The following is a 144,179-nucleotide window of genomic DNA, read 5'->3' on the forward strand; positions in this document are numbered from 1 at the left end:
AAAATAAGTTTTGAACGGTCATTCAATTTGGAATTCCAAGTTGGGAACTTTGGCCTCTTTTTAGTTCCAACTTGAAGATCGCTGACCCCATGATTCGACCTTGTTTTTTTCACATTTCCCAGTTGCATTGAAAGCACTGTAAATCCAGAGAATGACAGACTTTGATAACAAAGTTTGATGACAACATTTGCCCAATTACGACCGCCGTACCACCTTCCTGTTCAAGCACAACGAGATGATTACAACAAAGTATTGAATGCTGCTGCATAAATGATATAATATTCCAGGGAGATTTGTGTACTGTAGCTCAGAACGTAATACTAAGTGTATGTTGTGTAGTAAGCTGTTAGTAGCCCATGAGCCTCACCCTAAAAATGTGGTCCCTGTCCCCTTCCTAACTTAGCCCACTGTTCTGACTTGGTGGTGCACATGTAGCCTATAGCCTGTTTAGAGAAATGTAATCATCGAATATTGTCTGCTTTCATTGTCTGCTTATATGCCCCCATTATTTATTCTATGGTTCTGACATGGTGTACAGGGAGAATACTGTAAGAATGGACTATCTTTTTGAATTCTGTCACTGTACATTTCAAAAGTGCTGAACAAATAGTAATATTGACTACATCTGTCCTAGCTCATTAATGTCTTAATCGAAATTATGCATTGCCACTTATCCGCTCTTTGTTCTCTTACGCCATATCTCAATTGTCAGTAGAAACCACATTTGTTTAAGCAAGTCAGCCATATCAGCTATGTTTTTAAAAAGGCAGTAAATGAGGCTGAATTAAATGTTTAGCTGCCAGACAAGGCTCCGCTGTTAGCCAGGTGTAGCAGTGGTAAGGATTCACTCCATGGTGCAGAAAATACATCTCTGCTGTAGGGACAGCTTTATTTAGGCCCTAACAGTTTGTGGACACTGTAATATATTGTTTAGTGTTGTGTTGTGGCTTTGCTGGCATGCATCTAAAAATGTTTTTAAGTTTGCTCCAGCAAGATTTGCATGTTAAAATATGGCCACTGGTTTATGGCTATTTATGGCTATTTTTATGGCTATTTATGGCTAAAAAACTCATCAATTATTACTATTACAAATAGGATATTATCACTTCTCACAATGGTGCCCTTTAGTAAAGTTAGATCAAAGCTGAATCAATGTCTTGCAAGATCAAATAATGATTAATTCGTATTTTACATTAAAATAAACAAATATTATAGCATAGTAGCCCTATAACATTACTGTTACACCAAAAACCGCTCCTCATTTCTAATTACATTTGAGGATGGTTAGCTGAAGCTGAATAGTAAAAAAAATGGGCCAAAACTCAACAGAGCCACTAGGCAGGATATACTGTATGCTTTGATTATGTAATAGTTTGATAACACCATCTGCTCTAATTCTCTCATAAAACAGTAATTCAAAAAGATCAAAATGCATTGTCTATTCCCATGAAACTTATTGAGATCAATCAGATAATTGGCATGCTGTTGCAATTTCACCTGTAAAATGTGAAGAATTATAATTTACAATTGACAGTGATGATGGCCTATTTTGAAATGAGGTATGCTTAACTTGGTGTAATCCATATAGCCTACATGTTTTTTTTTCTTTGTAAAAGCACATAGATGTGTATGAAACAGTAAGCAAAAACTATGAATTTGGTCATATGCGGAAATGTGCCTTACTGCCTTTTGAATGTTGTGTACCGTCAAATCCAAATCAAATCAAATCAAATGTTATTTGTCACATACACATGGTTAGCAGATGTTAATGCGAGTGTAGCGAAATGCTTGTGCTTCTAGTTCCGACAATGCAGTAATAACCAACAAGTAATCTAACTAACAATTCCAAAACTACTGTCTTATACACAGTGTAAGGGAAGCATCATGCTTAATGTATTGGTACACTCCACTTACCAAGACCATTGTCAAAAAAGGTGCCCTGTCACCTGCTTTTATAGTCATTCTTGAGGGGGTACCACTCAGCACATCCCTTGAGATGAAATGCCTCTACATCACGATTTCAAAAGTAGTTGAACCTATAGGGGCAAAAAGAGCTAGAATTAATAGTAAAAGACCAAAATATATGACTTTTGCAATGAACTGTCCAAATGAAGACCAGAATTGGTGAGTTTCACTATAACAAATCCTGAAACCTCGTCTGGTTATCAAAGAAAGAAAAAATAAATAATGAAAGTTACTCTTTAATTAAGAGTGATTTTAGGCTACCCGGGTTTGTATTGGACCCTAAAAATGTACATGCTGTCGATTGAATTCCAAATATTTTATTATTTTTGTTTAATTTGAACCTTGGTTTATATCAGCCTAGAAGTCATACTAGGCCAAAATCTAATAATCAAATCTAAGTTTATTGGTCATTCAAGGTACACAGTTTAGTATGTTATAGCGGGTGCAGTGAAATGCATATATTACTAGCTCCTAACAATGCAGTAAAATGTCAAAGTACACAAATAATAATACAAATATTTTTTTTAAATCTTGAAATGTCGGAACGAATCCAATTAACAACCCAAAGAACACTATAACAGTAATCCAATGCAATCTACACTTTATGTATAGACACTGGAGGAAATCCTTTTCTTTTATCATAAAAACTCCCTTGTCGATGACAATTATAACCATGACATGATGCAGCCACCACCATGCTTGAAAATATGAAGAGTGGTACTCAGTGATATGCTGTGTGAGGTTTGCCCCAAACATAACAATTTGTATTCAGGACATAAAGTTGTTTTCTTTGCCACATTTTTTGCAGTTTTACTTTAGTACCTTATTACAAACAGGATGTATGTTTTCTGTATAGGCTTCCTTATTTTCACTCTGTCAATTAGGTTAGTATTGTGGAGTAACTACAATGTTGTGGATTGTTAAAACCTCTTGCTCCTACCTGGCACGCAGGCGTCCCATCTAGACATCTGGAAATGCAAATGCGCTACGCTAAATGCTAATAGCATTTAAAACTCAAACGTTCATTAAAATTCACATGCAGGGTACTGAATTAAAGCTACACTCGTTGTGAATCCAGGCAACAAGTCAGATTTTTAAAATGCTTTTCGGCGAAAGCATGAGAAGCTATTATCTGATAGCATGTAACACCCCAAAAGACCCGCAGGGGACGTAAACAAAATAATTAGCATAGTCGGCGCTACACAAAACGCACAAATAAAATATAAAACATTCATTACCTTTGACCATCTTCTTTGTTGGCACTCCTAGATGTCCCATAAACATCACTATTGGGTCTTTTTTCCGATTAAATCGGTCCATATATAGCCTAGATATCGATCTATGAAGACTGTGTGATCAAGGAAAAAAATAACGTTTTATAACGTAACGTCATTTTTTTAAATTAAAAAAGTCGACGATAAACTTTCACAAAACACTTCGAAATACTTTTGTAATGCAACTTTAGGTATTAGTAAACACGAGGCGATGTATATTCTATAGCTGTACGTCTGGAAATAATGTCTGGGTAAATCTCAACCAAAATATCCGGTCGGAGACCGGAAGAAAGGATCTGCCTTGCGTCAGTTTGACCAAGAAAAAAATCTTAGGCAAATGACAAGACTGTTGACATCGTGTGGAAGCTGTAGGTATTGCAACCTCGGCCCCATTTAATGTGGTTCACCTTTATCAATGGGTTGAAGTGGCGCATGGATATATTTTTCCATTTTCAGTGATCAGATTTTCCTGCACTTTTCGATGAAACGCACGTTCTGTTATAGTTACAGCCGTGATTTAACCAGTTTTATAAACGTCTGAGTGTTTTCTATCCACACATACTAATCATATGCATATACTATATTCCTGGCATGAGTAGCAGGGCGCTGAAATGTTGCGCGATTTTTAACAGAATGTTCGAAAAAGTAGGGGGTAGGAGTAACAGGTTAAAGGAATTTTACAATTCCTATATCTATTCATTAACCATTTACATTACATTTAAGTCATTTAGCAGACGCTCTTATCCAGAGCGACTTACAAATTGGTGCATTCACCTTATGACATCCAGTGGAGCAGCCACTTTACAATAGTGCATCTAAATCTTTTAAGGGGGGGGGTGAGAAGGATTACTTTATCCTATCCTAGGTATTCCTTAAAGAGGTGGGGTTTCAGGTGTCTCCGGAAGGTGGTGATTGACTCCGCTGTCCTGGCGTCGTGAGGGAGTTTGTTCCACCATTGGGGGGCCAGAGCAGCGAACAGTTTTGACTGGGCTGAGCGGGAACTGTACTTCCTCAGTGGTAGGGAGGCGAGCAGGCCAGAGGTGGATGAACGCAGTGCCCTTGTTTGGGTGTAGGGCCTGATCAGAGCCTGGAGGAACTGAGGTGCCGTTCCCCTCACAGCTCCGTAGGCAAGCACCATGGTCTTGTAGCGGATGCGAGCTTCAACTGGAAGCCAGTGGAGAGAGCGGAGGAGCGGGGTGACGTGAGAGAACTTGGGAAGGTTGAACACCAGACGGGCTGCGGCGTTCTGGATGAGTTGTAGGGGTTTAATGGCACAGGCAGGGAGCCCAGCCAACAGCGAGTTGCAGTAATCCAGACGGGAGATGACAAGTGCCTGGATTAGGACCTGCGCCGCTTCCTGTGTGAGGCAGGGTCGTACTCTGCGGATGTTGTAGAGCATGAACCTAAAAGGAACGGGCCACCGCCTTGATGTTAGTTGAGAACGACAGGGTGTTGTCCAGGATCACACCAAGGTTCTTAGCGCTCTGGGAGGAGGACACAGTGGAGTTGTCAACCGTGATGGCGAGATCATGGAACGGGCAGTCCTTCCCCGGGAGGAAGAGCAGCTCCGTCTTGCCGAGGTTCAGCTTGAGGTGGTGATCCGTCATCCACACTGATATGTCTGCCAGACATGCAGAGATGCGATTCGCCACCTGGTCATCAGAAGGGGGAAAGGAGAAGATTAATTGTGTGTCGTCTGCATAGCAATGATAGGAGAGACCATGTGAGGTTATGACAGAGCCAAGTGACTTGGTGTATAGCGAGAATAGGAGAGGGCCTAGAACAGAGCCCTGGGGGACACCAGTGGTGAGAGCACGTGGTGAGGAGACGGATTCTCGCCACGCCACCTGGTAGGAGCGACCTGTCAGGTAGGACGCAATCCAAGCGTGGGCCGCGCCGGAGATGCCCAACTCGGAGAGGGTGGAGAGGAGGATCTGATGGTTCACAGTATCGAAGGCAGCCGATAGGTCTAGAAGGATGAGAGCAGAGGAGAGAGAGTTAGCTTTAGCAGTGCGGAGCGCCTCCGTGATACAGATAAGAGCAGTCTCAGTTGAATGACTAGTCTTGAAACCTGACTGATTTGGATCAAGAAGGTCATTCTGAGAGAGATAGCGGGAGAGCTGGCCAAGGACGGCACGTTCAAGGGTTTTGGAGAGAAAAGAAAGAAGGGATACTGGTCTGTAGTTGTTGACATCAGAGGGATCGAGTGTAGGTTTTTTCAGAAGGGGTGCAACTCTCGCTCTCTTGAAGACGGAAGGGACGTAGCCAGCGGTCAGGGATGAGTTGATGAGCGAGATGAGATAAGGGAGAATGTCTCCGGAAATGGTCTGGAGAAGAGAGGAGGGGATAGGGTCAAGCGGGCAGGTTGTTGGGCGGCCGGCCGTCACAAGACGCGAGATTTCATCTGGAGAGAGAGGGAGAAAGAGGTCAGAGCACAGGGTAGGGCAGTGTGAGCAGAACCAGCGGTGTCGTTTGACTTAGCAAACGAGGATCGGATGTCGTCGACCTTCTTTTCAAAATGGTTGACGAAGTCATCTGCAGAGAGGAGGAGGGGGGGAGGGGGGGGGATTCAGGAGGGAGGAGAAGGTGGCAAAGAGCTTCCTAGGGTTAGAGGCAGATGCTTGGAATTTAGAGTGGTAGAAAGTGGCTTTAGCAGCAGCGACAGAAGAGGAAAATGTAGAGAGGAGGGAGTGAAAGGATGCCAGGTCCGCAGGGAGGCGAGTTTTCCTCCATTTCCGCTCGGCAGCCCGGAGCCCTGTTCTGTGAGCTCGCAATGAGTCGTCGAGCCACGGAGCGGGAGGGGAGGACCGAGCCGGCCTGGAGGATAGGGGACATAGAGAGTCAAAGGATGCAGAAAGGGAGGAGAGGAGGATTGAGGAGGCAGAATCAGGAGATAGGTTGGAGAAGGTTTGAGCGGAGGGAAGAGATGATAGGATGGAAGAGGAGAGAGTAGCGGGGGAGAGAGAGCGAAGGTTGGGACGGCGCGATACCATCCGAGTAGGGGCAGTGTGGGAAGTGTTGGATGAGAGCGAGAGGGAAAAGGATACAAGGTAGTGGTCTGAGACTTGGAGGGGAGTTGCAATGAGGTTAGTGGAAGAACAGCATCTAGTAAAGATGAGGTTGAGCGTATTGCCTGCCTTGTGAGTAGGGGGGAACAATCTACTGGGTCGCCCAAGGTGAGAGGGAGAGGTCAAAAGAGGAGAGGAGTGGAAAGAAGGAGGCAGAGAGGAATGAGTCAAATGTAGACGTGGGGAGGTTAAAGTCGCCCAGAACTGTGAGAGGTGAGCCGTCCTCAGGAAAGGAGCTTATCAAGGCATCAAGCTCATTGATGAACTCTCAGAGGGAACCTGGAGGGCGATAAATGATAAGGATGTTAAGCTTGAAAGGGCTGGTAACTGTGACAGCATGGAATTCAAAGGAGGCGATAGACAGATGGGTAAGGGGAGAAAGAGAGAATGACCACTTGGGAGAGATGAGGATCCCGGTGCCACCACCCCGCTGACCAGAAGCTCTCGGGGTGTGCGAGAACACGTGGGCGGACGAAGAGAGAGCAGTAGGAGTAGCAGTGTTATCTGTGGTGATCCATGTTTCCGTCAGTGCCAAGAAGTCGAGGGACTGGAGGGAGGCATAGGTTGAGATGAACTCTGCCTTGTTGGCCGCAGATCGGCAGTTCCAGAGGCTACCGGAGACCTGGAACTCCACGTGGGTCGTGCGCGCTGGGACCACCAGATTAGGGTGGCCGCGGCCACGCGGTGTGGAGCGTTTGTATGGTCTGTGCAGAGAGGAGAGAACAGGGATAGACAGACACATAGTTGACAGGCTACAGAAGAGGCTACGCTAATGCAAAGGAGATTGGAATGACAAGTGGACTACACTGCCTACTCTAAACAATGACTTAGGTAAGATTAGTAAATTATCCTTATGTTCTGACATTATCATGTAGGCCCCTTTCATTCTCCACATATCCAATTCTCCCTTGGGCGTCCATTCATGTCTATCCTGTATCAATTCACTGTCAAGTGTCTTATCTACTTTAAGAGATATCTGTGCTGCTTTGTATGTTCTTAAATATATAAATATATATATGTTTATCTATTTAAACAGTAACCCTTTTCTCTCCTTTCGTATTTCACAGACACTAGTCGACGCTACTATTTCGGTGTCACTCCTATCTTGCTCATTTCCTGACCCCCCTTCTCCTCTCTGCTCTCCAACCTTCAAGGTCTCAGCAGTGCGGGGAGGGCTCCTCTGTCTGCCTTTTCCCCTATCTGTCTGTAGCTCTTTTTCTCATAACAGTCAGTAACAACTATGTGTTGTTTCCAAATATTAACTAAGTGTCTCACTGTTTGGCTTTATCTAAAATCATGGATTTGAGAAAAAACATGTCTATGGTGGCAATCTCTAAAGTCCTTACATAACCTTAATCAACCTATCTCGATCCTATCAATAATCCTGAATCACCACAGATGTCATATATCCCTGTCAACTTTAGTACTATTTAAATAAAAATCTTCTAATGGTCAAATAAAGCAAAACGAATGCTAACCATATCATATCCTTTCTGTACTAATGAGCTCTCTCCTTCAGGAGCCCACTGTATTTTATCTAACAATAACATGGGTTAACCTTAAAATCAGTCTCATCAATCATTTCATATATGTTGCATAGTGTGGGATACCTTATCTACAGTAATTTACTATCCCTAAGAACTGCAACTTATTTCTTTTCATTCATCATTTTAATGCTTATAAAATCACAATTTTTCTATCTATGTATTTTCCTGGCCTATTGGCTTAAAATATTTCCTGTCCAAACCTCAATGTACCATATCTTCTCCTATTTATTATCAATGATAAATAGGATTTTTTTCCTGTTGTAATACCAAATCAATAATCGTCCATTCGAAACCTTCACAGTCAGTGTTTACAACAGAATCCCTAAACCTCTTCCTCTTCCTTGCTAGAGTTTATTCCCCCGCTCCCCATAATTTGTCCTGCCTTAATTCCACTTTCACCTCTGTGGTTCAAACTACAATTATGTCCAAGAGCTTTAAACTCCATCATAATTAATTTACCTTGAAATCAGTATCACAAATGACCACAAATTCCTTATCCAAATGGCCCTCCCCTGAGGCTGATCAGACCACAAGGGAAAGCCATGATAGAGGTCAAAGGTTATACCACCCTTTTACAGTCATGTTCCATACTATATTAGACATATTAACTTCTTGACGCTTACCCATCCCTTAAGCGGGATAATTGTCATCGGCAACTGCTGAATAGCATAGCGCCACAGTCAAATAAAATTACTACAAAATATTAATATTCATGAAATCACAAGTGCAATATTGCAATATTGTTAACTTCTTGGATATAGGGGGCGCTATTTAAATTTTTGGATGAAAAACGTTCCCGTTTTAAACAAGATATTTTGTCACGAGAAGATGCTCGACTATGCATATAATTGACAGCTTTGGAAAGAAAACACTCTGACGTTTCCAAAACTGCAAAGATATTGTCTGTGAGTGCCACAGAACTGATGTAACAGAAAAAAAACAGATAAAAATCCAATCAGGAAGTGCCGCATTTTTTGAAACCGCCTCATGCCAATGACTCCTTATATGGCTGTGAATGGACCACAAATGAGCTTAGGCTTTCTGTCGCTTCCCCAAGGTGTCGACAGCATTGTGACGTATTTGTAGGCATATCATTGGAAGATTGACCATAAGAGACTACATCTACCAGGTGGTCGCTTGGTGTCCTCCATCGCAATTATTGCGTAATCTCCAGCTGCAGTGTTTTTCCGTTTGCTTCTGATGAGAAGCCAACTGCCACCACTGATAGATTATTGAATAGATATGTGAAAAACACCTTGAGGATTGATTCTAAACAACGTTTGCCATGTTTCTGTCGATATTATGGAGCTAATTTGGAAAAAAGTTTGGCGTTGTAAGTGACTGCATTTTCCGGTCTTTTTCTTAGCCAAACGTGATGAACAAAACGGAGTTATTTCGTCTACACAAATAATATTTTTGGAAAAAATTAACATTTGCTATCTAACTAAGAGTCTCGTCATTGAAAACATCCGAAGTTCTTCAAAGGTAAATTATTTTATTTGAATGCTTTTCTTGTTTTTGTGAAAATTTTGCCTGCTGAATGCTAGGCTTAATGCTATGCTAGGCTATCAATACTCTTACACAAATGCTTGTGTAGCTTTGGTTGAAAAGCATATTTCGAAAATCTGAGATGACAGTGTTGTTAACAAAAGGCTAAGCTTGTGTTTGAATATATTTATTTCATTTCATTTGCGATTTTCATGAATAGGAAACGTTGCGTTATGGTAATGAGCTTGAGGCTATGATTACGGTCCCGGATACGGATTTGCTCATCGCAAGAAGTTAATCCACCTGTCGTCTCAGATTTTGAAATTATGCTTTAAAGCGAAAGCAATCCAAGCGTTTGTGTAAGTTTATCGATAGCATAGCAAAACGTTATGTACACTAAGCATTAAGTAGCTAGGTCACAAAAATCAGAAAAGCAATCAAATTAATCATTTACCTTTGATGATCTTCGGATGTTTTCACTCATGAGACTCCCAGTTACACAACAAATGTTCCTTTTGTTCCATAAAGATTATTTTTATATCCAAATACCTCCGTTTGTTTGTCGCGTTATGTTCAGAAATCCACAGGAAAGAACGGTCATGACAACGCAGACGAAAATTCCAGATAATATCCATAATGTCCACAGAAACATGTCAAACGTTTTTTATAATCAATCCTCAGGTTGTTTTTAAAATATATATTCAATAATATATCAAACGGGTGTGTAGGTTTTTCAATAATACCGGGATAAACAATGGCCGCTTTACTCTGTAGCGCAAAACTCACTCAGAGCCCCCACCTATCCATTTACGCAATGTGATCTTTCACGCTCATTTTTCAAAATAAAAGCCTGAAACTATGTCTAAAGACTGTTGACACCTTAGGGAAGCCATAGAAAAAGGAATCTGGTTGACATCCCTTTAAATGTAGCATAGGCATGCATAGAAACAGAGAGGTTTCAAAATAAGAGGCACTTCCTGATTGGATTTTCCTCAGGTTTTCGCCTGCAATATCAGTTATGTTATACTCACAGACAATATTTTTACAGTTTTGGAAACTTTAGAGTGTTTTCTATCATAATCTGACAATTATATGCATATTCTAGTTTCTGTGGCTGAGAAATAGGCAGTTTCAATAGGCAGTTTCAAATGGGTATGTTTTTTTGCTAAAAATGAAAATACTGCCCCCTACACGCAAAAGATTAAAGAACCCTTTATCTAAAGAATTCACGTGTTTAATTAGAACTCAGAAAATAAAACTCCTAATATTCCATATGTGAGTGTACCACTTTAAGATATCTTGTCTCTAAACCCAAACGTTTACTACAAACAAAACCTAATAATTATGATAATACTATTCTACTCCCTCAAATCCTTTGTTTTAAATTTCCTCAATGTTTCATGTAACTCATTCAGTCTTTCTCCAAATAGTCTCCCCAAAATGCTTGTTAGGAACACCCTGCCATTAGACACACACAACTGTGATAAACGTGCACTGTCCCTTTAAAATCCAATGAACTCAGCCTGCAATCCTCTTTGCGGACCTTTCATTGTTCCCCGTAATGGAAACAGATTATAATGTTAGTATACCTTAATTAACGTCCTGTTAAATTTCACTGGTGTTACCTAAACAATCAAACCAAAATCAATAACCGGGAACTATTACAAAACTTTTACAACTATTCAGACCTCCCTCTCTTATAGCCAAATATAGCCCAGTGAACGCTACCAATCAGTGATGGCCAGCTAGCAATTTTGTTGCTAGTTTTAGCATCTTTTCAGACTACCCTGACGATATTCAGCAACTTTTAAAAATGTATTTGGAACTTTTAGCAACTTTTGAAAAGTGACTCAAAGCTATAATGCACGCATTTTCCCTCTAAATGACACAAACAATTTTCTCTGTCACCCTCAGTCACAACCTCATTGCCTGGCTGCAAAAGTGCATTGTGAGTGATGTCAGCAACAGGCGCTCAGTCGGTGCCCAAGCCGCAGCAACTTCAGCGAATTGCAAATAATTGTTGGCTGACTGCAGCAGCAGTAGTACGTACGGGTTCGACAAGCCAAACACAATTCATCACAAATGTTGGATCTTGAATAGAACTTACAACATCAATCAACATCTCTTAATCAAAATTGTACTGCCAGAAGTACAGAAAAGAGTGTACCTGAACAACGGTCAAATCAATTTGAGTAACGTTATTGTGTATTCAACGTAATGACGCAGTTTTACGTTATCACACAACAAATCAACCTGCCTCTAGCAACTTACCCTGCAAATTAGTAGCCCACACAGCAACTAACTCTCTTATTCCTGCCTCTAGGCAAAAATATACCCCCTACTCCAACTGAGTTCTGCTTTAATCCTATCGTAAGAGTAAAACCAAACTTTTCAACTTTCTCTACTCCAAAATGTAAAAGTACCATGTACTTTGCTAAATGTATAACGTATGTTAAAAAACATTTCGATGGGCACAACTCTATAGTAGTTATCTCTTCGTTATTATTTAGAATTCATTAGATTTAGGTAACTGTCTCATCTATGATTCAGCATTTTGAATACGACTCCATTCCCAATACGTTGTTCCAGCGGGCTATTCCAGCGGCAGGGCAGCCTAGTGGTTAGAGCGTTGGACTAGTAGCTGGAAGGTTGCAAGTTCAAACCCCGAGCTGACAAGGTACAAATCTGTCGTTCTGCCCCTGATCAGGCAGTTAACCCACTGTTCCTAGGCCGTCATTGAAAATAAGAATTTGTTCTTAACTGACTTGCCTGGTTAAATAAAGGTAAAAAAAAAATGTATGCAAGATAGTGTATTCCAATGACATCGCCCTGCTGTTATTTAGAATGGATTGGTCTTTCCATTTAACCTAAACAATCTATTAAAAAGTTCAATTTATATCTTATACAAACACAAGCTATCTAAAAACATACAAATAGTTTAAATTACAATCAAAAACTCAAATTTTAGTTAGAGCATTTTACAATTACCTGGAACCGAACTTGGGTCTCAAGCTTGGAAGGCTGCTTTTTTAACACTGAACCACCATCACTATTGGAATGATGGAGCCTCCCCGGCAACACCCCTATTATTCAAACATCAGCTATCTGAGCAGCTAACCGATCGCTGCAGCTGTACATAGTCTATTGGTAAATAGCCCACCCATTTTCACCTACCTCATTCCCATACTGTTTTTATACTGTTTTTATTTATTTACTTTTCTGCTCTTTTGCACACCAATATCTCTACCTGTACATGACCATCTGATCATTTATCACTCCAGTGTTAATCTGCAAAATTGTAATTATTCGCCTACCTCCTCATGCCTTTTGCACACATTGTATATAGACTGCCCCTTTTTTTTCTACTGTGTTATTGACTTGTTAATTGTTTACTCCATGTGTAACTCTGTGTTGTCTGTTCACACTGCTATGCTTTATCTTGGCCAGGTCGCAGTTGCAAATGAGAACTTGTTCTCAACTAGCCTACCTGGTTAAATAAAGGTGAAATAAAAATAAATAATAAATAAATTTGGTTGTCTGTAGTCACAAACTCCGGCACCGAGACAATTCCCAGAAAATAGCCCTAATTCAAAGGTCCAAGCTTTTACCCAGTGAGGATTCTCCTTACTCTCTCTCTCTCTCTCTTTCTATATGTCCCCTTATTTTCTTCTATGTGTACGTGCTTTTTACCTTCTATGTGTGTGTTCTTTTCTACCGCTATTCAATTACTATAGTTATAATCTACAGTATATTCTCACAATATAGGTGTATATATTTCTATGATCTATGTATGTGCTGTTTACAATTACCTAGTCACTATGGTTGTTCTCCTGCCTGACTATGTGTGTGTCTCTTTAATGCTTACAATCTATGTGTATGGATTTCTATTTGTGTTTTCTCCTTTCTGGAAACTTTATCTATAGCGTTGACTGTCGATCGGATATTAGGTGTTACCTATACAACTACAAGCCATTATCCAGGGGTCATAAATCCCTAGTTAACCTCTTATTTCGGGTTGTGTCGGAGGATTTTTAAAGTACACCAATATCTCGTATCTCACTCCACTACTTTAGGCTTCCCTCTCCTCCTTTTTGGACACTATCCAAGTGTTGAGTAGGTTAAATGATCCTGTTAGTTATTATTTGTACAAGACATCTGTCCTACCTAACAACACCCATTTAGTATCTCGGCTTAATCTCGGGCGAACGGGCCTCTGTTATTAAGTTTAGTTTTATTTATGGTAGTGCTCCTTACCTCAGGTCATCGCAGACCTGTTACAACTGTGTATATTGGTCATACAAAACCCTGTGTATATTGGTCATACAAAACCCCGAAAATCTTTTTGGAATAATGAAGCTCCTATTATTGATCAATTCTAAACATTTTTAGAACATCAAATCAAAGATATCTTATTAAATCATTCGCCCCAAATTCCAGAATAAAGACCATTTACCGTCGTCTTGTAGACTGGGAAAAGCAATGTTCGTGAGATTCCGTCACCGTCTCTGTCGGCCTTAGATATATACCGGCCTGTTCTTTGAACCCCAATTCAGGGGCCAGGTCTTTAATTTACGGTTCAACGACCCGCCCGTGCACGGTTTTCGGCGTGCTACCTTCGGACGACAGGGACAGATTTGGAAATCCGCTCGAAGGACCAAATTGTTAAAGGAATTTTACAATTCCTATATGTATTCATTAACCAATTCAATTTAAATCACTCTGTCTGTTTCTAAGAATTTGTAAGATCCTTATTTGCATAAAATGGACAGAGACCAGTCTACCAAAATTAGCCAATAGCATTTATTCTCGAGAGCGCTGGTCATAATACAATGTACTTTGGTTTATACACCTCACATTTCATCATAAATGTCCCTCCTCCTCTCAGATACAATGGCAATATAGTTCACAAGCCTTCCCACATTGTCTGCCACCTGTTAAACAATCTACTACAAGCCCAAGGTCTCTCCCCTCCCTGGGTAGGGACAGAATGTCCTGTAAGGAACACAGTACTGAGGGTCCTTACAATTATCTGTATGTGTGGGATACAGAGATTGGGTAGTCATTGGGTAGTCATTCAAAAATCATGTTAAACACTATTATTGCACACAGAGTGAGTTCATGCAACTTATTATGTGACTTGTTAAGCACATTTTTACTTGTGGATTTATGCTTGCCATAACAAATGGGTTGAATACTTATTGACTCAAGACATTTCAGCTTTAATTTTTTATTAATTAGTAAGAATGTCCAAAAACAAAATTCTTCCATGACATTATGGGATCTTGGGATCTTGCCAGGGACAACAAATCTCAATTTCATCCACACACCTACTCATTCAAGTTTTTTTAAATTTGTACTATTTTTAAAAAATAAACTATGAAATAACACATATGGAATCATGAAGTAACCAAACAAGTGTTAAATAATTCAAAATATATTTTATATTTGAGATTCTTCAAAGTAGCCACCCTTTGCCTTGATGACATCTTTGCACACTCACTATGGACAGTATGTCAACAGAAAAGGTGTGTACACCAGTAGTTATATAGGAAGATCCATGACTAGAATACAGTATGTACTGCACATATAAAGTGGGTAAAACTGTATGTAAACATTATTAAAGTTGCCAGTGTTCTATTGGGGCTCCTCAGAGGAGGAAGGGGAGGACCATCCTCAGTGAATTTCATGAAGGAAAAATTGTGAAACAAAAAATGTTATCCTTTTTTAGATAAAACTATAATAAATATATTCACGTCACCAAATAATTCTTAAAACACACTGTTTTACAATGAAGGTCTACAGTAGCCTCAACAGCACTCTGTAGGGTAACACCAGGGTGGAGCCGGAGGACAGCTAGTTTCCTTCCTTCTCTACGTACATTGACTTCAATACAAAACATAGGAGTCTTGCAGTTCTCAACCCTTCCATAGACCCACACAGTAGTTATGACAACTTCCAGAGGACATCCTTCAACCTATCAGAGCTATTGCACCATGAACTGACACATTGTCCACCCAATCAAAGGATCAGAGAATTAATCTAATAGTGAAGGCATAAGCTACAGCTAGCTAGCACTGCAGTTCATACAATGTGGTGAGTAGTTTAGTCAAAGAGAGAGAAAGGCAATAGTTGAACAGTTTTCAAATTAATTTCTTTAAAAATTAAGGAGAAGCAAGAGAGAGAGATTTCAGTGTTTTTTTCACTTTCACCTAACTATATGCAGTTAGCTAGTTTAGCATACTCAAACACCCAGCTCAAACAGAGAGGGATGCTATGTTAGCTAGCTGGCTATGGCTATCTAACACTGGAACTCTTCCAAGTCAGGGTAAGCTTTTGGTGTTATTAATTTATTGTCACTGTGGCCTTCTGGTATAACTGTTAAACTGCTTGCTGACTGTAAACTGTACTGCATGAGTGTAGTGTGTTTACTAATTCATTAGTTCTAGTAGCTATGTTGACGATGACGTTATCTAATATGGGGACAACGATGTAGGCAGTGTGTAGTGGTTAGAGGTTATGATATGAAGGTTTGGCTTGGAAATATGTTTTGCCTAGTTACAGACAGCTGATGTGTTGTGCACTAAAGCACAAGCGAATGGAAGAGGTGAGAGGAGGAGAACGTGTAGATGCGAGAAGGAATTATACAACAAGCAAAATGATTATGCTGTTTGTATGTGGCTGCTATGAAAGTGTAAAGTGGGGGTAATGAGTGAGGTAATGGAGTCCAGGTGTGCTTAATGATGAAGCGCAGGTGCGCGTAATGATGGTCCCCTGCACCGGTGGTTAGTAAACTGGCAACGTCGAATGCAGGAGGGGAGGTGCGGGAGTAGACGTGACAGAAATTGAACTGTGTTTGTGTGTGATCAGGGGTGTATTCATTCCACCGATTCTGTAAAAGAAATCTTAAACGGAAGCAAACTAAATGAAACGGGGATAAACATACCTGAATTTGTCTAATAGAAACTCTTGTTTGCAACCGTTGGACTAATGATTTCACCCCAGATCAGCTAGATGCAGACGAGTGTATTGAAGAGTATAAGAAGGCGGTATTGAATGTGTCACTGTCTGTCACATTGATTAATCACATTTTTGTTGTGATTGAGTACCGGGTGGTAGCCGGCTAGTGACCGTGTCTAAGGTTTTAGTGAAGGGTTCTGGGCGGAGGCCGGCTAGTGATGATTGTTTAACAGTCTGATGGCCTGGAGATAGAAGCGGTTTGGTCTCTCGGTCCCAGCTTTGATGCACCTGTACTGTTTCTACCTTCTAGATCAGGGCTGCCCAACCCTCTTACTGGAGATCTACAGTCTTGTAGGTCTTCAGTCCAACCCTAATTTAGCATATCTGATTCAGCTAGCTAAGGTCTTGTTGAGCAGCTAATTAGTAGAATCAGGTGTGTTAAATTAGGGTTGGACTGAAAACCCACAAGACGGTAAATCTCCAGGAAGAGGGTTGGGCAGGCCTGTTCTAGATGCTAGTGGGGTGAACAGGCCATGGCTCAGGTGGCTAAGATCCTGATGATCTTCTTGGCCTTCCTGTGACACTGGGTGCTGTAGATTTCCTGGAGGTCAGACAGTGTGCTTACCGCACAACCCTCTGGAGAGCCCTGCAGTTGCGGGCGGTGCAGTTGCTGTATCAGGCGGTGATATAGCCCGACAAAATGCTCTCGATAGTGCATCTGTAGAAGTTCTTGAGGGTCTTAGGGGCCAAAACAAATTTCTTCAGCCTCCTAAGGTTGAAGAGGTGCTGTTACGCCTTCACCGCGGTGTCGGTGTGAAGGGTGCGTTTCAGGTCCTCAGTGATGTGCACATTGAGGAATTTGAATCTTTTGATCCTCTCCACTGCTGCCCTGTCAATGTGGATGTGGGCATGCTCTCTCTGCTGTCTCCTGTTGTGCAAGATCAGCTCCTTCATTTTGTCGACATTGATGGAGACGTTATTTTTCTGGCATCACTCTACCAGGGCTTTCACCTCCTCCTGGTGTAGGCTGTCTCGTTGTAGTTGATAATCACGCCTACTAGGAGTTCAGGTTGACATTCACAGAGCATGGACTTAGAGTAAACTATGTAGGCCTTCTGTAGGCTTGGATCTGTGTGTGTAGAGTGGGAAGAAGAGTGCAAACCTCTGACACTGCACTGAAGACCCCTGCTTTTTTCCCCTGTTCCCTCCCCCTGCACTGGCCCCTTCCCTCCCTCTCTCTCTCTCTTCTGTACAGTGCAAACAAAGAGAGGACACAAACAATGGATCACTCTGAGAGCTGAATGGCTTTGCGGGTCAAGCACTAAACCCCCGTTTTGACAGAAACACAACCCACACTTGTTCTGCTGAAGAGAGGCTGACCCTCCCGGCAAAGAAATAATGAACGCTGCCTGTGCTTTAAACTGATAAAACTGCAGGCACTGAAATCAGTACAGCAGCCAAATCACCTCTAATAGGCTAATGGTAACAGACTGGAGCCTGCCCCTCTCTCCTCCTTCTCCAGGCATACAGATATAGTGTCATTTAACAAAGCTACAGTAGATTTAGAAATTCATGAGGAGAAAGTTGATCCAATTATGTTAGAGTCTTAATTTCAAAACTCATTTTTCCGGAAAAAGTATTTCCAAGATCAATCTATTGAACAACATAAATCTATTGGAAGAGAATAAATAAGCATAAATAACAAACTGACAATCCGGTGCAAAAACAACACCTGCATACATTTGTTAGTCAAATTGCATTTGTTAGTCAAATTGCATTATCATCAATGTCTGTTTGTCAATGCAAGTTCCACCAATAGACACCTCTCTTACAGCCTCAGATGGAAAAGGAAATGTACCATTCATTCACAGTCATCATTAAACGTACTTTCAGTATCCCAACACGCACACACACCTTTTAGGCAGCTAGCCTTGCAGTTAATAGCATTGGGCAAGTAACCAAAAGGTTGCTGGTTTGAATCCCTGACCCAGCAAGGTGGACACATCTGCCTTTCTGCCCTTCAGCAAGGCAGTTAATCCCCAACAACAACTGTTCCCCGGGTGCTGATGACATGGATGTCGATTAAGGCAGCCCCCCGCACCTCACTGATTCAGAAGGGTCGGGTTAAATGCTGAAGACACATTGTGGTTGAATGCATTCAGTTGTGCAACTGGCTAGGTATCCCTTTCCCCTTTCCCCCTCTGTGTACTGGTGGTAGTATATTGTTAGTGCCCACTGCACTGCATGTGTTTGTGACACGTTGTTACTTTTGTAGATGGTTGCCCTATTCTGACAACAGGTCTGTGTGGCTCTAATAGTGTTTTTACAGCTCACAGGTTGCAGGGTTTGGCACAATTCAGAATTGAATTGAGAGTGCCTCAAATTCCAATGAAATCTTTGAATTGAATTTGAATTGAAGTAGTAAACATGATACAGAATTGCAAATTTAATTTGGATTAAAGGAAATAGAATTGAAGGAATTGAAATTCAATGAAATCCAAATGCCTCTTCTATAGGTGTAGCCTATACAAATATACATATTGTACATAAAACATCAAACATGTCGTTAAATACATGAATATAAAATATTGTTTGAACATTTGATTTTCAGAATAAAATTTAAAAAATTAATGATCAAGGGAAACAAAAACTGTATGTGAATATTCTAAGTTATTTTTAATTTCATAAATCACTTAAATTAGCTTAATTGTGGGGAAAATACATTTCCCAGAATGCATTAGTTTAACCCTCAAGTTGACCCTGAGGCCTTCAAAAAGAAGCCAAACAAATTTAATGGTTGGTGGAAATATAGCTGTTCTAAGCACTAATGTTGAAAGACTACATTGTTTCCAGGCAAAAGTTATGTATTCTTTGGTATCTGGAAGTGTGACCTGTCAGAATCAATGAAACTCTCATGTTCTATGACTGAGTGGGATTTCTTTGAATCTGAATTGAGCCCAACCCTGTCAGGTTGTGTCCGAAATGGAACCCTATTTCCTATATAGTGCACTACTTTTGACCAGAGCCACCATGGGGCTCTGGTCAAAAGCAGTGCACAAGTGAATAGGGTGCCATTTCTGACACAGTCACAGTCTGCATGGACAGCTGAAGTCTGAAGGCACGCAAGCTGTTCAGTCTTCCACATCTCCTGTCTGCTCCTCCCCCAGGTCAACCAGCCATACATTAGAGCAGGATCAGTCTCACAGGGTCCAGGGACTGGTGCCAATCACTCTACAATACAGAGCATCACACCGATGGGGACAAATAGAGCCCCTTAATAAGGAAGGAAGCAATGTGATGCACTGATTTAGGTTGTGACCCAGCTTTCTCTGATTGTGTTTATATTTGTTTACCTAATCTGTTTGTTTAGTTTAAGTGTAAAGATATGTTGATATGGTCTGGTGACAAGGTATGTTAACTATTATACATTTCTATATTCACTGAAAATACCAGTTTTCCTTCAGTGGATCATTCGATTTTCCTTCGATTTGTTGATTTTGGATGTGAATTAGTCTGTTGATATGGTCTTATGATTAGTTCTCAGGTTTGTCAACTATTACACATTTCTAGTATATTCACTTGAATAATTCTTCCTTCTCTATCATGTGATTCCCCCTCTGGCCCTCTGCCTGTTTAATTCAGTCTCATTTAACACCTGTGTTTTACATGCTCTCCTACCAGCTTCTCCATGCTACAGCAGGCACCAGGACAGTGATAATATACCATGATGTTTCCCCCCTAGCCCATTTGTTTTTGTCCCCAGAGCACACATAGAACTGAGGGTGACTGTGTGAACAGTGAAACCATCCTCATCCACAGTCTCCGTCTTTATTATCACCTGACCCACTGATGCTTTAAGGCTCTTGTAGACTAAGGGATTAAATCTCTAATGTTTAACCTTTTACACTCACTGTTCCTGAATAGACCCTTCTTACTCTGATGATTTGAGGGAGCCAACAAAAATGTTCCATCTAGTTCCTCTCCTGCTCTCTCCCTCTCTCCACTGAGTAATATTCAGCGCGGTCAAACTTGTGTCTAACCTTTTCCTGCCCCCTTTGTTTGGCTTTTGTTTGGCAACAGCTGGTATCATGTTTTTTTGGTCAGCTGTGATTGCTCCAGGCAAAACAGCAGCAGATGGTGTTTTGCTATGCATGAATGGAGCGTTAGAGGAGTTTGGACTGAATAGGCCAAGTTTTGAATGGTGTCTACAGAGCACCTGCCTCTTGTAGCATCAGTGACATCCTAGTGGCTTGATCTATCTTAGCCTCCCGGTTTCCTTCTAGTCCAAAGTGGATAATAAAAGAAACAAGAAGGGGGATCCTTGTTGGGCACGTCCATATTTATTGATTTTCCTCCAGAACAGAGGAAGAAATAATGGTGGTATATAGTCAGTCTGACTTAATTGGATATGACACAGCACGCACATGTCAGCTATCACTTTGGTCTGGTTTTGTTGCCATAGAAACACGTGAGCTCGGTAATAGTTTATAAACAGGCTCAGTAAGTTGCAATAAAAAGCAACGTCAGAGAATGGGCAACTCTGCAGAACACCTCTGGGCTATGATGTTCTGTCACAATATACTGTAGCCAGAGTTCTCAAATCACTGACATAAATGACTAGTCACTCGTAGCTACAACTCAACACAAAATAAATACTGCAAAATACATTAAAACTTCAGAATGCTTGCCTGACAACTCATCCTGAATTTAATTCCACTGCTCTATCGATTGCTCCATACATCAGTCTCAATCTACCATCCTAGAAATCGTTTGTGCAGACGTAAAAATTGTGATTCGTGTAGACCGGCTCTGGTCCAACCCATCGGTTTCTGGGACTAATCAGATCGGTTTGAATGTGTTTGCATTTGAGAAGTCATCGGGGAGGACAAATTCAGAGGGCGTGGCGTTTGGCCGGAGCGATGTGGAGGGGTAGCCAGTCAAGCTGCAGAATGCTAAGTGTAGTTGCCCACTTGAAAAAAAAACTGGTTGAATCAGCGTAGTTTCCAAGTCATTTCAACAACAAAAAATTCTATGTGATGACGTTGACTCAGAGTGGAAAACTGATTGGATTTGCAAAAAGTCATCAACGTAAGGGAATTTAGTATTTTTTTCATCCAACTTTTCACCTAAATCCAATGACAATTGTGATATTTTTTGATTTCATGTTGAATTCACATTAGTTGACAACTCAACCAAATTTCTATCAAAACTAGACGCCTGTGCCCAGTGGGTGGTATATTCAGTTCACAGCATGGTTGGACAATAGGCAGGCTTGATGGCATTTTTGTTCAACTATTTGACTTTAGATGTTTGTTCGATGAGCTTTGCAGAAGTTGACAGTAACGATTGTGGAATGTTCCTTCAGAATGTGTTCTGATTCTTGTTTCTGTTCACCCTAAAGTTTCTTCTGGGGCTGCTGCTTTCACCTGATGGTTGGATTTAAAGAGACATGAGAACTAAAACAAACTGAAGTGATGTGTAGTGACTGTGTCTTAGAATAGTTTCATTAGGCTTGAGTGTATAAAACCTTAGGGACACCTTCTTAATATTGAGTTGCATCCCCTTTTGACTTCAGAACAACCTCAATTTGTCAGGGCATGGATGTGGCCCTTGTTGGCTCTAATGCTTCCCACAGTTGTGTCAAGTTCGCTGGATGTCCTTTGGGTGGTAGACCATTCTTGATACACATGGGAAACTGTTGCCTGTGAAAATCCCAGCAGAGTTGCAGTTTTTGACACTCAAACCAGTGTGACTGGCACCTACTACCATACCCTGTTCAAAGGCACTTCAATATTTTGTCTTGCCCATTCACCCTCTGAATGGCACACATACCCAATCCATGTCTCAAATGTCTCAAGGCTTAGAAATCCTTCTTTAACTTGTATCCTCCTCATCATCTACACTGATTTGAAGTGGATTTAACAGGTGACATCAATAAGGGATCATAGCTGTCAAATGGATTCACTTGGTCAGTAAATGTCATGGAAAGAGCAGGTATTCCTAATGTTTTGTATGCTATACTGTCAGAGTGGATTTCCAGTTTGTATTTGGTTCTATTTCAGGAGGTAGCCTATACGCTGGGTTAGTAAGGATGTTTGTTAGCCTACATAAATGCCTGATTTCAAACCTATAAAACACGTCTGGAGCTGGGTACCCCTCCAAATATGGTATTTTATATTTGTATGGTAAACTAACGCCAATAGCAGGCCTGTGATATTTGTGTGACTTAGCATGAATCTCAGACCAACTAAGGTCAGTAGAGTGGTCAGTTCAGCCTTACATTCACTGAATTCAACAAAAGAGCTGATAAACCTAAAGACTGAATCACTGTCAACAAGGATTGAGAATGTGTGTCCTGTGTGTATGTGTGTGTGCTAGGTTTCAATGTGTTGGTTATCCTACCAACACGGCAAACTAGTGCTGTAGTTTCTTTTGTTTTACAAAAAAACAGAGCAAACAATAAAAAGCAAATGACAATAAACTAACATTATGCATACGTATCAGTGAAAGTTTTAGGGGTGGCAGGGTAGCCTAGTGGTTAGAGCGTTGGACTAGTAACTGGAAGGTTGCAAGTTCAAACCCCCGAGCTGACAAAGTACAAATCTGTCGTTCTGCCCCTGAACAGGCAGTTAACCCACTGTTCCTAGGCCGTTATTGAAAATAGGAATTTGTTCTTAACTGACTTGCCTAGTTAAATAAAGGTGAAATTACAGGGGTTGTATGGTGTTGTCACAAGCTTCCCACAGACACTAAATTAGTCTTATCATCCAGAGAGGTTGCTTATCATCTCAACTATGATCTGCTGGGTCAAAAGTTCCCAAAACAAAGGTTACCATTGGTTAGGGGAGTCAATAATTCATTTTGCCAAAGCCTGAAGAGCCAGCCAGCCTACCTAAATAAAGTTCATCATTGAACGATGGGGTCAATAGTTCTCCAAACAAAGATCACCAGTGGACTTAACGGTTCCCCTAAACAAAGCTTTGCCATTGAACTTGGATCAACTGTCATCGCTCCAGGACCAGGTGTTAGGAGTTAAAGTTCCAAGATGGCGCAGCAGTGAAGACGTGTTTTGTTCGTCCTCTCATGTACTTTTGTATTTTTCGTATTTTTTGTATATATATTTCAATTTTATTTTCAATCTCTTTTCGAATTTTAATTCGATTATACCTTCCGGTAACCTGCCTCACCCAATGTGATATTTTAATTTTTAGAACACATTCAAGAACATTCAAGAACCTCCAGAAGCTAACCATCTAATTAACTACAAGCTATTTAGTCATTGTTAGCCACTGCTATCGGCTTTTACCTTCTGCACAGATACCAGCCCTGTTTTTAGCCTCGATAATAGTCGCTAGTCTACCAGTATCGGACTGTCTCTCCACAACAACGCTGGATTCCTACCATAATCCCTGGACCACTACTTCTGATCTTCACAGCTAGCTTGCAGCTAGCTAGCTCACAGCTTGCAGCTATCTAGCTCACAGCTAGCTTGTACTCACGTGGCACCCAGTACCGAAGCTATCCCTGAGGCCCACCTCCCGGCCTACTCAGCTGTTCACCCGAACCCCACTCATACATGGCTACAGCCCAATACTTCACCGGATCCTTGCTGTAAACTCTGGACCTTGGCACCGGATCACCGCTGCTACCGATTGGCTATAGTGGCTGACGCCACTGCCACGAAGCTAGCACCAGTTAGCCGGGAGCCAGGCGCATCTCCCGGCTAGCAAACTAAATTCTACAATACCTCTTTCGCCATCTGGCTTGGATTCTCTGTCAACACGGCACCCCGCTGCACCACCACGACTGGTCTGCTGATGAATACTCCATCCGCTGTGCCTTCAACCGGCCTCCGTCGGAGCAGACGCTCCTACTAACCTCGGGCTACTAACTTTAAACGCTGTGTCACCCGTGTGCTAGTGTAGTGGCGGCTTCCCTGTTCCATCTACTGCTGCCCCCTGGACACTATGATCACTTGGCTACATAGCTGATGCCTGCTGGACTGTCCATTAATCACGGTACCTCATTCTGTTTATTTATTTTTTATCTGTCGGCCCCTGCTGCGAATTTATGCTCTGTGTGTAGTTAATCTGACCCTCTCTGGCTAGTCATCGCTATTTTACCTGCTGTTGTTGTGTTAGCTGATTAGCTGTTGTTGTTTTAGCTAGCTCTCCCAATCAACACCTGCAATTACTTTATGCCTCGCTGTATGTCTCTCTCAAATGTCAATATGCCTTGTATACTGTTGTTCAGGTTAGTTATCATTGTTTTAGTTTACAATGGAGCCCCTAGTTCCACTCTTCATACCCCTGATACCTCCTTTGTCCCACCTCCCACACATGCTGTGACCTCACCCATTACAACCAGCATGTCCAGAGATACAACCTCTCTTATCATCACCCAGTGCCTGGGCTTACCTCCGCTGTACCCGCACCCCACCATGCCCCTGTCTGCGCATTATGCCCTGAATATATTCTACCACGCCCAGAGATGCCCTCAATCTCACACAAATCATCAAGGAACCCACCAGGTACAACCCTTAATCTGTAAACATGGGCACCCTCATAGATGTTAACCTGACCAACTGGCCCTCCAAGTACACCTCCGCTGTCTTCAATCAGGATCTCAGCGATCACTGCCTCATTGCCTGTATCCGCTACAGGTCCGCGGTCAAACGACCACCCCTCATCACTGTCAAACGCTCCCTAAAACACTTCTGCGAGCAGGCCTTTCCAATTGACCTGGCCCGGGTATCCTGGAAGGATATTGACCTCATCCCGTCAGTTGAGGATGCCTGGTAATTCTTTTAAAGTAACTTCCCCACCATCTTAGATAAGCATGCTCCGTTCAAAAAATGCAGAATTAAGAACAGATATAGCCCTTGGTTCACTCCAGACCTGATTCCCCTCGACCAGCACAAAAACATCCTGTGGCGGACTGCAATAGCATCAAATAGTCCCCGCAATATGCAACTGTTCAGAGAAGTCAGGAACCATTACACGCAGTCAGTCAGGAAAGCAAAGGCCAGCTTTTTCAAGCAGAAATTTGCATCCTGTAGCTCTAACTCCCAAAAGTTCTGGGACACTGTAAAGTCCATGGAGAACAAGAGCACCTCCTCCCAGTTGCCCACTGCACTGAGGCTAGGTAACACGGTCACCACTGATAAATCCATGATAATCGAAAATTTCAACAAGCATTTCTCAACAGCTGGCCATGCCTTCCTCCTAGCTACTCCAACCAAGTCAACAGACAGATCACTGACCATCTCGAATCCCACCGCACCTTTTCCGCTGTGCAATCTGGTTTCCGAGCCGGTCACGGGTGCACCTCATTCACGCTCAAGGTACTAAACAAAATCATAACCGCCATCGATTAAAGACAGTACTGTGCAGCCGTCTTCATCGACCTGGCCAAGGCTTTCGACTCTGTCAATCACCATATTCTTATCGGTAGATTCAGTAGCCTCGGTTTTTCTAATGACTGCCTTGCCTGGTTCACCAACTACTTTGCAGACAGAGTTCAGTGTGTTAAATCGGAGGGCATGTTGTCCGGTCCTCTGGTAGTCTCTATGGGGGTGCCACAGGGCTCAATTCTCGGGCCGACTCTTTTCTCTGTATATATCAATGATGTTGCTCTTGCTGGGCGATTCCCTGATCCACCTCTACGCAAACGACACCATTCTGTATACTTCTGGCCCTTCCTTGGACACTGTGCTATCTAACCTCCAATGCCATACAACACTCCTTCCGTGGCCTCCAACAATGCTTTTCAACCGTTCGCTGCCTGCACCCGCACGCCCGACTAGCATCACCACCCTGGATGGTTCCAACCTAGAATATGTGGACATCTATAAGTATCTAGGTGTCTGGCTAGACTGTAAATTCTCCTTCCAGACTCATATCAAACATCTCCAATCTGAAATCAAATCTAGTCGGCTTTCTATATCGCAACAAAGCCTCCTTCACTCACGCCGCCAAACTTACCCTAGTAAAACTGACTATCCTACCGATCCTCAACTTCGGCGATGTCATCTACAAAATAGCTTCCAATACTCTACTCAGCAAACTAGATGCAGTTTATCACAGTGCCATCCGTTTTGTTACTAAAGCACCTTATACCACCCACCACTGCGACCTGTATGCTCTAGTCGGCTGGCCCTCACTACATATTCGTCGCCAGACCCACTGGCTCCAGGTCATCTACAAGTCCATGCTAGGTAAAGCTCCGCCTTATCTCAGTTCACTGGTCACGATGGCAACACTCACCCGTAGCACGCGCTCCAGCAGGTGTAGCTCACTGATCATCCCTAAAGCCAACACCTCATTTGGCCGCCTTTCCTTCCAGTTCTCTGCTGCCTGTGACTGGAACGTAACTGCAAAAATCGCTGAAGTTGGAGACTTTTATCTCCCTCACCAACTTTAAACATCTGCTATTAGAGCAACTAACCGATCGCTGCAGCTGTACATAGTCTATCGGTAAATAGCCCACCCAATTTACCAACCTCATCCCCATACGGATTTTATTTATTTACTTTTCTGCTCTTTTGCACACCAGTATCTCTACCTTCACATGACCATCTGATCATTTATCACTCCAGTGTTATTCTGCTAAATTGTAATTATTCGCCTACCTCCTCATGCCTTTTGCACACAATGTATATAGACTCTTTTTTTTCTACTGTGTTATTGACTTGTTTATTGTTTACTCCATGTGTAACTCTGTGTTGTTGTCTGTTCACACTGCTATGCTTTATCTTGGCCAGGTCACAGTTGTAAATGAGAACTTGTTCTCAACTAGCCTACCTGGTTAAATAAAGGTGAAAAAAGGCAGAATCTGAAATGGCAGCCTATTCCCTAAACCCCGAGTCGGTATTCCCTTCGACCTCGCCCAACAATTGGGGAAAACAAACATTCTTTCCCGTTGACCCCCATTGTAAAAGAGCCAACTTCGGCTTAGATTTTTTGTTATACAGAAATAACAAGAAATGCTGAAAAGCTGCTGTGCTGGTCAATGTAACCAGGTAAGAAATCCCATGAGAAGAGCCCTGTGGTTTCAGGTTTTCGATGTGGAAGACTGGAGACTCGGGGTCCAAGTAGGGAAAACATTTAATCACAGGTAAGACATTTGTTCAGTGTAGTCTGTTTGCTAGTTGAGTTCCACTCACTACTTGTAGCTTTATAGTCCGTTTGTTTGCGTTGTTGTTCTTGGCTAGCGTGGCTAACGTTAGCGCCGTCACGAAATGGGGCATTAGGGAAGCCCTACAATATTACGTTTTTCTAAGGAGTGAGAACGCTTGGGAGCAGGCAATGCTGAAAAGTAATCTTTAGACATGTATTTTTCTTAAATGTCGTTTTTTAATTGACTAAAACAAGCAGACAAAAAGAAAATTGCATTTGAAAAAGGTCAGTTTTTGCTGTTATCCAATTGGGTAACCACGGGTTGTTTCACTCACAGGCGGGCTGGGCCGCAACGTTCTATTTAATACCGACTGGGACTATACAGTGTACTATTTTTGAACAGGGTTCACATAGGGCTCTGGTCAAAAGTAATGCTCTACAGATGTAGGATCTTCATTTGAGCCAGTTTGCTATAGCTGGACAAAAATCCTGTCGCGTTGTGAATTATTATGTGGATTATAATTAACTGACATTTTTGGGGGGGTTAATACATTATTTGTAAGGGAAAATCAAATATGAAATCAAGGTGAATTTACAAACTTCAGAAGTCCTTTTAAACCTTAAATACAGTTTTACATTTCCTCTATTGCAGGAAAGTTCTCTTGCAAAAGTGTGATCAATGTAAGATCCTACATTCATAGATCCTACTGGTGTTCAACCTTCCCAAGTTCTCTCACGTCACCCCGCTCCTCCGCTCTCTCCACTGGCTTCCAGTTGAAGCTCGCATCCGCTACAAGACCATGGTGCTTGCCTACGGAGCTGTGAGGGGAACGGCACCTCAGTACCTCCAGGCTCTGATCAGGCCCTACACCCAAACAAGGGCACTGCGTTCATCCACCTCTGGCCTGCTCGCCTCCCTACCACTGAGGAAGTACAGTTCCCGCTCAGCCCAGTCAAAACTGTTCGCTGCTCTGGCCCCCCAATGGTGGAACAAACTCCCTCACGACGCCAGGACAGCGGAGTCAATCACCACCTTCCGGAGACACCTGAAACCCCACCTCTTTAAGGAATACCTAGGATAGGATAAAGTAATCCTTCTCACCCCCCTTAAAAGACCTAGATGCACTATTGTAAAGTGGCTGTTCCACTGGATGTCATAAGGTGAAAGCATCAATTTGTAAGTCGCTCTGGATAAGAGCGTCTGCTAAATGACTTAAATGTAAATGTAAATGTAAATGTATGAAGGGAATAGGGTGCAATTTCAGACACAACCAAAGCCTGCGTGCTTTTTATATTAGACATAGTTTTGATGGGCAAAGTGTCAGTTCAGCAACTCTGCAAAACCAGAGTTAGAGTCCAAGTCCAGACACAGATTGGCTGTAAGCTTGGGTGTGGGGTATGGTCCAAGCCTACGTGGGTCTGGGTGTTTGGGGGACTAGGAGTCAGTAGCAGCAGGGCTATTGTTATGGCTACATTGTATCTGTGCATTGAACAGGAAAACACAGGACCCAAATAAATCATTCAAATGTAGGGATCATACAGGTTCCACATCTGGCTCCTCAGGCTTCCTCTAACACAATGCCAAGCATATGAGACATAAGACCCGAATAAGGATGAAGGCAACTGGCTCAGGTTATCCATGAATCATACAGCCCAGGTGTGGGCAACTTTAATGTGGTAGGGGCCACAAAAAAACTGAACGCATAATGAGGGGCCACAGTTGTGAGCAAAACCTTTTAGCATCCCCTCTCCTCCTGAGAGAACAGAGCCATTTTTTAAGTTTTAAAGTTATTTTTTGCACATTTTGACATGGGGCGTAGAGATAATTTTGTAGTTTTAAAGCCCGTTTGCTGCAATTCTACACATTTTGCCATGGGGTGGAGAGAATTTACAATTTTATAACTAATTTCATGCAATTCTACTCATTTTTTGTGCTGTTTTACAGATCATTTCCAAACATTCTACACATTTTTTCATAGGATGGAGAGAAATGTTAGCAGTTTTTGATATGATATCTGAGTGAGACCGACTAACAAAATCAATGGGGGCCCCCGGCAGCTAATTTAACCAAGATTAATACGTTTAGATAGCTGGTCGCTAGACTCATTTACCAATCGGGAAAAAATAGCTGACATGGGCTAATTGAGTAACTATCAGTGACTGACAACAAGAGAAAAACTGGTGATGCACAACCAAATTTCTAAATTGCACCTTGTGTATTTGTCACGTATCCCTCTGGAACTTTCATTACAAACACCTGGCCCCTATTCCCAGTGATTAGTAATTGTATAAGTGTGTCCTTGGTTTAACATTGTCCTGTCGATTATTGTTACTATGTCCGTTGGTGCGTGTGAGTACCTGCGCTGTGTGTTTTGGCTTTCGTGCCATTATGGATTGCGCAGATGATTACGGGTCTCGTCTCATGTGTTAATCATTGTGCGAGTGTGTTATTTATTTGAGGTACTCCTCGCTCTTTTGTTTGGGTTTCAACCCTGTGTTTTTGTATAGTGTTTGTTTGGTCCCTGTGCCTTTACAGGGCACTCCGTAATTTGGTTACAATAAAAAACCCTACTACCCATTCCTGCGTCTGTCTCCCGAATCTCTTTATACCAACGTGACAGTATTCTACTATTCTAACTTGTAACAGTAAGTTGAGACCCCGACTGAGTTTTTTTAGTTGTAGAAATTTACCAGAGGGCCTTCAAAAGTTGCCAATTCCTGATATAGCCTAACATATGAATTATTATGTTATGTTTGTTATCAAAACTGCCAAATTGTGAGGGATAATTTATATTAAAAGTTGCACTAGCCTACTTCTGCAAATGTAGATAAATACACTGGTTATGATGTCGTGTAAATGCCTGCAGAAAACCTCAATGGAAGTCCACTGAAAGCAAGTGAAATATATTCAGCTAGGTCTTCAATCTAATCCAGTCAGTCTCCCAAAGAAGACTTACTCAACAGTAATCATTTCAAATGTATGTTGAAGATGTAGGCTACTAACAATGTTTTGAAAATAAATCTGTAATATTTTTATTGAACAGTCCCTAAACTCCCATCCCTGGCTGTGAGATATTTGTCCACACAGTGACCGCAGTGCTGTGGGGTTATGGAATAACAAGGTGCTCCATGCATTATTAATGGAAGCTCGACCATGAATCTGTTTAGAATAATATCAGCCATTTCCCTCCGCCTCATTACTGTGTGTTTTTAAGCATGTGTTTGGTCGCCATGGACACCCCACTCTACAACATTCTCCCCCCCACCTCCCTCCAACCACCCTCTCCTATTGAGATTCAGATCATGAACAGCACTTGCTGTTTTTAATTTTCATTTCATCATAAGCGCTTTTAGACTGTTGCCAGAGCTTATTTGCAGTTTTTCTGCAGACCTCTTCACTACTGCCTTCTGACAGGACAGATGCTGCAATTAATCACGCCGGGCAGAGAAATGGGCATCGTTGCTCCACACAGAGATGAAGAGCCACTCACTACACACTACAGCATCAGCAGCCAGCCCTCAAAACCCAAATTACAAATGCCTTTTCAAACTAACTAATTGAATACAAAGCCACATTTAGAAAATTATATCAATCGGTGGTATAAAATATGCATTAGTTTTATTTCACAATTTTTTTTCCAGGTCCAGATTTATTTCACAATTGGTTTATGATAAACGTCACTCCCCCCTACGTAGTCTAATGGCTTTTCTGCTCATTGTGGATATATGATAATTATTGTTTGCCAGTCTTCCCTCCCCCACTCATTCACCATGTTGATGTAAGCCCTGATGATTGGGTGCGGCAGGGTATCCTAGTGGTTAGAGCGTTGGACTAGTAACCGGAAGGTTGCAAGTTCAAATCCCCGAGCTAACAAGGTACAAATCTGTCGTTCTGCCCCTGAACAGGCAGTTAACCCACTGTTCCTAGGCAGTCATTGACAATAAGAATTTGTTCTTAACTGACTTGCCTAGTTAAATAAGATAGCCTATCATTTTTTAAATTTTAAAATTTTATCTTAGAAATGAAGTAGTTAATATGTGGTGGTACGAAACGGTTAGTTCCTGGTGAAGAAGGAGTCAGAATCCAAAACATTTGTCAGTGAGAATGAGGACTGTTATTGAGACAAGCACCAGTTACATGCTGACTCTTTCCAGTCTCAACACTGTTTGTTTGACACAGTTACAATGGTTGGTACTCCATGTTGAAATCACAGAGAAACATCTACAAACTATAATAATGGCAACAGGAGAAGTAGGTTTTATATCCCTGCATCGTTATTATTATTATTATTATTAAACGTCTTATTTACTCCATATAAAGCATACAAATCACTTTTTTTTTTAAATGATCTTGAAATAATTCTATACATAAATATTGTTTTTCTTTTCACATTTTTCAAAAATAAGGAGACTTCATACAAAATTATGGCTAATATCATGGCTTATAGTATAATAGAGTATAATATCATGGCTAATTATACTATTATGGCTAATAGTATAATAGATGGAATGTCTCTGGTTGTGTTTTCATTTAAACTCAAATGTTAAATTAAATGTCCTATTAAGAGCTCAAAAACAAGTAGAATATTCATACTAAAATGCATTTATTCTATGGACAGTTTTAAGAAAGCAGTTGGATTTTTATCTAAGCAAAATACAAACAAATGAATTGTTGCTATTATAACTCATAAAAAAAGTATAAAAGAGCAGAAATGCACTACGTGATATAGCAATCAGGTCATTTTACCAATGTTTTAATTACAGCCTCACATATTAAAACTTTACAACAGGTGATATGAAAAATGTACAACGCTTCTCTTTTCATCATGGATATATCACTTAATCTGGCAAGAAAATACCCTCATTGCCTTTTCAATTGGCTCTGACAGTGCAACAAAGTGTCTGCTACTTCTTCTGTTTACTTTTGATAAGTTTTGTAGTATCAAGGAGTACGTAGTGTAAAAATACATCAATCAATCATGAAACCATCAACCTTGATCGTGGAATTATTCATTTACCATAAAATATCCCCTTTATCACACCAAATAAAAACATAATTTAATTCTTAAACATTTGAGGTAAAAACAAATACATAAAAGGAGGATTTTTTGGAGTGCCAGTTTTACACACACTTTTTGAACAAATGGGTATTTTAGTGGAAAGAGGAGGTCCCCAACTCTACAAAACACTTACAGCAGGTTACATTTACAGTTTGATGACATAGGATGACATAAATGATCTTATGGCAGTTTATGTCTCTGTCTGTCCATTCCTCCATTCCTCCATCCAGCAACCCCCACAATCCCCCATCCCCAAGACATTTTTCAGTTCCCTTTTTCCTTAAGATATTGTCTCTTGCCTTCATGCCATAGGATGAATGCACTCAGATATCACATTGGCCTGAAATGCATGATGGTTTAATGGAGAGTTTCCTTTAGACAATTTGTTAAACAGTTACATCTGCAGGAATGTAGGGCAAGAGAAAAATGGGGAAAAAGGTAGAAAGTCTCATAATATACTGGCCAGTGTGGAAACAAGTTTAATGTGTGGGTTACTGGTCTCCAGTATTGTACCTGTAAGTCATTCAGTTCAGGTGTTCTTCTCTGGGAGAGGTTAGAGCTGCAAAACAAAATGCCTGTTGAAATCCATTCATTGTGTCCAGTAGTTGGGCTGAAATGACAACTTTGACCTCATAAATAAAGCTTTATCATTAAATAAAAACAGGGCATTCCTTCCCCTGTGTGAGTCAGGTACACCAGTCCTTTCACAAATGTGCCCAAAGTCAGTTTTGAATTGACAATTGAGCGGAGACAAACAAACAAACAATAAACAATCAATGGGCATTTGCCTACCGACTTATCCTCATAGCGCAGCCTATTTTATAGACAAAATCCAGCTAAGTTATCTGCCCCTTTACATGTCTACGTAGGTATTCATATCCGTCTATAACAATGGACAAGTTCTTTGTAAAACATTCTAATTCTTACACACTTCTTAAGTGTAACTTAGAAAAGCAACGTGGAAATTATGCTTTTATTTCTATTCCTCTTCTTTGAGATAAGATAGATATCTTCCATTCATTTGGCTCAGTAGATGGAGACCTGGGACAGAACCTGGGCGTGGGCCTGGATCTGGGAGGGGTGTGGCTGCTGGGGGCGGGTTGGGGACTGCCCATGGAGGCGGAGCCCCCCACAGATTGAGGTGTGCTGGGTGAGTGTTGTGGTGGGGAACACTGGGACTGGTGCTGTTGCTGCTGTTGTTGGAGATGCTGCTGCATCTGCTGCTGGTGAAGCTGCTGCATCTGCATCTGGTGGAGTTGCAGTTGCTGTTGCTGCATATCATGCCTCTGCTGCTGCTGCTGCTGCTGTTGTTGTTGTTGTTGTTGTTGCTGTGCTGTATGTTGTGTTGCTGCAGCTGCTGCTGGAGGTGGTGCTGGAAATGCTGATGCTGCATCTGCTGCTGGATCTGCTGGTGGTGCATCTGCTGCTGCTGCATCTGGTGGTGCTGCAGATGTTGCTGCATCTGCTGCTGCTGTGTTTGCTGCTGCTGCAGCTGCTGCATGTGCCCCCCCACGCCACCCTGCATGGGCGGGCTCATCTGGGACACCGTGGGCTGGGCCCCGGCCACCATGGCCCCTCCTCCACCACCTCCACCCATCTGGTTCAGCAGCTGGGATGGCACACCGTTGGTCATGTTCTGGTGCTGCACCGTCACCGAGGTCACGATCTGGTTGCCCCCCAGCCTCATCTGCAGCGGCTTGGGGGCGATGGCCCGTGGCATGCCGTTCTGGAGAGCCTGGGCCATGGAGGACATAGAGGACATGGACGGGTGCTGGGAGAGTGGGGAAGGCAGCATCAGACCTGGGGACAGGCTGGTGGAGGCCAGGGTCTGCTGGACTGAACGGATGGTCTGAGCCTCTGCTGATTCCTGGGCAGCCTGGAAGTGAAACAACAGCATGTTAGATACAGACTAGGAATGGACACTAGACTTACTCACAAAATAAATGTTTATTTCGACAATAGCCTGAGGTAACAACGTAAAGCTATAAATCCTCTAACTTTCTAAGATTGCAATCTTGAAAAGATTCAGGATCTGCATGCAGCCCGTGAATATCTAAGTTTACTACTTGTCACAATGAAATTCAAATCAAATCAATGTTTCTTTTGCGCAGGATACTGCTGATATAAACGGTACAGTGAAATGCAGCGCTCCTCAACAATGCAGTACAAATATCAATATCAATTATCATCAAGTCAAATCAAAAATATAACAAGTCAGAAATAAAAACTAGGGGTCTTAGGCTTCTTCCCAGCAGTTCACACTTCTGTTGGGTGAAAAGTAAAAGAAAGCAGTGTCTCACCTTTGAAACCAGGCTGGCGCGGTAGGCAGCGAGGGCTTTTAAATATTCCTTTTTAGCAGCCTCTGTTTTGCTTTTATAGCCCTGTTATGACAAGACGGACAGGTGTGAATGACAGGTGACAAACAAAGGATCACTCTGTAAAGAGATACAACATCTAAATGCAGGCATAGGCAGCACAATATATCTGACTAAACAGCCTTCTACTTTTGATGTCTATATTCATCGATTTATTTCTGTAGCTCTCCACATATTGATTGGGAAAATAGCGGGCAGGAGAAATTATACAATCTGACTTCATGCATCCCCTTAGAGCAATTACTGCTAATTACTGATCATCATGCATTTGCTTCTCAATCAGATATAAAAGTCAAGGGCCAGTATTCACAAAGCATCTCAGAGTAGAAGTGCTCATTCAGGATCTCCCCTGTCCTGTTCATATATAATCGTATTCAGTATGATCTAAAAGGCTAAACCGATTCTATATCAACACTCCTAGTCTGAGATGCTAGGGCTGTGTTTACACAGGCATCCCAATTCAGATTTTTTTTCTTTTCCAATAATTGGTCTTTTGATTCATCACAGATCTTTTCACATCAGATCTTTTTCAGAACTGAAGATCAGAATTTATCTGAAAAAAAAGATCAGAATTGGGCTGCCTGTGTAAACACAGCCTTTGTGAATGCAGACCCAGTGGTGTAAATGTCATAGTGTAGGATTGCTCTGACAGATAATGATGGATTACCTGCTTCTGTTCCTCTCCCAAGCCATCCCACATGGAGGCCACTATCTTGGAAACCTCTCCGAAGGTGGCGTTGGGGTTTTGACCCTTAATGGCGGCCTGTGTGTCTCTGAAGAACAGGGCGTAGGCTGAAACTGGCTTCTGGGGCTCGTTGGGGTCCTTCTTCTTCTTCTTCTTGGGGGTCTTGGGCTTCTTCCCAGCATCTGGCGCTGGGCGCTTTTCTCCTGCCATTACCTGTTACAAGAAGAGTGATCTGGTTTAGACAGATGAATGTAATTCAATGGTGACTTGTTGTAGTGCCAGAGGAATGTGCATGTGACACTTTACTAACACAACCACCTTCAACAAATGCATATGAATATCAAGCAGTCACTGTGCTATTCAATCAGGTCTATTTCACACTAAAGTGAGCACAGTTTTAGTGCAGCCTTCTTCAAAATGTGTTTTTATTTAAGGCCCTTTCATAGAGTTGTCCTCACTCACCCTATTGTCCTGGTCTTGGTCGTCCTCGTTGATAGAGCTGGAGGGTGAGGGCGTGGCCGACTTGCTGGCTGGTGGTGAGGGCGAAGTATGGGGGATTTTGGGTCCTGTCATGTTCAAGCCTAGCTGGGCACTGAGCTGGGACTGGTTGATGGTGGTCAGCTGGTTCCGGGACATCATACCATGGGGGTTGTTCATGCTGATGATGGATCTCATGACCATGGCGGGGTTAGGGGGGTATTGGCGGAGGTGGCCCTGCATGTTCTGAATCAGAGGAGAAAGAGAGGGAAAAGTCAGTAAATATGACAGCATCTTGTAAGAGACTGTACTGTATTTGTAGCCTGGTCCCAGATATGTTTGTGCTATATAGCTATTTGTTTGGCATGACAACCAAATAGGAGTTGGCTATACAGCACAAACATATATTGGACCAGAGCATAACAGAACAAAAATCTGGTCATCACATTCTTCCAGACTGCCACATGGCCAGAATGCATCACATAACATAACACATGGCCCTGGGTCTTTAACTTCTCCCATTATCAACTATGATGAATTATCTTGAAACCTGAGTAGCCAGTTTGATCTGCCATTAATAAATAGCTTCACAGCTCAATTGATACAGTTCACAACACTCTATTGTATGGAAATCTGTGGCACAGCTTTGACTGCTCAGACCTTGGTGTATAATGGACTGAGTTAGTACCCTTGAGATGGTTAGGCTACATAACCTCAAATGCCAGGACAAAAAATAAAGATTGTGCAAGTCACGATTTGTATGCACAATGACTACCTCGAAAATATATTTTGGATTTAATGCCCATACAACAAATAAAAATGTTATACATTTCTGTGAAATCTGACATTTTGAAGGTAATAAATTTGCCCTAGCTGGCAGATGGGGGCCCAAATGATACCTTCTCCATTATGTTTAAAGATTAAATGCTATCTGCTGGCAGGTTTCATAGATCATACTTTAACTGCCAAAGAGTGAAAATATATTTATATATAATCAACTCTATAATTCAACTGTCTGAAGGGATACGATTGGCGTGTCATGGGCATTTTTCTTCCTCTTTATACAATGCTGAGTATATGATAACATCAATACCATCTTCATATTTTCTAATATATCTTCCAGATAAAACATTATGCTTTTCAAAATCTCTTTGTGTAAAGGGAGAGGTAGATGTTTGCATTGAGAATTCCACTGAGGATGAAATTACATGGCCTGTCATTCTCTCAGAGGGGAGAATGATCAGGGATGCAGCGGAGCTGACAGGGAATAGTGAAAAATAACCAAACACAACAAAAATGTGATTTGTTTAGGAGGTGTGTTTGTGTGGTGTGTGTGTTCGTGTGTTCTCCCTGAGTAACATCCATCTGGTATTCAGCAGCAGCACAAACTCCATCTCTCCCAACATCAACACATCATATACCCACACACCTTGCTTTATTGAGAGAACCTTACGAACCCTGTCTTCAAAACAATATTCAAACACCTTCTCAGAACAGAAACATATTGAATTTACAATAAATTGGTCTCCCATCTTTCTCATGTGCCATGTCTACTACCTATCATAAATCAGTCTACAAGGCAGATATGTATTCAATATTTACATAGAAATACTCCACCAGAGACGGAATAGAATACAATTTAATGATGCAAACATGCAAACCATTCAATTCACTCTTTGAATAAATAGTGAAATAAAACATGCCAACCATTCAATTCTCTCTTTGAATAAATAGTGAAATAAAACGTGCCAACCATTCAATTCTCTCTTTGAATAAATAGTGAAATAAAACGTGCCAACCATTCAATTCTCTCTTTGAATAAATAGTGAAATAAAACATGCCAACCATTCAATTCTCTCTTTGAATAAATAGTGAAATAAAACATGCCAACCATTCAATTCACTCTTTGAATAAATAGTGAAATAAAACATGCCAACCATTCAATTCGCTCTTTGAATAAATAGTGAAATAAAACATGCCAACCATTCAATTCGCTCTTTGAATAAATGATGAAATAAACTCGAGCAATGGGATAACGATGTAATGTTGATTTACATATCTTCATTTTTCAAATGTTCCACTTGATGTGTAAGTCTCATTGTCACCTCCAGTAGTGAGCTACAGTAAGTTAGTGCTCTGAGTGACTCTCTGCTCATTGAGAGCATTACAGATGAAACACACTGAGCTCTTTAGCCATGACCATCTGTGTAACAACATTTCAACACAATATCACAATGATGCAATATCACTTAGAGCAATGACACATCATGCCATTTGTGTCAAATGTTGAGTTTTCTTCATAACAGCTACGGCCCTGCCCTATTCAAAGATCGTTTGCCTTTCAAAATGTATCTTGTGTTTGCTGGCTTTGGTGATAGTTGGCATTTTTGTAAATGGGTTTGTGGTGAAATAGCTTACACTAGTGTTACAATAATATCACCAAACCAAGATTGCTATACAGACTATAGTGGTATAATATTATAAACTTGACTGCTGGCTATAAATACATCTACGGCTCTTTAAGGCTCACAACTACTTACCTAAAAGAGTGAGTGATTCATGTAATCTATATGAAAAATATATACATTTGCTATGCAACTACAGTGTAAAAAAAAGTACCATGTATATAAAATGTGTGTAACATATATGCTGTATGTAACAAAAAAGCTGTACAAACAAAGTTTGAAGAGGAGTGAGTGATTATAGAGTAGGTGAACATACCCTAGCTTAGGCCTAATGTTAACACATCTATGTTAACCATACTATCAAAACACCCCTGGATAATACTAGTCCCTGAGAAAGGGCTACAGTGGTTGTGAATGTATTGTGTGAATCTGCAACAAGTCTGTTAATTTATGTCCTTCTGTCCTCTCAGTTGCATTTTAATTAGAATATTGGATACGTCCCAAATGGCACCCTATTCTTTATATAGTGCACTACTTTTAACCAGGGCCCATAGTGCACTATGTTGGGAATAGGGTGCCTTTGGGACGCAGATATTGTCTGCAGTCACAGCAGACATCTAAGAAGACAGCTTGATAGTCATCATAAATCTGTAAATAAGTCCTTATCTTGAATGCACAGTGGCCAGATGTGACAAGTGGGGCAGCAAGTAGCCTAGTGGTTAAGAGCGTTGGACCTGTAACCGGACGGTTGCTAGATCGAATCCCCGAGCTGACAAGGTAAAAATCTGTCATTCTGCCCCTGAACAAGGCAGTGAACCCACTGTTCCTAGGCCGTCATTGTAAATAAGAATGTGTTCTTAACTGACTAAATAAAAGTCAAATTAAAAAAAACATCCCTATCAGGCTCCATCCAGCTTGTGTGTTTGTATACATGGCCATGTGTATCAAACACAAGTAAACCTAGAGTCTATGCAATCTACTCTCCAATCAATATGGCTTTGTGAAGGAAATCTTGAGATGGAGACTCTCAACATCTATGCCTTTTAAAAAACCTCAAGCTCAAGGAGCCAGCACGTCATGTGTACCTGTCAAGCTGTCACAAGCATATTGGCTTGTTTGATAGAAGGCTGTTGGCTTTGACTACACATCCTATCCTCTCCCCTGCACCAAAGCATCCCAACAACTATGTATAAGATGCAATAAAAAACCCAACAATAGCCGAGACCCTTCCACAACACACTGGCTAATAAACACAGCAGCTGGACTGAAAATGCAACATTACTCATTCAGAAGTACCAGAGATAAAATCTCAATAGCAGTGATGTCAATGAAAAGAGCCTTGCGTCTGTTCTTGAAGATATTGGAATCAGAATTTGAGGAGGTGGGGAATTTAACAGGCTGAAAAGAATGTTAACAAGTTAAATTTCCATTCAATCATTGACAGAGGCTCTTGGAAATGTTCCATTGCAGAAGAGGGGTAAAATCATCTATATGGTAATTATAAGGATGAGTCCCCCAGTAACTTTCGCCAGCATGAAAGGTCAGTCCTATTAAAGATAGTTTATCAGTCCTCTGCACATAGTCCTTTACTGCATGTGCTTTTAAACGGGTACATCTTATTTTCTTACTCCTCCCTTTTCGGCTCCCTGGCCGCAGAACCTTGGTGCTTAAGCCAAATGAGAAAAATGGAATTTAGAATGCTGGTAAAGGCTATAATAGCATGAAGATAAATTGTTTTTCGACTCCTCTCTCCCCTGTCTCTGGCTTTAACAAACCTCACAGTATACTGCTGTGCATATACACAGTCACAGTCCATCCACTGACTAACCCCTCTCCATCCAACCCCCCAACCCAAAAACAAAATCTTCCCTTCCACGCTCCCATTTAACCTGACCTTGAAGGACTACACATCCCCTTCCCCTTCTCCCGCTCCCCCATAAATGCCCTCCCCCAAAACCCTTCCTTCCCCATTTCTCCCGGTGCACTGTGGGTATTTAAAACTTGTTCAACATGATATCATTTCATTTCAAGTGCTGGCTGCCTAAGAAAACTAAATTACAGAATCAATCATACAGAAGGTCAGGTTGAGTATTGCATGCCTGCATGAATATCTTTCATTTCTGACTGACCCAATATGTCACAGCATCTGTCTGGCTGAAAGTAAAAAGAGAAAAGAAACAGGACGAAGAAAACAATGAGAAAAAAATCCACTCTCTGAAATGGATGTACAACTGATGTCAGTGCTACTCAGCTTGGAAGGAAGATAAGAGAGTGTAAAAAAAACAACTGTTTCTGCAACACTGGTCATATTTTCCATTTTATTCAAGACAGTGGTTTGTGACAGGTCAGAATCTAGGGGATTAGATTCATAGACTATCTGTACACTATCAGGGAGTAATTAACATACTGTACATACAGTCAGCTACAAATCCCCAGGTCAGACCAAATTGCATGGCATTACTGGGTGTTGGCTATAGAGAAAAACAACTGTCAATGAATGTACTAGTCTAGCTGGCTAAATGTTTGTGTGTACTAAGTCATTAGGGTGAACGTAGCGCAAATGATGCAGATTAGATTCCCACTGACTAGACTTGGCAAATAGTCCGTATCTATTCATGTAAATACAATAAACATGCATCTGCATCAATTTTGGGCAACAAACTAAGAAAGATACATTTGACTCCATATTCATTTCTATTCAAACGGGATATTTGGGCTATTTCTAACCCAATTATGAAGATGTGACTCGTAGAAGGGACCATTTTATAGACCGCCATATCCACCCATACTTTCTTACAAGGGAGGAAACATGGTTAAAGTCTAACTCTGTGCAAGGATACTGTAGAGAAGACAGAGATATTTTCAGAATTAGCATTTACATTTACATTTACATTTAAGTCATTTAGCAGACGCTCTTATCCAGAGCGACTTACAAATTGGTGCGTTCACCTTAAGACATCCAGTGGAACAGCCACTTTACAATAGTGCATCTAAATCTTTTAAGGGGGGTGAGAAGGATTACTTTATCCTATCCTAGGTATTCCTGAAAGAGGTGGGGTTTCAGGTGTCTCCGGAAGGTGGTGATTGACTCCGCTGTCCTGGCGTCGTGAGGGAGTTTGTTCCACCATTGGGGGGCCAGAGCAGCGAACAGTTTTGACTGGGCTGCGCGGGAACTGTACTTCCTCAGTGGTAGGGAGGCGAGCAGGCCAGAGGTGGATGAACGCAGTGCCCTTGTTTGGGTGTAGGGCCTGATCAGAGCCTGGAGGTACTGAGGTGCCGTTCCCCTCACAGCTCCGTAGGCAAGCACCATGGTCTTGTAGCGGATGCGAGCTTCAACTGGAAGCCAGTGGAGAGAGCGGAGGAGCGGGGTGATGTGAGAGAACTTGGGAAGGTTGAACACCAGACGGGCTGCGGCGTTCTGGATGAGTTGTAGGGGTTTAATGGCACAGGCAGGGAGCCCAGCCAACAGCGAGTTGCAGTAATCCAGACGGGAGATGACAAGTGCCTGGATTAGGACCTGCGCTGCTTCCTGTGTGAGGCAGGGTCGTACTCTGCGGATGTTGTAGAGCATGAACCTACAAGAACGGGCCACCGCCTTGATGTTAGTTGAGAACGACAGGGTGTTGTCCAGGATCACGCCAAGGTTCTTAGCGCTCTGGGAGGAGGACACAATGGAGTTGTCAACCGTGATGGCGAGATCATGGAACGGGCAGTCCTTCCCCGGGAGGAAGAGCAGCTCCGTCTTGCCGAGGTTCAGCTTGAGGTGGTGATCCGTCATCCACACTGATATGTCTGCCAGACATGCAGAGATGCGATTCGCCACCTGGTCATCAGAAGGGGGAAAGGAGAAGATTAATTGTGTGTCGTCTGCATAGCAATGATAGGAGAGACCATGTGAGGTTATGACAGAGCCAAGTGACTTGGTGTATAGCGAGAATAGGAGAGGGCCTAGAACAGAGCCCTGGGGGACGCCAGTGGTGAGAGCGCGTGGTGAGGAGAGAGATTCTCGCCACGCCACCTGGTAGGAGCGACCTGTCAGGTAGGACGCAATCCAAGTGTGGGCCGCGCCGGAGATGCCCAACTCGGAGAGGGTGGAGAGGAGGATCTGATGGTTCACAGTATCGAAGGCAGCCGATAGGTCTAGAAGGATGAGAGCAGAGGAGAGAGAGTTAGCTTTAGCAGTGCGGAGGGCCTCCGTGATACAGAGAAGAGCAGTGTCAGTTGAATGACTAGTCTTGAAACCTGACTGATTTGGATCAAGAAGGTCATTCTGAGAGAGATAGCGGGAGAGCTGGCCAAGGACGGCACGTTCAAGAGTTTTGGAGAGAAAAGAAAGAAGGGATACTGGTCTGTAGTTGTTGACATCGGAGGGATCGAGTGTAGGTTTTTTCAGAAGGGGTGCAACTCTCGCTCTCTTGAAGACAGAAGGGACGTAGCCAGCGGTCAGGGATGAGTTGATGAGCGAGGTGAGGTAAGGGAGAAGGTCTCCGGAAATGGTCTGGAGAAGAGAGGAGGGAATAGGGTCAAGCGGGCAGGTTGTTGGGCGGCCGGCCGTCACAAGACGCGAGATTTCATCTGGAGAAAGAGGTCAGAGCACAGGGTAGGGCAGTGTGAGCAGAACCAGCGGTGTCGTTTGACTTAGCAAACGAGGATCGGATGTCGTCGACCTTCTTTTCAAAATGGTTGACGAAGTCATCTGCAGAGAGGGAGGAGGGGAGGAGGATTCAGGAGGGAGGAGAAGGTGGCAAAGAGCTTCCTAGGGTTAGAGGCAGATGCTTGGACTTTAGAGTGGTAGAAAGTGGCTTTAGCAGCAGAGACAGAAGAGGAAAATGTAGAGAGGAGGGAGTGAAAGGATGCCAGGTCCGCAGGGAGGCGAGTTTTCCTCCATTTCCGCTCGGCTGCCCGGAGCCCTGTTCTGTGAGCTCGCAATGAGTCGTCGAGCCACGGAGCAGGAGGGGAGGACCGAGCCGGCCTGGAGGATAGGGGACATAGAGAATCAAGGGATGCAGAAAGGGAGGAGAGGAGGGTTGAGGAGGCAGAATCAGGAGATAGGTTGGAGAAGGTTTGAGCAGAGGGAAGAGATGATAGGATGGAAGAGGAGAGAGTAGCGGGGGAGAGAGCGAAGATTGGGACGGCGCGATACCATCCGAGTAGGGGCAGTGTGGGCATCGCAGTGTGGGCATTAGCACCCAGGGGCCTGTGCAGTGCATCGTAGAGAGCCAAAGAGAGAGAGAGAGAACGAGAGAGAACGGGAGCTCTAAATAAATAGAGACTGGCAGTTCCACCTCCAATAGTATTTGGCACTATTGACAGAGACCAAATCACAAATCAGGAGGACACATGCTGCGAGACACAAATGACAGTCAGAAGCTTGTTAGGAGAGCAGATTAAATAAATAATGACTTGCTTTCTGCCAGCCCACAGACATGTATTTCTCTTTGTAGAACCATAGCATCTGTGGCCAATTTGCAAGACATACATGGAGCATTAGGGGAAAGGAATTAGTGGAACACTTGGCAGAGCAACTACATGGAGGGGCGATTTGAAAATGGTACAGGTACATTGTACACCCATTGTTTTTTTTTTGTCATGGTGGTGTAGCGAGAGGCTATCACAGTTATGAATTACCCAATGCCACAGAGCTAAGAGAACAGAAAACTATTTGGGGAATATGAAAACTGTGGGTGGTTGGGAAACGTACTTACTATGGTTTAATTGCATGGTTTATTTATATGTCCTTGCAAACGTTTCAAATAAGAGATACACAACAGTGTAGTGTACATAATGTTGTCCCCCAATGTCATTCCACTGACAAAATGAACCTAAAATGTAATAACACTTTTATAAACACTATATAGTTCATTAAAATAGTTACTTCCCTCAACCCTTTTCAAATCTCAAACCAAAGACAATGGCATAGATCAATGTAATTTCCCTGCGTTGTCTCTGTGTTCAGGACTTTTGGGGATCAATCCATATCCAGAATATAATGGAGTTCACGGTCGGTAAGCCTTTCTGCCTTTCTGTCTGTGGTACAATGTTTGCTGAGTGATAAAGGAGCAGAGCAGTGTGCAACAGTCTCCCAGTGACAATGCCACGAGGCAAAGGAGCAGAAACCGCACATTCTTTCCCTGTAGTTTTAATAGTCTCTCCTTACAATCAGAGACATGAGCCATGCAAATGGTGTTAAAGAGGAATAATGTTGGAGAATCAAATCTAATCCTCCACCAAGTCGTGAGAACAGTCAGGACTGTAATTGTGTCAAGGTTCCGTTTCTTCTCCAGATGTAAAAAAGCTTAACTGACCATGAAATGAAAATTCTTTAGGCAAAAGTCTTCCGGGGCTCACTTATGCAGCACAGATATTTTAAAAGCTGCAATTATTTTACATGCCAGCAGCATGGAAGGGAGGAAAAAAGGCAATAAAATATTCTAGTGCCTGCCCATATCGGAATGTAAATACATATTCTGTAATTTCATACACTGTATGTGATTCACCATATGTGTCTGGTTTAAAAGTGGGGGGTCTGAAATACATTTTTACATGGATAATATGGCTAAAACTATCATGATATTTTTGTTCAATGTAATGATTGTTTTGCAGTTCACCCCCCAAAAAACACAGCATCAATATCATCTTTCTGCTTATAATGCTTTTTGCTTCCATATTTTCTTCCTATAATGATCCCATATTACTGTGATAGTGTCAGCGAGTGACATTTCCACGTTTCCTCCTCAATGCATTTCATCCTCAATGGCATTTAAGAAAGCTTTTTCTATCAAAATGTTTTAAATCTATAACATAGAACTCTATCAACATACAGAAAGTGATTACTGGGTTCCGGAACTATTCCACATTCTCTCATCCACATCAATGGACAGGAAGGCTAAGCTGGAGATCCATTCATTGACTCCCTTTCTAAGTACTCACACCGAAGGTTAATTCTAGTAGCATCGTGATATTTAACCAAATACAAAACCTGGGATTCTGAACTCTGAAACAAAGCTCTGTCTGTCAGTTGACTGAGTGCATTCAGGCTCTGAACATAACAACATGTAGATAAAGGCATGGAAACACATCATGTGACAGTGTCCTGTCACAGGACAGGACAGAATGATGCATCAGCATCTACAGAACAGGGTTTCTGGAACCAACATACATAATACTGTATTTAAAAAAAAAAAATCACCTTTATTTAACCAGGTAGGCTAGTTGAGAACACCTTTATTTAACCAGGTAGGCTAGTTGAGAACACCTTTATTTAACCAGGTAGGCTAGTTGAGAACACCTTTATTTAACCAGGTAGGCTAGTTGAGAACACCTTTATTTAACCAGGTAGGCTAGTTGAGAACACCTTTATTTAACCAGGTAGGCTAGTTGAGAACACCTTTATTTAACCAGGTAGGCTAGTTGAGAACACCTTTATTTAACCAGGTAGGCTAGTTGAGAACACCTTTATTTAACCAGGTAGGCTTAACCAGGTAGGCTAGTTGAGAACACCTTTATTTAACCAGGTAGGCTAGTTGAGAACACCTTTATTTAACCAGTTGAGAACACCTTTATTTAACCAGGTAGGCTAGTTGAGAACACCTTTATTTAACCAGGTAGGCTAGTTGAGAACACCTTTATTTAACCAGGTAGGCTAGTTGAGAACACCTTTATTTAACCAGGTAGGCTAGTTGAGAACACCTTTATTTAACCAGGTAGGCTAGTTGAGAACACCTTTATTTAACCAGGTAGGCTATTTAACCAGTTGAGAACACCTTTATTTAACCAGGTAGGCCAGTTGAGAACACCTTTATTTAACCAGGTAACACCTTTATTTAACCAGGTAGGCTAGTTGAGAACACCTTTATTTAACCAGGTAGGCTAGTTGAGAACACCTTTATTTAACCAGGTAGGCTAGTTGAGAACACCTTTATTTAACCAGGTAGGCTAGTTGAGAACACCTTTATTTAACCAGGTAGGCTAGTTGAGAACACCTTTATTTAACCAGGTAGGCTAGTTGAGAACACCTTTATTTAACCAGGTAGGCTAGTTGAGAACACCTTTATTTAACCAGGTAGGCTAGTTGAGAACACCTTTATTTAACCAGGTAGGCTAGTTGAGAACACCTTTATTTAACCAGGTAGGCTAGTTGAGAACACCTTTATTTAACCAGGTAGGCTAGTTGAGAACAAGTTCTCATTTGCAACTGCAACCTGGCCAAGATAAAGCATAGCAGTGTGAACAGACAACACAGAGTTACACATGGAGTAAACAATTAACAAGTCAATAACAGTAGAAAAAAAATGGGCAGTCTATATACAATGTGTGCAAAAGGCATGAGGTAGGCGAATAATACAATTTTGCAGATTAACACTGGAGTGATAAATGATCAGATGGTCATGTACAGGTAGAGATATTGGTGTGCAAAAGAGCAGAAAAGTAAATAAATAAAAAAACTGTATGGGGATGAGGTAGGTGAAAATGGGTGGGCTATTTACCAATAGACTATGTACAGCTGCAGCGATCGGTTAGCTGCTCGGATAGCTGATGTTTGAAGTTGGTGAGGGAGATAAAAGTCTCCAACTTCAGCGATTTTTGCAGTTCGTTCCAGTCACAGGCAGCAGAGTACTGGAACGAAAGGCGGCCAAATGAGGTGTTGACTTTAGGGATGATCAGTGAGATACACCTGCTGGAGCGCGTGCTACGGATGGGTGTTGCCATCGTGACCAGTGAACTGAGATAAGGCGGAGCTTTACCTAGCATGGACTTGTAGATGACCTGGAGCCAGTGGGTCTGGCGACGAATATGTAGCGAGGGCCAGCCGACTAGAGCATACAAGTCGCAGTGGTGGGTGGTATAAGGTGCTTTGGTGACAAAACGGATGGCACTGTGATAGACTGCATCCAGTTTGCTGAGTAGAGTGTTGGAAGCCATTTTGTAGATGACATCGCCGAAGTCGAGGATCGGTAGGATAGTCAGTTTTACTAGGGTAAGCTTGGCGGCGTGAGTGAAGGAGGCTTTGTTGCGGAATAGAAAGCCGACTCTTGATTTGATTTTCGATTGGAGATGTTTGATGTGAGTCTGGAAGGAGAGTTTGCAGTCTAGCCAGACACCTAGATACTTATAGATGTCCACATATTCAAGGTCGGAACCATCCAGGGTGGTGATGCTAGTCGGGCATGCGGGTGCAGGCAGCGATCGGTTGAAAAGCATGCATTGTGATACTATTCCATCCTCCAGCTTTATAAACGGGCCAGATGCTGTGCCAGATGCAGTAACAACTGGAGGTGTGCACTGAGTGCAGTGAAGGTTACTCTATGGCCTAATAAAGGGTAAGGGTATTCTCCAGGTAGTCAGATCATACTGTAATGGTCACATGGGCTCTCCTGACCTTTTTTATTTATATGTGTATCTGACAGCACCTTGATCCTGTACCCAAGTGTTGGTGCCTGGTACTCTATTTTCTCTGTGCATGAACAAATATGTCAAATTGACACCTTAAACCCACCCTAGCCCTATAATTATTGAAGAGGTGCATGTCCTAATAGCACGCTGTACTTGATGCCTATGCATGTGACCATAGTATCTATTAAATCCCTCTACCCTAATTGTTGGTCCAGTCTAGTACTCACCAATGGCAGGCCGTTGATGCTGGAGAGCCCCTCCTGGTCCATGAGGTTGCGTGAGATGGTGATGGAGGGCAGCTCCAGGCTCTGAGGGGGGAACTGGGGGTGAAGGGTCCCCTGTGCTGGAGCGGGTGCCCCGGGAAGGGGGAGTCCACATCCGATAGGCCCAGGCCAGACTCTGTCTCTGGAGGAGGGGTGATGGGAGGGATCTCAAACTCCTCGTCTCCCAGGCTGGGGGTGTGGAATGTCTAGAGAGCAGATAGGGAGAGGGAAGAACATGGTCATATCATTGGATTCATGTTTACGAATAAATACAGATCATGTGTACTGTATAGGAAACTAGTAGTGAAAGTTGGCTGAGCGGGAAAAGGAAGGAAAAGCACACACCCACATCAATGGATGAATTTATGATCAGTGTATGTGTACTGACGCTACAGGCCTAGATACTTTATAGAGACATTTAGCTAAAACTATCTGCAGATGTAGGATCTTCATTTGAGCCAGTTTGCTAAAGCAGGAAAATAATCCTGCAGCAACAGGACATGTGAATTATTATGTGGATTATAATTAATGGAAAAAATAGACAAATATGCACATCCAATTCATCAGGTGCAGGCCAGAGGAACGTATCAAAGAATGTCCACAACTCTGGTATGATCCCAATGATCATGTTACAGATGTAATTTGATCACCCTGTTGCAGGGGAACTTTCCTGCAATGCAGGACATGTTAAAGGTGTAGTGTATTTGAGGTTTAAAAATAATTCAGAAGTTTGTAATTTCTACTTTAAAATTTCAGAGTAGATTTTTTCTTATGAAAAATGTGTCAACCCCTACAAAAATGTCCATGAATTATAATCAAAGGAAAAAAGGAATATCTGCAACTCTGCTATGCTCCCATGGGGATTTAATCAGACACACAAAACAGACAACGTTTCGATCCGAGTTGGAATCGTTCTTATCTCTCATACCTGCATGAAGCCTTCCTTTCAGGGTTGTATTGTTTAAAGGAGGAGAAGTTAGGTGGAGTGGTACTAACACTTGTCTGTAACCATACAGAGATGTAACATTTCTTAAAACCCATTAAAGTTCACTCTGAGCAAAGTAAGGAGGGAAGAGGGGAAAAAAAGCAACTACAAAAAAGTGAAGAAATCATGAGAGAGGAGAGGATACATGATAAAAGCCCTTTAATCTCAGGGATGGAAGATCTTGGGTCTGAAGTGCGGAGAAAGTACACGTCACAGAGACATGGGTTTAACGTTCTGAGAAATATTACGCTTGTCCAGAAGGGTTTCTCATTGTTCCCCTTGGTTGAACCCTTAAATCTGCTCATCAAACAGTCTAATCCCTCTGCCTGCAGAATTCAAGCTTTTGGACACACTTAGTTAGTTTATTTGGATTCTTGGAGATGGTACCAACTGCTCTGTTCACCTACTGCTGGTCTTGTCTTCATTGGAACATTCCTTAAGCCACTCAGTAAAAGGCCAACGTATTCACATAGCGACCCACTATGACAACATCAGAGTTACATGCATATAGGACGCGCCACAATTGGATACAGCCACTACTAGCATGGCAGTCAAGATACTCTTTTCTCAATATCAAAGGTCGAAAGTCGAGTTGAAATAAGTATTTCTGTTAGCTTTAGGTCAGTGTGTTGATATCAGTGTCAATACACTTTTTTACCAGGACAAGCTTAGAGAGGAGGCAGAACAGAAGTCCATCAGCCTCTCTCTCTCTCTCTTTCGATCTCTCTCTTACAGGCAATGAAAAAACCCAAGGCAGTGGCAGCAGAGCGAATATGCCAGCTTAGTCCTTGATTAGAGAGTAGTAATGTTTCTGTTGCTTGCTTTGGCACACAGACACTTGAAACAAATTCATTGCCTACTCAGGGCAGCTGTCTTGACAAGCACTGATGAATTCCAGAGGCAGAGACAGCTAATAGAGTTGTATTTTCCTGTTCCCTTAGTTTCAGACCACTTTTAAACTTTCTGATGCTTGTTTCACAGCTGTTCAATCAGTCCTCCTTTCTGAAGGAGTCACTGCATGTTCATCACAGCTCTGGACTCTGGCTTAAGGCTTCCTCATGCTTCGGTTCGGAGGGCGCCTAGTAGGACTCAACTAGTGTGCTCGCATACCTTTGACCTTTGCTTGAAAAGACCTTTGCTTAAAAATTTTTTTTAAAAAAAAAAAATGCCAATAGTACTAGTTAGTCCATCTTGAGACGCCGTAACCAGTATAGAATTACTCAAAATTAATCTCCTTTTTACGCTGCTGCTACTCTCTGTTTATCATATATGCATCGTCACTGTAACTATACACTCATGTACATACTACCTCAATTGGGCCGACCAACCACTGCTCCCGCACATTGGCTAACCGGGCTGTCTGCATTGTGTCCCACTGACCACTCCAACTACTGCTACTATATTTTCATCATATATGCATAGTCACTGTAATCATATCTACAAGTACATACTACCTCAATCAGCCTGACTAACCGGTGTCTGTATGTAGCCTCACTACTTTTATAGCCTCGCTACTGTATATAGCCTGTCTTTTTACTGTTGTTTTATTTCTTTACCTGCCTATTGTTCACCTAATACCTTTTTGCACAATTAGTTAGAGCGTGTAAGTAAGCATTTCACTGTATTCGGCGCACGTGACAAATAAACTTTGATTTGATTTAAGATTAATCTAAGATAACAAAAAAAATCTGTCATTAATTTAGATGTTTTTGCCAAGGAGATCTTAGTCGCGCAACTTTACACCTAACTAGGATGTTTGGTTTAGTATTTCTCAAGTGAAAAGATTTGCATGAAAACGAGTCGTCTATCGTTGAATGACAACAAACACTTCATTGAACAATCCCTACTGTTGACCAATTACAAATAGATTTGGTTTGCCTCAATAAAAAATGATGTGTGTATGAACAGCCGGAAAAAAATCTAGCCAAAGGACAAAACAAACAACATTTTCACAAAATGTCATCATAATATATGTATGAACTCTTTCAGTTGGGAAGCATGCAGACAGTTTTATACTTTCTTAGAAAAAAGGGTTCCAAAAGGGTTCTTTGGCTGTCCCCATAGGAGAACCCTTTTTGGTTCCACATTGAACCCTTTTGGGTTCCTTGTAGAACCCTCTGTGGAAAAGGTCCTACATAAACCCAAAAGGCTTTTACCTGGAACCAAAATGGGTTCTCCTATGGGGACAGGCAAAGAACCCTGTTTAAGGTTCTAGATACAGTTGAAGTTGGAGTTGAAGTTTACATACACTTAGGTTGGAGTCATTAAAACTTGTTTTTCAACCACTCCCCAAATTTCTTGTTAACAAACTATAGTTTTGGTAAGTCGTTTAGGACATCTACTTTTTGCATGACACAAGTAATTTTTCCAACAATTGATTACAGACAGATTATTTCACTTATAATTCACTATATCACAATTCCAGTGGGTCAGAAGTTCACGTACACTAAGTTGACTGTGCCTTTAAGCAGCTTGGAAAATTACAGAAAGTGATGTCATGGCTTTAGAAGCTTCTGATAGGCTAATTGACATCACTTGAGTCAATTGGAGGTGTACCTGTGGATGTATTTCAAGGCCTACCTTCAAACTCAGTGCATATTTGCTTGACATCATGGGAAAATCAAAAGAAATCAGGCAAGACCTCAGAAAAATAATTGTTGACCTCCACAAGTCTGGTTCATCCTTGGGAGCAATTTCCAAAAGCCTGAAGGTACCACGTTCATCTGTACAAACAATAGTACTCAAGTATAAACACCATGGGACAACGCAGCCATCATACTGCTCAGGAAGGACACAACTCCTAGAGATGAATGTACTTTGGTGCGAAAAGTGCAAATCTATCCTAGAACAACAGCAAAGGACCATGTGAAGATGCTGGAGGAAACAGTTACAAAAGTATCTACATCCACAGTAAAACGAGTCCTATACTGACATAACCTGAAAGGCCGCTTAGCAAGGAAGAAGCCACTGCTCCAAAACCGCAATAAAAAAGCCAGACTGCGGCTTGCAACTGCACATGGGAACAAAGATCATACTTTTTGGAGAAATTATGAAACAAAAATAGAACTGTTAGGCCATAATGACCATCGTTATATTTGGAGGAAAAAGGGGGAGGCTTGCAAGCTGAAGAACACCATCCCAACCGTGAAGCACGGGGGTGGCAGCATCATGTTGGGGGGTTGCTTTGCTGCAGGAGGGACGGTGCACTTCACAAAATAAATGGCATCACGAGAAGGAGAATTATGTGGATATGTTGAAGTAACATCTCAAGACATCAGTCAGGAAGTTAAAGCTTGGTCGCAAATGGTTCTTCCAAATGGACAATGACACCAAGCAAACTTCCAAAGTTGTGGCAAAATGGCTTAAGGACAACAAAGTCAAGGTATTGGAGTGGCCATCACAAAGCCCTGACCTCCTATAGAAAATGTGTGGGCAGAACTGCAAAAGCATGTGCGAGCAAGGAGGCCTACAAACCTGACTCAGTTACACCAGTTCTGTCAGGAGGAATGGGCCAAAATTCACCAAACTTATTGTGGTAAACGTGTGGAAGGCTACCCGAAACATTTGACTAAAGTTAAACAATTTAAAGGCAATGCTACCAAATACTAATTGAGTGTATGTAAACTTCTGACCCACTGGGAATGTAATGAAAGAAATCAAAGCTGAAATAAATCACTCTCTCTACTATTATTCTGACATTTTACATTCTTAAAATAAAGTGGTGATCCTAAGTGACCTAAGGCAGGGAATTTTTACTAGGATTAAATGTCAGGAATTGTGAAAAACTGAGATTAAATGTATTTGGCTAAGGTAAACTTCCAACTTCAACTGTATATATTTTTTCTAAGAGTGTAGAGGAGAGCAGGATAAATTACAGAAAGCTTTTAACAACCATGTACTGTGCTCTACTCTACTACTGCCATCTTATTTAATGTTAACGCCACCGAAAAAGCACTGGAACGTTTTCTTTTTTTTATTTAACTAGGCAAGTCAGGTAAGAAAAGCATATTATTTTCAGTGATAACCCACTGTTCCTAGGCTAACTGCCTTGTTCGGGGGCAGACCGGCAGATTTTTACCTATCTTGCAACCTTGCAACTGTTTGGTTACTCAGCCAATGCTCTAACCAGGCCAATGCTCTAATCAGGAGAGAACATCATCATCACAGGCTTCATTACCAATCTGAACCTGTCATTTAGAGAAGAATGATGTGCAGTAAAAAGGGCCTCTCTGTTTGTTTGGCTGGTTTCACAGGCCTCACAAGGATACTTTAGGGGAGGAAAAAAGGACATCACCATTACATTCATTTGTATTATTCTCTGACCTTTTCATATGGGTACAACTTGCCAAGATCTGTGTGGAAGAAGCTAAACCAGGACAGTGAACAGAGCTGGATAGGGATGTTGGACCGTAGGCTGATGCATTGTGGCCTGAATTATAGTGGCAAGCAGGATGAGGTTTGAGACAGCCTTCCCTTAGATGAAGATGAGCAAAGGTGAGCTCCATTTTTATAGTAAAACAGAGCTAATGTGACCGTGACCTTCAAAATAAACTGACCTGCCCTGGAGGGCAGGAATAGAGGAATGTTATTTTCCTAGTTTCTGATAAATAGTGTAATGGAGGGAGGGAGAGAGAGAGGAAGTGAGATCGCTATCAAAGACTCTGGTTGTGTTCCTCATCTCCCGTCCATAATGATGATCCAAATTAACATCTGCACGAGTTGGGAGCTGAAAATTGATACATGAAGTTAGCTAAGGCTCGCCTGGGGTACGGAGGGAGTGTGTCAGCTGTCAGTGCAGGGCAGGCCTCTCTTCCTCAGGGGAGAGGTGCCAGACTAGGAGTGCTTGCCTGCCTGGCTGGATGGATGGCTGGTGGAGCCCAGAGAGTAACACACTGTTACAGCATTGCAGCATTACTGCCTGGTGTCACTTCACATAAAACCTGGCTAATTCTGCACCAGGAGCAGTTTAGAAGGGCTCTGATCTCAGATTAAGAGATGCACAATCCACTTCCTTCACATCAGCAGCCTGGTTATCCATTTAAATTGGCCCAGCCAAGTGCCAAGCAAACCAGATGTTGGCTTCATGTTTGTGTGTGTGTCCATGTCGGTCACTGTGTGTGTGTGTTATGTGTTATGTGTGACGGGTCGTTCCATGGGCAGGCGGAGGGTCCGATGGCATAGGGGGCAGAGCAGGGCTTGTAAGAGGGAGCTGAGGCCAGACCAGATCAATCCAGCATGTGTGGGCAGATGTATAGGGAATCTCCCAAGCAGCCACAGAGCCCCAGTGCTGTATGATATAGTGTGTTGTTAATACACAGGCAGCATTACGTGCATGGTGAAAAGGCCAGTAGATTTATGACAAACACATTGGCTCACTGCTAAAGTGTTGACTATTGGAGTTAACAGGCAAGGATTATGGAAATGTTCAGGAAAAGCATGAGACGATTCATGGTTGAGTTTCAGATGCTAATGATCTGATGTGTTTCTGTGAACCATCGAGGACTCCACTCTCTCTCATATTCCTTCTATCTAGAACATGTATGGTGTTCTCACTCCCAATATCGAAGACAGCAGCAAGAAAAAGCTTTTGAGGCAATATCTCCAGCCTTTCAATAAACTTCTGTAATCCAATTCACTGATGCAATAACCAAGACTTGTTAAAGGCAGAGCCATGCAATTACTGAATATAATAGGCCCCGGGATCAATAGAGCCAGGATTGAGACTCCAGTTTCCAATATCTAGCGAGGCAGCAGAGCATAAAGCTACTCAAATGATAACATCACGGTGGGCCCGCAATCAACATTTCAAATGTGTAACCATCTCGAATCCATTTCTACATAGATCATTACTCTTGTCTAATTTGATTGGAAGGGAGAAGTGATACCCACCTCTGAGTGGAATTGAATCCCGGTGTACAGTATCATACTCTCTAAGGAGAGCAGTCAATCCTCCCTGTCAGGATGGGTGTTTTAACAGGAGCACACCAAGGTCATCTTATCGCATTCTGTAAGTGCAGAAGGTAATAACACACCAGCCATCTACAGTAAATATCCAATGTTATTTTATCTGTTACATATGACGTTTTGGTTGATTTTGATACACCAGCCATCTACATATCCAATGTTATTGTATCTATTGGATAAGCATATTGGTTTATTTTGATACACTAGTCATCTAAGTATCTAATATTGTTTTATCTATTTGAATAAGCATGTTGGCTTATTTAAAGATGTTCTCTGAGTTTGAGTATAACAGTGAGTAATAGCATGTAGTGTTTGTGTAGAAATGACTCATAAACTAGTGTTCCGTATTATACAAGAGTTGCAGAATGCAGTTGTATATATTTAGCTGCTGTCAAAGTCACTCATTCATCATGGAGCCAGATCCATTTTGGCTGGTGCTGGTACAGCCTTCCCTTCCAGTGCACCCAGAGCCAAGGCCTGTCACATTAACTTGATTAATACAGCGTTACTGTAGAGAGAAATCTCATTTTAGTGTGAAATTACACAACTCAAAGTGGAAAGTCACTTAAATTTCTCCTCAGTTCAGGTTACAAGAAACAATACTTCACATACTCCAATCCTTTTTTCATTAGAAAAAATAAATAATCTGTGCTCTGCCTGTGGTTACACAATTTTTTTTATCATTCTCTCTTTACATGCATATACGCACGCATGCACATACACACACACAAAGTGGGCTGAAGTACAATGCCATCTGCGCCGTAACACTGGAAACAGTTGTTCCTTTTGATAAAATGCAAATGAGCTGCTTGGCTATTCCATTAACTCTCCTGCCCTCGCCCTACCACCCGCCCACCAGCCCCCACCCAGCCAGTCCAGCCACACTGGGCTTTCACAGCTTGGGCTGAATGCTCTCTGAACAGCTTGTGATGGCGTGGCCTCGACTCGCCTCACCACAGAGGGCCTCAGCCATAGAAGTAGAGTTACTAGATTGGGTTAAAAAAAATCACCTTTGACCACGGCACATTGAGTTGCATGAGGATGCCGGTTCTAGTAATTATATTTCTTTGGCCTCAGCAGCCCCTGGACATGGAGGATGGATGCACCTAGTTTGAGAAAATGTGTTGGCAAATGGAACATCTCCCTATATGACTCTAAACTTCTTGATGCTACCCATCCCGTTAGCGGGATCATTTTCATCAGCAACCGCTGTAATGCTATACATAGCACCACAGTCAAATAATATTACAAAGAAATATTCATATTCATGAAATCACAAGTGCAATATTGCAAAACACAGCTTAGCCTTTTGTTAATCCAGCTGTCGTCTCAGATTTTGAAATTATGCTTTACAGCGAGAGCAATCCAAGCGTTTGTGTAAGTTTATCGATAGCATAACAAAACATTATGTACACTAAGCATTAAGTAGCTAGGTCATGAAAATCAGAAAAGCAATCAAATTAATCGTTTACCTTTGATGATCTTCAGATGTTTTCACTGACGAGACTCCCAGTTACACAACAAATGTTCCTTTTGTTCCATAAAGACTATTTTTATACCCAAAATACCTCCGGTTGTTTGTCACGTTATGTTCAGAAATCCACAGGAAAGAGCGGTCACGACAACGCAGACGTATATTCCAAATAATATCCATAATGTCCACAGAAACATGTCAAACGTTTTTTATAATCAATCCTCAGGTTGTTTTAAAATATATATTCAATAATATATCAAACGGGTGTGTAGGTTTTTCAATAATACCGGGATAAACAATGGCCGCTTTACTCTGTAGCGCAAAACTCACTCTGAGAGCCCCCACCTATCCATTTACGCAATGTGATCTTTCACGCTAATTTTTCAAAATAAAAGCCTGAAACTATGTCTAAAGACTGTTGACACCTTAGGGAAGCCATAGAAAAAGGAATCTGGTTGACATCCCTTTAAATGTATCATAGGCATGCATAGAAACAGAGAGGATTCAAAATAAGAGGCACTTCCTGATTGGATTTTCCTCAGGTTTTCGCCTGCAATATCAGTTATGTTATACTCACAGACAATATTTTTACAGTTTTGGAAACATTAGAGTGTTTTCTATCCTAATCTGACAATTATATGCATATTCTAGTTTCTGGGGCTGAGAAATAGGTAGTTTCAAATGGGTACGTTTTTTAGCCAAAAATGAAAATACTGCCCCCTACATGCAAAAGGTTAAGGCTTTGTAGTTGGGTCAGTCTGTGCAGTCCCTGCTGTACTGTAACTGCTTGACTGAGTAGCATCACCATTGAGGTATTGAGTTAAGAAACTATAGCTTTCTCAACCATGGAGAGAGATGTGATGTGTAACATTACAAAGGAATCTGTTTGGCTCTTCTCTATGGCAATACTGTGGTTGCTTGGTACATGGTTGAGAGAGCAGGCTAGATCAGTCTCTCTTTAGACAGCACCATGGTACACTAAACAGTATGAGATTGCCCTGTTTTGAACTACTGTGGATGGGATGATGGGTATTTTTGGTGCACTTATCCCTAATGACAGGGCAGGAGAGAGGGTGGAGGTCGACTACACTGGTATATTTAGCACACGGTTGAATCCTCAGTCACCAACGCTCAGAGGAACATGAAATGTGAGTTTGGCGGCTTAGCAGCAGTAGTCCCAAACCTAATCTATGTGTCCTTACCATAACATACACAGATCATTCAGATACTTCTAAAGTCATGCCACATGACATTCAAGGCATTGGAACTGCCAGGCAAGACAGAGAGTGGTTTTGTGAGTGATGGCACGTGTTTCTCCTCAGGCTCCTTGATCATGTCTTGGAACACGAGGGAAACAGGTGATTACATCCCTAACTTTCTGACACCTCACCTTGACTCACCTAGAGACATCACAAGGCTTTCAGAAGAGAGGGCTCTATATTGAACTTGACTAATCTTACTAATTATCTACGCAGGGTCTTGCTTCAGTATGAAGCAATTTAACAGCAATATAACAAAGCCTTATATTAATTTTATTTTACTAGGCAAGTCAGTTAAGAACAAATTCTTACTTTCAATGACACTTACTGTTCAGGGGCAGAATGACAGATTTGTACCATTGTCAGCTCGGGGATTTGAACTAGCAACCTTTCGGTTACTAGTCCAATGTTCTAGCCACTAGGCTAGCCTGCCGCCCCAATATACATTTTAAAAATGAAGCAATTTATCAGCAACAATTGTAGCCTATAATTTGCTATAGCTTGTATGCCGGTACACTGTCTGAAAAAAATAGTAGTTATCTCTGACATCTTCATCTGATTCATTGACTTCCCTACATCTCTATTATTGGCCTTGACATGATCAGAATGTGGAGAAGGGATCATAACGTGGAGAAGGGATCATAACGTGGAGAAGGGATCAGAACGTGGAGAAGGGATGAGAGCGTGGAGAAGGGATCAGAACGTGGAAAAGGGATCAGAGCGTGGAGAAGGGATCAGAGCGTGGAGAAGGGATCAGAGCGTGGAGAAGGGATCAGAATGTGGAGAAGGGATCAGAGCTTGGAGAAGGGATCAGAGCATGGAGAAGGGATCAGAACGTGGAGAAGGGATCAGAATGTGGATCAGAACGTGGAGAAGGGATCAGAACGTGGATCAGAACGTGGATCAGAACGTGGAGAAGGGATGAGAGCGTGGAGAAGGGATCAGAACGTGGAGAAGGGATGAGAGCGTGGAGAAGGGATCAGAACGTGGAGAAGGGATCAGAACGTGGAGAAGGGATCAGAGCGTGGAGAAGGGATCAGAGCGTGGAGAAGGGATCAGAGCGTGGAGAAGGGATCAGAATGTGGATCAGAACGTGGAGAAGGGATGAGAGCGTGGAGAAGGGATCAGAACGTGGAGAAGGGATCAGAGCGTGGAGAAGGGATCAGAGCGTGGAGAAGGGATCAGAGCGTGGAGAAGGGATCAGAACGTGGAGAAGGGATCAGAATGTGGATCAGAACGTGGAGAAGGGATCAGAATGTGGATCAGAACGTGGAGAAGGGATCAGAACGTGGATCAGAACGTGGAGAAGGGATCAGAACGTGGAGAAGGGATCAGAACGTGGAGAAGGGATCAGAACGTGGAGAAGGGATCAGAATGTGGATCAGAACGTGGAGAAGGGATCAGAATGTGGATCAGAATGTGGAGAAGGGATCAGAATGTGGATCAGAACGTAGAGAAGAAATCAGAACATGGAGAAGGGATAGTTGAGGAAAGTGGAGAAGGGATACTTACATCACCACCACCAGCGACATCTGCCATGTTCATGTAGTTGTTGTTGTTGGCAAACTGCAAGAGAAGAGAACAGATCATCATTATACCTCTGGCCTCGTACCAAGATTATGTCAAATCAGTGTCAGAGATATTTCCTTTCACAGATCCATTCAATTAGTGCCACTTGCGTTTACATTTTTCAAATTTACGTTAAGTCCTAGTTGTTTCTGCTTGGGTGAGTAATTTCTGCCACATTGCTCTATTGTCACGTAGTAGAAAGATGTCTTTCGAGAGGTTATAGCCAATTCACTGCAAGGTAATGAAAATCTGGGCTGGCTATTCATGCCTTATGGGATGGTAATTAAGCACGGGTTTGCATCACAAAGCAAAGTATCAAGATGTTCTGGCAGGTTATTAACTTCAAGTAACCCAAGGGAGGAGGATGCTGCCAAGGAACAAAAACAAGATGGTGGGAGAGTACCAATAGGACATGGAGCGGTTGTGGTTTTTTGGATTGGTGAAAGGCAAGCATGAATGGAGGGGATAAGTGTAGCTAGATGAGCTATTACAAAATGTGTCCTTTAGTTTAGTTAAGAAATAGCAACAGCGCTGTGTTTTGCGTTCATGACGAGCCCCCTAAACCCACACACACAGCCCTCCTAGCAAAATGGCTGCCACTTCCTTTCTTCTGAGACACAGGCATGCTGACAGGTAGGAACAATGGGACACAGAATGAAGAATTATGCTGGGCCCTAGAGCACAATGCACCTCTCTGTGACCAAGATACAGCAGCAGCACAAACCCCACAAACCCCAGCCTACACCGGGCAGGGAGGAAGAGGGGAAGAGGTTTGTGTCTTCATGAGTCCTCCCTCTGTGAGACACTTTCTCCATTTGCACAAAGCACTGGAATAATCTTGTTTTGTGTATTTATTTCAAAGTCATTCTAGTGAAACATTATGAATGTGGAACAACTCAAATATAGAGGGAGAGAAAAAATGGTTTCTTATCTTTAGCGGAAGCCAAACAATAGTGGAAATAAATTAAGACCATCAGATGAGAAGTGCATTCATTTATTTTCCACTCCTTTGTTTTTTTCTCCCCTTGTTTTCTTGTGAGTGGTTAGTATGCGAATGTAATTACCAAAAGAACTGTGGCTAATCAACTGTGAATGGTATCCATTAATTAGCCTATGCCTTGGAGAGAGAGTGTGTAGAATCAGCAGCAATGTTAACAGCGTAATGCACCAATGAGAAGGGAAGCCACAAGACCCACTAGCAGTTGGCAAAGCAGGTGGTTTGATACATTCAACACATCCCATTTGAAGACCTCTTTACCTGGAGCTGTCCCACTGAACTGTATCTGAGCTGAGCACTCAAACACACACACACACACACACACACACACACACACACACACACACACTTCCCCCCTCTGTACTTTCAGACCTGTCATGGCCCGGGAACATCGGGCATTCTGAGGAGCACAAACAGACAAACACACACACACACACACACACACACACACACACACACACACACACACACACACACACACACACTTCCCCCCTCTGTACTTTCAGACCTGTCATGGCCCGGGAACATCGGGCATTCTGAGGAGCACACACACACACACACACACACACACATCTGGCATTCTGAGCAGCACTCTGCTAGTAATTAACCTTAACGCAGCCTGGGCTTATCTGTGAAGTGTTACACTGTCCCCTTCTTTTAGATTACAGATTGAAGCCTCAGAGATATCGCTCTCTATTGAAACACAGGCAACATTGTGTTGATGTAGGGAGAGATAGGAGGGTTTTGTGCAGTGCTACCTCTTCCTAACCCCCTTGGTTTTCACTGGTGAGTGAAACGTTAGGGGGTGAACAAACAATAGCTCTGGAACCAAGAGAACTCTCTGAACATTCTGGAAAATGGAGAGGGAACATAAGGATCTAAGGAGGTGAATACATTTTTGTTGTTATTGTGGGCTTTCGAATGGCAAGAACTGATGCAGGAGGTAGGCTATGTCTTCCCAGAGCATGCAGGTAGTGTGTTGGTTGTCAGTGTTTAGTTATTCATTAACGTCATCAACATCCAACCGTTTCCCAATGCAATTACTACCTGCAATATACAGATGTAGGATCTTAATTTTGATCACTCTTTTGTTGCTGAATATTTTTCTGTGCCGCAGAAAATGCAGTTGAGCTTCGTGATCTACATAAATTCACTGAAAACCCGCACTAACACACGGTTATATTGATAGTATTCCACTTTTCATGTAGCTTCATTTTGACCAGCTAATAGCCTAACCACTGATCAAGCAACATTATGGACTAAACATGAAAATCCTGTTGCACAGGATTATTTTGCTGCGACAATACAGGTCACATGAAGATCCTATATCTGTAAACGACCGCCTCTGTGGTGTGTGCTCCCAACACATGGTGAATTTATACCTCAATAATACTGTATGTACATATCAGAGAACAAATCCATGTAAATTCTTCCATTGGCTGCCTCTCCTTCCAGTTCTCTGCTGCCATCGACTGGAACGAACTACCAAAATCTCTGAAACTGGAAACACTTATCTCCCTCACTAGCTTTAAGCACCAGCTGTCAGAGTACCTCACAGATGACTGTAGCTGTACATAGCCCATCTATAATTTAGCCCAAACAACTACCTCTTCCCCTACTGTATTTATTTATTTATTTTGCTCCTTTGCACCCCATGATTTCTATTTCTACTTTGCACATTCTTCCACTGCAAATCTACCATTCCAGTGTTTTACTTGCTATATTGTATTTACTTCAGCACCATGCCCTTTTTTTGGCCTTTACCTCCCTTATCTCACCTCATTTGCTCACATCGTATATAGACTTATTTTTTCTACTGTATTATTGACTGTATGTTTGTTTTACTCCATGTGTAACTCTGCGTTGTTGTATGTGTCGAACTGCTTTGCTTTATCTTGGCCAGGTCACAATTGTAAATGAGAACTTGTTCTCAACTTGCCTACCTGGTTAAATAAAGATGAAATACAAAAATAAAAAATACAAACACCAGGCTCTAAGGTGAGACAATAGGAAAACAAACAACAACAATTGATGCTGGCCTGAGGTCCAGTAAATTAGCTTCAGAGAAAACACTGCAAGAAGGAAAGTATTGTGAAACTCTTTAGGAAGACTGCCCTGTTTCCATGAGGTGTGTTTATTGTGCTTCCAGTTCCAGGGCCCAGTTCTCTCCTCTGAGAACTCTCTGTATCCCAAATGGCACCCTATGCCCTATGTAGTGCACTAATTTTGATCAAAACCCTATGGGCCCTGGTCAAGAGCAGTGCACTATAAAAGGAACAGGGTGCCATTTGGGATACATCCTAGTCTCTCATCAACACCATTGGAAATAGTCCCCAGCCTCCAGTATCAATCTTGACCGTTAAGAGCTTTACCCTACCGTGGCAGTCGCTTGGCCACATCCTCAGATCTTGTTATTATTATATTGTTGCTCCCAATTAATCTTTGTGGAACGCCGGCGTTTAATGTTCATGTTTCACGGCCGGCCCTGAGTCAAATGCCAGATGAAATTAAGTGTGATTGGAAGGACTGTGCAGCTGACGGCAGAGCCTGCACTAAAATGGGTCAGAGCAGACAATGAGCGCTCTGTAATTAAAATGATGAGATGAGCAGGATGGATGAACAAACTCTGCCTGCTACAGTCCTCGTTAGGACAAAACCAAACCACGCTATGTTACACAGGAAGCTTTTTGGCAGCAGTGAAATCTGACACTGGTTGAACTAAGGGGTATTATCACACGAACATGACAGAGTAAATGTTACAGAAATGTTATCATGGGGTGTTCTTATAGGAACCAGGGAACTGGGGGTGAAAAATCTGTAGGAACATAAGAGCACAGCAGCAACAGGCCAGGCAAACCTGTTACTAAGCATTAGACAGCCCTCACATTCAAGCTCCAAGCTCAGCATGTTTGGAAAAACAAGTGATGTCTCTCTTTCCCTCTCCCAATCTCTCTTTCTCTGTCATTCTCTCTCTATATCTCCTAAAGGCTCTATCTGGCAGAGGGGAACAAGCAGCAGTAGAGTAGAGTAGAGCTTTAAAATAGCCTTGGGATAGAAGGCTTTTATTAACAGAGTGGATCCATGGCCAAAGGAGCTCTGTGTAACACGAGCCTCGACGGTGTGAGAGAGACAGAAACGTCTAAATGACAGAGCAAACACACTGACTGACCGGCCATCTACCTAGTGTTTTCACTCCCAGCCACTTCCTCTCTATCTGCACCAGCAGCACATTTCTTTCTTCAATAAATGTTTCAGAGAACAGAGAATTAAAGAGCTTACATGATCCTGATCCTGCCGTGAAAAGGCTGTAAATGCTGTACTGTCTGGGAAAACACTCACAGAGAGCGACAGAAAAGCATTAAGCTTTCACAGTGAATCAGACGAAGAGATTAGTTCATATTTCTCTCTCTGTTTTGAGGAGGGAAAGAATACCCAATATTTTTTCCATTGGCAGTCTTCTCTCACATTATAGTGCTATGATGAGCTTTGTGAGAGCTGGAAGAGTAGGAGGGGAGATGGTGGCTCTTTACATCTTCATTTGCTGAGATGCATTTGCTTTCTCCATGTACTGTAAATACCATAGTAATTCATCGGTTTGCTTTTATTTGGCAAGACTTTCCACCCAGTAACTTGCATTAGGATCTTTTACTTCACATTTTCCTGCATGCATATATATTTACAAACTGACATTCTCCACAAGCAGGTACATTTGATAACCCTGGCAAAGCCATTGTATGACTGATACCAGTGTCATTTCAATATCTTCTAACCATAGTTCAAGAATATTTGTATGAACATATGTCATATTGGAAATAAGCTGTTGACAGCTATTATACCAAACACTATTATTTCAACCCCAGGGCAAACACAATATTACACCAGTATGACCCCATCTAACCCCCAGTATGAGGTAGGAACCAAATGGATCAAATCAGTAAACATGGGAAGGACAAGTTAGACCCACAATTATGATTTGAGAGCCTCTGTTGGACAACTGTCATATGATGATGCTCATAAATGTCAGCTTGGACTGTTGTGCTGGTTTGGTCACCATACAGTCCAGATTCACAAGAGCATGAACAGAGAGCAAAGTCATCGAAAACATAATTTTATAAGAATAAATCAAGTAATTCTTTCCGCTTAAGTCTTGGAGTGTAAAATTACATACTAAATTGAATATAAAGGGTCTAGAATCTTCCCTCTTCATCTGCACTTTAGACTATTCAATTTCAAAGTTGACTCATGAATAAAGCTAAATTAAATTACCTCACAATAACTGATTGGCCATGTCACAAATATCCAGAGAAGAGAAAAAACAATGTCTACTCTGTGATGGACGAGACACAGAATGAGCAGAAAATAGGCTACTTAGGTTACACAATACAATCCAAAGCCATCAGTATCAGTACCTGCTTGACAGCAGGTAAGCACCTTGACTGTGTTCCTCCTCCCTCCTCCTCACAGAAACACCAAAAACTAATTCAATCTAGAACAGACATTTGCCAGAAACATATCAGCTGCTGACAAGCAATTTTACAGTTCAACTATGAGCTCAGTAATCACAGCATAGCCTCCGTTCTCCGGGACATGATGCTTATGCTAATGTCTTTTCCAGTCCAGTCATCGCTCTGTAAGAAGGATAAAACACCAGTCAACTTGCAACTACACTATGCCTCTAGTTCAGTCCAGAGTATAAACACAAGTACTTTGCTCTGTTTTTTTATTTTAATATTTCCTTTAAGATGACAGCCACTGTAGCTTTGGCCCTTTCATTTAGCAGAAGGGAAGGAGACCAAGACTAGCAATACAAATGGAACACTTTCCCTTCTGCCCAACCTCCACCAGGCCAGTTGCAGCTTGGGTAAACACCCATCTCTGATTCCCTGGGTCCTCCTCACCAAATACATGCTCATTTACCACCCAATTCAGGGTAAACAGTCTGCAGCTGGACCCTCCTGTGATTATAGGGGCTATTCACCCCCAGCATGCCCTCATACATGCAGTGCCAAGCTGACACATATAGATATATATATATATATTCCTCACTATGTGTTCTGCAGTCAATTTGTAAAGCGACTCTAGTGCACAGCGTGTCCACACAGTCAGCTCACAAGCTGTGTTCTGATCTGCAGGATGGATCGATCTGTAATTCAGTTTAAAGCTAAAATCATTACTCGCACAGCACAGACTGTTCCCTCCCATCAGAAATAACTGACTGTTGGTCCAGGACTACACAAGAAGTAACATTAAAGTGAATTTCTCTCTGTCTGTCTCCCATCTTTCCTTCTCTCTCTTATTCTCTCTACTAGAGGTTGACCGATTATGATTTTATAATACTGATTATTGGAGGACCAAAAAAGGCAGATACCGATTAATCGTCCGTTTAAAAAAAATCTATTTGTAATAATAACAATTGCAACAATACTGAATGAACACTTATTTTAACTTAATATAATACATCAATAAAATCAATTTAGCCTCAAATAAATAATGAAACATGTTTAATTTGGTTTAAATAATGCAAAAACAAAGTGTTGGAGAAGAAAGTAAAAGTGCAATATGTGCTATGTAAGAAAGCTAACGTTTAAGTTCCTTGCTCAGAACATGAGAACATATGAAAGCTGGTGGTTCCTTTTAACATGAGTCTTCAATATTCCCATGTAAGAAGTTTTAGGTTGTAGTTATTATAGGAATTATAGGACTATTTCTCTCTATACCATTTGTATTTCATTAAGCTTTGACTATTGGATGTTCTTATAGGCACTTTAGTATTGCCAGTGTAACAGTATAGCTTCCGCCCCTCTCCTCGCTCCTACCTGGGCTCGAACCAGGAACACAACGACAACAGCCACCCTCGAAGCAGCGTTACCCATCACTCCACAAAAGCCGCAGCCCTTGCAGAGCAAGGGGAACAACTACTCCAAGTCTCAGAGCGAGTAACGTTTGAAACGCTATTGGCGCGCACCCTGCTAACTAGCTAGCCATTTCACATCGGTTACACCAGCCTAATCTCGTGAGTTGATAGGCTTGAAGTTTTTTTTATTTTTTTATTTTTATTTCACCTTTATTTAACCAGGTAAGCAAGTTGAGAACAAGTTCTCATTTACAATTGCGACCTGGCCAAGATAAAGCAAAGCAGTTCGACACATACAACGACACAGAGTTACACATGGAGTAAAACAAACATACAGTCAATAATACAGTAAAAAAACAAAACAAAAAAAACAAGTCTATATACAATGTGAGCAAATTAGGTGAGAAGGGATGTAAAGGCAAAAAAGGCCATGGTGGCAAAGTAAATACAATATAGCAAGTAAAACACTGGAATGGTAGTATTGCAATGGAAGAATGTGCAAAGTAGAAATAAAAATAATGGGGTGCAAAGGAGCAAAATAAATAAATAAATTAAATACAGTTGGGAAAGAGGTAGTTGTTTGGGCTAAATTATAGGTGGGCTATGTACAGGTGCAGTAATCTGTAAGATGCTCTGACAGTTGGTGCTTAAAGCTAGTGAGGGAGATAAGTGTTTCCAATTTAAGAGATTTTTGTAGTTCGTTCCAGTCATTGGCAGCAGAGAACTGGAAGGAGAGGCGGCCAAAGAAAGAATTGGTTTTGGGGGTGACTAGAGAGATATACCTGCTGGAGCGTGTGCTACAGGTGGGAGATGCTATGGTGACCAGCGAGCTGAGATAAGGGGGGACTTTACCTAGCAGGGTCTTGTAGATGACATGGAGCCAGTGGGTTTGGCGACGAGTATGAAGCGAGGGCCAGCCAACGAGAGCGTACAGGTCGCAATGGTGGGTAGTATATGGGGCTTTGGTGACAAAACGGATAGCACTGTGATAGACTGCATCCAATTTGTTGAGTAGGGTATTGGAGGCTATTTTGTAAATGACATCGCCAAAGTCGAGGATTGGTAGGATGGTCAATTTTACAAGGGTATGTTTGGCAGCATGAGTGAAGGATGCTTTGTTGCGAAATAGGAAGCCAATTCTAGATTTAACTTTGGATTGGAGATGTTTGATATGGGTCTGGAAGGAGAGTTTACAGTCTAACCAGACACCTAAGTATTTGTAGTTGTCCACGTATTCTAAGTCAGAGCCGTCCAGAGTAGTGATGTTGGACAGGCGGGTAGGTGCAGGTAGCGATCGGTTGAAGAGCATGCATTTAGTTTTACTTGTATTTAAGAGCAATTGGAGGCCACGGAAGGAGAGTTGTATGGCATTGAAGCTTGCCTGGAGGGTTGTTAACACAGTGTCCAAAGAAGGGCAAGTATACAGAATGGTGTCGTCTGCATAGAGGTGGATCAGAGACTCACCAGCAGCAAGAGCGACCTCATTGATGTATACAGAGAAGAGAGTCGGTCCAAGAATTGAACCCTGTGGCACCCCCATAGAGACTGCCAGAGGTCCGGACAGCAGACCCTCCGATTTGACACACTGAACTCTATCAGAGAAGTAGTTGGTGAACCAGGCGAGGCAATCATTTGAGAAACCAAGGCTGTCGAGTCTGCCGATGAGGATGTGGTGGTTGACAGAGTCGAAAGCCTTGGCCAGATCAATGAATACGGCTGCACAGTAATGTTTCTTATCGATGGCGGTTAAGATATCGTTTAGGACCTTGAGCGTGGCTGAGGTGCACCCATGACCAGCTCTGAAACCAGATTGCATAGCAGAGAAGGTATGGTGAGATTCGAAATGGTCGGTAATCTGTTTGTTGACTTGGCTTTCGAAGACCTTAGAAAGGCATGGTAGGATAGATATAGGTCTGTAGCAGTTTGGGTCAAGAGTGTCCCCCCTTTGAAGAGGGGATGACCGCATTTACTTTCCAATCTTTGGGAATCTCAGATGACACGAAAGAGAGGTTGAACAGGCTAGTAATAGGGGTGGCAACAATTTCGGCAGATAATTTTAGAAAGAAAGGGTCCAGATTGTCTAGCCCGGCTGATTTGTAGGGGTCCAGATTTTTCAGCTCTTTCAGAACTTCAGCTGAATGGATTTGGGAGAAGGAGAAATGGGGAAGGCTTGGGCGAGTTGCTGTTGGGGGTGCAGTGCTGTTGACCGGGGTAGGAGTTGCCAGGTGGAAAGCATGGCCAGCCGTAGAAAAAAATGCTTATTGAAATTCTCAATTATGGTGGATTTATCGGTGGTGACAGTGTTTCCTATCTTCAGTGCAGTGGGCAGCTGGGAGGAGGTGTTCTTATTCTCCATGGACTTTACAGTGTCCCAGAACTTTTTAGAGTTAGTGTTGCAGGAAGCAAATTTCTGCTTGAAAAAGCTAGCCTTGGCTTTTCTAACTGCCTGTGTATAACGGTTTCTAGCTTCCCTGAACAGCTGCATATCACGGGGACTGTTCGATGCTAATGCAGAACGCCATAGGATGTTTTGTGTTGGTTAAGGGCAGTCAGGTCTGGGGAGAACCAAGGGCTATATCTGTTCCTGGTTCTAATTTTCTTGAATGGGGCATGTTTATTTAACATTGTTAGGAAGGCATTTTAAAAAATATCCAGGCATCCTCTACTGACGGGATGAGATCAATATCCTTCCAGGACACCCCGGCCAGGTCGATTAGAAAGGCCTGCTCGCTGAAGTGTTTCAGGGAGCGTTTTACAGTGATGAGTGGAGGTCGTTTGACCGCTGACCCATTACGGATGCAGGCAATGAGGCAGTGATCGCTGAGATCTTGGTTGAAGACAGCAGAGGTGTATTTAGAGGGAAGTTGGTTAGGATGATATCTATGAGGGTGCCCGTGTTTAAGGCTTTGGGGGTACCTGGTAGGTTCATTGATAATTTGTGTGAGATTGAGGGCATCAAGTTTAGATTGTAGGATGGCTGGGGTGTTAAGCATGTTCCAGTTTAGGTCGCCTAGCAGCACGAGCTCTGAAGATAGATGGGGGCAATCAGTTCACATATGGTGTCAGAGCACAGCTGGGAGCAGAGGGTGGTCTATAGCAGGCGGCACACGGTGAGAGACTTGTTTTTAGAGAGGTGGATTTTTAAAAGTAGAAGTTCAAATTGTTTGGGTACAGACCTGGATAGTAGGACAGAACTCTGCAGGCTATCTTTGCAGTAGATTGCAACACCGCCCCTTTAGCAGTTCTATCTTGTCTGAAAATGTTGTAGTTTGGAATTAAAATTTCTGAATTTTTGGTGGTCTTCCTAAGCCAGGATTCAGACACAGCTAGAACATCCGGGTTGGCAGAGTGTGCTAAAGCAGTGAAAAGAACAAACTTAGGGAGGAGGCTTCTAATGTTAACATGCATGAAACCAAGGCTATTACGGTTACAGAAGTCATCAAAAGAGAGCGCCTGGGGAATAGGAGTGGAGCTAGGCACTGCAGGGCCTGGATTCACCTCTACATCGCCAGAGGAACATAGGAGGAGAAGAATAAGGGTACGGCTAAAAGCAATAAGAATTGGTCGTCTAGAACGTCTGGAACAGAGAGTAAAAGGAGGTTTCTGGGGGCGATAAAATAGCATCAAGGTATAATGTACAGACAAAGGTATGGTAGGATGTGAGTACAGTGGAGGTAAACCTAGGTATTGAGTGATGAAGAGAGATATTGTCTCTAGAAACATCATTGAAACCAGGAGATGTCATTGCATGTGTGGGTGGTGGAACTAATAAGTTGGATAAGGTATAGTGAGCAGGACTAGAGGCTCTACAGTGAAATAAGCCAATAAACACTAACCAGAACAGCAATGGACAAGACATATTGACATTAAGGAGAGGCATCCTTAGTCGAGTGATCAAAAAGGGTCAGGGAGTGGAGAGGTTGGTTTGGGGTCACGGCGATTTAGACAGCTAGCCAGGACATCGGTAGCAAGCTAGCATAGGATGGAGGTCTGTTGTTAGCCACCTCTTGCGTTCCGTCAGTAGATTAGTAGAGTTCCGTGTTGTAGAGGGGATTAGTCCAAATCACACAACAACAAAAAAATAAAAACAATAGATATAGTTATAGAGGCCCAAGAAGAAACATGTTAATAATAAAAATAAATAAATTGTCCGATTGTCTATTCTGAGAGCATCCGGTAAGACAGCTAACGGTTAGCAGGCCGCAGATGGGCATTCAGGTAACGCACGGAGGAGCCAGCCGGATCTCCTTCGGGTAGATAACGTCGGCAGTCCAGTTGAAGGCCCGGAGGGGCTCCGTGTAGGCAGTAAACGGGTCCGGATAGGTGACTGCAGCCCAGGAGTGATTGACGGAGCTCAGGAGTGGTTGACGGAGCTCGCTAGCTCCGGAGTAATTGATGTTTGCTCCGGAATCGAAAAGCAGATAGACACACGGATAGCAGCCAGCTAGCTGTGAGATCCGGGAGTGAATGTCCAGAGAGCAGTTGAAATCCAGGGACATGGAGAGAAAAAATCGGTCCGGTATGTTCCGTTCCGAGCCGCGCTGCGCCGTACAAAACTGGTGATAGATTTTCGAGTTAAAGGATAGCTAATGACCACAAACCGTGGTTAGCTGAATACGAACGAGTTGCCAGTAAAGAAGCTAACTAGCTTCTGATTAGCTTCTGGCTAGCTCCTGGCTAGCTTCTTGGAGGATTGCAGATTTGATTGCAGATTTGAGGTAAATAATACTTATTTATACATATCAATTGGTGAGGCAGGTTGCAGGAGAGTGTATTGAAGATGAGTTGATGGAAAATAAAAATAAAATGTATGTGAAAAAAAAGTTGTAAATATATATATATACACGACACGACAAGACGAGGACAAAAGACGTCTGAACTGCTATGCCATCTTGGAAAAACAAAGTTATAAACAGCTACTGACAAACGCACAAAGGTGCTGTTTGAATGAATGCTTACGAGCCTGCTGGTGCCTACCATCGCTCAGTCAGACTGCTCTATCAAATCATAGACTTAGTTATAACATGATAACACACAGAAATACGAGCCTTAGGTCATTAATTTGGTCGAATCTGGAAACTATCATCTCGAAAACAAGACGTTTATTCTTTCAGTGAAATACGGAACCGTTCCGTATTTTATCTAATGGGTGGCATACATAAGTCTAAATATTCCTGTTACATTGCACAACCTTCAATGTTATGTCATATTTACGTACAATTCTGGCAAAATAGGCGGTCCAAACTGTTGCATATACACTGACTCTGCGTGCAATGAACACAAGAGAAGTGACACAATTTCACCTGGTTAATATTGCCTGCTAAACTAGATTTCTTTTAGCTAAATATGCAGGTTTAAAAATATATACTTCTGTGTATTGATTTTAAGAGAGGCATTGATGTTTATGGTTAGGTACACATTGGAGCAACAATACGCACTGCATCGATTATATCTAACGCAGGACACGCTAGATAAACTAGTAATATCATCAACCATGTGTAGTTAACTAGTGATTATGATTGATTGATTGATCGTTTTTTATAAGATAAGTATAATGCTATCTAGCAACTTACCTTGGCTTACCGCATTCGCGTAACAGGCAGTCTCCTCGTGGAGTGCAATGAGAGGCAGGTGGTTAGAGCGCTGGACTAGTTAACTGTAAATTTGCAAGATTGAATCCCCCGAGCTGAAAAGGTAAAAATCTGTCGTTCTGCCCCTGAACGAGGCAGTTAACCCACCGTTCCTAGGCCGTCATTGAAAATAAGAACGTGTTCTTAACTGACTTGCCTAGTTAAATAAATATTAAATAAAGGTGTAAAAAAGGTTTTGTCCAAACATACAGATTTCCGGTTGCTATGAAAACTTGAAATCGGCCCTAATTAATCTGCCATTCTGATTAATCCATCGACCTCTACTCTCTATCTCTCTCTCTCTGTCCCTTACACTCTCTCTCGCTCTCTAGCACTAGGCTTGGGAGGTATCCAGATTTTCTTACCTTCATACCGACCATATGCCATCCCAGAATATTCAATAATACCAGCAGTGAACAAAATCCCACTGAGCCTCTGTAATCCAAAGGTTAGAAATGCTAACAAGTACATGTAACATCCCATAGAGAATGCTAACTAAATGCTAACAAGCTTATTGTGAACATTTTATACAGTCTCTGACCTAAATTATTTACAGGACAGACATCCCAGCTCATAAAGTTATACAAAAAAATGCTACACAGTTTGTTGCACGCACAAAACAAATAATAGACAACAAGGCTCCAGCAATAGATTCTCTGGTGTTACCAATCTTAGCTTAATTTTGGAATAAGCTAACCACTTAGCTAGATAGTTAACTAGCTACTAAATTAGCAAATCAAAAGCACAACTGCAGAGCAATTAGAACATTTTAGACAGCTAACTTAATAGTAATAAGATATCTTGCTGGCAAAGATTTAGTTGTGAATTCCATGCTGTAACAAGGCTCCAGTCTCTCATCATTGTGTGCTTGTAAACAATCACCACATGACTGAGAACTATAATGAAAAATATGTGACAGGTGAAATAAAGAATGTGATTTTCTTAATCTCCTAACGTATTGCACAAATTGACTGTAAATATTTACTTAAAAAGTAGCTACAAACAGTAAAATGAATTTTTAAAAAACTTCAAATAACTAGTTTCAACGGTATTGACGGTATTGAAAAACGATCCCATGGCTATTTCCAAATACCCAGTTATATGGTACAGTATATACGGTATACCATTCAAGCCTATCTCTCACCCCTCACTAGATTAGAATGGAGCAGTAGAACAGGTCTGAGAGAGAAAGGCTTGGTGTTATCAACAGTTCTGAGAGACAAAGGTTTGGTGTTATCAGAAGTCTGGATCTAACAGATGACAGTTTTATTCAGTTTGTGTCTGATTGTCTCTCTCTTTAACAGCCTGTCCACTCTCTTCTTCTCTGGCCCTGCATTGGTTGCGTCCCAAATGGAACACTATTCCATAGGTCTTTGGTCAAAAGTAGTGCACTATTTAGGAAATAGGTTGCTATTTGGGACATGCCCATTGTGTCGTCAGTCTGCCCTGTTTGCTTTAATAAATCTGACCTGATGGAATTGTTTAACCCCATGCTGGGAAATCAACATGGCTATAAAAGACCACCTGTTCACTGTTCACTTAAACTCTACCAGTGTTTGATGTCTTGCGTCACAAATATTACTCTATTACTTATATAGCAGTACTTTTGACCAGAGCCCTATGAGAGCCCTATGGGCCCTGGTCAAAAGTAGTGCACTATGTAGGGAATAGGGTCCCATTTGGGAAGCAACCTCGGTGGAGTTGAGTGTATTAATAAAACTGAGTTTCAGGTCTCGTGTGCAGGTCCCCTCAGAAAGATTTTGTGTAAGCTCACTTTAACTTATATGAAAGATACAGTCCCAAGGGTGCTCTCTCTGAAATGTGAGAGCACCTAATATAGATGTGTCTATTTGGGACGGGAGTTAAACCTAAGTAGAGCCTCCCAGGTACTATGTTACAGTACATGACATAACTAAGAACATTACTGCTTTCTTGTTGCTGGCTTAAGAAACATGGGCTACACTTGGAAACAAGCTGAAGTGGTCAATTAAGAAAATAAAGGAAATGAGATTGGATGATTTTATAGTGTGCTTTGCTTTCAAGTTTCTTCTCTGGGCCAGCTTGTTTTGGTAGTGTTGAGAGAGAGACTGTAAGTAAAAGTCTGAGGTTAGTGACGCAGACATCTTTTGTCGTGTTTGCTGCAGAGCAAACATAACAAACACGGGGCCGAGGAGAGTTGTGCTTTGGTTCCGTATGAAACATTTTTCTTGTTATTAATCCTGTGTCACATATTCACTGTTGTCCAAAAATGTTCCCTACAACTCAAACAATGCTTCATCTGTTTCAGGAATATGGAATATGTGGATAAATAGGCAGTATCAATCAACCACGTTCAGAATTATGATGACACAAAGCTACTTCCATTACAGTCAAAACAAATGTCAGAAATTCACTGGATCTGTGATATATACACACCAAAGCCTCAACGCTGTAGTCCATACTAGGACTGTTGTGGTGACCGTATTACCGCCACACCGGCGGTCACAAGTCATGAAGGCAGTCAAATTCCACGTGACCATTTAGTCATGGTAATTAGGCTTCTCCAAGCTCTGATGCTGCTGATGGTCATTAGTAGTCTACCAAACTTGCTAACTGCCTGGTACTCAGCACTTTATTCTCCCTCTAATCACTCTGACATCAATGCAAATGTGTTCGAAAATCAAATCAAACACTTCATGAGAGCTCATGAGCTCGTTTTGCAACATTTCTATAGGCTCTGCAATTGCGTGAGAAAATAGAGTGATGGACTCTATTAAAAAGAGGAAGATCCCATCAGCTTTCTATAGGCTACGCCTACTATATTATTTTTCAACTCCTAATATTAAGTACATTGCTTATATTTACAGGAGTAAAGCCTACCTGGCTGGCATGGAAATAAACCACTGGAAAAGAGTTCTACATTTTTTCCCCGCTGCCCCTGTTTCGATACAGGTGCATGATTATGGTCCATTTTAAATCAAAACAAATTTCACACATATGTATTATTTAGTATATGTTGTCACGTGTGCTCACCTGCGTGTCGTCAGACTCACCTGGACTCCATCACTTCCCTGATTACCTTCCCTATACATGTCACTCCCTTTGGTTCATTCCCTATACATGTCACTCCCTTTGGTTCCTTCCCTATACATGTCACTCCCTTTGGTTCCTTCCCTATATATGTCCCTCCCTTTGGTTCCTTCCCTATACATGTCACTCCCTTTGGTTCCTTCCCTATACATGTCCCTCCCTTTGGTTCCTTCCCTATACATGTCACTCCCTTTGGTTCCTTCCCTATACATGTCACTCCCTTTGGTTCCTTCCCTATACATGTCACTCCCTTTGGTTCCTTCCCTCCCTTTGGTTCCTTCCCTATGTCACTCCCTTTGGTTCCTTCCCTATACATGTCACTCCCTTTGGTTCCTTCCCTATACATGTCACTCCCTTTGGTTCCTTCCCTATACATGTCACTCCCTTTGGTTCCTTCCCTATACATGTCACTCCCCTTGGTTCCTTCCCTATACATGTCACTCCCTTTGGTTCCTTCCCTATACATGTCACTCCCTTTGGTTCCTTCCCTATACATGTCACTCCCTTTAGCTCCTTCCCTATATATGTCACTCCCTTTGGTTCCTTCCCTATATATGTCACTCCCTTTGGTTCCTTCCCTATATATGTCACTCCCTTTAGTTCCTTCCCTATATATGTCACTCCCTTTGGTTCCTTCCCTATACATGTCACTCCCTTTGGTTCCTTCCCTATATATGTCACTCCCTTTGGTTCCTTCCCTATACATGTCACTCCCTTTGGTTCCTTCCCTATACATGTCACTCCCTTTGGTTCCTTCCCTATATATGTCACTCCCTCTGGTTCCTTCCCTATACATGTCACTCCCTTTGGTTCCTTCCCTATATATGTCACTCCCTTTGGTTCCTTCCCTATACATGTCACTCCCTTTGGTTCCTTCCCTATATATGTCACTCCATTTGGTTCCTTCCCTATATATGTCACTCCCTTTGGTTCCTTCCCTATATATGTCACTCCCTTTGGTTCCTTCCCTATATATGTCACTCCCTTTGGTTCCTTCCCCAGGCGTTATTGTTTCTGTTTCTGTGTCATGTCTGGGTGCTGTTAATGTTTCTTGTTTTGTATTATGTCGCGTTTATTTAATTAAAACACTCACTCCCTGAACTTGCTTCCCGACTCTCAGCGCACATCGTTACATATGTAAAGACAAGATTAAATCAAGAATTGTCTGATGGGTGAATATATTATCCTATCACGTGAATTATATATTATCACTTGTGAATGATGCCCAGCATAACAAACAATGCCTTTTTTTGCAACTATTTCGAATCATAGTCGCACACCTCATGCAGCCTAGCCCAAGGTTTGTATCACAACTAAATTGTCCAAATAACTTCTTAAAATTAAGCACATTATTCTGCTTTACAAGGGATGTAGGGCCTAACTGGCATACATAAGTAGCGCGTGAGATCAATTTTGGGGAAGATAAGTTTCACAATAAAAATGTGCCTTTATAATAAAAGCATTACATGCATAATTGCATTTGCGGTCACTGTTGATAATGATGTTTTCCACTGATGGAACATTCGTGCTTATAGCCTTGCTATAATGTGAAGAAATAGCCTAATAGTTTATCAACTTTTTAAGCTACTGTAAATCTTCTGATCTGTTGTGTCAGCCACATTGTGTAAAAAAGTTTTTTTGGTGCTAGTGGTTGTATTCATTTGGGATCTATCGCAACCCAGAACTGCTATGGTTTGAATATTTATTTATTGCACAGACTAGAATAGGTCAACCTTTGTACCATGGGGGATAGTAGATTGACATAGGCTAGTGCGTTTGCTGTTCGTTAGGCCTACTCATCTTGTTGGCTGACTAAAAGTAAATGTGGACAGTTCTTCCAATATCTTCAATATGCAAGTTGCGTCCCCGATGTGTCTGTCTTTACTTGCAGCCTGTGAGAAAGACCCAATCAAGCGATGGAGCGTGCAGCACTCAGCAAGAAGGGCACAACAGCCACTGGCCGCAAAAGGCATGGATTTTTTTTAGGGTGCATTACCATTACCGCCATGAAATTCTAGGCATTATCAAGTGCTTGTCAAATTGTGAATGAGAGACTGATGTAGTGTGTACAGCCTGCACAATAAAACAAAGCAAAGATCATGCCTTTCAAGCAACTTTTTCAAATTATCATTAAAGTCGCATCATGCAGCCTTACAATGTATTAAAAATCTAAACATAAAGCCCAACATTGGTAGAACAACTAAAGTTACATTAATAACTCTAAATGAAGCATATAGGAGTAGCTATTTCTTTACTAACCGCTCAACACAAAATAGTCACATGTGCGCACTCCCTCAAATCGTTTGGAGAATCCTTTCTATTTTATTCAGCTATGTTCAATTGTATTCTTCATACTATAAAATAATGGCACAGAATTCTAAGCAAATCCTGTCTGCTAAATTAATTAGTGTAGCCTACTACAGCCATTTGGCATAGCCAGATCAGGACCTAACATAAGGACAACTCAGAGTATGCTATTCTGTTCTTCTGAAATAGACTACATTTTCTTATCATGCTTCTTTAGACCTGTTTAAAATAGATAATAGATTTATTGTGAAGGTGTAGGATATATGACATGGATTTATTAGACTTTTTAAAGTGTATATGTTCCTAAGGTCAGCATCAGTAGGCTATGTGTGGAAGCCAGGAGATGCTAAATGTGTTTATGTTAATTAAAGGTCAATTACCGTGAGACCGACAGTCAGTTGATTGACAATCACCGGCTGACAAACCTTCGTGACCACCACATCCCTAGTTGATACCAATAATGACCAAAAGCATCTGTTCTAGCACTTTGCCTACATGGACTTGTGTCCTTAGCCTGGGTCCAATCCAGCTAGTCTACATATTATGTACATGAACCACCCCCTCCCCTCTTCTCCCTTTACCACTGAGTCTGGTCTGGTCCACACTCCCGAGAGCAAATCCTAAAAGAAAGCAGTAGCTGAATGAGGAGTTTCATCTTTGATCTAGAGGGGTGCAAAGCCATTGGCCCGCCGCCACAAAGGGGCTTAGGGCTGAGGAGAAGAGTATAAGGCCTCAGAAACATGGGGAAGCTTTCCCACAATGCCTGCTGTTAGCAGCACAGACACACAAGCCCAGTGCAGTCAAACATTTGATTTACCTGTGTTTTATATATATACAGTATTTCCACCTTATGAGGTTGGAATAATACTGCAAAATTGTGAAAATGATGACAATGCCCTTTTAGTGTAAGAGCTGTTTGAAAAGACCGCCTGAAATTTCAGCTTATTTTGCTGGATGGAGTTTTGGCCTGCCTAGTGACATCACCAGGATGTACATTACTTAATAGACCAATAAGAAAGAGAGTTCCAAACCAGCTAGTTTTCAGTTTTCCCCTCCCCGCTCAGACCACTCCCAGACAGTCCTAGCAAAATTCTTGCTTGAGAAATTGCTCTTCGCTAAGAAGATATTTTTGCTTCTTTTTGACCATTTTAATTTAAAACAATCCCAGTAAGGTAATTAATTGTTGCCCAGAAATGATTTGATATTGAGATAAGAACAGCTGCATTGGACCTTTAAGGAAATGACATGAGAGTAGTCCAAATCAGCTTGGTGGTGGTGTTGTCTTGCATTTGCCTCTAAACCTTGAATGTCTACATGTTGTTTACTTTGGGACAGCTTTGAAGTAACTCCAGCACCAAGATGCTATCATTTAAACCAAGCTTACTTTTACTGCACTCTTAGCTCTCTGGTCTATGGCTACTGTGGTTTTAGGTGTGTCATTATCTGAGATAATGCATTGTTTAATCGCCATACAGGAAAGATTTTCATCACAGTAGATGGGTTTGTTTCAGTGGTATTAGTGCTGATGGTGGTGTTGCTGTACTAGATAGGACAGGTGGGTATGGGCTCAGTGACCTGGATCCATCCCTATAGAGAGCTGCGGAGAATGGAGTCTTCTCCTATTGCGCTGGCAGAACAGACACATTTCTCTATTCCCTGGACACTATTACTGGTTAAACACACTCATTAGAATGGTTTTGCCTCTGTACACACTGCAAAACGCAGGTACCAGTCACTGTTTGAGAGACTCACTGTAAGTTAATCCTCTAATTCTTTGAGAGTAATTGCATAAAAATGACATTTAACTCAGGAGGTTGAAACAACGTTTATAAACCAGGCTACCGTTATAATTTGACGCAGGCAGAAATGCTTCCTGGATTAAAAGTGACAGTATGAAAGTTTTCTACCATGCAATGCTTATGTAAATAGATCTGATGTACCAACAAATTATTCCACCAGCAAATTCATTGTGTACAATCAGAAGGATCTGTAGTATTACCTGTTAAGCTTTCATGCTTCTCTTCTTACTCGCAAAACAAAACTCTTTAGGCTAGTAATGGATTAGGTAAATACCTGTGTTTTTCTCCATGCATGTATTGTAAAGATACAGCTGTAAACGGGCATGGGTGTACTGTATCTATCTACCCTGTGCTGTGCTGTGCTGTGCTGTGCTGTGCTGTGCTGTAACAGTATAACTTTAGACTGTCCTCTCGCCCATACCCGGGCACGAACCAGGGACCCTCTGCACACATCAACAACAGTCACCCACGAAGCATCGTTACCCATCGCTCCACAAAAGCTGCAGCCCTTGCAGAGCAAGGGGAACTACTACTTCAAGGTCTCAGAGCAAGTGACGTCACCGATTGAAACGCTATTTAGCGCGCACCGCTAACTAAGCTAGCCGTTTCACATCCTGCTTGCACTGTGCAGTGCTGTGCTGTGCTGTGCTGTGCAGTACTATGCTGTGCTGTGCTGTGATGTGCTGTGCTGTGATGTGCTGTGCAGTGATGTGATGTGATGTGCTGTGCAGTGCTGTGCTGTGCTGTGCTGTGATGTGCTATGCTGTGCTGTGCTGTGATGTGATGTGCTGTGATGTGCTATGCTGTGCTGTGATGTGCAGTGCTGTGCTGTGCTGTGATGTGCAGTGCTGTGCTGTGCTGTGCTGTGCTGTGCAGTGCTGTGCTGTGCTGTGATGTGCTGTGCAGTGCTGTGCTGTGCAGTGCTGTGCTGTGCTGTGATGTGCTGTGCAGTGCTGTGCTGTGATGTGCTGTGCTGTGCAGTGCTGTGCTGTGCTGTGATGTGATGTGCTGTGCAGTGCTGTGCTGTGCTGTGATGTGCTGTGCAGTGCTGTGCTGTGATGTGATGTGCTGTGCAGTGCTGTGCTGGTATGTGATGTGATGTGCTGTGCAGTGCTGTGCTGTGATGTGCTGTTCTGTGCTGGCTGCATGCATCCTTCCTTGCCATGTATTTTTCTCGATAAGACTACAGTAAGTATAAACCGACCAGTTGTTCAATCTCTATAAATCTGAGAAACACAAACTGCTGAGCGGTGACTCATATATCAGTCTATTATACACTACAGGGCTGACTGTATTAAACAAATGGATCTGCCTGCAGCTGGAGGAGAGAGACCAGTATAGGGGAGCAAAGGTTATTGTCTAATTTCAATCTTGGCTGCCTTCCCAGAACTTTACCACGTTCCAATTTGTGGCTGTGTTGCTTGGCACTACTGACAGAACAGAGAGAGGTCCTGCTGCAAATACTGTTTGTGTTCGGCTACAGAAATGTGTCTGGAAAACTGGCAATCAACAGGTCGGCACAGATTAACGCAATGACTGGAGCAAATTAGCTGAAATTGTGGAAATGCTATCGATAAAGATGTTTTCCTTTGGGTTGTTGAGCGACATATACCTGCCATTTTTGCCAGTCGTTGTTAGTTGTTACAGTATCGTTCTCCTACACAATCATTGGGGGATGGTGTGTAAGATCACATATACACCCATTATGGCATGTTAATACACTGCCTAGCATGTTATGAATTGTTTTATTCCAAAGTGAAAGGACAGCTGCAAAGGACAACTGTGGACAAAAAACAGCTGTTTAGACCTGCATTTTATAGACAATTAGCTATTTCAAGTATGTATTTTCCAGCATACTACCCTCCATTCAGCAATTTGACTGACAATTCGTGGCAACAGGGCCTCCGAAAACTAAATTTAAAAAACAAGCGTCTGTTGAGTTTCAGATATTATTTTCGATATGTGACAGGAGCCATCAAGACTAAATGCTCTGTTCATGCTTTTCACTCTATTTACACCTGAAGTGCCATTTTAACATTTCACTTTTCAAAGGAAGTGTAAGATTATGATACCTACTGTTGAATAATTACAAAGACTTCATCTTCACTATTTATTTCACATCACAGCAACCAGTGACATTTAGAGAGCTTAAGAAGAAATCTGCACTACAGATATGTTTAAACACAATGTAAAATGATTCCGTTCCTCCATGTTAGAAAGAACAACGAGATCAAAGTGAACCTGAAAATGACAGTCCACAGAGTTAATGTTTTAGAGGATTTCTTTTTTACAGGGAAGGGAAAAGAGAAGCTGAGCTTAGCTAGCAAAGCATTGAAAAAGGTGACGAGAAAATATACCTCTCTCTCTGTCTCGGTCTCTCCGTCTCTCTCAATTCAATACAAAGGGGCTTTTTTTGGCATGGGAAACATACGTTTACATTGTCTAAGCAAGTGAAATAAACAATAAACAAAGGTGAGAAGACACAAAACATTAACAAAAAACTATTAGAATTAAACAGTAAATATTGCACTCAAAAAGGTTTCAAAAAGATAAATACTTTTCAAGTGTTATATTATCAGCTATTTACAGTGTTTTAGTAATGTGCAAATAGTTGAAGTACGAATAGTACGGGAAGATAAATAAGCAGATAAATATTGGTGGTATTTGCAATGTTGTTTGTGCTCCTCTGGTTTCCCTTTTCTCATGGCAACGGGCCACAAACCTTGCTGTCATGATTGCACAGATATGGGAGTTTATCCATGTTTGATTTGTTTTCAAATTCTTTGTGGGTCTGTGTGATTTTCTCTCTCTCTCAAAATATCCTTGGTGAGGCTGACACGTAAAAGGCATTTGACCAATCAAATACAGCCATGACACTTAAAAGTGTGGATTTCCCTCAGGATAATATAAGGCTAAGCGTTTGCCTTTACGACTAATGTATGAGCCAATGGTATAACTCATAAAGTCAGTCATGTGCGCATACAGTACATTACAACCATAAACCAGCATCTGGTTCTGGAATGGAGAGTAGGAGAGTCATGGCAATGTCATTATTCTATCCAACCCCTTTCAACTGAGTATACTAGATGAAGTGAAATACATTACATTAAGATCATGGTTCAATTAGATTTGTTAGTGTGTTCTAGAACATGAGGATCTACTTATTGCAACGTAGAGGTGCTTTAATGGACAGTTTAATGCTGGGTATTATTTAGGTTGACTACAGAGATTAAGTAGTGTACAGTTTGTATTAAACAACTACGGGAAAAAGTATCTGTTTTTCCACGCTTAAAAATAACACTGCTCATTTGATATTCTACACTACTCCACCTCTGAGGCAGGAAGGTCTGCTAAGTGTCTATAGCAAAATAAGCCATTGACCACAGCTCCCTCAGAGCAGTTTTATCCCATTTCTAACAGTCCAGGAAGATGATAAAGGGGTCAGACAGTGACATATGCTGTATTTGAGCCTTGACCTCTATGTTAGGGGTAAATGGGAACCACGCTGTGAGTTTCTGCACCAAAATAAACGAGACAGTTCAGCAAAGGCCGGGTTCCACCATACGTTCTACAAAGAACCCAAGCACTTTCCCCACTGTGTGTGTGTATGTGTGTACCAACATGCCTCTCCATTCGTCTTCATTAAGCTTGTGTTTGAACTGTTTCTCCACATCTCTGTAAGTATAGAGTCTACTGGGAGCAGCTGCAGCTCCTTCATACTGTAGCAGCCCACATCTCATCTACTCTACACTGTCCTTCTCACTATCCTTCACAGACGTCCTTCTTTAAAGACACAGAGAGTGAGAGGCTTTTAAACAGTTGTGCTGGACAGGTGGAGAGAAAACACTACTTTCTTTTGGAGAGAGAGAGAGAGTGACAGCCAATTTACCTGCAGAGAGGGGGGCAGATTCAATGGACACAGAGATAATTCATCTCTTCATTCATGTAAACTGAAGAGATCGACCAAATCAGCTCTCCAACAGTATTGACTGTTAGCTCCTTGTATTTCACAGTTTTTATTAAATCGGGAGCATTACTGCTATCACGCTGGCCCCAAAATCCAAATAAAGGCCTGGATTGGATAACGAGGCTACCATCACACTGGGAAGCAATAATAATTTGTAAGGGCCTCTCTAAACAGGCACATCGCAAATTGTGATATATTATAGTTCAGTGACTCTTTCTCACTAGCATCATCTGAATCCATATCCTTAATCCATATCATTTTTATATGATGATTTGTTACCCTCAGATTTGTTGTTGGCTCTCTCTCGCCCACAGACCATCAGACATCAGTGCTGGTTACGCTGGTCAGTGTAGAGTTGTCAGATCCAGGAATTCAAAGATCAGGAACAACAATAGCCAGAGGCCTGCCTGACTGGGCTCTAAAAGCCTCTATGTCAGCACACAGTGGTTTGACAGCCTGTGTAACAAACTCTGGATGTATTTTATCTTACAAGCTTTACTAGAGTGCTGCATATTCTCTCAGTTATGTTAGTATCACTTTCTACAGAGAAACATCATGTTTTTATAATTAAAAGAGAAACATGATACTGATCATATATTATCATGAGTGTTTCCTCACAAGTACTGTATGTGGGGTGAGTTAAGTGAATAGAATTATGTGGTCAAATATGACGAGATGCAAAAAAGGACAACAATTTAAATGAGTAAAACATGTGAAGCCATCACACTGAAGCCTAATAAAGAGCATATATTCATTGTAATCCCATGTGGGTAATTATGAATGGAATATGCTCAACCGCAATTTGGGAAACTCTGCCAGAATCAGCAATAGTAGCCATTACGTTAACTACTGTACTTTTATGATATAGTGCTGTGAATATATATCCTTTCCCTCAAATAATATTTTATTCACTTTTAGGAAAAGGGATATGTTACTTTTATGTTCCCTAAACACCGAACGCTCTGATGCATGATTTGTCATTGTTATTCAGAACTCGCTCACCTCCACTTAAAACATGATCCTTCTGGAGTCTAATGAAGCACCAAGGTAGGTCCCTGGGGGTTCCGCCTTGCCAGAGAAACCCTCTGATTTATGTACTACTTTGTTTTTCCTGCTTAAGGCTTGCCTGTTGTGTTGTGAGAGAGATGACCCTGCCTGGTGATGAATATGCAGATGGAGCATTTACTCTTATTTGTTAATTAGCTCCTGTGAAAAATATATTCTCTCTGAAAATGTCAATACCCACAATACACTACAACAGCCAGTCTGAACATAAGGCTCTCTCTTTCTGTCCTATCGTTTCCCAGTCTCCGCCTTCTCACAATTAAACCAAAAACAATCTGCCTGTATTTGCAATGACACTCCATTGCTGGATAAACTTTGATACCCAGATTAAATAAAATGGCACTTTTGGACGGCACTAAGCAGCCATCGTGCGGAACTGATTGGCTTTTAAAAACACCAATTAGTACTCAACCTTGTGGCTGTCCAACTGTAGCCTGCTAATGTGAGTGCACACACTTGTGATTTAGCCTCAATATCATGGCTCTATCAGGCCTCCGTTTAGCCTGGAGAGATATTAGCACAGCCCACTCTCATGTTGGAGTGTCACGGACCTCTTCATCTGTTTTGAGTAAACAAAATAAAACTGCAACCGGAAAATATGAGGGCTTGTTTGTAGTTAGACATGCTGGAGAAAAGCATAGAAAGGGAATTTGTGCTTTGATCCGCAAACATGATCTGAAACCCACTGCACATTAGGCTAGTTCATAAAATGAAAGAGATCCTGGAATTGAATAAACAGGCCTGGTATGTGGTGGACACTGGTGGAAAATGTGTTAATGTTATGAAAACATTACACATCCTGCATTTTTTGTTGTTTAACCTTTAGCTAGGCAATTCAGTTAAGAAAATATGTATGTAATCATTAGTCCATCTGCTGAATGTACTATCCTCAGGCAAAAAAAATATATAAACTGGAAAGAAAAAATGTAAATATGCTTGAATTCTTTGAGCCTGTCCCATCTGTAAATAATTGGAAAGATGCTTTAATTCTTTGAGGGAGTCCACTAGGTTGGGCGACATACTGTTTACACCATATACTGGACTATTTTGAAATACAGTTGGTATTATTTTTTAAAAACTATTATTTGACACATCTTAGATTTCTTATAGTTATACTTTACTACCTCCGCAGCCCCACGAGGCAGGGGTGCCCACAGCCCCGCCGCCCTTGACTTTTTCAACATTTTGTTACAGCCTTATTCTAAAATAGATTTTTTTCCCCTCATCAATCTACACACAATACCCCATAATGACAAAACAAAAACAGGTTTTTAGACATTTTTTAAATATCACATTTACATAAGTATTCTTGGGTATGACGCTACAAGCTCGGCACATCTGTATTTGGGGAGTTTCTCCCATTCTTCTCTGCAGATCCTCTCAAGCTCTGTCAAGTTGGATGGGGAGCGTTGCTGCACAGCTATTTTCAGGTTTCCAGAGATGTTTGATCGGGTTCAAGTCCGGGCTCTGGTTTTGCCACTCAAGTACATTCAGAGACTTGTCACGGAGCCACTCTTGCATTGTCTTGGCTGTGTGCTTAGGGTTGTTGTCCTGTTGGAAAGTGAAACTTCGCCCAGTCTGAGGTCCTGAGCACTCTGGAGCAGGTTTTCATTAAGGTCCTCTCTGTACTTTGCTCCGTTCATCTTTGCCTCGATCCTGACTGGTATCCCAGTACCTTCTGCTGAGGAGTGGCTTCCATCTGGCCATTCTACTATAAAGGCCTGATTGGTGGAGTGCTGCAGAGATGGTTTTCCTTCTGGAAGGTTCTCCCATCTCCACAGAGGAACTCTAGAGCTCTGTCAGAGTGACCATCAGGTTCTTGGTCAGCTCCCTGACCAATGCCCTTCTCCCCTGATTGCTCAGTTTGGCCAGGTGGCCAGCTCTAGAAGGAGTCTTAGTGGTTCCAAATTTCTCCCATTTACGAATAATGGAGGCCACTGTGTTCTTGTGGACCTTCAATGCTGCAGAAATGTTTTGGTACCCTTCCCCAGATCTGTGCCTCGACACAACAGATCTGTGTCTACGGACAATTCCTTCAACCTCATGACACTGTCAACTGTGGGACCTTATACAGACAGCTGTGTGCCTTTCCAAATCATGTCCAATCAATTCAATTTCCCACAGGTGGACTCCAATCAAGTTGTAGAAACATCTCAAGGATGATCAATGGAAACAGGACCTGAGCTCAATTTCGAGTCTCATAGCAAAGGGTTTGAATACTTATGTAAATAAGGTTTTTCTGTTTTATATATTTTATAAACCTGCATAAAAAAATTGAAAATCTGTTTTCCCTTTGTCATTATGGAGTATTGTGTGTAGATTGCTGAGGATTTTTTCAAATTTAATCAATTTTAGAATAAGGCTGTAACATAACAAAATGTGGAAAATGTCTGAATACTTTCCGAAGGCACTGTATGTCTACAGAAGTATGTGGACTCCCCTTCAAATTAGTGGATTCGGCTATTTCAGCCACACCTGTTGCTGAAAGGTGTATAAAATCGAGCACACATCCATGTAATCTCCTTTGACAACCATTGGCAGTAGAATGGGATTACTGAAGAGCTCAGTGACTTTCAACGTGGCACTATCATAGGATGCCAACTTTCCAAAAAGTAACGTTGTCAGATTTCTGCCCTGCTAGAGCTTCCCCGGTCAACTGTAAGTGCTGTTATTGTGAAGTGGAAATGTGGGGGCGCCCCTGCCTCGTGGTGGCTGTGGGGGTGCATGCTACACCTCTGCTTACAACTATAAATTCAGTATAACTATAAGAATTCTAAGATGTGTCAAATAAATTCTATCCAGCTCAGGGCTCCAGCTATGCATTTGGGTAATCACTAGATGTCAAGATCAAGCTCCTTGGTTACAGCAGAGACATTCAATTCCCCCTGGATGAAGATCCCTGTTGCCTAAATTGTTTTGTGTGTCAAAAAAAAAATTTAACAAATGTTTTTGGGAGGTTACAGAAATGGTATGAAGGTATGAAAACCTGGATACTGCCCAACCCTAGAGTCCATATTTGGCAACTAGCAAACTACCAGTCCAACAGAGAACAATATGAGAAATAACTTATTGTAATTGCAATAACAGTAATTGCAATAATAATGGCGAGCACAATTACACAGAGGAATGTGCTTCAAGTTTATGTCTGATAAGAGCCAAAGCATCAGACAATCACTGAGGTAATTACAGAAAGATATGTAACTCACACTCCTCCATATAACTTCAGCATATTGCCTCATTAACGACCATCTTAATTCCATTTTACCCACAGTTTATTACAATACTCACCACTCACAGATGTTGGTAAACATGAATGAAGCTTCGCTTGGAACATGCCTCAGTAAACAATGCTTTTTTTCTGGTATTTCTCGACATTTGGGCCGAGAAAATTTATTATCTTTTGAAGCAATAGTTAATCGCTATATAGGCTAAGTATTGCTTAAATATCTTACTAGCATCTGGAGGATAGTTTGTGGAGGAGAAGTAGGTGTAATCTATGATGTCAGCAACAGGCTAATGTTGTCATTAGCCAATAGGAACGAATGTCTTACGCTTACAGTCCAATCAAAATATGACATCACCTGACATCCTCAATGTTTTGTGGCAACAGGATCCCTAGATAGTAGAACGCTTTATTAGTCAGTGATCAAAGCTAATGGTGCTAGGCCGCTAGCACCATGGCCTGTTGAGTAGCAAATGGTCTGGATAAAGCAGTAGGAACATGATCCAAGCTACTATCCAAAGCATACAGATATGCTGCTGTTTCAACAACATCACAAATTGAGACCTTTGTAACACCAGACAACTGCTTTCAACATACACAAAATATCTGATATTGTACAGTGACCAATCTCTGGCTCTTTCCAGGAGAATCAATGGCACTCTAATAGACTTCACTGAAAACAAACCACGACAACAAAGAAATACTTGATTTACTTTAAATGACTGTTGTCATTCAAGCCAGCCACACCCATGTAAAAGGAAGTGTGGTGTATCAAGGGTAAACCCCTAAGTATTGGTGCACAGTGCCTTGCAAAAGTATTCATCCCCCTTGGCGATTTTCCTATTTTGTTGCATTACAACCTGTAATTTAAATTGATTTTTTATTTGGATTTCATGTAATGGATATACACAAAATAGTCCAAATTGGTGAAGTGAATTTTTTTTTAAATAATACAAAGCGGAAAAGTGGTGGGTGCATATTGCTATGAAGCCCCTAAATAAGATCTGGTGCAACCAATTACCTTCAGAAGTCACATAATTAGTTAAATAAAGTCCACCTCTGTGCAATCTAAGTGTCACATGATCCGTCACATGATCTCAGTATATATATACACCTGTTCTGAAAGGCCCCAGAGTCTGCAACACCACTAAGCAAAGGGCATCACCAAGCAAATGGCACCATGAAGACCAAGTAGCTCTCCAAACCGGTCAGGGACAAAGTTGTGGAGAAGTACAGATCAGAGCTGGGTTATACAAAAATATCAGAAACTTTGAACATTCCAGGGAGCACCATTAAATCCATTATTTAAAAATGGAAAAAATATGGCACCACAACAAACCTGCCAAGAGAGAGAGGGCCGCCCACCAAAACTCATGGACCAGGCAAGGATGGCATTAATCAGAGAGGCAACAAAGAGACCAAAGATAACTCTGAAGGGGCTGCAAAGCTTTTTGGCCATCAAGGAAAACGCTATGTCGGGCGCAAACCCAACACCTCTCATCACCCCGAGAACTCATTCCCCTCAGTGAACTACGGTGGTGGCAGCATCATGTTGTGGGGCTGTTTTTCATCGGCAGGGACTGGGAAACTGGTCAGAATTGAAGGAATGATGGGTGGCACTAAATACAGGGAAATTCTTGAGGAAAACCTGTTTCAGTCTTCCAGAGATTTGAGACTGGGACGGAGGTTCACCTTCCAGCAGGACAATGACCCTAAGCATACTGCTCAAGCAACACTCGAGTGGTTTAAGGGGAAACATTTAAATGTCTTGGAATGGCCTAGTCAAAGCCCAGACCTCAATCCAATTGACAATCTGTGGTGTGACATAAAGATTGCTGTACACCAGTGGAACCCATCCAACTTGAAGGAGCTGGAACAGTTTTGCCTTGAAGAATGGGCAGAAATCCCAGTGGCTAGATGTGCCAAGATGATAGAGACAGTTATGCACACTCCAGTTTTCTGTTGTTTTGTCTTATTTCTTATTTGTTTCACAATAAAAAATATTTTGCATCTTCAAAGTGGTAGGCATGTTGTGTAAATCAAATTAAACAACCCCCCCCCAAAAAAAATATATATATTTTGATTCCAATTAGTAAGACAACAAAATAGGAAAAATGCCAAGGGGGGTGAATACTTTTGCAAGCCACTGTACATCAGACAAACAACTTGTGTTACTACCTAACAGAGCTATCTTAGAATTGCCAGTAATCTCAATGTCACTAGAACAATCCCAATCCCAAAACCAAAACTCTGTAAGGTCTAGGCTGCTCTCCTAGAAGATGCATATTACAAGCTAATTGAGTCTGCTGGAAACTACAGGGGGGCTGAAGGTTCACCACGATTAGCTTGTGTAACTGCTGAAGGTCAACGCAGCTCTGCTGAGCAGCCACAAGCCTTCATAAAACCATGCAGCGTATCATTATTTTCACAGTGTTTCATTATGGATTGTTAACCTTGGCTAACTCCCCAACTAACGCTTTAATCAACTGCCTGTAATGTCTCTGATACAATGTAATCATTCTGCTTCTCCTTCTCATTTATCAGTGGGTAGGAAGGAAAAACTTACCTGTGTCTCCATTATAGAAAGAGAGAAAAAGAGCGAGAATAATAAGAGAGCAAGCTCCTTTCCCAGGATCTGCATGTGTCTGGAAAGACGTGAGTAAGAGCTTCCGAAGAGGAGAGAGGAACGTTCAGGGTTATTGCCCATTGTCAGAGAAACTAGATCGTTTTCCTAGAAAGGAATGGAATATGAAAGACTTTTCAATAGCATGTAGTCTCAGGAGGAAACTAAAGAACTCCTCAATGCCGAGGCCTCTTTCTCCTTGGCCTGGTTCCTACCACTGGCATCCCACACCATAGCCACCTGTGAGGATGTGTACACTGGGTCCCACTGCAATGAAGAGATGAGCTCAAACAAAAAGCCTAAAATATCAGCTCCTTTCCCAAATGTACTAGGGGAGTCTTCATAAGACAAATACATTGTGGAACACTCTCATCAACTCATCAGTTTGCAAACAATCAGAGGTTGCAACCAGCGACCTCTAAACCCCACAAGAATGATTGCCAAGAAACAAAAGAGAACTTAACCAACTAGTGGATGACTTTTCAGAGTCTTCTCCCTCCACATCAATACTGCTTTCAAAGATCCAGATGGAGGCCAGCAGCAAAGTGTCCCCTTATTGGGCCTTTATTGGTACATCCTAAATGCAACATTGAATTAAGGCAGGGGAACGGGGAGGCACGCTTTTTGTTTAAGACAGTACGTCTGAGGCCAATAAAAATCAGCAATGAAGCAATCACTGTATAATTTTTGGAAACCATCTGAAAAGAGAGCACTTTCCAGTTTTAATATGCGTATGAAATAAATATTAGAGCCGAGCCAGAGCATGAGATAAACCATATGTTTCTTGGTGGATAAAAAAAATTATCCATAGGCTAGTACTTTCTACAAAACGCTACATGTCTTTATCTTTTCTCCAATATATACAAGTGAACTCCAACTAAATAGTGATTTACAGTAAATGTGTGGTACATTGAGAACAGATAGGGAAATGCTACTCGGGGGGAGTATGTTACTTATCAAAAGTTGGGTTCAAAGCGGATATGTGAGAGGGATTTGTGTGGTTGCCAGACGTGTTATTTTATTGAGAGTAATGGTGCACCCCATAGGCTGATACAATCTGACAACATCTTAATGGTTATTGAATATGTTAGAGAGAGTTTGATGTTTTAGTAAAAATATCTGTTTTTCTCTCTCACTTTTTCTCTTTCCCTGTTTTGATATTGGGGCTCACTCACCATGTGTCTTATTTCATATGTTGGCATAATGATGAATTGTTTTGGGTTGTACAGTCAAGCACTTTTTTTCAGAAAAACATTCCAGGCATCACTGTGAACTGATTGCTTTGGAAAATTGTGTCCTTGGAGCTACATACTACAGGCAGGAGTAGTAACTAGAATTGTGTACTTTTACACAAATAAATGAATACTAAGTATCCATATATGAGATTAATGCTTTCTGACAGAGAGGATAAATTATCAATATATGAATAGGCACTACTATCCAGTTAAAGAACAATGGACACAATCAACTATTTAAACCCATAAATAAACAACAAGAAACTAGAGGTCGACCGATTAATCGGAATGGCCGATTAATTGGGGCCGATTTCAAGTTTTCATAACAATCGGAAATCGGTATTTTTGGGCACCGATTTATTTATTTTTTTAAATACATTTTTTATAGCTTTTATTTAACTAGGCAAGTCAGTTAAGAACACATTCTTATTTTCAATGACTGCCTAGGAACTGTGGGTTAACTGCCTTGTTCAGGGGCAGAACGCTCTAGTCCAACGCTCTAACCATTGCCCTCCACGAGTAGCCTGCCTGTTACGCGAATGCAGTAGAAGCCAAGGTAAATTGCTAGCTAGCATTAAACTTATCTTATAAAAAACAATCAATCATAATCACTAGTTATAACTACTAATCCAGTTTAGCAGGCAATATTAACCAGGTGAAATTGGGTCATTTCTCTTGCGTTCATTGCACACAGAGTCAGGGTATATGCAACAGTTTGGGCTGCCTGGCTCATTGCGGACTAATTTGCCAGAATTTTACGTAATTATGACATACATTGAAGGTTGTGCAATGTAACAAGAATATTTAGACTTAGAGATGCCACCGGTTAGATAAAATACCGAAATAATAAACGTTTTGTTTTCAAAATGATAGTTTCCGGATTCGATCATATTAATGACCAAAGGCTCGTATTTCTGTGTGTTATTATGTTATAATTAAGTCTGATTTGATAGAGCAGTCTGACTGAGCAGCAGCAGGCCCGTAATCATTCATTCAAACAGCACTTTCGTGCGTTTTGCCAGCAGCTCTTCGCAAGCACAGCGCTGTTTATGACTTCAAGCCTATCCGTCTCATGGCTGGTGTAACCGATGTGAAATGGCTAGCTAGTTAGCTGGGTGTCATCTAATACTGTTTCAAACGTCACTCGCTTTTAGATTTGGAGTTGTTATTCCCCTTGCGCTGCAAGAGCCGTGACTTTTGTGGAGCGATGGGTAATGATGCTTCGAGTGTGGCTGTTGTCGATGTGTTACTGGTTCGAGCCCAGGTAGGGGCGAGGAGGGGGACGGAAGCTATACTGTTACACTGGCAATACTATAGTGCCTATAAGAACATCCAATAGTCAAAGGTATATGAAATACAAATGTATAGAGAGAAATAGTCCTATAAATACTATATTACCTACAACCTAAAACCTCTTACCTTGGAATATTGAAGTCTCATGTTAAAAGGAACCACCAACTTTCATATGTTCTCATGTTCTGAGTAAGGAACTTAAACGTTAGCTTTTTTACACGGCACACATTTTTACTTACTTTCTTCTCCAACACTTTGTTTTTTCATTATTTAAACCAAATTGAACATGTTTCATTATTTATTTGAGGCTAAATTGATTTTATTGATGTTTTACATTAAGTTCAAATAAGTGTTAATTCAGTAATGTTGTTATTGTCATTATTACAAATTAAAAAAAAAAAAATCATCCGATTAATCGGTATCGGCTTTTTTGGTCCTCCAATAATCGGTATCAGTATCGGCGTTGAAAAATCATAATCGGTCGATCTCTAACAGAAACAGAAATATTCTCCCAAGAACAGCTCTTTCAAAACTCTCAGAGCTAGGCCTACACAGAGAAGAGAGACAGACAAGGCCATGTCAGCACAGTGCCTATATACTGTAGATCTCTGCTACCATTTAATTCTAACATAAATTATGGCAAATTACATTTCCAGGAAAAACAAAGGAATATTCTTATCATTCTAATGCACGTCTATAAAAGATCCAATTAAAATCTGCCAGAGTGTGATGGCGCTTTTCCAATTTATATTAGCTTTTGAGGAGACTATTAACGTTTATTTATTAGGTGAAGATGACTTTAAATACTACACTATTAACGCTGCAGTAAAATTGGATTAGCAGAGTGAGATTTTAACATTTATCCTGTTACCACATATATAACGTTGGGGGAGGGGCGATCTACGATCAATGACTATGACCTTCTGAGGCCAACATGGCTCCCCTATTTCCATAACACTGACTCCAGCTGTTGGCTTGGGGACCTCTGCACTGGCTGGGAAAATGTAAGAAAACAGTTTGGAAATGGAGATAAACATAGCCGTTAAAGTCAATGTGTTCTAAACGTGACACAGATTATTTGCTTACTACTGTATTACAGTAACCAAGGCATAGGTCCAAGTTACATGAAATCACCTATTGAAAAACACTACGTTGTTACTGTGGTTCATTTCAGTCTTCCATTTAAACATTCAAATAGCTGTTGTATTACTCCATTTTCTGTGTGCTTTGTTCAGCAGGTCTAATGGATATTTGCCCACATGCTGACATTGTCTTCTCCCTAAAGGACGACCTGGTGGTGACACACACTGAGCATTATGGGAATGTTACATGGTCGTGGTGGCGCTATGGGCAGCTGAACAAAGGATAGCTGGACTAATCACCACAGTATGGCTGCGTCTGATATTGCACCCTATTCCCTATATAGTGCATATTGTTTTACCAGGGCCCTGGTCAAAAGTAGTGCAAATTAGGTGGCATTTTGGATGCACATAAATCTCCTTTGCCTTCTACATAATATCTCTCTCTCAGTCCCTACAGCACATAGCTCACTAATGAGGTGACATTTCACAGTCACAACAACGCATTTCCCTGCAAATGAAAGTCATAATAACAGTCAGCAATACCTTGATGAGAAGTAAAATACTTCCTTTCTGAACAGTAAGGGATGGTCTGAAAAATAGCACAGGCAAAAATTCAAACAATTGAACTTTTAAGTCTCGTTTTCTTGACAGGACCTCCTATTCACGTGTTGAGTGTAGGGGGTCATGCATATTTGATTGTGTAAAACGTCACATTTCTAATCTATCTACTAATTCAATCTGTGTTGGATTAAAGGTTAAATCCAGGGGAGATCAGTTAAATGTTTTGATACAGTCCTCTGTCAGCCCATTACGAGGCATTAGAAATTAGATACGTGAAAAATATGATGGCTGTCTCACTGCAACAGTGCTTTAAAAATAAATGTAAGTGTCTTAACTGCAATGCGAATAATTTATAGGACACAATTTATTGAATCACCCAGCCAGAACTGATTGACTGGTCCCACTGCTTAATTCACAGTAAAAGCCGTTTCTGTGGCACATAATCATTTATTCTCTCTCTTTAAAGATGGAATCCTTAATGGTGAAGCTGTCATGTACGTTTGGGATATTATAACACCACAGAAGTTACAGCAAACAACAAACACAGTTGTTTTGCCTCGAACATCACTGCACGCTCCGATAGAACAGCAGAATATGTACTGGACAGGAGTTTGGTGACACCTTAATTGGGGAGGATGGGCTCGTGGTAATGGCTGGAGCGGAATCACTGGAATGGTATCAAATACATCAAACACATAGTTTCCATGTGTTTGATGCCATTCCATTTGCTCGTTCCAGATATTATTATGAGCCGTCCTCCCCTCAGCAGCCTCCACTGATGTACTGAAATTTGTTGTACCACGCTGCTGATTTCCATTTGGACGTTGCTCACCTCCGTTTAGTCGACAAAACAAAAACAATAACAATGGCGCTCGGGTGAACAGATTCTATCTTTAATAAGTCAGTGAGGTTGATGCTGTCAGAGATGTAGCGAGACAAATAGGATGAGACGGTTTATCGTGGTGGAAAAAGAAGATCTCATGGTGAGTTAGTAGACCCTGGTGTGATATAAAGAGACATGTTAGGCTTGCCTAACGACTCACCCTGAATTGAATTATTCTGCTCTATCAATCGCTCCATACATTCAGTCTAAAACTGTAGTTTGTGTGACTTCAAAATGAGGGTAGTTGTAGAGAACAAATTAATTAGCGATTGGATATTCTCTAACAAGTATAACCAATCGGAGTACCAAAGTTAATGATGTCATCATATAGGCCAGCTCTGGACCAATCCATCGGTTTCTGGGACCAATCAGAACAGACAGAATGTGTTCACATTCTCGAAATCGTTGGAGATAGAGGCAATTCCAGACTCAACATGGAGAAGAAACATCGGTTGGCCAGAGCGATGTGGATGAGTAGCCAGGCAAATGCTTGGCTGTGGTTTTAAAGCCTAAAGAAAGTCCATCTAGGACCCTTAGGCAGAGGACGCGCTACAGCTCAAGTTTCCAGGGTACAGTACCTTTGTTAAATGATTCAGAACTTTGACAGTTTAAGCAATACTGGTTAAATGAGGCCTTTCTCTCTCATTCACTTGCAGGTGTGTCATGATAAATGACCGTAACCCTACACCGAGCATGACACCTCAGCTCTGAGCTACTACCCGTCTATTATATCTGAGTGCTGTGGAGCTGTAACAGTGACACGGCTGTTGGATTGTCCAGAGAGAAAACAGAACCTTCTGAGACAGTCTCTCTGTTCCCATGTCCAAACTAGCATACTACTTAAAAGGAAGCAATGTATCGGGCATGTGTTCTACGTCGTAGGCTAGTGTGGACATTCCAAAATCAAATCATATTTTATTTGTCACATGCTTGGTAAACAACAAGTGAAATGCTTACTGGGCCCTTCTCAACAATGATAATAGAAAAGTAGATACACAATGAGTAACTTGGCTATATACAGGAAGTACCAGTACTGAGTCATTGTGCAGGGGTACAAGGTAATAACATGGCTATATACAGGAAGTACCAGTACTGAGTCGATGTGCAGGGGTACGAGGTAATAGAAGTAGATATGTACATATCCGTAGCTATAGAGTGACTAAGCAACAGGTTAGAAAATAAACAGTAGCAGCAGTGTACAGTATGTGATGAGTCAGAAGAGTTGGTGCATGAAGAGTCAATGCAAATAGTCCGGGTAGCTATTGGTTATCTATTTAACTAACTATTTAGCAGTCTTATGGCTTGGGGGTAGAAGCTGTTCAAGGTCCTGTTCGTTCCAGACTTGGTGCATCGGTACCGGTTGCCGTGCATGCCCATTATATTGTTTCATTCTAAGTAGTATGCTAGTGTGGATATTCAAATGTAGCAATACTGTGTGAACTCTTATCTACATGCAGCCTGCTGGCTGATGATGGTGATGTGAGAAGAGGAGATGGAATGGATTCATGAGCACTGGGTGGTGGTTGGATTAAAAGTGGACACCGCAGAGACATACAAACACAAACAGGAGCACTCCCTGTGTGTGTGTGTGTGTGTGTGTGTGTGTGTGTGTGTGTGTGTGTGTGTGTGTGTGTGTGTGTGTGTGTGTGTGTGTGTGTGTGTGTGTGTACACATTGCAAGGAATGATGCATGTAATAGCTTAGATCATCTACAGCGCAGCCATAGAAAGCAGACAGTATGATCTACTAATGTTCCACCACAAAGCCACCTCTAATATACAGTATATGACTCACAGTCCGGACACAGCTTCCATAGCAACAACTATTAGTGTCTTCCATGCAGGAAGCTTTACTGAGCTGATAGAAGTTCAGAGCTAGGACAAAAACGTAAACACTACATAGTTAATCACATACACACATCAGTTTAAATAATGTAGATAGAAATTGGGGAAATTGTCTGAATCTGCAGAGTAACTCACTTTCGGACAGAGCATCCATTAGCTCAGGGGTTCCAAGTACTGTACTTCAAGTGAGCGAGCTAAAAATACATTTCCCCAATCTCAAATGGAAAACTGGCTCTTTAATAAATCTGTTGAACTAGGCTTCTGACAAGCTGCAATTAAAATGCCCAGGAAACACATCAGCTTTTCACTTCCTCAACATTTAAACATTTAAACATATGACTTCAGTTACATCCATCAACTTTAGAAAATGGCAAAGTAAGCAGCTTCTCGGGGTACCAGCGATTTAGAGTCCTAGTAGTGTTTGGATATGTTTACAATGTGTGTGTGGTGAAATGGCACCAGCTGTGTACACTGACAAGATGCACACGGCCCACTGTGTGTTTGAAGAGCGTCTTAACCCCTTCAGTACCACTCCACAGACGGGACAACAAAGACCACGGGAGGCTAGGCCAATCTGGCTGTAGGGGACAATGGGGAGATATTGCCCCAAGGGTTTTCTGGTGTGAAGGGACTGTAAATGTAGCATCTCTGAGTCTATTTATGTCCTTTCTGCTTTGTTTCCTAGACATATGCAAGGAACAATAGGATCCAACCCATCCTCAATCAGGCTTTTGTTTCACCTACATGACTCATTTAAAGGCTCAGTAAAGTCCTAGAGTATGCCGACTGCAGCTGCAGCCTTCCATCCTCATGTGTTATGCTGTGAATAACTTCCCATTTGTTGTTCTTACAGTGTATGTAGTCTATTACGTATGACAGACGAGTGGTTGATACAACTCAAAGTTGAAATATAATCCATTGATAAGCGTTTCCTTGGATAAGAGGAAACATATCCATTTGGTACAGTCACAGAGGCTATTTGTCATCAGAGCCAATCAGCTGTTACTACCAACCCTGCTCAGTGAAACACACTTCCTGTTTACAGCGGTTGTCATTGAAAGGATTCTTGGAAGACAATCATTCACTCTTCCGTTATTTTAAACCAACAGAAAAGTATGGCTACGGAACAGCGGAAAAATTCAGTCAATCACAGTTAACACAATGCTAATGCATATTACATAAACTTTGGATCTGAACATAGCCATCCACAATTTATAATCACTCACTGGCAGTATTAGTATTAGTTTCACAAACTGAAACTCTAGTAGTGACAGTGCTGCAGGTGCAACACATTCCTCAGTTACATCTGGTAACAACCAACTAATTACCTCTACCAGTGCAGCTAATGAAATGTATATTACATCTAAAACATGATTAAACTTCAAGGGAGTATAACACAGGACTATAAATGTGCCAGTAACAGGGGAGGTGGGGGGCACGCTCATGAACAAAGGCATTTCAGTCAATCAAACAGTCAAATCAAACCTGACTTTGAGACATGCTAAATGTAAACCAGTACAGTTGAGAAAATACCCCAAAAGATCACAGCCTTTAGTAGTGTCCAATCTGAAGAGTTTGCCCAGTTATGTAGACCACAAACTGTCCGACATTTAAACCAAGGGGGGACATATAAAATATTCAACTTTTGAGACAGAAAAGGAGATAAAATACACCCTGATGAACATAAAATAATCTAGGCGTGTATTCATAAGGTTTCACAAGTGAAGCCGGGCTTCTTGTAAATTTCACTGACTAAGACCACATGTGCTCAGTATAAACCAAAGAGCCAGTAAAAGCCAAGTCATTATCCCAAATAAATTGAATGTAATGTAAGACTGCACACAATTTCTGGAGTACCAACTACCAACCAATCAGTGGCTAAAAAGAGTCCCTGTGGGTATATACCCCTAAACATAGTTGCCTTGTGTCCCAGCTTAAATCAAAGCACTTTACCAAAGGCACCCTGCTGAGACTGCCCTGTCATACACCTGAACACAATCCACACCATTAAATATTAAAAATGTATAGAATAATAGGTAGCATAGATGAAGTGTGCTTTAAATCAGCTCTTAATGACATTTATCATCAAGGGTCCGAGGTTCAATTCTACTAGATTACTAGCAGCTCATGTTCCCTTATAAAGTACATGATATTAACATATTCCCTTCATCTCATTGACAAATCATGGCTGGATTCATTAGTCATGAATCATGATGACTGTAATACCTCATTAAGTTTGTGCCACTCATTTGGATGTTGCTGTAGATTTAAAATAATCTGTGATGTTTGAAAGTGATTAAAACGGAATTATTTCCTCAGACAATATTTTGAGAGCGTGTTACTCTTTATACATTACATTGAGTACCCATTGACATTGACCAAGGCACTGTTAAAGCTTCTTGGGAGTGGGAACTTGACATGAAAGCTATAATAAATATCTCTGTTATCAACCCAAGTTAATTTGAGTCTCTACAACTTGAAAACCTGACACATCGTCTGGATGACTGTTTCCTCTCAATGAGTTTGGTCGAATCAGTTTCGGGATGATGTGCCTTGCATTATGCAAACACATGCAAATCTCCCTTCCACTCGGTATGCAGAGGCTTCTGAATTGGCATGTGATATGTGGTTTGTGATGAGACATGTTGCAGAGGGAGTGCTTCATTTCCTCTCCCTCTCAGACTACAATTGCATTTTGGCCTATTCCTGACAGAAATACTATTTCCTTTCTCAAACTTTGGCCCGGGGAGTTTTCAAGCAAACACAAAACCACACTTTATCTATTATAGGACAGTCAAACAAATGTGGTTGCACTTGGGAGCTTTAACAAGCCTGGGCTATTTGGCTAAGCAGACGCAAACACTGCTCTGGTCTCAGAATGTTCTCAGAACAGGGTTATAGTATGTTCTGGGGAAAAGTCTGGAAACTCATTTGATATGGACTGTCTCTCTCTCTTTTGGCAGCTTACCATGCTTCCACATCCTGAAGATGTTGTCAAATAGAGCCATTATCCTTTTCAAAACAAATACTCCTTTGTGCTTGTGATACAAAAACACCAAATATCTGCTGCTGGTTGTGTACCAAACCACCTGTCAGTCTGACAGTGTTTGTGTAAGGATATCTCAGGATAACCCTACTAGGGACAGTATGACTTTTTTTTAAAACACTGCAACACATCAGTAAACAGGGACATATTATCTGTGAGCAAAAGAAGGGATCACGATCTGAAACAACAGCAGTTGAATCAGACATCAGATATCAACATAAACAACCTGCTCACTTCAAGGACAATTAATACCTTTCACAATTCATGAATTGGCCTCGAATATGACCAGCTCTATAGGTAGTGACTTCATCATGTGCCTTCAGGGAATCTAAAACATATGAACTGCATGTTGATTGATGATGTAGACTAGAAGCTCCAGGTGGAATTATAAACACTGCACATTAAATGATTAAATTATTATGGATCAAGACACTTTTTAAAGGCTCTATCACACATGTAATCAAGTCGATCACTCATCGTAAAGTAGCAGTGTCACTGCCACCAGGCATGAATAGCTTACTCTGCAAGAGATAGGATACCAAAACTTCGTCCAACAGGGAGATGTGCTATATGAGAAAGCATTTCAAGCGTAAACATTATGACATGCAGAACTCCAGCACCAAATGAAGATGGTAAACTTGCCTAATTGATTAAAGTGTGTAATGCACTGGTAAAACGACCTCTTGTCTTATTGTGTTATTCTGTCTATTTTATAAAAGCTTTGTAATGCCAATGCAGAATAGGATTAGATGATGAAGTAGCCTAATTAATTCTAAAAGAAAACATTCCCAATCGTGTACAACACCATTTGCCATTATATCAGTCTGTCTGGACTCAGGGGAAATGGGGTTTGAATACAGTGTGCAGAAACAAGATAGAAGTACGCAAAACAATGTAGATCACAAATGCTCACCTTATTATAGTTGTAGTAGCCCAAACAGTGGGAAAAATCCAGGTTTGGTGGGTCTCCTGGAATAGGATTTCCTCCGGCAGTCGGATAAAACCGTACATCCATGATGTACCCGGCAACAGCGCAGCTGTACTGTGAACAGAGCTCAATTTGTTTCTACCTTTTTACAATCCACGCGCACAGAGTGAGAGAAAGGCGGCGAGGCGGGCAAGCTTTATCGGGACCGTAAATCAAATAAATAGAAAGCGGGATAAGAAGAGGTAAGGGATAAAATACGACGTTTTGTTATTCCTCTTCTATTTGTTGAAGAAGCTTTTCATAGTTTTGAAACCCAAATAACGGTTGAGCTATGTCCAAGCTCGTCCTCAAGGTTTATGATATCTGCGCCAAGCGGTGATGTTTGCCCATGCATTTAGAGGCAGCTGCTGTACACAAAGAAGCCACGCGACCGGCAGGGACAGACTGCACAATCGTCCTTCCCCTGTTCAGCTTGCGAAACAAAATTGAAAACAGAGCTAACGTTGTAATAGGTGTATAATAAGAAGTTTTCCCCCCACCCTCTCGTTTCTTTCAGAAGTTGTTTTTCCTCAAGTTTGCACAGTAGTTGGCGAAGGTAGCACAAAGCAATGAGGATATTGTATTCCCTGGAATTCTGCTATAGTGTTCCACCAGTGGAGAGTGGGGTTTGGGACAAAATCTGATAAATTTGTGCGGTCAACCAATAATGTGGAATTAGTAGATTTGCTTTACAACACTAGATAGATGCTTGGTTCAGTCTTTGGCTCTGTTGATGAACAATGTGTGAACAAATCGGGCTACTTCCCGAACACAGCACGCCACTCCCATTTAGCCAGCATTTGCCTCAATGAAAACACTAGATAGTTACATTTTACATTACATTACATTTAAGTCATTTAGCAGACGCTCTTATCCAGAGCGATTTACAAATTTTACACTGCTTTCAGTCTCTGGGGATACTTTGATTGACAGATTTTATATCAAAATACTCAATCAGCAATATACACATGTTTTTACAGCAGTTGCTTGAATTGCGAATTGAGTGGGATACAAACAATTTGTTTATGTTTGTAATAAACTGGTAATAAGATGGTCATGAACCTTATTACTATAATTGTTTCTATGTGCTTTACTAAATCACACATTTTTCCTAATGAAAATCTCTTCAAAACAAACAAACATGAGTTTTGAAAGCCAATCCAATCTTAGGAGTAGTTATAGCCTGAAGCAGCTTGTTGGTCCCCTCCCTAATATGACCACATGGGACACTAGAATGAATACAAACAGTCTATTTACAATAATCATCATGTCTCAATGATGTGTAGCCCTACTTGTTTATTTTCTCCTCTGAAAAGATTGAACTAACAGTCAGTCTCCCATTACAGGGATTGGAGGAGATGTACTTTATGTGTGCTCGGCCTCTTATGTATATAATGATAACCTGATTTCTTGTCAGGCCGAGTCAAACATATACGGCCCCATGTAGAGACATGGCCTATTAGATACTTCAACCACCTGCCTGCACATCTTTCTCTTCAGGATAGTAGGCCTGCTGCATACATACTAACCAGTGGAGAGATGAAAATGAGGGGCATCACTTATTAGCAACCACAAAGAGACCCCGGACAAAGGGCTTTCTATTACCTTTCTGTCCCTCACACACTCACTCACTCACTCACTCACACACACACACACACACACACATAAACATCTAAGGACAAAGTATTCTTCTTCTTGTATGTAAACACATATCTACACATATACCTAAACATGGAGTGCTGTCATACATGTTAGAGGAATGGAGATCTTGAGTTACTGAACATCTCAGATCTAAGGTTCCTTTGTGGTCCCAAGTGGGTGATGTTTTGGTGTATGATTTCATTGTATAAGATGTTCTGAACGTGGGAGGTGTTTAGCATGTGTTATTGAATCAAATAAATACAGTATATCATTGTATGCCCATGCTAGAAGATAATCAATGTTTTGAGTGCTGTCCAACGATCCAACGCTTGCTTTGAAATGGTTAACAAATTGTAAAAAATCCATGTAACTTCATCAAGAAAATATACTTTGCATTTATGGATACGTTGACCCAAGGTGGATGTTTTTATGTTATGTTTCTGGATAATTAAACTGCAAACGTGTAAAAAAAAAAAGAAAAAGAAAAAAAGCATTATACATGTACACATACAGATACACCCACATATACACTCAATCACATCTCTTTCACTATCACTCACTCACACACACACGCACACAAATAAAAACCCACACAATCTCCCACATAATTTATCAGATAAGAGTGCCACCGCCCGCCCGCCACACTACATTTCTAATTCAATAGCTCATGGTTATTAGATATGTTTTGGTTTTGAATAAAGCACGGCTGTGCTCTGGCTCCGGCAGGTCTTTGGGTTGGTGTTGTTATTTATTTCTGTGTTTAATGTTGTTCGCCCATGCAGCTGCGGAGCTGAATTCATTTCCGTATTGTTGGTTGGGTGTCAGTGTCCCAGCCTGATGAATTATGCCTTGCTACTATGGATATGTCCCAAATGGCACCCTATTCCCGTTATAGTGCACTACTTTTGATCAGGGATGGGAATAGTGTGCCAATTGGGATGCAACCATTTGTCATTTTCTCCCTCTCCAACTCTCTCAGGCAACATTGGAACCATTTGGTAACCTGAAAACAAATTATCTTCCGCTGGCTCTCATTCAAATTCAATTAAATCAGTGCTGAGTAATTATGTGGAGGTACAAAAGAGTAATAAATGCAAAATAATTAATTAACCTAATAATCTTTATTTATGATCCTCCTCATATTAAGTATGGGATTCCATTGTGCGGCAACCTGAACAAATAACTGCTGTTGGATATTTGTAACTGAATTCTCGTGCTTGTTTTTCATCCTGTGTTACATTAGTGAAATCAAAATGCTCATTATTTCCCATCTCAAATTAAAAACAGCTCAGGTACATGTCATACCCAGATCTGTTCTGATGACCATCTCATTCACCCATTAAGCACATATTGTGCATGATGGATACAGCTGCATCAGCATACGTGTTAGAATGTCAATCTATTCGAGGAAAGTGGAGAATTTATGTGAATTACTGACATGTGTTGGACATAAGATATGCAACCCTAACACCTGACCAAATGTGATGTGCAGAACATGTATTATCAAGCTACATTTGCTAAGACGAGACTAGATGATTTTATCAAAACATATAACATAATACTGTACATGTATAGCAAAACAAAATGTAGCTTTCATCGCGGAAGCTTTTATCCTTACTGAAGGGCACCATGTACCCAAGGACAATGTACAAATTTATTATCTCCATACTATTCTACTAAATCCACAACCTACTGTAACACTATTTCCAAGGCTACAACCTCACCTTGACATGGGAAGCCTGGAAGCTTCCTGTGCTTTGTGGTTGTTCTGTCGGGCCATTGGTTAATTAAACCTCTATCTATCCAGCCAATGGTTGTTTTGTGCATGTGCACCATAGCATTCATCCATTTGATTTCTCTTTGTATACTGAACAAAAATATAAATGCACATATAAAGTGTTAGTCCCATGTTTCCTGAGCTGAAATAAAAAAATCACAGAAATTTATCGTAAGCACAAAAAGCTTATTTCTCTCAAATGTTGTGCACAAATTTGTTTACATCCCTGTTAGTGATCATTTCTCATTTGCCAAGCTAATCCATCCACCTGACAATTGTGGCATATCAAGAAGCTGATTAAACAGCATGATCATTACATAGGTGCCCCTTGTGCTGGGGACAATAAAGGCCACTCTAAAATGTGCAGGTTTGTCACACAAAATGCCACAGATGTCTCAAGTTGAGGGAGGGTGCAATTGGAATGCTGACTGCAGGAATGTCCACCAGAGCTGTTTTCAGATAATTGAATGTTAATTTCTCTACCATAACGTCGTTATAGAGAATTTGGCAGTATGTCGACTGTAACTTCAGTAGTATCACAACTTACATTTACATTTACATTTAAGTCATTTAGCAGACGCTCTTATCCAGAGCGACTTACAAATTGGTGCTTTCACCTTATGACATCCAGTGGAACAGCCACTTTACAATAGTGCATCTAGGTCTTTTAAGAGGGGGGAGGGGGGGGGGAGAAGGATTACTTTATCCTATCCTAGGTATTCCTTAAAGAGGTGGGGTTTCACTCATGTTTGTTCAACTTGTTGTGTCTAGTAATACTGTAATTGTAATTCATGAATAGATGAATGGATGAATGCAATTCTTTGAGAGGAGATTTGTATTTCACAGTATTTGACTTTAATGACATGGGAATGGTGCAAGCAGGTTGGCTGCTAGGTAACGTGTTAACACATTACAGCATGTGTAACGGTTTTCTAGGTGTGAAGGAGAGTCGGACCAAAATGCAGCGTGTAGATTGCGATCCATAATTTAATAAACAAACGTAACAACGAATCAATACAAACACTATAAAACAATAAACGTAACGAAAACCAAAACAGCCTATACTTGTGTCAACTAACACATAGACAGGAACAAAGACACTAAGGACAATCACCCACAAAACAACCAAAGAATATGGCTGCCTAAATATGGTTCCCAATCAGAGACAACGATAAACACCTGCCTCTGATTGAGAACCACTCCAGACAGCCATAGACTTTGCTAGATCACCCCACCAGCTACAATCCCAATACATACCAAAACCCCAAGACAAAACACACCACAATACAAAAACCCCATGCCACACCCTGGCCTGACCCAAACATGAAGATAAACACAAAATACTTCGACCAGGGCGTGACAGCATGTCAAATGAATATTTGGTGTTTTATATTACTTTCACTTCTAGAGGCCTGAACAAAAGCTTCCACTTGGCAGCGACAACAGTGCAAAACAAACCAAGGACATGGCAAAATGCTCAACCATTAAAGGTTTAAGACTTGCTGCCACTCCAATCTGTCCCCTATACAATTCAAATTGATGGGGCACTGCTACTACATATCAGTTAAATTGGTACAGCACTCTCACTCATGGGTGCAACAAATATAGCCTAAAAATATGTTAAGGACCCAGAAACAACAACACCATGTACCCACTAGTGGTCAAAAGGTTTTTGCTGCTCCAATAATACAGTATGGTATTGTATTCTGTGGGATTGTATCCGATTGTATCTGTATGTATTGTAGCTCGTATCCGCTACAAGACCATGGTGCTTGCTTACGGAGCTGTGAGGGGAACGGCACCTCAGTACCTCCAGGCTCTGATCAGGCCCTACACCCAAACAAGGGCACTGCGTTCATCCACCTCTGGCCTGCTCGCCTCCCTACCACTGAGGAAGTACAGTTCCCGCGCAGCCCAGTCAAAACTGTTCGCTGCTCTGGCCCCCCAATGGTGGAACAAACTCCCTCGCGACGCCAGGACAGCGGAGTCAATCACCACCTTCCGGAGACACCTGAAACCCCACCTCTTTAAGGAATACCTAGGATAGGATAAAGTAATCCTTCTCACCCCCCCCCCCCCTTAAAAGATTTAGATGCACTATTGTAAAGTGGCTGTTCCACTGGATGTCTTAAGGTGAACGCACCAATTTGTAAGTCGCTCTGGATAAGAGCGTCTGCTAAACGACTTAAATGTAAATGTAAATGTAAATGGATTGAATTACAGTACCATTTGAAAATGGCAATTCTTTACAGAATCCTGTAGTTAAACGTTTCACTGTATTTTACTGTTATTAATAATACCCAAAATTAGCATATAAATGACAGTTTTCTATTACAGTGCACTGTTGGTGATCACTCAGTCAGTTCACACACACATATACACCTCCCTGACACACACTCCTAGGAGATAAATAGTGGCCTGCAGCTAGCCACTGAGAAGTGAACATGAAGTGGATAATGCAGACCCAAACCCCACAGAGAGAAAGAGACAGCCTCCTGAGCTGTGGACAGTCATTAGCATCTTTCTAGCTCCTTTTGAATACCTCCACCACAGAAGAAGATACTGTGCCATGATTTACAGTCATTTGACCAATCAGATCATATCCTTTGCCTGTAATTGGGTGTTGTAAAGAAAACTACAGTGTTCAAAAAAAAAAGGAATGTGTGTTTTATTTAAATCAGATTGGTTGTGATGCAGTCTGACATGATCTCATTGCCTATCATATGGCTGGTATATTTCCAGTCCGACCTGAATGTCTCCTGAGCTGATTGTCTGTTTTAAATGCAACCGGGAGGACTTGGTTCTGACTGGTACACGACATCCCATATGGCACCTCATCCTCTATATAGTGCACTACTATAGTGCACAATATAGTGAATAGGGTGTCATTTAGTCTGAGTATATCTAGCATCCAGCATTGTTCATCCCGCAGGAGATAGATTTAGATGTGCTGTGCTGTGTTTCATGCCATGCTCTTGGGGACCATTGCCTCTATTACACTACTCGGTAATGATGAGAAGATTAAAGATTAAAGCCAAACTGAACCATCCTCTTCCTCTAAGGTGATAGGCCTATGCGGTGATGTCACAGGGCATGTTTGTGTAACATTTCTTTCAATGCTGAATCATATCCGCGGCACCTACATTTGCATTTGAACATTTGTAATACCATTAACGCCTCAAAGCACAGTTTCTAGGGAATATGTGTTACTGAAACAGTTATTTTCATTGACTGTTGTTTAAATGCTCAAACATGAACATGAAATGGGAGAGAAATCTGTCTCCAGAATGTGTAGCTTTTCAATGATGATGTCTACCAGAAACCTATTCAATTTTCATTGAATGATGTTCTATACTAAGGTGCTGAAACTCCATTCCACTCAGTCCCACCCCATCCCAAAATACAGTGCATACTAGCACCCTAATTAATATGCATGACTTGAGTTCCCTCCTTAGTGGCCAGCATTGTATTTATATTCAGAGACAGTTTAATCATTCAAAGTAAGCCATCCCCTATTCGAGTAACACATACAGTACATTAAGAAGATTGTAATTGCAACCTCTACAAATTGATTTCCCCTGCCGTTTAAAACAAAGACAAAAATATTGTTTATAAGTAACATGTTACACAGTAACCACTGTTACTGTTAATACTATGTTATTATACAGTTATTACTGTATACAGGATCGAAATAACACTAGCTACCCCTCTCATAACCCCCATGTAGACCAATGAAAAGTAATCTACAGAACTCTGACAAATCTACAGGATACTTCATTATATTATTCTCAATTAAAACCTGTCCTCGGCAGCATTAGTAATCTTAGTGCTCGTCATTCATACTAATTAGTAGAGCAGCCTCCAGTGACTCATGCTGGAAGAGGATATTTCAATATCCCATTAAATGATGCAGAGATATGATGCTGATTGACATTCTGTAAAAACTCGGGGAAGTAATTACATTATATGCTTCAGTGTTTTTATAATTATTTCATATTTCACAAGGCTTTCAGTGTGTAAAACATATAATTGTGAGAACCCTCCACAAGGGCTTCATATTAATGTCAGCGTGATACTAAAGTTAAAGAATCTTATTATCTGACACTTTTACATGGTATTTTTGTATAAGGGTAACGCCTGCACTTCTTTGTATACAATCTGATCTACCCACAATATTGACAGATACATGAAACTTAAGATTGTCTTGAGGTAAAATAAGAAATAGCTATCTCCCGAAGAGCTTATTTTCCAAATGCTACAGCATAATGAGATTTCTACCCACATCCTCTTTTGATGGATAGTTTGGGGCTGCCATTTTGGTAAATTAAATAAATTATTCTGCCACATTTGCTTTGTCACGTCTTTGTGTAGTCTGTTCCCCTTCAGTGCTCTGAATGAGAATGTTTTCTCTTCATCTCATCGTTAACTAAGCAAATTAGCATGTTTACAGGCTTGCTGTCACCCTCCTGCATAAATACCCATCTACATTGATCCTATTGTTGTCTGAAATTCAAGTATGTCATGTCAACGCATTCTTTCTGCCATAATGGTAAGCAATGAATTCTGCTAGTGACTTTCATGGCAACATGTTCCTGTTCAGTTTGTACAAATCAAATCAAACATTATTTGTCGTCGAATACGGCAAGTGTAGACCTTCCCATGAAATGCTTACTTACAAGCTCTTAACCAACAGTGCAGTTCAAGAACATATTTACCAAATAAACTAAAGTAAAAATAATAAAAAGTAACACAATAACATAACAATAACGAGGCTATATACAGAGGGTACCAGTAGCGAGTCAGTGTGCGGGGGTACAGGTTAGAGGTCATGTATACATGTCGGTAGGGGTGAAGTGACTATGCATAGATAATAAACAGCGAGTAGCAACAGTGTACAAAACAAATGGGGGTCCGGTGGCAATTTGATTAATTGTTCAGCAGTCTTATGGCTTGGGGGTAGAAGCTTTTAAGAAGCCTTTTGGTCCTAGACTTGGAGCTCCGGTACAACTTGCCGTGCGATAGCAGAGAAAACAGTCTATGACTTAGGTGACTGGAGTCTCTGACAATTTCATGGGCTTTCCTCTGAGACAGCATATTATATAGGTCCTGGATTGCAGGAAGCTTGGCCCCAGTGATGTACTGGGCCGTACGCACTACCCTGTGTAGTGCCTTACGGTCAGAGGCTGAGCAGTTGCCATACCAGGCAGTGATGCAACCGGTCAGGATGCTCTCGATGGTGCAGCTGTAGAACTTTTTGAGGATCTGGGGACCCATTCCAAATATTTTGTTGTCATGCCCTCTTCACGACTGTCTTGGTGTGTTTGGAACATGATAGATCGTTGGTGATGTGAACACCAAGGAACTTGAAACTCTCGAACCGCTCCACTACAGCCCCGTTGATGTTAGTGGGGCCTGTTCGGCCCGCCTTTTCCTGTAGTCCACAATCAGCTCCTTTGTCTTGCTTACATTGAGGGAGTGGTTGTTGTCCTGGCACCACACTGCCAGTTCTCTGACCTCCTCCCTATAGGCTGTCTCATAATTATTGGTGATCAGGTCTACCACTGTTGTGTCGTCAGTAAACATAATGATGGTGTTGGAGTCGTGTTTGGCCACTCAGTCGTGTATCAACAGGGAGTACAGGAGAGGACTAAGTACACACCTCTCAGGGGCCCCAGTGTTGAGGATCAGCATGGCAGATGTGTTGTTGCCTACCCTTACCACCTGGGGGTGGCCCGTCAGGAAGTCCAGGATCCAGAGCTTAGTGATCAGCTTTGTGGGCACTATGGTGTTGAACGCTGAGCTGTAGTCAATGAACATCATTCTCACATAGGTGTTCCTTTTGTCCAGGTGAGAAAGGGCAGTGTGGACTGTGTTTGAGATTGCGTCATATGTGGATCTGTTAGGGGCGGTATGCAAATTGGAGTGGATCAAGGGTATCCAGAAGGATGCTGTTGATGTGAGCCATGACCAGCCTTTCAAAGCACTTCCGACGTGAGTGCTACGGGGCGGTAATAATTTAGGCAGGTTACCTTCGCTTCCTTGGGCACAGGGACTATGGTGGTCTGCTTGAAACATGTAGGTATTACAGACTCAGAGGTTGAAAATGTCAGTGAAGACACTTGCCAGTTAGTCCGCACATGCTTCGAGTACACGTCCTGGTAATCCATCTGGCCCCGCGGCTTTGTGAATACTGACCTGTTTAAAGGTCTTTCTCACAACAGCTAACGAGAGCGTTATCACACAGTCATCCAGAATAGTGCTAAAATAATGACAAGGCCCTATTAGGGCTGTCACGGTGACCGTATTACCGCCACACCGGCGATCACGAGTCATGAAGGCAGTCAAATTCCACGTGACCGTTTAGTCGCGGTAACTAGGCTTCTCCAAGCTATAATGCTGCTGATGGCCATTAGTAGCCCACCAAAATTGCTAACTGCCTGGACTCAGCACTCTTGTCCCTCTAATCCAGTGGTTCCCAACTTTTTATAGTGCTGTACCCCTTCAAACATTCAACCTCCAGCTGTGTACCCCCTCTAGCACCAGGGTCAGCGCACTCTCAAATGTTGTTTTTTCCATCATTGTAAGCCTGCCACACACACACTATACGATACATTTATTAAACATAAGAATAAGGGTGAGTTTTTGTCACAACCCGGCTTGTGGGAAGTGACAAAGAGCTCTTATAGGACCAGGTGTCACGTTCGTCATAACGAGGAGACCAAGGTGCAGCGTGATAAGAATACATTCTTCTTTAATGAAAGAGAAACACTGACCAGAGTATACAAAACAACAAAACGAAAGTAACGCTATAAGACACAAGTTCTGACAGGCAACTACACATAGACAATAACCCACAAAAACAAAATGGAAAAATGGCAACCTAAATAGGATCCCCAATCAGAGACAACGATAAACAGCCTATGGCGGATCCTCGCCATAGAAGAGGATGTCTTCCTTAATTGACCCCCCATAAACGTAAAGACATGCCTATACCAGGACCTGTGCCAGGCCCGCCATGTCTGTTGACTCATCCAGCTGTAATGCATATAATTCACTGGCTTGTATGCAAAGCAGTAATTGTTTCAAAACATCTCCTGCCATGTCACTGATGCGTCGTGAAACAGTGTTGTTTGAAGAAGTCATTGTCAGTATATATTTTTTTTGCCTTTTCCCCCAGCAATGTCCCAGCCATATCTGCGGCAGCAGGAATAATTAAGTCCTCCACAATAGTGTGGAGCTTGCCTGTCCTAGCCACTCGGTAGCTCACCATATAAGACGATTCTAGCCCTTTGTTATTAATGGTATCTGTTGCTTTTATACAGGTCTAACTACTCGAAGGTCATCTTTATTCTCGCTCAAAATACTTCCCGTAGCTTATTTTTTAAATTGTCATGTTTCGTTTCTAAATGTCTGCGCAAGAGTGAAGGTTTCCCGTGAGAGAGTAACGGTTAACGTGATTGGATGTTAATTATTAATGAATTAATTGTTGTTATTTTGCTGAACACTATATGGTTTAATTGTATTTTTGGCAGTGAAACGAGGCTACTCGTGTATAGTCCAAAATGTATAGCCACGTTGGAAAATATAAATGTACTGTTTGAAAATGTGAAGAAATAAAAATGTTAAATACATTTTTAAAACTTCTTTATTTGGCGTACCCCCGAAGGCATTGCGCGTATCCCTAAGGGTATAGGCTATGCAATTGCGTGAGATAGCATCTATTAAAAAGAGGAGGATCCCATCAGCTTTCTTTAGGTTAGGCCTACTATATTTATTTCTCAACTTTCCTAATATTAAGCACGTTTCTTCTCTTTACAGCAGGAGTATAGCCTTCCTGGCAGGCTTGAAAACTAAACACGGGAAAAGCGTCCTCCATTCGCTAAATAAGTGCATAGATTATATGTATTTTTTCCCCCTGCCCCTGTTTTGAGACAGGTGCATGATAATGGTCCATTCTAAATCAAAACCAATTTCACACATATATTATTTAGTATACGTAAAGAGAAGATTAAATCAAGAATAGTCCGATGGGTGATATAATCCTATCACTTGTAAATTAGGCCCAGTTTGTGTGCAAACAGCGCATGCCTTTTCCCCCTGACTTTTTCAAATCATAGTCGCACATCTCATGTAGCCTAGCCCATAAGCCTATTTGATAAGGTTTGTATCGCAACACAAGTGGCCAAATAATTCACTTTACAACTGGTTTGGAGCCTAACTGGCATACTTTGGCAGTGCGTGAGTTTCAAGTTTGACGAAAATAATAACCAATAGAATAGGTCAACTTTTTTACCATGGGGTAGTAAGTAGATTGACATACTTTTGCTGTTCATTAGGCCTACTCATCTTGTTGGCTGACAAAAAGTAAATGTGGACAGTTTGTCCAACATCTTCAATATAGGTCTCGGAATTCAATAAGGACGCACGCAGTTGCGTCCCTGATGTGTCTGTCTTCACTTGTAGACTGTGAGAAGGACAGTATATCAGTATAAAAGACACCTGTCCACAACCTCAAACAGTCACAGGTGTCTTTTATACTGATAACAAGTTCAAACAGGTGCCATTAATACAGGTAATGAGTGGAGGACAGAGAAGCCTCTTAAAGAAGAAGTTACAGGTCTGTGAGAGCCAGAAACCTTGCTTGTTTGTAGGTGACCAAATACCTATTTTCCACCATAATTTGCAAATAAATGTATTAAAAATCCTACAGAGTGATTTTCTGGATTTTTTTCCCCTCATTTTGTCTGTCATAGTTGAATTGTACCTATGATGAAAATTACAGGCCTCTCTCATCTTTTTTAAGTGGGAGAACTTGCACAATTGGTGGCTGACTAAATACTTTTTTGCCCCACTGTACATACAGTACCAGTCAACCGTTTGGACACAACTACTCATTCAAAAGTTTTTCTTTATTTTTACTATTTTCTAATAGTGAAGACATCAAAACTATGAAATAACACAAATGGAATCAAATCAAATCAATTTATATAGCCCTTCGTACATCAGCTGATATCTCAAAGTGCTGTACAGAAACCCAGCCTAAAACCCCAAATAAATCAAATCAAATCCAATTTTATTTGTCACATACACATGGTTAGCAGATGTTAATGCGAGTGTAGCGAAATGCTTGTGCTTCTAGTTCCGACAATGCAGTAATAACCAACAAGTAATCTAGCTAACAATTCCAAAACTACTACCTTATAGACACAAGTGTAAGGGGATAAGAATATGTACATAAAGATATATGAGTGAGTGATGGTACAGAGCGGCATAGGCAAGATACAGTAGATGGTATTGAGTGCAGTATATACATATGAGATGAGTATGTAAACAAAGTGGCATAGTTAAAGTGGCTAGTGATACATGTATTACATAAAGATGCAGTAGATGATATAGAGTACAGTATATACATATACATATGAGAAGAATAATGCAGGGTATGTAAACATTATATTAGGTAGCATTGTTTAAAGTGGCTAGTGATATATTTTACATCATTTCCCATCAATTCCCATTATTAAAGTTGCTGGAGTTGAGTCAGTGTGTTGGCAGCAGCCACTCAATGTTAGTGGTGGCTGTTTAACAGTCTGATGACCTTGAGATAGAAGCTGTTTTTCAGTCTCTCGGTCCCAGCTTTGATGCACCTGTACTGACCTCGCCTTCTGGATGATAGCGGGGTGAACAGGCAGTGGCTCGGGTGGTTGTTGTCCTTGATGATCTTTATGGCCTTCCTGTGACATCGGGTGGTGTAGGTGTCCTGGAGGGCAGGTAGTTTGCCCCCGGTGATGCGTTGTGCAGACCTCACTACCCCCTGGAGAGCCTTACGGTTGTGGGCGGAGCAGTTGCCGTACCAGGCGGTGATACAGCCCGACAGGATGCTTTCGATTGTGCATCTGTAGAAGTTTGTGAGTGCTTTTGGTGACAAGCCAAATTTCTTCAGCCTCCTGAGGTTGAAGAGGCGCTGCTGCGCCTTCTTCACGATGCTGTCTATGTGGGTGGACCAATTCAGTTTGTCTATGATGTGTACGCCGAGGAACTTAAAACTTACTACCCTCTCCACTACTGTCCCATCAATGTGGATAGGGGGGTGTTCCCTCTGCTGTTTCCTGAAGTCCACAATCATCTCCTTAGTTTTGTTGAGTGTGAGGTTATTTTCCTGACACCACACTCCGAGGGCCCTCACCTCCTCCCTGTGTAGGCCGTCTCGTCGTTGTTGGTAATCAAGCCTACCACTGTTGTGTCATCCGCAAACTTGATGATTGAGTTGGAGGCGTGCGTGGCCACGCAGTCGTGGGTGAACAGGGAGTACAGGAGAGGGACGCACACTTGTGGGGCCCCAGTGTTGAGGATCAGCGGGGTGGAAATGTTGTTAACTACCCTCACCACCTGGGGGCGGCCCGTCAGGAAGTCCAGTACCCAGTTGCACAGGGCGGGGTCGAGACCCAGGGTCTCGAGCTTGATGACGAGCTTGAAGGGCACTATGGTGTTAAATGCCAAGCTGTAGTCGATGAACAGCATTCTCACATAGGTATTCCTCTTGTCCAGATGGGTTAGGGCAGTGTGCAGTGTGGTTGAGATTGCATCGTCTGTGGACCTATTTGGGCGGTAAGCAAATTGGAGTGGGTCTAGGGTGTCAGGTAGGGTGGAGGTGATATGGTCCTTGACTAGTCTCTCAAAGCACTTCATGATGACGGAAGTGAGTGCTACGGGGCGGTAGTCGTTTAGCTCAGTTACCTTAGCTTTCTTGGGAACAGGAACGATGGTGGCCCTCTTGAAGCATGTGGGAACAACAGACTGGGATAGGGATTGATTGAATATGTCCGTAAACACACCAGCCAGCTGGTCTGCGCGGCTGGGGATGCCGTCTGGGCCTGCAGCCTTGCGAGGGTTGACACGTTTAAATGTTTTCCTCACGTCGGCTGCAGTGAAGGAGAGTCCGCATGTTTTAGTTGCGGGCCGTGTCAGTGGCACTGTATTGTCCTCAAAGCGGGCAAAAAAGTTATTTAGTCTGTCTGGGAGCAAGACATCCTGGTCCGTGACTGGGCTGGTTTTCTTTTTGTAATCCGTGATTGACTGTAGACCCTGCCACATACCTCTTGTGTCTGAGCCGTTGAATTGAGATTCTACTTTGTCTCTATACTGACGCTTAGCTTGTTTGATTGCCTTGCGGAGGGAATAGTTACACTGTTTGTATTCGGTCATGTTTCCGGTCACCTTGCCCTGATTAAAAGCAGTGGTTCGGGCTTTCAGTTTCACGCGAATGCTGCCATCAATCCACGGTTTCTGGTTTGGGAATGTTTTAATCGTTGCTATGGGAACGACATCTTCAACGCACGTTCTAATGAACTCGCTCACCGAATCAGCGTATTCGTCAATGTTGTTGTCTGACGCATTACGAAACATATCCCAGTCCACGTGATGGAAGCAGTCTTGGAGTGTGGAATCAGATTGGTCGGACCAGCATTGAACAGACCTCAGCGCGGGAGCTTCTTGTTTTAGTTTCTGTCTGTAGGCAGGGATCAACAAAATGGAGTCGTGGTCAGCTTTTCCGAAAGGAGGGCGGGGCAGGGCCTTATATGCGTCGCGGAAGTTGGAATAGCAATGATCCAAGGTTTTTCCCGCCCTGGTTGCGCAATCGATATGCTGATAAAATTTAGGGAGTCTTGTTTTCAGATTAGCCTTGTTAAAATCCCCAGCTACAATGAATGCAGCCTCCGGATAAATGGATTCCAGTTTGCAAAGAGTCAAATAAAGTTCGTTCAGAGCCATCGATGTGTCTGCTTGGGGGGAATATATACGGCTGTGATTATAATCGAAGAGAATTCCCTTGGAAGATAATGCGGTCGACATTTGATTGTGAGGAATTCTAAATCAGGTGAACAGAAGGACTTGAGTACCTGTATGTTGTTATGATCACACCACGTCACGTTAACCATGAAGCATACTCCCCCGCCCCTCTTCTTACCAGAAAGATGTTTGTTTCTGTCGGCGCGATGCGTGGAGAAACCCGCTGGCTGCACCGATTCCGATAGCGTCTCTCCAGTGAGCCATGTTTCCGTGAAGCAAAGAACGTTACAGTCTCTGATGTCCCTCTGGAATGCTACCCTTGCTCGGATTTCATCAACCTTGTTGTCAATAGACTGGACATTGGCGAGAAGAATGCTAGGGAGTGGTGCACGATGTGCCCGTCTCCGGAGTCTGACCAGAAGACCGCTCCGTTTCCCCCTTTTACGAAGTCGTTTTTTTGGGTCGCCGGCTGGGATCCATTCCGTTGTCCTGGGTGAAAGGCAGTACACAGGATCCGCTTCACGAAAGTCATATTCTTGGTCGTACTGATGGTGAGTTGATGCTGCTCTTATGTTCAGTAGTTCTTCTCGACTGTATGTAATGAAACCTAAGATGACCTGGGGTACTAATGTAAGAAATAACACGTAAAAAAAAACAAAAAACTGCATAGTTTCCTAGGAACGCGAAGCGAGGCGGCCATCTCTGTCGGCGCCGGAAGTAGACAAATAGCAAGCAATGCAGGTGTAGAAGCACGGTGGCTAGGAAAAACTCCCTAGAAAGGCCAAAACCTAGGAAGAAACATAGAGAGGAACCAGGCTATGTGGGGTGGCCCGTCCTCTTCTGGCTGTGCCGGGGGGAGATTATAACAGAATATGGCCAAGATGTTCAAATGTTCATAAATGACCAGCATGGTCAAATAAATATAATCACAGGCAGAACAGTTGAAACTGGAGAAGCAGCACGGCCAGGTGGACTGGGGACAGCAAGGACTCATCATGTCAGGTAGTCCTGAGGCATGGTCCTAGGGCTCAGGTCCTTCGAGAGAGAGAAAGAAAGAGAGAATTATTAGAGAGCATACTTAAAATCACACAGGACACCGGATAGGACAGGAGAAGTACTCCAGATATAACAAACTGACCCTAGCCCCCCGACACATAAACTACTGCAGCATAAATACTGGAGGCTGAGACAGGAGGGGTCAGGAGACACTGTGGCCCCATCCGATGACACCCCCGGACAGGGCCAAACAGGAAGGATATAACCCCACCCAATTTGCCAAAGCACAGCCCCCACACAACTAGAGGGATATCTTCAACCACCAACTTACCATCCTGAGACGAGGCCGAGTATAGCCCACAAAGATCTCCGCCACGGCACAACCCAAGAGGGGGCGCCAACCCAGACAGGAAGATCACATCAGTGACTCAACCTACTCAAGTATGAAAGAGCCCTAGTAAGCCAGTGACTCAGCCCCTGTAATAGGGTTAGAGGCAGAGAATCCCAGTGGAAAGAGGGGAACCGGCCAGGCAGAGACAGCAAGGGCGGTTCGTTGCTCCAGAATCATGTAGTAATCATGTAGTAACCAAAAAAGTGTTAAACAAATCAAAATATATTTTAGATTCTTCAAAGTAGCCGCCCTTTGCCTTGATGACAGCTTTGCACATTCTTGGCAATCTCTCAACCAGTTTCACCTGGAATGCTTTTCCAACAGTTTTGAAGGAGTTCCCACATATGCTGAGCACTTGTTGGTTGCTTTTCCTTCACTCTGCTGTCCAACTCATCCTATACCATCTCAATTGGGTTGAGGTCTTGTGATTGTGGACTCCAGGTCATCTGATGCAGCACTCCATCACGCTCCTTCTTGGTCAAATAGCCCTTACACAGCCTGGAGGTGTGTTGGGGCATTGTCCTATTGAAAAACAAATGATAGTCCCACTAAATGCAAACCAGATGGGATGGCGTATTGCTACAGAATGCTGTGGTAGCCATGATGGTTAAGTGTGTCTTGAATTCTAAATAAATCACTGACAGTGTCAACAGCAAAGCACCCCCACACCATCACACCTCCTCCTCCATGCTTCATAGGGGGAACCACACATGCAGAGATCATCCATTCACCTACTCAGCAGTTGGAACTAAAAATCTCAAATTTAGACTCATTTAGACTCATCAGACCAAAGGACAGATTTCCCCCCGTCTAATGTCCATTGCTCTTGTTTCTTGGCCCAAGCAAGTATCTTCTTCTTATTGGTGTCCTTACGTAGTGGTTTCTTTGCAGCAATCGACCATGAAGGCCTGATTCACGCAGTCTCATCTGAACAGTTGATGTTAAGATGTGTCTGTTACTTGAACTATGTGAAACATTTATTTGGTCTGCAATTTCTAAGGCTGGTAACTCTAATGAACTTATTCTGTGCAGCAGAGGTAACTCTGGGTCTTCATGAGAGCCAGTTTAATCATAGTACTTGATGGTTTTTGTAACTGCACTTGACATTTTCCTTATTGACTGACCTTCATGTCTTTCAGTAACGATGGACTGTTGTTTCTCTTTGCTTATTTGAGCTGTTCTTGCCATAATATGGACTTGATCTTTTCCCAAATTGGGATATCTTCTGTATACCACCCCTACCTTGTCACAACACAACTCAAGCTCAAGCACATTTTTAAGAAGAAAATAAATTCCACAAATACATTTTTAACAAGGCACACCTGTTAATTGAAATGCATTCCAGGTGACTAACTCATGAAGCTGGTTGAGAGAATGCCAACAGTGGCTACTTTCAAATAATCTCAAATATAAAATATCTTTTGTTCTGTTTAACACTTTTTTGGTTACTACATGATTCCATATGTGTTATTTCATAATGTTGATATCTTCACTGTCATTCTACAATGTAGAAAATAGTTCAAATAAAGAAAACCCCTTGTATGAGTAGGTGTGTCCAAACTTGATCGGTACTGTATATGTATATTTGGTGTGTATTGTGCAGGGCACATGTAACCCAAAAGAGTTCTACCTTGAATCAAAAAGGGTTACCCTATGGGGACAGACTAATAACCCTTTATTTCTAAGAATGTAGAGTTGCCAGGGTCACAGGCTGCTAAACCCTCTCATCTCCATAGCACACATGAAAGGTACTGCAAAAGAATGAATCTAAGGCCAGAGTTCCAGAGTCCGAGTCTATTTAGAAAATCATTTTCTGCTCTTATGTGTCCACTAATGGCAGTGATAATGCTGACAACTGGCATCAAAGACAAGTTATTCTGTTTGATTCAGTGTGACCACTCTCTAATGGCTGTCACTGGTCTTATTCTGATGTTTATATCATAGGTTTGTAGCTAGGAATCTCATCAATATTTATGCAACACTGCAGTTAAGCACTGCTCACTCCTCACTATTGCACAGCTTGAGGGCTGTTTGCCGTTAGCTGTTCTGCTTTGAGCGTTGAATATTACATATAGCCCATTGGATAGAAAAGCTCACAGGAGTCTAGCGGCTGTAGGCTGGCTTAATCTGAAGCTCATTTAAAACGAGACATGAAGACTTTATCTTACCCATAGATGTCCAGTAGAGATAGCTGTCGAATGATGTATTTATTTTGTGCTTCTACCGTGGCCTTGACTATTACTGTAGTGTTGGTCCCTAAGCATTGATGAAATACAATCTGATCACATGGAAATGATATGTGATATGGTATGGACACTGGTCTTGGAAAGGGACCCTTAAATTTGGTGTTTCAATAGATAGAAGAGCAATAGAATAGCATTTCCTACTTGGTTTTATCTTGATTTGTTTTCCTGTTGGCTTTGAACTACAATTTTTACAACATAATACATTAAACTACAAACACATTCTGGATGAACTTTTCTGGCCATTATCTCAATGATATCATGGCTTGTCTTTACGATAGCCATTCAAACACATTAAACAGTAGCCTGAGAATGGAGTTGGACTCTTGGCCCGTAGTCTTTCGAATTAAATGTCAACAAGAGTGTAAAACTAAATGTGACTTCATATTCCATTGAATAGAACTGTGTCATTTGCTGATATTGAGTCTGCCAGAGAAGTAAGCCTCATCACTATGGTCATAAATTAGTCTAGATTTGTCCCTGTTTGAGTGACACGTATTTGATTTGTAGCAAGTAGTTCATTTCAATCCTAATCGGGTATGCTATCATTTAACTCAACTTCCTGTCATTCCTACTGATGGAATAGAATCCTGTCCTCTGGACTCATGTCATTCTATTTGACTAATGTCATTCTATTTGACTAATGTCATTCTATTCAAATGATGTACAGATGTAGGATCCTAATTCGAGCCAGTTTGCTACAGCAGCAAAATGATCCTGGAGCAACAGGAAATGTTATTTATTATTTGGATTATAATTAATGGACATTTTTGTAGGGGTTGATACATTCCTCGTAAGGGATCATCAAGTTTGAAATGGCAGGAAAGTTGTTCTGCAACAGGGTGATCAAATTAAGATCCTACATTTGTAATTCTATTTCAATTTCTAAACACAAGCAACCTGCTGAGGTAAATAGTAGCTACACTGTTGATGGCACAAACATATTAGGTTGTAACTTGTATGGTAATATAACTAACAAGTCAGAACAAATTGGTATTGTTTTTCTATGACAACCAATCTAATCTGATTCCCAATACAGATATTTGATTTAGCGTTAGGGTTGCCATGACACCAGAGGAGTGTCATATTAAGCTCTGTGAGAACTGGCTCAGTCAGAAGAGAGGGAGGACAGCCATGTTTAGACAGTGGAGAAACAGAGGTAGTAGATGGATCTGGATCTTAGCCAGGATCATACTGCTACTGTCTCTGTCTCTCTCAACTGTCATTTACATTAGCACAGAGAGATCAGAGGCTCAGTCAGATACATTCAGAGTCACCCCTCCCATTGTGTGTTAGTGTGTTATTTGGACAAGTACAGGATTTGATGTTTAGGGTTTATTATATTTTCAATAATCAGCTATAGGCTTCTGACTGGTCATTTGAATAGTGTCCATATCATGGAGATCTATGTCATGTGACCTTTGTTATTCTAATGACGACTAACAGAGATGAGAGCATATTCAGACTACAACTTGGACAGTATCCAAAATGTGCTCTTAAGTGATGAAATGAGGGTTTTGGAATAATAATAGCTTTTAGATCATTCTCTGTTTAGAACATAATGTATGATAAATCCCATATACAGTATGCTGTCAGCTACCCACAGATAAAGGGCTTGTACTTATCCAGAACTAACAACTTCTCTTGTTTGTCTTAGTTTATGTATCGGCTTATTGTAGATAAAGACGACCATTCAAGCATTTTGTGGTCAGGTTTAAGCATACATGTTTGTTTACTGTATACAAACCCAATTCTTGTACAACTATGTCTTGCGTGTGTATCAATAGTATTCAAACTCGTGTCCAACAACTATGATTTAAAAAAATCTGTGATTACATTTCTTGTAGAGAGAAACACTCCATGCTACCCAAAGCAACAGAAAGAAAGATTCATTCTAGAATAGAGGTGGAAGACATAGAAAGGAAGAGAAGACGATAGAGGGATAGATGTCTGCAGACAGTCAATTTACTCCCAAACACTGTTTGGGTTATTGAGAATGATAACAATGTAGTGAGGAGGCCTTTGTATCGTCACACACAGACATGTGTTTCTCTGAGGCAGACATAATTGGCATTCTTTCCTTCCCGGTTCTATCTGGGCAACATCAATCTGTATTGCAGGGCTGTCAGAACTGTCTGAGTCACAGAATAAAGCCTGGCTCCTAAAAGAGAGATGCTGTGAAGTGGTGGAGCTAACAGCTAACCACAAGATGTTGCTGAGGATGAGAGGATATGATTCCGCTGGTCGACAGATAGAAGAGACTCAATCCTACTCTTTACTCCATGTGTCATGGGGCAGGTTCAGTGAAAAACAGACTTTAGCACTAAAGCCCCATACATGGCGACAGTTACAGATGGATTCTCTTTTTGATGTCCAATACCACATCAATAACAGAGAAAATGGACAGGTGTGTATACAACACCAGAAATCATGTCATAAAATGACAGTACTCAGACTGGCTTTACTGTCAATGGATTTGGATTGCTTATTTCTTTTAAAATGTGAACAAATGTAAGGCTTACAATTTATAATTTTGGATGGTATACATGGTATAAGGATACATGTATTTCATAAGGATGACATGACATATTTATCCATCTAATAAAATAATGTGAGACTTTTTCAAATAATCAGTTTACATTATGAACATTCTGAATGTTCTGAATTCTCTCATAACTAGGATAAAAAAGATTGTTTGAGGGAGAGGCAATATTTTACTGGATGAAAAAGGAGCAGGCAATCTGCCTTTAGAGTAGAGAAGGCAGCAGTGTTTTATAATGGAAGAAATTCAATGTGACATGTCGAGAATGAATTGCTCAGTCAACCAGAAATATCCCTTGTTCTAATGGCTTGGGACATTCAATGGTGTATTCCCTCCCCTTCCCCCCATATCTCTCTCTCTCTCTCTCTCTCTCTCTCTCTCTCTCTCTCTCTCTCTCTCTCTACCTCTCTCTCTCTCTCTCTCTACCTCTCTCTCTCTCTCTACCTCTCTCTCTCTTTCTCTCTGTTTGTGAGTCTATATGTGTAAACCCAACACGTTATAAATGATCTATGACCATTGATATTGATATTACTCTAAGAGTGGCAGCCAGATTTCCACTAAAGAAGCTACATTTGTACAACAAGAACCAAAGGACCTAATTGACCTATGAAAATTTAATTTGCTCGGATTTCATCGCCACGCGTTGTAATGATCCATTGATTCATTTTTCAAACAGAGCTGGCCTGTCTCTAAGGTTAATTAGCCAATAAAGTAAAGGGAAAATTCTGGACCTACTGTATCTAAAATTGTATTACAATGTACAATTTGAAAATACACAGTAGCCTATAAAGCTCCACTGATGGTTATTGTGCTTGTCATGTGTACAGTGAGCTATGTGTATACAGTATCTTATATCTCTCATCATACTGGTAGAGATTTTTTACTTCTCTGGTCAGTGAAATAAAATATTCCCAGGGCATTCCCCTCACTGGAGAGATATGGAATATATTGTCATGTATCCTTTACCAGTATCGCAAAATATATTTAGAAATCCATGTTATACAATTATTGCACCCACACTTCTCGTACGCGCCAACGAGCATCTGCGATGCCAAGGGCTAAAATAGAAGTCCTTTCTATTTCTGACGCAGATCGGGCTGAAAGTCCTGCCTCTCCCATCTCTTCATTGGTTATACCCACGTGGGTGATTGAAAGACGAACTGTTTTGCCTGTAGTCGTGGTAATACTATGAAAGTTTAGATGCCAATCACCATATAAGTTCAAAGATGAAAAAGCTGGAAGGAGGAGAGATGACTAGAAACGATTCGGTTGGATGTTTTGTGTGGATTAATTGGTGGAGTAGAGGAGCTTGTGCATTTCAGGTAAAATAACAACTCAATGTTTATATCCCAGGACAAATTAGCTAGCAACAGCAAGCTAGCTAAATAGGAAAAATTAGCTAGCAAGTGCAAGCTAACTAGCTAAATTGCCATACATGTTTAATGCTTTTCGACTTGTCCCCAAATTAATGTGATTGGTTCAGAGTTTGTTTTTCTATTTTAACCTGCGTGTCGTGATCGCTTTTGGTGTAGGGGGACAAAATAAATGTATGCACGATAGCGCACAATGGCGCACGCGCGCAACCGGTTTGGGTTCCGTGTAAGGGTGTGCTCTACACAAGATTGACATTTCATTTATCAGTCCTGTCCACACACACGATGTCTCTATACCTTACATGACATAATGATCTTCTGGGTGGTTTAATCATGGGTTGTAAGATCCCCTTCTATTATCAAAGACTGATAAATTATGATAAATGTCTAAGATGTCACCATCACATCCATTACAGGGGTATTTTGCCACACACTCACACACAATTTCATTATGTATCAGTGAGTGTGTCAGTGGTATTGTTGTAAATAGTGCTGATTCTCCCGTGTCATCAGCAGGGTTTGGTGGAGGACGACCCAGCATCTAATCTGCCCATAGGACGGGTTAACAGTAACACACACTCACAGTCAGCGTAGCCTACCACTGCCTCTCTGAATACTAAATAACTCTATATTAATACATTCAAAATGGTGTGAAGATCAGCTCTCAATGTGGTAACTATACTGTATGTACTGTACTTTCACCCAGAAACAATAAATTATCAGGATTCAAAGGCTAAAAAGACATACTACATCTGGGAGTTATCCTACATCGCTATCCTATATATCCCTATCTATCCTCTGATACCAGGTTATACTGGAGTTTATCATGATTACAGATTAACCAGGGGTGAAAGTAGATTACATTTCTTACCGGTAAGGGACACCGAAGTACATGCACACACTTTTTTTTTAAATAGGCCTACTACGAAAATTACAGGGTAGCCGACTCTGCCAACACTGACAAATAGACCAATAAAAACTATTTTGTCTGATCCATATAATCTGCCTAGAAAAAGGGGAGACACAAATACAATATGACGTCCATCTAACCTGGAGGATGAAATTATTGTCTGAAAACAAACAAAAGTGGCACTGACCCAATGATAAAGACACTGAATAGAGGTAGAGGTATATCAAGCTATACTCAAAGATCCAATGTTAGCTTGTTTTAACTATTCCTATAGAAATGGTAGTCTGTAAGGTACTCAGTAGGATGGTCTGATTTCACTATTATTAAAACAAGACCCAGATGGCAAATATAAATATCCAGTCTATCTAAAAAAACTGGAGGCCCTTTACATTTCAATGCTGTAATGCAAAAATACTAGCGAAATGCATAGCACTCAGAATTAAAAAGGTTTTACCAGATATTGTTCATCCTGATTTGACAGGTTTTTTACATGGACGATACATTGGAGATAATGTACGACAACTACTAGAAATAATATAACAACATGAAACATCTAAGAAGCCATGCCTGGTATTTCTAGTGGATTTTTTCCATTTTGGTGATTCTCTTATAAAATAGGTAAAAGTAATGTATAGCAACCCCAGGTGTAAAATAGTAAATAGCGGCTACTTCTCAGAGAGTTTTGAATTGTCAAGAGGAGTTAAACAAGGGTGTCCGCTGTCACCATATATATTCGTTTTTGCCATCGAAATGCTAGCTATTAAAATCAGAATCAGTGTAAATAAGTATTTAACTGATCATCAAAAAGAAAGGAGGACCAAATCACTCTTCATATAATAGATTAAAATGCCTTTATTAGTATGGCATGTTCAATAGAAACAAAGTTTTTAAAAACCGACGCGTTTCGGCTGCATAGCCTTCGTCAGGGAGTACAAAAAAAGAGGAATACAAGGTCCTCTTTTATTAAACAGCTTATCAATTAGCCCTAATTGGAAGAGGGAGTGGTTACACAATTGATTGGACACACCTAGTAAGCAATACTATACACATTAATATACTGTAGCTACTACACTAAAAGGTAGTTATAACCTTAAATATGACTGGGAGAAGTGTCAAGAACAAGAAAGCTAAATATACCATAGTACACTAGAACACAGCAAAACATGAACAACAACAGTCTAACCATAGCTGAGAGCAATAGAGCAAAATGTCCACTAGATGACAGCAAATGGACCCATCACAACCCTACAGGAAGGGTGAGAAATCCATATCTTCATTTAAACCAGGGTATTTAGTGGCCTGTAGTTTGTAAATCCCAAAACTTTCCCTTTGGTTTAACTGTTTAAGACGGTCTCCTTTTCTAATAGAGGCCGGAATATGATCAATACCCATAGCTTGTAGGGAGGCAGGGTTGCCATGGTGTAAGGACTTGTAGAGCCTTGCCATGGGGTAGTCTTCATTACCTACCCGTATGGCGTACTTGTGTTCCGCTAAGTGGTCTTGAAGGAGTCTCTTTGTCCTTCCAATGTAGAACACCTTGCATTGTGGACATTCCAATCTATAGATGGCAATAGTTTGCTCTATTGCTCTCAGCTATGGTTAGACTGTTGTTGTTCATGTTTTGCTGTGTTCTAGTGTACTACGGTATATTTAGCTTTCTTATTCTTGACACTTCTCCCAGTCATATTTAAGGTTAGAACTACCTTTTAGTCTTTTGATACTTCTAATTTGGAGTTGTATTTTTATGATAGCATAGCTACAGTATTTTAATGTGTATAGTATTGCTTACTAGGTGTGTCCAATCAATTGTGTAACCACTCCCTCTTCCAATTAGGGCTAATTGATAAGCTGTTTAAAAGAGGACCTTGTATTCCTCTTTTTTTGTACTCCCTGACGAAGGCCATGCAGCCAAAACGCGTCGGTTTTTAAAAAACTTGTTTCTATTGAACATGCCATACTAATAAAGGCATTTTAATCAATTATATGAAGAGTGCCTTGGTCCTCCTTTCAATTTGATGACCAATTTACCCCTTTTACCAAAGAGCACCTTCTATCTCCCAAAATGTACTATTGTGTACCTTAGTAGCGCTTCCCTTCCTCCTCTTTCTACTAAGAATTTAACTGACTTGCCTAGGTTAAATAAAAAAATTAAAAGGTTGGGAACCACTGGTATACGCTATGCTACACTCATACACAGTAATGCTTGTGAATGCAAACAAAACACACATATTTGCCTGTTTCCTCAGTGGTGGCTGAACACTTAATACCAGTATGTGGTGGTCTATGGGGGTATGAGGCCTGACAAAGTAGTGGACTAGACTGTGTCATTGAATCATTAGCAGTGGAAGGCCCCCTCCTGCAGAACCTAATGCACTGTTTCTCTGTTCACATGCTCTGCATTTAATCTATGGACCATGGCGCTGACTGACTGTGCTCTAATACTCTCTGACGCATTAGCATTAAGCTGGGGCTATAATATAATGTCTAGTAGATCTAGTAGAGAGAAAGAAGAGCCTCCCTGCTATGCAGCACTCTGTTCAGGGACAATGCTTAGAATCACCACATTATTAGTCAATTCTCCCCAGCCATAAAGAATGGAAAAAAATGGGAGAAAAAATTCACCACAGAATATTAATGCAAAAATCCAAACACATTTGTTCCCATGGCAACCATTCAGCATGTCATTCACATGTCAAGCTGCATCAGCGTGCGATGGGCTCCATTGTCCGAGGGCCTGCTGCTGCCTTGACGAGTCCCCCTCTGTTGCAGCACGGTTTGGACTGAGACACATTCAGACATCCCTTCAATCCCCCCCCCCCCCCCCCCACACCCCTCTGACCGACATCCAGGTCATTCACCACAGTGTTATTTCTCTCTTTAATTCACGTTTGGCTAGTTTTTCTTTACCGATAATCACACGACAAATAACCACCATGGAAAAAGAGAAGTAGAGAGTTAGAGAGAGAGAGAGAGCGCAGAGGCAGGGCTATTTGGCTTCTTTATAAATACAAAGCGAGGATTAGATTAAATTCAGGGGGCCTGCTCGTTCAGATCAACACCTCAAATATTTCTGCTTTATTTGGTAGATTTAGTGGGCGAATGCAGAGCTCACGACTGGCTGTCTAGATCAGTTCGGCAATCACAATGGACGAGAAGGCCATTTGATTTCTGTAATGTCTGCTAACATGGTCTAGTGTTACCGCTGGATGACTGGCAATGCTCCAGTATTTCCTCCCTGCATTGATGTCAATATTGTAATGTTAAAGAACTCCTAGTTAAGCTTGTGCAGAAATGATTGTACTGCTATTGTAGCATGGTCAACTGATTGACGTTTACAGTGTTTTTGTTCAAGGTAGTTGATAGCTATGATAGTGAGGGACAATGCTCAAAAAACTCATATACAGCATACAGGGTATAGGTCTGACAACATTTCAGTGCTATGCAAAGAACAACATTATTCATTAGAAACTGTCTGAAAAAAACGAATTCTCCCTGTGCCTGTGAAGTACAGATTGTTCTCCTGAGTAAAGCTGAAGCTGAAGACGACCGAGGATCATACTCAAACAGCAATCTCTCAATGTCTGTGTGTGAGTGTGCACGTGCACGTGCGTGTGCATGTATATGTGTGGAATTGAAGCTGATGACAACAGAGGATCATACTCAAGCAACAATCCCTCAGACCAGCCCTTCACTGAGGAGCACAGCCATACTACCCCCACCCAATCATCTGACAACAACCAGATCAATAGACATCAGTGTGCATAATATATGATATCGAACAGTGTTGAAATCTGTGTTTTTGTATTTCCATTTGATTAACCCTCCAGCAGCTCTTAATTAAATGAGCATGCACATCCAACAATACACTGATTATCTACTATACTGAGTCTAAAACAAAAGCCTGTAGGATAGAACAGTGACTTGTAATCGTGCATATACTACACTAATACAACTCCATGCTTTTATAAGATTCCTGTTTGTTATTGTTACACAATCTAATCTACAAATCGTTATAATGCTTGCTGTTATTCCCATGTTCTCCTTCCCTTCCTGATACAAAAACCCATCGCAAATCTATTACAGCTCACCCAGAATGTTCCCAACTCCAGATGCCAGTACAGTCTATTTCAGCAGATACAGGAACAACTTTCATGCAGTCTGTCTAACATTGCAGAGAATTGCACTGTAGTAACGTATAATGTCTTCCAAATAAGAATTCTGATGGATCAAACGGAAGGAGTGAGAGAGAAAGAGAGAGAGAGTGTGAGAGAGGGTGAAAGTGGTGCGCGCGCGCGAGAGAGAGAGAAACTGGGAGAGAGAAAGAGAAAGGGGGCGAAGGAGAGAGAGAAAGAGAAAGAGATTTAGAAAGAGAGAGAGAGCAATAGAAATAGAGAGAGTAGTATTTTACTCTCCTCCACTGTGGCTCACCCTTAGAGTTATTCAAACGACAACAGTGAAATGATGAACTCAGCACAGGAGCTGTAGAGCTGAATGAATGAGAACTTTATTTTGAGTATATTAAAAATGAAACAGAGCGGCACAGTATAATAATATACCAAAGGCACGTATCCATGGAAATGGAAGGTCATTGAAGTGCCTGCTGCATTTCCACTGTTCTCTTGTTTTATTTCCATCTCAGCTGAATGCCTGGGGGAGAGAAACTATCAAAAATGCTCTTTTATATTCAACATCTGTTATACAACATGTAGTAATTAATACCGTGCATACTATTGTTGTTTAACAAGCACAGTGAATGATGTTCTTCTCTCTATACAGTAGCTGCATAGGAACATCTACCAGTATTCACTATCACCTCTCAAAATGCAGTAGCCTTGAAGTACATTCAGTGAATATAGATACAATATAAAATACATTGCAGTTTCACAACCCCAAAAGGTTTCTATAGTCTTCCTATAGTAAGTTATGTATTCTGCAATGTCCTGAATCATATTGCTGTTTCACCCCCAGAGCCATCTTAAACAACAACAGAAACAATCAGAATCTTGATAGTCAGCAGCTTATTTTACTTAGCATTATTATGGTAAATATAGTTAAAAGACGTAAAGAGTAAGTCAGATTATCATACAGTATATAAAGCTAGAGGGATAACGTCTAAACAAACTCCTGAAGCTGCCCTCTGACCTGATATGAAGTGTGAGAGTGTGAGAAACGAGGGGTTAAGCAGTGCCCAGGTTTAGACTGCTAAACAATGTCTCAATGGTTAAAGTGTGGCGTGGGAGTGAAGGCTAAAGAGACATACGACAGCCTCCCCGCCCACCCCTGCACCTCCCCTGCTCACAGCTAGTATCAGACCTAATGAGCCAGTAATCGGAGGTGTGGGATGTTTTTCTTTAGAGAAGCCTGGGGTCAGCAACACACAATGAAGACAACAACAATGACTCTGTGGCGTAAATGACCGTTTTCTCTGAACTGCACCGTCAGCGCGACCTTCAAAAGCATGCTGACAGAATATTCACCAAAATTCTATGGAAAACATATGAAAGGGCTTTGTTTGTAGATTTTCCTTTCTTTAAATCATTGTAATGCGCCCGTCACGTCAAACCTCTGTGAGTTCTGGAACCAGTTTTGTGAGCATGCTCACTAGAGACAAGCTCATTTTCCCACACGTACTCATCAGTATGATCCATCCAGATGCTCCTGTAACAGGCAGTAATGTATTGTTTCTACTGTAGTTTCAAAGACTTCTTGGTATTTGTTCCACAAAACATTGTATTTAATGGCTCTGCTCCAAAGTCCTGTTTCAATCAGTTAAGAGATGTTTTCTATCATCAATCCCCCATTCAATAGTGATACAGATGACACCTGGATGTCTGTAGCTACTTTTCCCTGTCCATGTGACTGTTCAAAAATCAACCATTTGGCCAGCCTCTCCATCCAAATGTATTTCAGGTGTCCAACTCTACCCCACAATCACAGAGCCCTCTATGAAAGGCTGATTGGCTTTTTGTTAGTTTTGTATTCAAACGGAAAACGCTTTTGATATTTCTGCAATTATATCAGTGTTTGGCTGACCTCTTGAGCTACACACAGCTATCAAACCCCATCAATTTGTCTCTATTGTCTGCATGCGGCAGGGTGAAATGAAAGAATATGGAAGCACATAACAATGCAAACTGACTACAATGAGAGTTTATCAAATACAAAAGCACCTGAGTGTTTAGATAGAACATTTAGAGCCTTGATTAAACACGTTGTTGTATTGAGAAGAGTGGTGACAGATGTTTTCATATTTTCCATTTGACTTACTATAAACACAGAGGAAAGTTGTTGCTGTAATTGAAGTAGATAAGGTAAGGTGAATCAAGTAAGGTGTGCATTTTATTCAACAACTTTGTTTTTCAGAACATGTTAGCTAACTTCACTGGCTACTTGTAGTGTGACATGTCCGATGACGGACACAGGTGTGCAGCATAGGTTGTCCACCTCACCCCGTGCTATGATGTTATTCATCCCACATCGATAAGACCACAGATGGCCCCTAGACCATCTGAGTGTTCAATGTTCAGAGGTGTGTCCACCCTCTCCTCAGATTTAGGTTTTTCTTTTCCCAGGCCCTACTTGGGTGTATTTATGGTGGCAACACCCTCAAACTCCCCTCCTCACCCTCTGTCCAGACCTGGGTTCAAATACTATTTTAATTCATTTCAAATACTTTAGCTGTGCTTGATTGAGTTTGCCTGTTGCAAAGGAGGCACAAAAAAGTCCCAAAAGCATAAACCCCACCAACCTGGCACTACAGGCAGGAAAGAGCAAAGGCTTACAATATTTGAAATATTTAAAATAGTGTTTGAACCCAGATCTTCTCCTGTCCTTTCCTGGCCCAGCCATGTAGTCTCATAACCCAATAGCCCAGCGCTGGAGGCTATGACACACAGCTCCACACTAATACGACCTTGGGGATATTAATATTACATCCTAGATGGAAAATTGCCTGTCACTTCATCATAGTTTCCTAGCTAACTCTGCACAGGAGCGCTCTGGATAAGAGCGTCTGCTAAATGACTTAAATGTAAATGTAAATGAGTTGTGTCCACTGAATACAAATGGGGGAACGGAACAAGAACAAGTGTGAGCTAATGATATTTAATTTGTATAGGAGGACATTGAACCAACACATTTGTTTATATGAAACTAATTTGATGGCGTCATCATCCCCTCTCCATGCTCTGTGATAGGTTAACTAGTTTTGAAGAGAAGACTTTTGGGCTAATTAGAACTGTAGCTGTCAGTGGAATTGGCAGGTCTGGAGCAGAGCAGAGCATGGCTGAGTCACAAATGGCACCATAATCCCTACAGTGCCTTGCGAAAGTATTCGGCCCCCTTGAACTTTGCGACCTTTTGCCACAGTTCAGGCTTCAAACATAAAGATATAAAACGGTATTTTTTTGTGAAGAATCAACAACAAGTGGGACACAATCATGAAGTGGAACAACATTTATTGGATATTTCAAACTTTTTTATCAAATCAAAAACTGAAAAATTGGGCGTGCAAAATTATTCAGCCCCTTTACCTTCAGTGCAGCAAACTCTCTCCAGAAGTTCAGTGAGGATCTCTGAATGATCCAATGTTGACCTAAATGACTAATGATGATAAATACAATCCACCTGTGTGTAATCAAGTCTCCGTATAAATGCACCTGCACTGTGATAGTCTCAGAGGTCCGTTAAAAGCGCAGAGAGCATCATGAAGAACAAGGAACACACCAGGCAGGTCCGAGATACTGTTGTGAAGAAGTTTAAAGCCGGATTTGGATACAAAAAGATTTCCCAAGCTTTAAACATCCCAAGGAGCACTGTGCAAGCGATAATATTGAAATGGAAGGAGTATCAGACCACTGCAAATCTACCAAGACCTGGCCGTCCCTCTAAACTTTCAGCTCATACAAGGAGAATACTGATCAGAGATGCAGCCAAGAGGCCCATGATCACTCTGGATGAACTGCAGAGATCTACAGCTGAGGTGGGAGACTCTGTCCATAGGACAACAATCAGTCGTATATTGCACAAATCTGGCCTTTATGGAAGAGTGGCAAGAAGAAAGCCATTTCTTAAAGATATCCATAAAAAGTGTTGTTTAAAGTTTGCCACAAGCCACCTGGGAGACACACCAAACATGTGGAAGAAGGTGCTCTGGTCAGATGAAACCAAAATTGAACTTTTTGGCAACAATGCAAACGTTATGTTTGGCGTAAAAGCAACACAGCTCATCACCCTGAACACACCATCCCCACTGTCAAACATGGTGGTGGCAGCATCATGGTTTGGACCTGCTTTTCTTCAGCAGGGACAGGGAAGATGGTTAAAATTGATGGGAAGATGGATGGAGCCAAATACAGGACCATTCTGGAAGAAAACCTGATGGAGTCTGCAAAAGACCTGAGACTGGGACGGAGATTTGTCTTCCAACAAGACAATGATCCAAAACATAAAGCAAAATCTACAATGGAATGGTTCAAAAATAAACATATCCAGGTGTTAGAATGGCCAAGTCAAAGTCCAGACCTGAATCCAATCGAGAATCTGTGGAAAGAACTGAAAACTGCTGTTCACAAATGCTCTCCATCCAACCTCACTGAGCTCGAGCTGTTTTGCAAGGAGGAATGGGAAAAAATGTCAGTCTCTCGATGTGCAAAACTGATAGAGACATACCCCAAGCGACTTACAGCTGTAATCGCAGCAAAAGGTGGCGCTACAAAGTATTAACTTAAGGGGGCTGAATAATTTTGCATGCCCAATTTTTCAGTTTTTGATTTGTTAAAAAAGTTTGAAATATCCAATAAATGTCGTTCCACTTCATGATTGTGTCCCACTTGTTGTTGATTCTTCACAAAAAAATACAGTTTTATATCTTTATGTTTGAAGCCTGAAATGTGGCAAAAGGTCGCAAAGTTCAAGGGGGCCGAATACTTTCGCAAGGCACTGTATATAGTGCACTACTTTTGATCAGGTCCCATAAGACTCTGGTCTAAGGTAGTACATTATGTAGAGAATAGGATGACATTTAGAACTCACACGTGGTTCTATAACCACACAGATGGGATTCATTGGTTGAGAGAATCTAAATCACTCTCAACCAATTGTTGATGTGAAAGTATGGTGTAAATTAGAAACATAAGGACAATCACAGAATCAAGCTGCGTGCAGCATTGTACGCTTGTTAGTTTGTGTTTGTGTGCATGAGTGTGTCTGTGTGTCTGGGGGATGGTTACCTCACTGACACATCACACTGGGGTTAGATCTGGTTGTGCCATATTGATCTACACTGCCTCTCAGACATTGTCTCATCAAGCCACCGAACGGCATTAGCCTGTGATTGAAAATTCCTTTAAAGTTAACTGCTGGAAAGGTGATTGATTGGGCAGCCAGTTAATTGAATTCTCCTCTAATGCACATTTATAAAACAGATGATTCATAAAACAAATGATTTCACTGATTATGATATGTAATAAAATATGGGTTCTAGGATGAAATGTCTATAGTCATCATAGGGATATGTTTAGACGTTCTTCATGTGACAAAGTATACATTGGAAGATCCATTGTGGCTCTGGATCAAGGATATTGGACACACAGGTTTCAGCTGTTTAGACTTGATCTCTTGTTAAATGCAAATGAGCACAGTTAAAAGCATCTCCAGCAAGCTCATTATCAGAGATCTAATGAAGACCTAACACAAGGGAAAGAGGTGGAGGAAGAGGAAAGAGTAGCTACAACCTCTGGTCAGACACTTGTTTATGGCCATAGATTTGTCTGAGATTTTTATAGTCTCAACATTGTCTCTTGTTCTCATTTGAACATCTATTGACCTTGTGTTGCATTGATCAAAGCTTGAGACTCTTCAACAGAGAGGTATTGAACACTTGTTTGACAAGGTTCTGTCAAACGGTGTTGTCATGGCGACGAGCGGCAGCTAAATAAGGCAGTGCTGATGCTTTTGTGCGGTGCAGAAAGACAGTTAAATTACTAAATTACTAATCTTTATGATATTTTTCCATTAAGAGAGCTGCAGCTGTGTTTGTAATGATTACTAATGTCATTAATTGCGCTCAGCTTTAGCTCATAGAGGCTTATAATGATAGCAGCATACACAGCTACTGTATAATGCTCATGGTGCATTTGGGTTTTCTGTTCTGAGTGCGTCCAGCAGAGGACAGCCAGACATTGATCCTCCTATCCACTTTAATAATCCCTCTACGACTCACTTCCACTTTCATGAAGAACACAGTAATTGAGATGTATCCATTTACATCAGTTGGGTCTCAGTGTTTTTTTCTCCTTCCACCATCTTCCTCCAATCTTACACAATAGAAGCACTTGAGGCAAACTCAATTTGGCAAATACATTAAGGCCTGTGTCTGTCTAATCACCAGGTGTTTGGGGCGCCTGGTAATGCCACTTCCCATGGTGGTTTGTGCACAAGCATCTTGACAAGGGCAAAGGTGAAGGGATGACAGGAGCTCTGTAGCTCCCAGGCACAAAATAGCAGTGGTCAGATCATCACTGGACTTAACTGAATACGGAAAACATGGGTCAGAAAATGAAGGGTGATTCACTCTGACCAGTCCACTGACCAATATATAAATCAACCAACCAACTGGAGGTAGTCGATATCTTATCCCTTTATCGTTACATTCTGAATCATTAGATACCTGCTCTGCCTTTCTTTCCTAAACTGTAAGGTAGAAGCATGGCCAGAAGCGTTTCTTGATTTTTTAAATTTGGGGCTTGGTGGAAGTTAACAATTAACCTGATGGTAAGGGACATGTTTTCTCTGTAGAAGGCAGCAGGGATTGTGCAAGCATTGTGGTGCTATGAATATTTGAGAGCACAAAAGAGCAATAGACTGATGCAGCATAGGTGTTCTGACATCTGTTCAGACAACTCAACAGAGAGGGAACTCTATCTTCAGAGATGTTCATATTCAGAACACGCATAACAGACTCTGTCTTTTGAGATATACATATTCATGAGATGAGAACATAAGCAATGACAAGAGCTACTGCCATGACCTTTGACTCTCAACAGGGGGAAATATCCCTGAAGGACCAAACACATTTCACCCATTGGTTGTTTTCATACAATTATTAATCTCTAACATCATATCTTCAAAGGATAGTTTTGTAACCACAGTAATTAAAGAAGACAACATTGTTGATTTTTTTCTTTTTTTTCAAATTCATAATTTGTTTCCAAAGTTTAATCAGGACCGAAATATCTTTCTTTTCCAGCTACTACAGTAACCTAACCAACCTTCAGATCTGTCACATCTGTGTAGGAAAGACCTTATCCCTGTCTTCTTCCTTTAACTCTCACTCTGACGGAAAGAAGCTGTCCTTCCCCATCCCCGTCCAGGCATCACTGTTGCCATGCTTATTACATTCTGTCAAAACCTGCTCCCTCCTAAAGCTAGTTAGAACTGCCGTTATGGTATAATACTGTCTGTTCTTCTCCACAATGTCCTCCTTCTACATTATCTCTCTGCCAACCTTTACTGGAGAAAATACATTTATTTTACATTGATAATGAACAATATATGTTATCCTCTGTTCTAAAATTGTCATGTGTTTAGAATGCGTTCATTGGCAGAGAGAGCATCTACTTCATTAGCTTTGAAGTTCAGAGCTGGTTAGTGAAATCCATTAGGAGGATGTAAAATGGATCTGATGGTGAATATAAGTGAATTTCATGGAACCATGGGAAGGTTCTTCAACCACATGTACATTTGTCCCTGACAGACAAACAATGGTGTGCGTGCATGAATACCTCTCTGTGTGTTCACCAGAGTACCGAGCGTGTGTTTGTGTAGCATATGTAACACACACACACACACACACACACACACACACACACACACACACACACACACACACACACACACAGAGGGCTGGCTGAGTGCAGTAATATCCATTCAATTTATTGTGCTGCAATTCCCAGTCCCTCCAGTTTCGCCTGAGGTGGACTATATTACATTTCATCACAGTTTCATTTTCTCCTGCAGATGAGAAATGGGGGTGCTGTTGCAGTAATGTAGCATGTATGTGTTAAATCAAATCTCTAATCAAATCAAACACACACAACTCATGGCGTTTGTGCTGTGGGGGCCTGGTGAAATGAAACACCATCTGTTATCACATCAAGACTGCCTTATTAGAACATAAAATCCAACAGACACTGTGATGACAACAAGGATAATGAATACGAGAGGTAATGGAATGTGATCAGAGGATAGGCTTGAACAGTGTGAGACCACGGCTCCTTCCCAGTTCAGACATAATATCACACACCACCTTTCCACTGTGCACCGCAATGTTCACTGTCATGCTGTCACTGTCAGCGATACCGTTTGGAAATGTATATTGATCCAGTTTATTTGGCTATTGATGGATGTTGTGGAAGGGATTTTATTTGAGGAGATTGAGTGGTGAAAGTGTAGAATCTCAAATAAAACTAATATCATTCATGACACATCATCACAAGAAATGTGGTATTCTCACACAATATACTGACTTTAATACCAAAATTAGGTTTTGTTCTTAGTATTTTCTTGGCCCTAGCCCATAGTGAGTGGTTTCCATCCAGACCCACCTCAGGCCATGATGGTGATACAGCCATTCTCAACTGACTGTGATGGAGACGTGTTTATTTATTTACAATAAATCCCTGTCTGGCGTCTGAGACTGATGCTCTAGCCAAAAGGGAATGGTCCAACAGATCCCACCTCCTGCTTTTAGACTACTGTACCAGAGTGTACTTTATATACTCTAACTGTATATCATAGGACTCATTCTAAATACCCAACAACAGGTGGCTAGATTACCAACATGGCTCTGCAGCTAATAATACCAAGGACTCAATGTATCGTTTTCCTCATGGACATTGGCCAAACATTGCTAAGGGGGACATAGTGGACATAGTGGGCAAAGTACTCAAGTGTTGATAGGAAGACTACTGACTGAAGAAGCTAAATTAAAAGCTGTCTTAGCAAACGATGCATTGTTTGTGCATATAGTTATTCATTTAGATTATTCAGTCACTAGTCTTCCTATCAACACTGAAGTACTATGTCCCTCAGTCTTTGCTTCCTTTGTTTCTGATTGGAGGAGGATCGCTTGATCTTCAACGAGGAAGCAAGGGAAATCAGGAACAAGAAAACTGGATAGAAAGAAGAGAGAGAATAGCAAGAACAAGAAAAAACATGAAATAGAAATGGAGAATATATAAAAAGAAAACATGTTCTGTGGCTTACTTTGTAAATTTGAGAGTGCCATCTCCAGACAGTCATTAAGTAAGTTCTGTTGTGGTTTTAATTATAAACAGTAAAGCAATCTGTTAATAATTACAAACATTTGCTTGTAGCAATTACAAACAGTGGCTAGTAGCAGTTTAATGTGCCTGCTCCGCTCTAATCTCGACTGTAATTAGAGCACACACAGGCAGAGCTCTGGAAGAGTTGCTGCTCAGCTCCCAGACAAACATGACACGACTGAAATCCCCATTTTAACAAACTGACTGACAACCCCGGCACACATAGGTGAAATAAACATAAATTAACAGTAAACATTACACTAGCATAATTTCCAAAAGAATAAAGACATTTCAAATGTCATATTATGTCGATACACAGTGTTGTAATTATGTGCAAATACATACGTACAAAAGGGAAAATAAATTAACATGGGTTGTATTTACAATGGTGTTTTTTCTTCACTGGTTGCCCTTTTCTTTTAGTTTTTTAAATTTAACGTCAGTTAAGAACAAATTGTTATTTACAATGACGGCCTACTGGGGAACAGTTGGTTAACTGCCTTGTTCAGGGGCGGAAGGACAGATTTTTACCTTGTCAGCTCAGGGATTCAAACTTGCAACTTTTCGGTTACTGGACCAAAACTCTAATCACTAGGCTACCTGCCACCCTTGAGCCACAGGTCACAAATCTTGCTGCTGTGATGGCACACTGTGGTATTTCACCCAGTAGATATGGGAGTTGATCAAAATTGGATTTGTTTTCAAATTCTTTGTGGATCTGTGTTCATACATAGGGCAGGAGGTTAGGAAGTGCAGCTCAGGTTCCACCTCATTTTGTGGGCAGTGTGCACATAGCCTGTCTTATCTTGAGAGCCAGGTCTGCCTACGGCTTCCTTTCTCAATAGCAAGGCTATGCTCACTGAGTCTGTACATAGTCAAAGCTTTCCTTAAGTTTTGGTCAGTCACAGTGATCAGGCATTCTGCCACTGTTCTCTCTCTCTCTTTCTCTCTCTCTCTCTCTAACCGCCTGAGATGTTGGGAACACTTCTCACATTCTAATCCTTTTGTTTAGGTTTTCTTAGCAACGCAATTGCAGACTACAGCAGCTTCTCCTTTTCACACCCTTGTAAATGGATACATTTTCCAAAGCCTATACGGAAAATTGGAAAATATTTCAAAACGCTAATGTAAGGTACATGTTGTGTTTACCGGAAATGGAAAATAGCTTGCAATACACATAATGTTTATGTCAATCTGATGCAAATAAACATCAAGAGACATGGGCTATCATGATCATGCTATCGTTACTATAATAAACCAACTTTTTTTGAGGAGTCTGTGTATTGGTTGGACTCCCTGAGTTGGTTATTCTGGTGATTAGCGACGGAAAATAACCATACCACAATGTAGCCTCCTTCACCCCAACACATGATTTGTGTCAACAAAAGCATACAGTTGAAGTCGGAAGTTTACATTCACTTAGGTTGGAGTCATTAAAACTTGTTTTTCAACCACTCCACAAATGTTTTGTTAACAAACTATAGTTTTGGCAAGTCGTTTAGGACATCTACTTTGTGCAAGTCTGGTTCATCCTTGGGAGCAATTTCCAAACGCCTTAAGGTACCATATTCATCGGTACAAACAGTAGTACGCAAGTATAAACACCATGGGACCACACAGCCGTCATAACGCTCAGGAAGGAGACGCATTATGTCTCCTAGAGATGAACGTACTTTGGTGCAAAAAGTGCAAATCAATCCCAGAACAACAGCAAAGGACCTTGTGAAGATACTGGAGGCAACAGGTACAAAAGTATCGACAGTGGGGCAAAAAAGTATTTAGTCAGCCACCAATTGTGCAAGTTCTCCCACTTTAAAAGATGAGAGAGGCCTGTCATTTTCATCATAGGTACACTTCAACTATGACAGACAAAATGAGGAAAAAAAATCCAGAAAATAGAATTGTAGGATTTTTAATGAATTTATTAGGAAAATATGGTGGAAAATAAGTATATGGTCAATAACAAAAGTTTATCTCAATACTTTGTTATATACCCTTTGTTGGCAATGACAGAGGTCAAACGTTTTCTGTAAGTCTTCACAAGGTTTTCACACACTGTTGCTGGTATTTTGGCCCATTCCTCCATGCAGATCTCCTCTAGAGCAGTGATCTTTTGGGGCTGTTGCTGGGCAACACCCACGGGGTGAGATCTTGCGTGGAGCCCCAGATCGAGGGAGACTATCAGTGGTCTTGTATGTCTTCCATTTCCTAATAATTGCTCCCACAGTTGATTTCTTCAAACCAAGCTGCTTACCTATTGCAGATTCAGTCTTCCCAGCCTGGTGCAGGTCTACAATTTTGTTTCAGGTGTCCTTTGACAGCTCTTTGGTCTTGGCCATAGTGGAGTTTGGAGTGTGACTGTTTGAGGTTGTGGACAGGTGTCTTTTATACTGATAACAAGTTCAAACAGGTGCTATTAATACAGGTAATGAGTGGAGGACAGAGGAGCCTCTTAAAGAAGAAGTTACAAGTCTGTGAGAGACAGAAATCTTGCTTGTTTGTAGTTGACCAAATACTTATTTTCCACCATCATTTGCAAATAAATTCATAAAACATCCTACAATGGGATTTTCTGGATTTTTTTCCCTCATCTTGTCTGTCATAGTTGAAGTGTACCTATGATGAAAATTACAGGCCTCTCTCATCTTTTTAAGTGGGAGAACTTGCACAAATGGTGGTTGACTAAATACTTTTTTGCCCCACTGTATATCCATAGTAAAACGAGTCCTATATCAACATAACCTGAAAGGCCGCTCAGCAAGGAAGAAGCCACTGCTCCAAAACCATCATAAAAAACAAACGTTTTTTTGCAACTGCACATGTGGACAAAGATTGTACTTTTTGGAGATATGTCCTCTGATCTGATGAAACAAAAATAGAACTGTTTGGTCATAATGACCATCGTTATGTTTGGAGGAAAAAGGGGGAGGCTTGGAAGCCGAAGAACACCATCCCAACTGTGAAGTACGGGGGTGGCAGCATCATGTTGTGTGGGTGCTTTTCTGCAGGAGGGACTGGTGCACTTCATAAAATAGATGGCACCATGAGGTAGGAACATTTTGGATATATTGAAGCAACATCTCAAGACATTAGTCAGGAAGTTATAGCTTGGTCGCAAATGGGTCTTCCAAATGGACAATGACTCCAAGCATACTTCCAAAGTTTTGGCAAAATAGCTTAAGGACAATATAGTCAAAGTATTGGAGTGGCCATCACAAGTCCTGACCTCAATCCTATAGAAAATTTGTGGTCAGAACTGAAAAAACCTGAATCAGTTACACCAGCGCTGTCAGGAGGAATGGGCCAAAATTCACCCAACTTATTGTGGGAAGCTGGTGGAAGGCTACCTGAAACGTTTGTCCCAAGTTAAACAATTTGAAGGCAATGCTACCAAATTCTAATTGAGTGTATGTAAACTTTTGACCCACTGGGAATGTGATAAAATAAATAAAAGCTGAAATAAATCATACTCTACTATTATCCTGACATTTCACATTCTTAAAATTAAGTGGTGATCCTAACTGACCTAAGACAGGAATTTTTTAATAGGATTAAATGTCAGGAATTGTGAAAAACTGAGTTTAAATGTATTTGGCTAAGATGTCTGTAAACTTCAACTGTATCTCTAGGAACTCCACTTACCAGACATAAAGTGAAATGTGTCCCTCGCTATCAAATAAACATCTGAATCCAACTTTTGTTCAAACCGCACCATATTCCTGCTGTGTGGGAAGTCTCGTGTGAAGTGCGTGGTCTAACGACAGCCCGCTGTCTAACTTGGTAGGAACAGTGGCAACCTGTCATTCAGGGCCGGTGGATGACGGGTCACCACTTTTTTGTCCAAACTGCATATTTTAGCAAGTAAATCTTGGTGGGGCAGCCCCGCCCCAAAAAATTTGATACATTCCAGCAAAGCCACAACACAACACTAGATAATACATTATTTGGACTATAACGGTGACAAACTGTGCCCACAAACTGAGCCTACATAAAGCTGTCCCAACAGCAGTCCAAACACCTTACCACTGTTACACCTGGCTAGCCTTGTCTGGTAGCGAAACAGTTCATTCAGCCTCATTTACTGCATTTAAAAGAAACATAGCTGATATGGCTGACTTACTTAAACAAATGTGGTTTCAACTGACAATTGAGGTGTACAAATGATGGCATAAGGGGACGACGAGCAGATAAGACACAATCAGTAATTTAGAATAATATACTAATGAGCGAGCTAGGACGGACGTAGTCAATATAACTATTTGTTCAGCTCTTTTGAAATGTACAGCGACAGAATTCAGAACATGGTCCGTTCTTACAGTATTCTCCCAGTACATCAAGTCAGAACTGTAGGATAAATAAATGGGGCCTATAAGCAATATTCGACGATGACATTTCTCTAAAATGGGGTATAGGTTACATGTGCACCACCAAGTCAGAACTGTAGGCTAAATTATGAGGGGAAAAGGGACCAAATTATTAGGGTGAGGCACATGGACTACTAACGGCTTACTACACAACATACACTTAGTTTTTCTTTCTTAGCCACAGTATACATATCTCCCTGGCATATTACATCATTATGCAGCAGCAGACAATACTTTTTTTGGACTCATCTTGTTGTGCTGTGCTCACTTGAATAGGATGGTGGCGCGGCGGTCCTTCGTGGGCTAATTTTGTCATTAAACATTGTCATCAAAGTCTGGCATTCTCTAGATTTATGGTGGTTTCAAGACAACTGGGAAAAAACATGGTTGAATCATGACATTAGTGATCTTCAGGGTAGAGCTCTAGAAAGAGGCCCGAGTTCCCGACTTGGAATTCCGAGTTGGATGACCGTTCATAACGTATTTTCCCAGTCAGATCTCGTTTTTTTCAGAGTTCCCAGTTATTTTTTGTTACTTACCGAAGTCTGAGATTTCCCAGTTCCTAGTTTCCAGTTGTTTTGAAAGCTGCATAAGTCATGCTAGATTGACAGCATAGCCAATGTTGAATGTTTATCCTTTTAAGCTTGGAAAAGAGACCCTTATACCCAGACTTGGACCACACAGCCTCTCCACTGAATAGCAGGCTACTGATTGCTTTGCAATGCTTGCAGTTAGCCACTGATTCCTTCCAAACCACTCATTGTTGAATTTGAAATTTCCAACTTGTTGTGTAATGTTTATGTCCAATGGCAAATGAGCACCAATACATTTTATCTATAATTTATCTTCATAATTTTTCTTCATACGACAAGGATTGAAAAGGATTTGCCAGTAGATTGACGACTTGATTCACGATGATGGCTGCTAGCTTGCTAGCTAAGATTTTGAAAGTAGGATGTCAAATCAAAGCTACTGGAGATTTAACATGATTTGACGTAATTCTATCTGTGGCCAATGACCTTGAGCCTTCTTGGTTGGGCACTTGAAATGTAACTCTATGGCAGCACCCAAGGGGCTTGAATTTTCAAGCTACTTCTGCATATTTTGGGGTGACGTATTATCCCCATTATTGACAGTATACTGAGCCAATCACAACGCAACTAGAGAACATTACCAACCCCTATGTCCGTATTTTCCGCTGGCTGCCCCACCATCACCACAAAAAGCACTGAGCTGGCTGAAACCCCTGCATTTTGGAGCTGTCTTACAAAAGAAAACAAAAAAGAGACCATGTTTGTATTGCAGCTTTATTAACTCAATAATATAGATTTTTTTTTACATTGTTTGTAAACTGATATGTGACAGATTTTAATGCCAAAAAGCTGCCATTAGACGACAAGCTTCACACGAGACTTCCTACACAGCAGGAATATGGTGCCGTTTGAACAAAAGTTGGATTCAGATGTTTATTTAATAGCGAGGGACACATTTCACTTTATGTCTGATAAGCAGAGTTCCTAGCGATTATACATATGCTTTGTTGACAGGAAACATTTTTGGGGGTGAAGCCGGCTATATTGTGGGATGGTTATTTTCCGTCGCCAACCACCAGAAAAATGACCAACTCAGGGACTCCCGATGTTGTTTCACAAAGTTATCAACCAACCATAACCTAGAGTACATGTGTATCCATCTTCCCTCTGTAATCACTGAATCAGTTTAGCAGTAGCATCTGTAAGGCAGAGAGGGGAACATTGACAGTTCTGTTTTAATCAGATGGTCTTATGTCAGGATCAGATATGTGACAGAGTCAGGTCCTCTCCTCTGCTCTCCTCCACAACAGCCATTTCAGCATCACAGAGAGAGGGGGTTGGGGGGAGCAAACGGCTTGACAAGCCTGGATCTGTGTCTGTCATTCATGTATCTGCAATGCATCCCCCGTACATCCCAAGTACACGTCTAGCTATGGCTCTCCAAAGTCAGCTCTGGGATGTTGTGTCAAGCTGCATTGTCAAGCTGAATTTGAGAAGATGTTGTGGTGTGGAAAAAAGAAAAAGAAAA

General features: G+C 41.5%; 1 protein-coding gene across 1 annotated transcript; it reads right to left on the reverse strand.

The window, feature by feature from the left end:
- Positions 1 to 32,003: 32,003 nt before the first annotated feature.
- Positions 32,004 to 101,211, reverse strand: LOC115113772 (TOX high mobility group box family member 3-like). Its single transcript, XM_029641754.2, is given in 10 exon segments — positions 32,004 to 33,573; positions 33,576 to 33,807; positions 33,810 to 34,352; positions 34,777 to 34,857; positions 35,519 to 35,749; positions 35,999 to 36,259; positions 48,039 to 48,139; positions 48,142 to 48,280; positions 59,269 to 59,322; positions 100,716 to 101,211. Coding segments are annotated over 10 exon segments (1,815 nt in total). The 5' UTR covers positions 100,818 to 101,211; the 3' UTR covers positions 32,004 to 33,502.
- Positions 101,212 to 144,179: the final 42,968 nt, after the last annotated feature.

The sequence above is a fragment of the Oncorhynchus nerka genome, linkage group LG28, assembly GCF_034236695.1.
Source record: "Oncorhynchus nerka isolate Pitt River linkage group LG28, Oner_Uvic_2.0, whole genome shotgun sequence".
In the NCBI taxonomy this organism is placed as follows: Eukaryota; Metazoa; Chordata; class Actinopteri; order Salmoniformes; family Salmonidae; genus Oncorhynchus; species Oncorhynchus nerka.